This window comes from Eucyclogobius newberryi, unplaced genomic scaffold (assembly GCF_026437365.1).
Source record: "Eucyclogobius newberryi isolate DKJ021-1_F unplaced genomic scaffold, fEucNew1.0.hap1 SCAF_16, whole genome shotgun sequence".
In the NCBI taxonomy this organism is placed as follows: domain Eukaryota; kingdom Metazoa; phylum Chordata; class Actinopteri; order Gobiiformes; family Gobiidae; genus Eucyclogobius; species Eucyclogobius newberryi.
In genome coordinates, this window is record NW_027315790.1 from 23597075 (window position 1) to 23739294 (window position 142220).

General features: G+C 39.7%; 9 protein-coding genes and 1 long non-coding RNA gene across 19 annotated transcripts; 6 read left to right on the forward strand and 4 right to left on the reverse strand.

The window, feature by feature from the left end:
• Nucleotides 1-1462: 1462 nt before the first annotated feature.
• On the forward strand, nucleotides 1463-6334 carry LOC140362031 (histone-lysine N-methyltransferase SETDB1-B-like). The gene is made up of 7 exons (XM_072448025.1): nucleotides 1463-1481; nucleotides 1600-1664; nucleotides 2875-3351; nucleotides 4247-4448; nucleotides 4551-4624; nucleotides 4720-4910; nucleotides 5109-6334. The coding sequence occupies exons 2-7, from the start codon at nucleotides 1610-1612 to the stop codon at nucleotides 5190-5192; spliced, it is 1083 nt and encodes a 360-aa protein (XP_072304126.1). The 5' UTR covers nucleotides 1463-1481; nucleotides 1600-1609; the 3' UTR covers nucleotides 5193-6334.
• A 1854-nt stretch (nucleotides 6335-8188) lies between these two features.
• On the forward strand, nucleotides 8189-13335 carry LOC140361515 (uncharacterized). The gene is made up of 7 exons (XM_072447227.1): nucleotides 8189-8245; nucleotides 10631-10815; nucleotides 11511-11617; nucleotides 11757-12305; nucleotides 12572-12697; nucleotides 12966-13167; nucleotides 13239-13335. The coding sequence occupies exons 2-7, from the start codon at nucleotides 10646-10648 to the stop codon at nucleotides 13333-13335; spliced, it is 1251 nt and encodes a 416-aa protein (XP_072303328.1). The 5' UTR covers nucleotides 8189-8245; nucleotides 10631-10645.
• A 243-nt stretch (nucleotides 13336-13578) lies between these two features.
• Nucleotides 13579-14238, forward strand: LOC140361457 (uncharacterized). Its single transcript, XR_011927018.1, has 3 exons — nucleotides 13579-13649; nucleotides 13745-13935; nucleotides 14134-14238. It is a non-coding gene; the product is annotated as an uncharacterized lncRNA (long non-coding RNA).
• Nucleotides 14239-18668: 4430 nt separating this feature from the next.
• Nucleotides 18669-24319, forward strand: LOC140362032 (uncharacterized). Of its 3 annotated transcripts, none has more exons than XM_072448027.1 (9): nucleotides 18669-18758; nucleotides 20227-20401; nucleotides 21094-21200; nucleotides 21340-21888; nucleotides 22155-22280; nucleotides 22557-22758; nucleotides 22830-22903; nucleotides 23510-23700; nucleotides 24152-24319. In XM_072448027.1, exons 2-9 carry the CDS (start codon nucleotides 20232-20234, stop codon nucleotides 24236-24238), a joined length of 1506 nt encoding a protein of 501 aa, XP_072304128.1. In that variant the 5' UTR covers nucleotides 18669-18758; nucleotides 20227-20231; the 3' UTR covers nucleotides 24239-24319. The 3 variants fall into 3 exon arrangements, with proteins under 3 accessions (XP_072304128.1, XP_072304127.1, XP_072304129.1); XM_072448026.1 differs by having other exon boundaries at nucleotides 18690-18748; nucleotides 20217-20401; XM_072448028.1 differs by lacking the exon at nucleotides 18669-18758 and adding an exon at nucleotides 18901-18922.
• Nucleotides 24320-25565: 1246 nt separating this feature from the next.
• clk2a (CDC-like kinase 2a) lies at nucleotides 25566-34188 on the forward strand. 2 transcript variants are annotated; one of them, XM_072448030.1, is made up of 13 exons: nucleotides 25566-25703; nucleotides 27799-27995; nucleotides 28173-28503; nucleotides 29666-29756; nucleotides 30467-30533; nucleotides 30817-30933; nucleotides 31047-31213; nucleotides 31495-31589; nucleotides 31662-31791; nucleotides 31948-32030; nucleotides 32105-32184; nucleotides 32270-32360; nucleotides 32993-34188. In XM_072448030.1, the coding sequence occupies exons 2-13, from the start codon at nucleotides 27799-27801 to the stop codon at nucleotides 33179-33181; spliced, it is 1638 nt and encodes a 545-aa protein (XP_072304131.1). In that variant the 5' UTR covers nucleotides 25566-25703; the 3' UTR covers nucleotides 33182-34188. The 2 variants fall into 2 exon arrangements, with proteins under 2 accessions (XP_072304131.1, XP_072304132.1); XM_072448031.1 differs by lacking the exons at nucleotides 25566-25703; nucleotides 27799-27995; nucleotides 29666-29756 and having other exon boundaries at nucleotides 28363-28503.
• A 3461-nt stretch (nucleotides 34189-37649) lies between these two features.
• LOC140361458 (uncharacterized) lies at nucleotides 37650-38829 on the forward strand. Of its 2 annotated transcripts, none has more exons than XM_072447169.1 (3): nucleotides 37650-37958; nucleotides 38434-38521; nucleotides 38603-38829. In XM_072447169.1, the coding sequence occupies exons 1-3, from the start codon at nucleotides 37735-37737 to the stop codon at nucleotides 38750-38752; spliced, it is 462 nt and encodes a 153-aa protein (XP_072303270.1). In that variant the 5' UTR covers nucleotides 37650-37734; the 3' UTR covers nucleotides 38753-38829. The 2 variants fall into 2 exon arrangements, with proteins under 2 accessions (XP_072303270.1, XP_072303269.1); XM_072447168.1 differs by having other exon boundaries at nucleotides 37651-37958; nucleotides 38600-38829.
• A 133-nt stretch (nucleotides 38830-38962) lies between these two features.
• Nucleotides 38963-42899, reverse strand: dnajc8 (DnaJ (Hsp40) homolog, subfamily C, member 8). Its single transcript, XM_072448044.1, has 9 exons — nucleotides 42787-42899; nucleotides 42360-42461; nucleotides 42230-42286; nucleotides 42083-42149; nucleotides 41750-41844; nucleotides 41035-41106; nucleotides 39943-40034; nucleotides 39707-39782; nucleotides 38963-39615 (listed from the first exon to the last, which is right to left on the reverse strand). Exons 1-9 carry the CDS (start codon nucleotides 42856-42858, stop codon nucleotides 39481-39483), a joined length of 768 nt encoding a protein of 255 aa, XP_072304145.1. The 5' UTR covers nucleotides 42859-42899; the 3' UTR covers nucleotides 38963-39480.
• Nucleotides 42900-43239: 340 nt separating this feature from the next.
• Nucleotides 43240-49191, reverse strand: LOC140362034 (heterogeneous nuclear ribonucleoprotein R-like). Of its 5 annotated transcripts, XR_011927047.1 has the most exons (15): nucleotides 49018-49190; nucleotides 48326-48484; nucleotides 48108-48226; nucleotides 47929-48036; nucleotides 47746-47859; nucleotides 47504-47680; nucleotides 47296-47431; nucleotides 47018-47223; nucleotides 46795-46944; nucleotides 46592-46710; nucleotides 45982-46520; nucleotides 44468-44527; nucleotides 43707-43765; nucleotides 43455-43541; nucleotides 43240-43378 (listed from the first exon to the last, which is right to left on the reverse strand). XR_011927047.1 is itself a non-coding variant. In XM_072448034.1 (14 exons), exons 2-13 carry the CDS (start codon nucleotides 48474-48476, stop codon nucleotides 43500-43502), a joined length of 1920 nt encoding a protein of 639 aa, XP_072304135.1. In that variant the 5' UTR covers nucleotides 48477-48484; nucleotides 49018-49191; the 3' UTR covers nucleotides 43240-43378; nucleotides 43460-43499. The 5 variants fall into 5 exon arrangements, 3 of the variants coding, with proteins under 3 accessions (XP_072304135.1, XP_072304134.1, XP_072304133.1); XR_011927046.1 differs by lacking the exon at nucleotides 44468-44527 and having other exon boundaries at nucleotides 43240-43370; nucleotides 43446-43541; nucleotides 49018-49191; XM_072448034.1 differs by lacking the exon at nucleotides 44468-44527 and having other exon boundaries at nucleotides 43460-43541; nucleotides 49018-49191.
• Nucleotides 49192-50789: 1598 nt separating this feature from the next.
• atp5if1a (ATP synthase inhibitory factor subunit 1a) lies at nucleotides 50790-52525 on the reverse strand. Its single transcript, XM_072448045.1, has 3 exons — nucleotides 52372-52525; nucleotides 51803-51915; nucleotides 50790-51031 (listed from the first exon to the last, which is right to left on the reverse strand). The coding sequence occupies exons 1-3, from the start codon at nucleotides 52441-52443 to the stop codon at nucleotides 50890-50892; spliced, it is 327 nt and encodes a 108-aa protein (XP_072304146.1). The 5' UTR covers nucleotides 52444-52525; the 3' UTR covers nucleotides 50790-50889.
• A 12033-nt stretch (nucleotides 52526-64558) lies between these two features.
• On the reverse strand, nucleotides 64559-84582 carry LOC140362039 (adhesion G protein-coupled receptor B1-like). 2 transcript variants are annotated; one of them, XM_072448046.1, is made up of 32 exons: nucleotides 84046-84582; nucleotides 80926-81771; nucleotides 80144-80293; nucleotides 79969-80052; nucleotides 79716-79877; nucleotides 79351-79515; nucleotides 78649-78813; nucleotides 78398-78562; nucleotides 78209-78310; nucleotides 78019-78125; nucleotides 77735-77929; nucleotides 77585-77653; nucleotides 76536-76644; nucleotides 75957-76100; nucleotides 75799-75868; nucleotides 75505-75607; nucleotides 74992-75035; nucleotides 73213-73339; nucleotides 70088-70191; nucleotides 69906-70008; nucleotides 69653-69803; nucleotides 69451-69520; nucleotides 69292-69358; nucleotides 69109-69194; nucleotides 68796-68967; nucleotides 68587-68682; nucleotides 68423-68462; nucleotides 67684-68303; nucleotides 67553-67588; nucleotides 67368-67472; nucleotides 67045-67095; nucleotides 64559-66401 (listed from the first exon to the last, which is right to left on the reverse strand). In XM_072448046.1, the coding sequence occupies exons 2-32, from the start codon at nucleotides 81617-81619 to the stop codon at nucleotides 66204-66206; spliced, it is 4554 nt and encodes a 1517-aa protein (XP_072304147.1). In that variant the 5' UTR covers nucleotides 81620-81771; nucleotides 84046-84582; the 3' UTR covers nucleotides 64559-66203. The 2 variants fall into 2 exon arrangements, with proteins under 2 accessions (XP_072304147.1, XP_072304148.1); XM_072448047.1 differs by lacking the exon at nucleotides 67045-67095.
• Nucleotides 84583-142220: the final 57638 nt, after the last annotated feature.

Here is a 142220-nt window from a genome sequence, read left to right on the forward strand (position 1 = left end):
CTGTACTTTTCGAAGATGTTTAATACAGATAACAGCATCAGATAACAGGACAGCAGAAAACAGCGCCCTGGGTCCGCTGGTGATCAGGAAGACGAACCTCGTCTCTGGGCGTATCTCGCCTTTATATACTGAAGACGCACAAAGACCGATAAACAATATCTGACAGGTATGACCCTATCCATGTACCAACGGATTAGCCAATGAGAGAGCAAGATGTAAAGGTATCCTTATTTGGGTAGCACCAGGGGAGAAGTTACAGAAATGAGATCATGCGCTTACACAGATGTACACAAGGCATCTCAAGGCCTCGCAGCCAATGGAGACATCTCCCATTCGGTAGTTAATCAGATGTGGGCCCCTTACATTCCGTGGAATAGACATTTTGGTAGAAACACACATATTCCTAAAAGCCAGTCTCAGAATGAGGCCTAACTTTGCATGGGCCTAGTTTTAATACACTTCAATAGTATTTTAATGTAAAACAGTCTTTAAAATATATTTTACACCAAGTTTTTGTGTGATGAATTTGGACATAAATGTAATTAAATTAAGAAAATATATTAGAAATAACTGAGAATATAGAAACACGTTTATACTAAAGTTTCAAGTTAGTGGCAACTTGAGACGAAAAAAGTTTGGAGCAACTGCTATAGGAGACATGGGTACATCTAAAACTGTCAGAAGACTGGAAGGCTCCAGAAAAATTACCAACTTTCCTTCAATAGAAATAAACCTTTTTATATCATTCATTTTAACTCACAGAGGCTCAGAAATGTATGTACTTTTTAATCATTACATGTGTGGAGTTATTTAGACCAACTTGGTAAAAGAGATTTCAATTGGATCCTGGAAATATTGTCTGTGTAGAGGCTATGTATTTATGACAGCATTTTTCCTATGTGCTTCCTATGTTATTCACTTTCTTTATGAATGTGACTTGATGCCATAATATTTGTGTAGCTACATTAAAATTACAATAACAAAGCTTTTGGTTACAATAATGTGTAATGGGGAATATGAATACATACACTCACATTCTTTCTATTGAACAAACCAGTTGCTTTAGTTGGTCGGTTGATGGCGCTAGTGAGTCTTCAGTGGTGTGTTTGTGCATTGCAGTAGAGCAAGAAGAAAAAGAAGAAGGAGAACAACTCGCTTAAGTCTCGCAGAAGAAGAAAGTGTTGCGGAGAAAACCTTTTGTTTACATCGTGTTATCATCAAAACTCGACCAGCTCTATCGGAGACATCGATCAAGTCTCGAGCCAAGCATTATTTCCCAAGTTTGTGCACGTAGTTGGCGCAAATCAGGTTAGCACATGCTACTGTTACCCTGCTAATTCGCTACTCCGTGCATGCTAATAACAAAGCTAACGTGGGAGAAGCTAAAGCTCGAATAATAACTATCATCGACCACATTAGTTGTTCTTTTGTTCAGACAAAAAGTGTGGCTGAACAGAGATTTTTGATTCACCAGACAACAGGTACATGTGTGGGCTCCGTTGCGTTTATTTAGAGATTATAGGTCGTCATTGGTCTGCAATTCGAGAAATGCGTTGACTTTGAATCTTTTTGATGTGTTGCTACTTTTTCTCGTTTCAGATTTGTAACAATGGAGGAGGAAGAAACGAGAAAAAGGACAACTCGGTCACACGCTAAGATGAACGGTATGGAATTATATTTATATTTTATACTAAATGTCTAACAAGTTCTAATAACTTGATTGTAATACAAAACAATATAGGTGGGAATTACAGGGTCCTTCACGATTCAGTACGATACATGATAGATGGAATTAATTTCCACTGCTTTGCTGAAGACACACAGAACTCTACCTCAAAGTTCATCCATCTGGGCCCCCCTCTGCCACTGTCACCCGCCTCAGCTCCTGCCTGGAGTAGACGGATCATGGATGAGTCAAAACTTCCTGCAGCTGAATTGCTCAAAACAGAAGCCATTCTCACCAACCATTGGGTCAAGCTTGACCCCCACCAATTCTGTCACCCACAGCTGTTATTTTTTTATTTTTATGTATTTATTTGACATAGCATTGGACCAACCAGATGCAATGTTTTAAGTGTTATAGCAAAATATGCTAATTCTGTCCATAGGAGGCTTTTAGAATTAAAACAATAGATATCAAGATGGTGCTCCGCACGTCAGGTTCTGTGCCAGGTGCGTAGGAGAAAGGCGTACGTGACGCTAACTGTAATAGAGAAAGAAATCCCGCACACTGTCTTATTTGCAAATAAATGTTTATTGGTAAAGAGGCAATGTTTCAGCAACTGGGCCTTCGTCAGGCCTGACGGGGTTTCTTTCCCTATTGGAATTAAAACAATACAAGATGTACAAACTATATACAATACATTTTATTTTATTCATCACCCTGTGCACAGTTCTGTCCTGATTTCAGCCACAGTTTCAAACACCTAATAAAGGTGCTCATGTCAGTCTGCAGTTTTAAATGTGTGGGGAGTGAGTTCCACCGTCGGGCTCCAGCAGAGGTGAAGCTGGACTGTCCAAAACATGTCTCTCTCGCTCTCTGCGCCATGCCTTTGTTCCCTCCAGATTGGACTACTGTAACGCACGCTTTATCAGGGTCTGGCATCCAAAACAGTGCTGCCAGGGTCCTGATGAAGCTGCGGAAACACAAGCACATCCTCTGCACCCTGCACTGGATTCCCATCCACCTTTTGTATAGAATACAAGGTCCTCCTGAAACCCACTGTCTGCACAGTGAGGCTCACACCACACCTCGTCTATTACCCAGTCAGGCCAACAGCACCGTCTGTTCCCGCCCAGGACAGTGGCCAAGGCCGTAGGAGACATTGCTAGTTTGTAGTTCTTTTATCACTCAGTTCTGTTGTTTCTTTGCAGGAAGCACATCTACAGGGTCAAGTGTTTCCTCTGGCTCCAGAAAAGAAGCACCTCTTACTAAAAAGGCTGTGGTGGTGTTAACTAAACTGCCTCAATACAAGATTAATGCGTTACGGCCACCGACACCGGAGCAGTTTTACAGTGAGGAGGAATCCTTGAGCAGCTCGGATTCAGAAATGCAGTGGGAACCAGGACGAGACTCGAGCGATTCTGAACTTTGCCTCGCAAACAAGAAAACAAAAGAGAAGCTCAAGAAACGTGTCAAGATTACCCATGCATCCTGCAGCGCAAACAACAACCTGTCGGCGGATCCTGTGATTATAACATCAACGCAGCAGCTCAGCCAATGTAACACAGAGAATACCAAAGCACGGCCCAAACTCCCTGAGCCGGAGGTCAAAGTGGACATGATGGTGATCGCTCGGAAAAAGCCTCTGCGCTGGGAACGGGGAAAAGTCCTAGAAATTGTGACAAAAGGTAAGAGGGTGAAAGAGTTTTATGGTGGTCTGTGTCCTGCTCATCTTTTAGTGAAAATAAATATCTGAATTTTCCTTCACATTATTGAGTTTATTGGGCTGAAGATAGATTAATTATGTCTTAATTATTTGCCTTCAAATTAGAGCCGGGTATTGCCTAGTACCTCATGATACAATACGAATCCCGATACACGGTCCACGATACGATGCAAATCCCGATACAGCGGACTTGATACGATACATGTCCTGATTCACGATGTCCCTTAAAACCCCTGTTAAAAGTTTATCAAGGTTATGTTTTGATTAACTTTATGTTGTTTTAGCATATCACGATACGCATCTCTGTAGCGATACACGTATTGCCAAGAAGTCCATCACGATATGTCACGATATTGATATGTTGAGCACAGCCCTACTTCAAATTATGTATTACTTTATAATAATTTGATTTGAACATAGCTGCTAAATACAACATTTCCATATATTTATATATTCAGCTGAAGTTGATAAAAGAACTTATTCGTATTCATTTATTAGTTATGTTATCAAAAGTGTGTGTGGTTTTTTCCAAATAAATGTTATCTTTGGAATAGAGCTGCACAAATTTTGAAAATATATATATAATTGCAATTTTAATTGCCAAGTATTGGGATGGCAATTAGCTTTTGCGACATATGTTGGAGAAGAAACGGGGTAAACTACAGGTACCACAAGATTTTAGTTCTTTGGTTCTTTAAGAACATTCTATTGAAATAATTGCTGCCTTTGAAATGTGATGACTCAATTTATGCTTTTGATTAGATTGTGTTGCGTCATGTGCCGTCCTACTTGGGACTTTTATCATCATTAATTGAAGTAGACTGCCTAATTATGTGCATGTTCTCCATGTTGTTCAGATGACGGTCGGGTGAAATACAAAGTGAGTTTTGAAGAGAAGGGAAAAAGTCTTGTTTCTGGGCACCATGTTGCCCTCGACACCCCTCCAAAACTGGCCCAGCTGTATGTCGGCGCTCGTGTAGTTGTCCGCTGTCAAGTCAACAAGTTCAGATTCTGGCCTGGAATTTTAGCAGAACTCCCAAGCAGAAGCAATCGACTACGGTAGGAGCTTTGAATTCTTACATACATAACATCTAACATCATTTGTTTAATAATTTTAACACGCTTATTTTCCTTGTTTGACGTATATTACTTTTTGTAAAGATTTCTAGTCTTTATTGATGACCACACACCGGTTTATGTTGGATTACCTCTACTTCACCTGGTGTGCAGACAATGTATGATGACTTTTGCCAAATTAAAACACTGATTTATAGATTTGAATAACATGTTGTATACACTATCACTGACAAATCTTTTCTTACTTAAATAGTGGAGAATCCTCTCCAAGATGTCCCAGAAAGTGCTCACAGGATTTTTATGGAGCAGTACTTAAAGGACTGGCCCTACCCTCATTTGACCCAGTTCAGAGTGGGACAGAATCTTAACGCGGAGCTAAACGGCGTACAGAAGAGATGTGAAGTGCTTGTGGTGGACGGTAGCTTGATGCAGGTTGTTTTTCATGTAAGTGTCTTTTGTTTCTTCATTTGCTTTATAAGTTATCTGTTTTTTATTATTATACTTCTGTACCTACTCTATGTTGCAACACTGGGAGTTCCCCATTGTGGGACAAATAAAGGTTATCTAATCTTAAAAGGTCTTTGGGCGTGCACTACTATATGTATCACAGATTTTCTTCTTATTTGTGATTGTTTTTTGCAGGAAAACCAGTTCAGAGAATGGATCCACAGAGGCTCTACTCGTCTGGAGCACATGGCAAGATTTCTAGAATTAAAAGCCTGCTAGAATAATATATGGATTTAGATTTACAACAGTGTAAAGGCCCAGTTTTTAATTTAAAAAACTCCCAACAAAAATAAAACTTGGTCTAGAATTTTCACCACAATTGAATTGATTCATAAATTTATGTCCAGGGTGTATTATGCACTTACCATTCACACACATTACATTGAATTACTTTATTTATTTTTATATGAACGCTTAGACATTTCACTAAAACATAGTGAACACGATCATATACTCATATTTTACTTTTAGACTTTAAAAATCTATATGACAGTGTCGGAATACCTTTGAAAAATGCTTCAGGTCTATATGACAAGTTCTCATGTTTTTAAAATAATGACTTACTTTGGTAGGATTGCACCAGTGGTAAATATTTATCATAGTTTGGAATGTCACGATATCTAATTCTAGTGTTACGATTATTGTGAGAAAATAATCGTATTCACAATTATTGAGACTGTAATAAACATCAGCTAAATCTTTAATTTTTGAGTTTTTGAGCAGCTTTACAAAATTTAACTTGTCACAGTTTGACAAAAACAGCCAGATGAAATAAAGTTCAGATTTTTGGGCTATATATTGAAGAAAAAATGTACTTATTTTATTATTTTATTGTGACCTGAATAATCATTATATTTGATTAATATAATAATCAGGACATTCCTAATCATAGTTTTACTTACAATTATAACATATAACACCTTTTATTTTGTTGTATGATCCGTTAGAAAATTGTGTCAATTGTAAATTGTCATATTGCATCTTGATGATATTGGTAGATGGATTATTTTTTAGAACTCGGCACTACTTCCTGTAATTTAAAACTTTGATTATTCAAATTGTATTCACAAACTGCAATTTAACGGAAGTGAACTGTGATAAATATTTACGACTGGTGCCATCCGCCCAAACTAAGCCATAATGAGAAAAACAAGAGAACATATAGACTTGAAGCATTCTTTCAAAGATATTCTGACACTGTAGAGTAAATGTTTTCCCTGTAGTGTCCCAGCAGTTTATTGGTTTCCACAGCTGTTTGGTTTCCTTTTTATTATTTCTTTACTAATGTTTCTTTATGGACGTGCGGCACAGTTAATGTAAAGGTTTTCACGTTTCAAATGTGTATAAATATATTTTTTTCAGTTGTTGAATGTCTTTTGTTCTGCTCGGTGTCAGTCCAATTATTAATACATTTTATTATCAATTATAACGCTTTGCTCTATAACTATTTTAGCTTAATTCAAATCAAATGCATAAAAGTATTTTTTTTTAAAAAGATTTCCGAGTGACAATGTTGCATATGCTGTTGCTATAATGGTAGTCATGTCATGGACTATGGAGAAATATCGATGTACAGTTTTCTTCGGAGGTCTGAACTCTACTTAAATCGACCATAAAACCAAGAAGATAAAATCGACAAAAATATTGATCCAGTAGATTCCTCTTGTTGTCACACTCTCCCAGCATGCATCACAAAACTCCAAACGTTGTGAAAATCTATTACATTGTTCATAATCATTGTTCATAATTTTTACTTCAGTAGGCACTTTTTACGAATCCGACTGGCTAGTTCCGGTTGCCTTAAAACAGCTGAGCTCCACTTCCTGCTTCTACTACTTTTATTAAGTTTGTCTCTTTTATATAAATGTTGTTATATATGGCCTTTGTATGGAAGTGTGGCGCTGTCAATGGTGCGTAAATGAAAGGCATTCATGCTTTTTTAAAATTATAGAATCTAATTTATATATATAAATTATATTATATATATGCTATATATATAAATTATATTATATATATGCTATATTATTTATATATATATATATATATAGCATATATATATGCTATATATATATGCTATATATATATATATATGCTATATATATATAGCATATATATATATGCTATATATGCTATATATGCTATATATATATATATATATATATATATGCTATATATATATATATATATATACATAAGATAAGCTAAGATATACCTTTATTGTCCCACATGGGGACAGATCACTTATAGGAAGTTTGAAAAAACACTTTCAGTAAAAGATCTATAAACAAAAACTCCCATAGCCAAAACCCAACAAGGGATGGAGGGGAAAAAATAATAAAGATAAAAATACATAAATACCATTGCATGTGATCACGACAGTAATTGCACATGAATATGTTTCACGACGGCACATGGATTGCAGATGAATTTCACAGTAATTGCACATGAATCACGACAGTAATTGCACATATGACGGAATTGCACATGGTTAGGTCAGTATTGCGAGTGTTCAGGACTAACAGTGTTTGTTATAAAGTCTGACAGCAGCAGGAAGGAAAGACCTGCGAAACCTTTCCTTCACACAGCGAGGGTTCAGATGAACACCCAGGTACTTGTATGAGTCCACTCTCTCAATGTCCCGTCCCTGGATGTTCACTGGTGAGGGGGCAGTGGGGTGACGTCTGCGGAAATCCACCACCATCTCATATATATGTATATAATTCTTTTGAATTCATTTTTCAGAGTCCGACCGGCTTTTCAAACAAATGATTAATACATTTTGTTAATCTTACATGAACGTGAAGTTTAAAGTGCTGCCACCAGGTGGCGCTGTTGTTGTTTTATGGCGGTTGGCATCCGAGTGTTGCATTACCGCCAGGCTGTGTATCAGTCTGAGGACTACGAAAAGTCTGAGGAATAAAGTCTGGCGGTAATGCAACAATTGGATGCCAACCGCCATAAAACAACAACAACATGTCCCTTTTATTAGAACCACTGGAACTCATGGGCTTAGACACACTACAGTGATGGAAGCAGAACTTCTAAAGGAGACAACAACAAAGACATCGCATGACCTCATGAAGAACTTTTAAGGACTACGACAAAGTCTGAGGAATAAAGTCTAGCGGTAATGCAACACTCGGACGCCAACCGCCATCAAACACCAACAACAACAACAACACTGATCATGTCATGGGAATGGGCAATGGTGTAGGATTATATTTTAGACAATTTTAGATCAAATCCCACAACACAACAGCCCTGCAACCCAACTCTAATCTGGCAAGTATTTCTGTTTAATGCTTAGGGCCCTTGGATACTTCCACATTGACACAGCTTTTGTTGCAAACAACTTTAAAAAGACTGAATTGTGGACTGAGTAGAGATTGACGCCGCTAACCTAGAAATCACGTTTGGGGCAAAATTAGACCGGGCATTTCCGAGTACATCCGAACACAACCGAACTTGCCCGCTTTCATCGAAATTAGCTCACGGACACCGCTCGGCCAATGACAAACGAGAATACTGCGAAGTGGGCATGTCTGTCAAAACGAAACTTAAGCGATGAAAATGCCCCAAATATGGCCAAATTACTAGTTAAATCTTGATTTTTTTGTTGTTGAGGAATTTAGATACAAGGCCACGGCGGGCCCCCTCCTAATTCAAACCCGGGCCCGCCGGAGATTTGACTGCTTCCGGGCCCCGGGCCCCAGTCTATTTCGCGGCCTGTTATGTATCTCTGATCATCTGTAGTTTGTACTGTTGGTGCTAAACTAGCGCCTTTGTGGCATCAACGTAAGGAAGCGTGACGTTTTTTCTCTAATAGCTTGTTACTTTTAATGGTGTCACCCTGGGGGTTTCTTCTTATGGTCATACTTTACTATGCAGACTCAAAAAGATTATGATGCATCACTTTTGTTTAAAGTAGCTACAAACTTATAGATCCAACTAGAGCTGGGTTGAAATAATCGATTTTCCGATTTTTAATCGTTTCGCATATTAATGACCGATTATCGATTCGTACGTCCAAAGATCGATTTTTTTAATTTTTTTAATTTTTTAATTTTATTTAAATATAATTATTTTTAATTAGTCTACATTTCCCTCAGTGAACTACAATCTACCTTCAAGAAAGATAATTCAGGACTCCTGGATTATCTTTCTTGAAGGTAGATTGACCCTTAACCTTTTCATCAGTCTTCCATCAGTAACTACCAATACTTGTAAGATTTGCTGTTTAATATTGATACAATAATAGTTTTAATATGTTGCTTCTCTACACAGTCATGAAGTGAAGGAAACTGTTCAAATACATTTTTCATTTTTAATAACATTAACCCCCGGATCAAATCGAAATCGGATCGAATCGGAAATCAGATCGAAATCGGAGCGAATCGGATGGGATCTGAGAAATTGGAAAAATTGATTTTAAAACGTAATAATCGGAATCGAATCGATTCTTGAAATTTGAATCAAAACCCAGCTCTAGATCCAACGTGTATTTTAACCGAAGAAGTTCTAAGTCTTCTGTGGCGATGTGGTCTTATCCATTTTAAAATGTTTGTATAGAAATTGTTCTCTAAAGTAACAATTTTAAGTTTAATGTGCCTCAATTAAAAGAAAGACACGATTATTCCTGTCAAATTAAAGGTGCTCTGTGTAACTTTTCTGGCGGGCGACCCCCTTCCTGCTCTCCATGGAGACACGGCGTTTACGTGAAAAAAGTCTAAAAATAATTTTTAGTGAATTCACCCTCAGCTTTTTAAAGATAATTGTCAAAATCCACGTCTTAAGTTCATTTTCCTGCTCCTGCTGCTGATGCATGAACATGGACTCAGTCTTTCACTTGCTGCGGATTTGTGCAACAGTGTCCACATAACTATTACTAGGCTTTATAAAGCTATTTATTTCTTATAGTTTTATGTTTTATGTTATGTTCGGCCCATGACGAGTGTCGAAATTTGTTTGACACCCCTGCTTTTGTTTGTCCTGAGTGGAGCTGGAGCTCTGTCAGATTTAGCTAAAACATGTGGAGACATTGGCGATCCTGTTTATATGCCAAATGATATCATGTATTTTTTTATATTTTACCTTATCATTTTTTCTTTAGTCTATGAACTGCTATGTGTTCTTAAACAAGAATGAATTGAATTTTACCTGATTCATCTTTTATGTTGGCAAAAATAAACGCGTTCAAAGCATGCAGATTTTACGCATGCGTAGGGCGAAATACGGGTGCAGGCCTGGGCCAAACTTTGCAATAGCCAAAAAAAAAGAAAGAAAGACGAGACAAATTGAATGGGGAAAGTTTCTCACAAAATCCTTCCACTCAGGAAAGAATTACATGCCTGAAACCCGTACTTTGTATGTATTTATAAGGAGAATAGTTCCACCATTACCATAGTGACATAATGCACACGTCATCAAACCCTTGGGTAGAAAAATTAAGACAAAATGCAAAATGGATTCAAAACTATAACATCTGGCTAATGCTAGCTTGTGACATCATAGTATTTTAAACTAATTGTATCCAAAGGTGTGTGGCATCAATTCTGCAGATAAGTTCTTGATTTATATTTTATGTTTTTATAATCTTTCCCTCAATCTCTCATTCTAAGGTGCCAAGATGGTGGGTGATTTTGATGATGTTGATGAACTTCTTTTCAGGAGCCATGGAGAGCGATGAGATGGAGATGACCAGGGAGGAGCTGCAGAAGTTTGTTCGAGACCGTGTCAAGCGCAGGCTGCTGCAGACTCCAGAAGTGACGAGCAAACAGAGAAATCTGCTCCACTTGTGGGATAGAAAGGAAAAACTCTTCACGGATCTTTATAAGCTTTTTGAGTGAGTGTCCCGAGTGTGATAATGCCACATTCTCAGATGAGGTGCAAGAGCCATCTTAATGCCTATAGATTATCTGGTGTTTTCCATATGAGTTATTTACATGTCAAATCAATTTATTTATATTTATGCATAGATTATAATATTTATTTATGCAATATTTTCCAACCATATCTCTGGGGCTGTAAGGATTTTTAATTGAAAAAAATCATAACTAGTCAACTAATAATATGATTAAAATTGTTATCTGAACTATACAGACTCAGAAATGTATGCAAAAAGACACTTTATTAAATAAAAACTAAACTGTGTTATTAAATAAAAATGTAAAAAAAGTAAACAATTCATCATCAATCATTAATAACACATTATAGAAGTAAATATTCTCTATCTGGAAGCCTTTTGTCACCATATATCAACTTTTTTCAGTTAAAAATATATTTTAAAAATGTACGATAGAAAGAAGCGCTCGACTCGTCAACTATAAAATAATTGCTACTTGTAGCTCCACATACAACAGACCTTCCCATGTCACACTACAGGTTATAAATGATTGTGATCCCTTGTGAAATCCAGCAATTCGGTACTTTAAACTACAGCTCCAACAAGAAGCGTACTTGAGTGTACTATATTTTGGCAATAGGCAGTTAAAGATGCTTGTTATAATGAGATTGATTTTGTAAACTTTCTGTGTCTAGGTCTGTTTCAAAATGTGAAGTAATTGTCAAAGAACTGTATGCTGAGCTTGGATGGGAATATAAAGACGTAGACACAGAAGACTGCAACGGTAGTGCCTCAAATAGTGGTAAGATATTATTTCTTATCACACGATACATTTACTGTGATGGTTTACATAAAAAAGCAACTGCAAAAAATAGTTGAACCATATTGAATAAATGATCTACAAAAATGCTGTTTAAGATGAATGCTTGTTTTACATTTAGGAGTGAAGAGTGAAGGGCCTGATGAAGGATCTGCTTCTCCTGCTTCTCCTGCTTCAAGTGATAGTGTGGCTACTTGTTCATACAAAGAGCAGGCAGAAATTATGATGAAAGACAACTGTGAAAGTCTGGGCCCGGTAAAAGAGCTGAGGGTGCTACTGAAACGGCTTCCCATGGACCTGAGACCGCGAAAACCCACCCCTCCAAAACCCCTCAACCCACAGTTCAGTGACGATGACATGTCAAGCGCTGGCTCCGACTATCAGCCGAGTGCATCCTCCAGCGATTCAGACTTTTCCATTTCAAGTAGAAAAAGTGACCGACATAAAAAGAAGTTGAGAAAAACTGAAACGTTCGTCAAAGTAACGCCGGTACCACAAGCCGCGCAGGTACCAAAACCCACGCAGGTACCAAAAGCCGCGCAGGTACCAAAAGCCACGCCGGTACCAAAAGCCACGCCGAAACCACAACAAGCAACCACCAACGTCAAGAGCACCAATACAAATGGGATACAGGACATGAAAAATAAAGGGAAGCCGTTTGCAATCACTGGTAATTGGAAAAACTTAATGCAACTCGATGTAGTATTTTGGTCTAAAATGTTCAAAAGGTACTTGAGGAAAACATGACCTTTGGTGATCTCACAATGGAGAAATGTTGTGTAGTTGTGCAATGTAATGTACAAAAATGGACTTCTTTAGGAAGGACTGCAGGAGAGGCCAAACATATTACATTGTGTTGCTTTAACTTGCATGTTGCACAAGATTTAAAAGCTTTGTTGGTGTTTTGTATATTGATACGTTCTTCTTTCCTATTAGATGCAACAAAACCAGCTGGTAGCCTTCCCAGTGTGCCTGAAGAGGTGAATGTGGGAATGCAGGTGTTAGCGAGAAGGAAGCGATTGAGATGGGAGAGTGGCAAAATTGCTGAAATTGTTGAAAAAGGTCAGTAAGTAAAATGATGATGCTGTATTTAATAATTTGATATTGATTTATTTTGGGAAATTGGGTCAAATAATACAATTAACTACTGAAATATATACAATTTTTAAACCTGGTTTTTAATGTTTGGCAACTTGAAATTGATCACAGTAGCCGATTTTATTTTACAGGTTGTATGGTTATTTTGGGGCCTGACAAGTTTGGGAACCCCTGTTCTAATACACAAAAATGTATGCGGAATACTAATGCTGTACTGTATTTTGTCTGGCAGAGGATGGGACAAAGAAATACAAGGTTACGTTTGAGGAAAAAGGGAAAGTGTTGGTGTCAGGACATCACATTGCCTACAACGCTGTACCAAAACTGGTGCACCTGTCTGTGGGTGCACGACTGGTGTCTAAATGCAAATCGGAACACAATTTTTTCTCTCCCGGCATTTTGGCTGAGCTCCCTTCAAGGAAAAATCACATGAGGTTGGTATTTATTGCAATTTTCAACATTTCTATAAACATTGTTTGATATTTGTCTTTTTCCCCACCTTTAGGTTTCTAGTATTTTTTGATGACCATCAAGCACTCTATGTTGCATTGCCGGTTATTCGTATAATCTGCAAGCCATGTGAGTTTGATTTGTTTTTCTAACAATACAGTCACAGTGATATTATGTACATGGTCAGTCGAACCCAGAATCTTTTTGCTGTGTGGCAGGAGTGAGAAGCAGTATGCCACCATGCCACAACTGTAAACCAAATTGAGCTGGGGCTGAGAAAATTGCTTTGGTTCAGGGTGAAAGGGTCATCATTACGTTGTAAAAAGGCTTAGAGTTTAACTGTCAAAATGCTTCTGGCATGATCACTGTAAATAATGTTGTAAGTACAAGGCCTATCTAGTCTTTATTGATGACCACACACCGGTTTATGTTGGATTACCTCTACTTCACCTGGTGTGCAGACAATGTATGATGACTTTTGCCAAATTAAAACACTGATTTATAGATTTGAATAACATGTTGTATACACTATCACTGACAAATCTTTTCTTACTTAAATAGTGGAGAATCCTCTCCAAGATGTCCCAGAAAGTGCTCACAGGATTTTTATGGAGCAGTACTTAAAGGACTGGCCCTACCCTCATTTGACCCAGTTCAGAGTGGGACAGAATCTTAACGCGGAGTTAAACGGCGTACAGAAGAGATGTGAAGTGCTTGTGGTGGACGGTAGCTTGATGCAGGTTGTTTTTCATGTAAGTGTCTTTTGTTTCTTCATTTGCTTTATAAGTTATCTGTTTTTTATTATTATACTTCTGTACCTACTCTATGTTGCAACACTGGGAGTTCCCCATTGTGGGACAAATAAAGGTTATCTAATCTTAAAAGGTCTTTGGGCGTGCACTACTATATGTATCACAGATTTTCTTCTTATTTGTGATTATTTTTTGCAGGAAAACCAGTTCAGAGAATGGATCCACAGAGGCTCTACTCGTCTGGAGCACATGGCAAGATTTCTAGAATTAAAAGCCTGCTAGAATAATATATGGATTTAGATTTACAACAGTGTAAAGGCCCAGTTTTTAATTTAAAAAACTCCCAACAAAATAAAACTTGGTCTAGAATTTTTACCATTTATTCATTTATGTCCAGGGTGTATTATGCACTTGCCATTCACACACATTACATTGAATTACTTTATTTTAGACATTTCACTAAAACATAGTGAACACGATCATATACTCATATTTTACTTTTAGACTTTAAAAATCTATATGACAGTGTCGGAATACCTTTGAAAAATGCTTCAGGTCTATATGACAAGTTCTCCTGTTTTTAAAATAATGACTTACTTTGGTAGGATTGCACCAGTGGTAAATATTTATCATAGTTTGGAATGTCACGATATCTAATTCGAGTGTTACGATTATTGTGAGAAAATCATCATGATTTAAAGATTATTCACAATTATTGAGACTGTAACCAGCGAAATCTTTAAATTGCTCAAGTTTTTGAGCAGCTTTACAAAATTTAACTCGTCACAGTTTGACAAAAACAGCCAGATGAAATAAAGTTCAGATTTTTGGGCTATATATTGAAGAAAAAATTTACTTAGAAAACTATCACAATTATTATTTTATTGTGACCTGAATAATCATTATATTTGATTAATATAATAATCAGGACATTCCTAATCAGTAAGTTTTACTTACAATTATAACATATAACACCTTTATTTTGTTGTATGATCCGTTAGAAAATTGTGTCAATTGTAAATTGTCATATTGCATCTTGATGATATTGGTAGATGGATTATTTTTTAGAACTCGGCACTACTTCCTGTAATTTAAAACTTTGATTATTCAAATTGTATTCACAAACTGCAATTTAACGGAAGTGAACTGTGATAAATATTTACGACTGGTGCCATCCGCCCAAACTAAGCCATAATGAGAAAAACAAGAGAACATATAGACTTGAAGCATTCTTTCAAAGATATTCTGACACTGTAGAGTAAATGTTTTCCCTGTAGTGTCCCAGCAGTTTATTGGTTTCCACAGCTGTTTGGTTTCCTTTTTATTATTTCTTTACTAATGTTTCTTTATGGACGTGCGGCACAGTTAATGTAAAGGTTTTCACGTTTCAAATGTGTATAAATATATTTTTTTCAGTTGTTGAATGTCTTTTGTTCTGCTCGGTGTCAGTCCAATTATTAATACATTTTATTATCAATTATAACGCTTTGCTCTATAACTATTTTAGCTTAATTCAAATCAAATGTATAAAAGTATTTTTTTTTTTAAAGATTTCCGAGTGACAATGTTGCATATCCTGTTGCTATAATGGTAGTCATGTCATGGACTATGGAGAAATATTGATGTACAGTTTTCTTCGGAGGTCTGAACTCTACTTAAATCGACCATAAAACCAAGAAGATAAAATCGACAAAAATATTGATCCAGTAGATTCCTCTTGTTGTCACACTCTCCCAGCATGCATCACAAAACTCCAAACGTTGTGAAAATCTATTACATTGTTCATAATCATTGTTCATAATTTTTACTTCAGTAGGCACTTTTTACGAATCCGACTGGCTAGTTCCGGTTGCCTTAAAACAGCTGAGCTCCACTTCCTGCTTCTACTACTTTTATTAAGTTTGTCTCTTTTATATAAATGTTGTTATATATGGCCTTTGTATGGAAGTGTGGCGCTGTCAATGGTGCGTAAATGAAAGGCATTCATGCTTTTTTAAAATTATAGAATAATATGGCGATATTACTATTATTAGTGTATGTATATGTGTGTATATATATATATATATATATATATATATATTTGTATATATATATATATATATATATATATATTTGTATATATATATAAGATAAGAGATAAGATAAGATAAGATAAGATATTCCTTTATTGTCCCACATGGGGAAATTTCATTGGTGCAACGCAGGTAGATACAGAGGTAGATACAGAAGAACAGATCACTTATAGGAAGTCTGAAAAACACTTTCAGTAGAAGATCTCCTATAAATAAATAAAAACTCCCATAGACAAATAAATAAATACCATTGCATGTGATCACGACAGTAATTGCACATGAATATGTGTCACGACAGCACATAGATTGCACATGAATTTCACAGTAATTGCACATACGACAGAATTGCACATCAGTATTAGGTTAGGTCAGTATTGCGACGGGATAACGTGACGATCTCCGGGTAAGACGACAGTTCTCTGCAGTTTCATGAGTTCCTCCTTTGTGGAAACGCGGTACGGCCCCGGGCAGGGGGGCGGGGCCGGGGCCGGAGCCGGGGGGCGGGGCCGGAACCGGGGGACTCAGAGCCAAGACACATCGCAACGACACGACGAAAACACTCAATCCAGCCGAATAAAGTCAAAATAAGTTAATTTAAAGCGATTCCAGTGCGTGTCCCGATCGTTCGTGAAGTTCCTCTTTCATATAAACGTGTATATAAACGTGTACCGACGACACGCCGTACTTTAGCGCGGCCGGAGAGGCTGGTGGGCTCGCTCGGAGCTAGCTCACGTCACAACAACACAACGAACGCAACGAAAAACGCTCAAATCCAGCCGAAAAAAGTCAAAAACAGTTGAATTAAAAAACTATTCCAGCGCGTGTCCCTATCGTACAGTAAAATAGAAAAAATATACTAACTATATTTACAAAATATAGGAGATAAAGCACAATAAGTGTGAGAAAGAAGAGAGAGCGTTTACACCGGGCTGCCAGCTGTACCAGCGCCTTATGATGTTTTGTATATATATATATATATATATATATATATATATATATATATATATATATATATATATATATATATATATATATATATATATGTATACACACACACACACACATATATTTGTGTGTATATATACACACTATATATATATATATATATGTGTCATGGAATCAGACACACACCGATGCTATTCCGTAACACATCGAGAACACAATTCAACTTAGAATATGAAACGACACAGAAATATCAGCCATTTGTGTGGCAAGCTTGGGAGAAAACGCGGGGACTGATCACGCAAGCTGTTGTAAGCAGCCTGCGTGATCCTCCTGCGTCTCACCCCGTTTTTTCCCATGCTGGTTGATTTTATTAGATATTCTGGAATAGGCGGGTCACATTTCTCATTGGTCAGCCTCACATCAAGGCACTTGGTATTTTTCCGTAGAGATCAAGCCTTGGGTAAACATTACCCAAACTCCTCTGGGCTGTCACACCCCCCTCGGGTAAACATCCTTTGGCCCATCTTTACGACCCCTTCACCGCAGTTTCTCACACACCCGTTCTTCTCTTAGACTAATGATGCAGATAAAATATCACTATTATGCAGATAAAATACATCACAGAAATATAATCATATATTCACATTTTATCACAATATGTGTGTGTGTGTGTATGTATGTGTGTATAATATATATTATATCATGTTAAAATGTGAAACTGAAGAAAAAGTGCAAAAGTGCATGAAACTTTTACTTCAGTGCATTAAACTTTTACTTGTCTATCTCAGATAAACTCATTGTTCTGAAATAGATATCATATGAGCACTTTTGCCATTGTAAAAGTTTCTGGTCTTTATTGATGATGACCACACGTCGGTTTATGTTGGATTACCTCTGATCAGAGTAACATTATGTATACTCTAAAGTAACATTATGTATACTCTAACAAAGCTTTTGATACTTACTTTTGATAATAGTGGACGTTCGGAGATGTCCCCGAACGTGCCCACAGGACTTTTATGGAGCAGTACTAGAAGAATTGGCTTTACTCTTATCTCAACGTGGATCTAATGAGAGCACAGAAGAGATGTGAAGTGCTTGTGGTGGACTGCAGCTTGATACAGTTTTTCATGTAAGTATCTTGATTCTTCATTTTCATATTGTTGGTATAAGAGACCAAGTTTAAGCTTGACAGAAACATATTTGAGTTACTTCATTAATGCAGAACTGAAAAGGTCTTTGGGGCTGTACTACTGGATAGTATCACATATGGTTTTCTTCTTATTTGTAATTCTTCTTTGCAGGAAGAGCAGTTCAAGGAACGGATTCACAGAGGCTCTACTCGTCTGGAAAACGTGGCAATACTTCTAGAATTAAAAGCCTGCTAGAATAATTTATGGCTTTAGATTTACACTGTAGATGAAAACACCGTTTTTTTAATTAAAAAACAACACTACAAAACACAATAAAAAATAAATTATATATATATATATATATATATATTATATGCTTTGATGTAAGCTATATGTAATGAGATCAATGTGTATTAAAAATATACAATTTCTTAACCTTTGAAGCTTAACGTCAATCAAATGATTACTACATTTTGTTAATATCTTACAACACTTAACATAATAAACAAACGTGAAGTTTGAAGCGATGCCAGCCGGTGGCGCTGTGTATCATGTCCCTTTTATTCGAACCACTGGTCATGTCATGGGAATGGGGAATGGTGTAGGATTATATATTAGACGATTTTAGATCAAATCCCACAACACAACAGCCCTGCAACCCAACTCTAATCTGGCAAGTATTTCTGTTTAATACATAAACTAGTGCTAGCCTTAACTAACGTTAATGTCTTCAAGGCCATAACATTAGGCAAGCTAACAGACAACTAAAGTTAGCCTAGCGTTAGCCTACTCAGGATAAACAACACTTTTGGCAATGAAATTTGAAATAATATATTGGTAAGTCGATGTTTTATTGCGTATACAAGCTCTGAGTATGTGATAGTAAAGCGTATGTATCTCTGATCATCTCTAGTACAGTTTGTGCTAAACTAGCGCCTTTGTGGCGTCAACGTAAGGCAGCGTGAAGTTTTTTCTCTTCTAGCTTGTTACCTTTACGTCTTAATGGTGTCACCCTGGGGGTTTCTTCTTATGGTCATACTTTACTATGCAGACTCAAAAAGATTATGATGCACCCCTTTTGTTCAAAGTTGCTACAAACTTATAGATCCAACGTGTATTTTAACCGAAGAAGTTCTAAGTCTTCTGTGGCGATGTGGTCTTATTCATTTTAAATATTTGCATGGAAATTGTTCTCTAAAGTAACAATTAAAAGTTTAATGTGCCTCAATTAAAAGAAAGACGATTATTCCTGTCAAATTAAAGGTGCTCTGTGTAACTTTTCTGGCGGGCGACCCCCTTCCTGCTCTCCATGGAGACACGGCGTTTACGTGAAAAAAGTCTAAAACCTTTACTTTCAGCTTTTTAAAGAGAATTGTCAAAATCCACGTCTTAAGTTCATTTTCCTGCTCCTGCTGCTGATGCATGAACATGGACTCAGTCTTTCACTTGCTGCAGATTTGTGCAACAGTGTCCACATAACTATTACTATTTATTTCTTATAGTTTTATGTTTTATGTTATGTTCGGCCCATGACGAGTGTCGAAATTTGTTTGACACCCCTGCTTTTGTTTGTCCTGAGTGGAGCTGGAGCTCTGTCAGATTTAGCTAAAACATGTGGAGACATTGGCGATCCTGTTTATATGCCAAATGATATCATGTATTTTTAATTTTTTTTAATATTTTGCATGCATATTTTACGCATGCGTAGGGCGAAATACGGGTGCAGGCCTTGGCCAAACTTTGTAATAGTGCAAAAACAAGTCAAGACAAATTGAATGGGGAAAGTTTCTCACAAAATCCTTCCACTCAGGAAAGAATTACATGCCTGAAACCCGTACTTTGTATGTATTTATAAGGAGAATAGTTCCACCATTACCATAGTGACATAATGCACACGTCATCAAACCCTTGGGTAGAAAAATTAAGACAAAATGCAAAATGGATTCAAAACTATAACATCTGGCTAATGCTAGCTTGTGACATCATAGTATTTTAAACTAATTGTATCCAAAGGTGTGTGGCATCAATTCTGCAGATAAGTTGATTTATATTTTATGTTTTTATAATCTTTCCCTCAATCTCTCATTCTAAGGTGCCAAGATGGTGGGTGATTTTGATGATGTTGATGAACTTCTTTTCAGGAGCCATGGAGAGCGATGAGATGGAGATGACCAGGGAGGAGCTGCAGAAGTTTGTTCGAGACCGTGTCAAGCGCAGGCTGCTGCAGACTCCAGAAGTGACGAGCAAACAGAGAAATCTGCTCCACTTGTGGGATAGAAAGGAAAAACTCTTCACGGATCTTTATAAGCTTTTTGAGTGAGTGTCCCGAGTGTGATAATGCCACATTCTCAGATGAGGTGCAAGAGCCATCTTAATGCCTATAGATTATCTGGTGTTTTCCATATGAGTTATTTACATGTCAAATCAATTTATATTTGTGCATAGGATTATAATATTTATTCATGCAATATTTTCCAACCATATCTCTGGGGCTGTAACGATTTTTAATTGAAAAAAATCATAACTAGTCAACTAATAAAATGATTAAAATTGTTATCTGAACTATACAGACTCAGAAATGTATGCAAAAAGACACTTTATTAAATAAAAACTAAACTGTGTTATTAAATAAAAATGTAAAAAAAGTAAACAATTCATCATCAATCATTAATAATACATTATAGAAGTAAATATTCTCTATCTGGAAGCTTTTTGTCACCATATATCAACTTTTTTCAGTTAAAAATATATTTTAAAAATGTGCAATATAAAGAAGCGCTCGACTCGTCAACTATAAAATAATTGCTACTTGTAGCTCCACATACAACAGACCTTCCCATGTCACACTACAGGTTATAAATGATTGTGATCCCTTGTGAAATCCAGCAATTCGGTACTTTAAACTACAGCTCCAACAAGAAGCGTACTTGAGTGTACTATATTTTGGCAATAGGCAGTTAAAGATGCTTGTTATAATGAGATTGATTTTGTAAACTTTCTGTGTCTAGGTCTGTTTCAAAATGTGAAGTAATTGTCAAAGAACTGTATGCTGAGCTTGGATGGGAATATAAAGACGTAGACACAGAAGACTGCAACGGTAGTGCCTCAAATAGTGGTAAGATATTATTTCTTATCACACGATACATTTACTGTGATGGTTTACATAAAAAAGCAACTGCAAAAAATAGTTGAACCATATTGAATAAATGATCTACAAAAATGCTGTTTAAGATGAATGCTTGTTTTACATTTAGGAGTGAAGAGTGAAGGGCCTGATGAAGGATCTGCTTCTCCTGCTTCTCCTGCTTCAAGTGATAGTGTGGCTACTTGTTCATACAAAGAGCAGGCAGAAATTATGATGAAAGACAACTGTGAAAGTCTGGGCCCGGTAAAAGAGCTGAGGGTGCTACTGAAACGGCTTCCCATGGACCTGAGACCGCGAAAACCCACCCCTCCAAAACCCCTCAACCCACAGTTCAGTGACGATGACATGTCAAGCGCTGGCTCCGACTATCAGCCGAGTGCATCCTCCAGCGATTCAGACTTTTCCATTTCAAGTAGAAAAAGTGACCGACATAAAAAGAAGTTGAGAAAAACTGAAACGTTCGTCAAAGTAACGCCGGTACCACAAGCCGTGCAGGTACCAAAAGCCGCGCAGGTACCAAAAGCCGCGCAGGTACCAAAAACCACGCCGGTACCAAAAGCCACGCCGAAACCACAACAAGCAACCACCAACGTCAAGAGCGCCAATACAAATGGGATACAGGACATGAAAAAAGAAGGGAAGCCGTTTGCAATCACTGGTAATTGGAAAAACTTAATGCAACTCGATGTAGTATTTTGGTCTAAAATGTTCAAAAGGTACTTGAGGAAAACATGACCTTTGGTGATCTCACAATGGAGAAATGTTGTGTAGTTGTGCAATGTAATGTACAAAAATGGACTTCTTTAGGAAGGACTGCAGGAGAGGCCAAACATATTACATTGTGTTGCTTTAACTTGCATGTTGCACAAGATTTAAAAGCTTTGTTGGTGTTTTGTATATTGATACGTTCTTCTTTCCTATTAGATGCAACAAAACCAGCTGGTAGCCTTCCCAGTGTGCCTGAAGAGGTGAATGTGGGAATGCAGGTGTTAGCGAGAAGGAAGCGATTGAGATGGGAGAGTGGCAAAATTGCTGAAATTGTTGAAAAAGGTCTGTCACTCTAATTTTAAAATGATGATGCTGTATTTAATAATTTGATATTGATTTATTTTGGGAAATTGGGTCAAATAATACAATTAACTACTGAAATATATACAATTTTTAAACCTGGTTTTTAATGTTTGGCAACTTGAAATTGATCACAGTAGCCGATTTTATTTTACAGGTTGTATGGTTATTTTGGGGCCTGACAAGTTTGGGAACCCCTGTTCTAATACACAAAAATGTATGCGGAATACTAATGCTGTACTGTATTTTGTCTGGCAGAGGATGGGACAAAGAAATACAAGGTTACGTTTGAGGACAAAGGGAAAGTGTTGGTGTCAGGACATCACATTGCCTACAACGCTGTACCAAAACTGGTGCACCTGTCTGTGGGTGCACGACTGGTGTCTAAATGCAAATCGGAACACAATTTTTTCTCTCCCGGCATTTTGGCTGAGCTCCCTTCAAGGAAAAATCACATGAGGTTGGTATTTATTGCAATTTTCAACATTTCTATAAACATTGTTTGATTTTTGTCTTTTTCCCCACCTTTAGGTTTCTAGTATTTTTTGATGACCATCAAGCACTCTATGTTGCATTGCCGGTTATTCGTATAATCTGCAAGCCATGTGAGTTTGATTCGTTTTTTTAATAATACAGTGATATTATGTACATGTCGAACCCGGAATCTTTTTGCTATGTGGCAGGAGTGAGAAGCAGTATGCCACCATGCCACAACTGTAAACCAAATTGAGCTGGGGCTGAGAAAATTGCTTTGGTTCAGGGTGAAAGGGTCATCATTACGTTGTAAAAAGGCTTAGAGTTTAACTGTCAAAATGCTTCTGGCATGATCACTGTAAATAATGTTGTAAGTACAAGGCCTATCCACACGAAACAAACGCACAAAGAATTCTACGTCCAGGTAGAATTAGGTTGAGATTATCTTAAAATTTGATGAACCGGTCCATTACATCAAATTATAGGATTTTCTGATTGATTATTTAATTCAAAACTGAATTTCCCATAGTTATTCTTAATAAACTTACTTAATAAAACATGAATGAACATTTCCCCCCACTGCTCAAGCAGCTGCTCATATCATTATGACTAAACAAAAGCCATTATGCATGATCCGTTTCATAATATGGTAATTATTGGTACTTTTCCTCCTGTGCATTATTAGTACTGCCTTTATTAGTTACTGATCTCACTTAACTCATTTTGCTCTTTTACAGTGCCCAGTGCAATGGATGACATTCGAGATGAAATGCATAAACATTTCCTGAAAGAGTACTTGCAGAGAATGCCCTACCCTCCTCAGACACAGTTCAGAGTGGGTCAGAGTATTAAAGTGGACCTCGATGGAGTACTTGAAACGTGCACAGTTGTGCAGTTGGACAGTAGCTTGATGGAGATTATTTTTACAGTAAGTCTAAAAGGCACCGCACACAATTGTTTGTTATGTGTCACGACTTTTAAAAAGGCTTGGGGTGCTTCAAACAGGATTTTTAACTGCTGATTACTGTCAAAAAGAGAGGCGCGGTGAGAGGCAAGACAGGTTATAGTGAGTTTAGCGAAAGACAAGAGTTTTCTCCCACCTCCAAGTTAACTGCACCACCTTCTGTCGATCACAGAGCAGATGTGTCTGTATTCACTGCAGATGTCTGTATTCATTGCAGATGTGAATAAAGCGTGTTTTCAGTTGCGGTGCTGCGTCCCTATTCAACAAGCATGCTTATAGAAAATAATTAAGTTTATTTATGTTTTGTCAGGCGGCAAAGTGCTCTGCTGTGCGTTGGCTTGAATGCATCCTTATACATTTTCTAATGAAAGTAATCCTGTACTCACTCTTTATTGTGTGTCTATTGTGTCTCCAGAAGGATGATCATAAGGAGTGGATATATCGAGGCTCTACGCGATTGGAACATATTATTAATGCAAAAGAAAATGCCAAAAATGACTGATTTTATTTTTGTCGTTGTGTAGAAACACTGAGCCCAACCTGTATTATAATATTGTCACTATATATCTTTCTTTTAATAAAATTGTACACCTGTGCCTATTTATCTCTTTATAGGGCTTGGTGTTCTGTAATCAACATCTCAGAGATTTTCAATTAGCCTAATGTTAAACCAGGGTGTTATATGCTGAGAATAACAAGACAAAATTCGGTCTTTAAAATAAAAGTATTTATTCCCTACGATTACAAAACTAACAGATTAAAAACGCATGTCCTGTCCCTCACAAGTTCCCATCGTCTTGGGGCCTCTCACACACAGGACAAAGAATATGAATATTCATAAAAAGGTGGATCTTCTCTGGCACCAGGCTGTACCTTCCACTTCCTACTATGGTCGTGAGATCTGACCCTTGACCCAGACAGAGAAGTTGGGGGAGAAGCAGACACAAACAGAGGAGCAAGAATTTGGAGTGTGTGTACGTGTGTCCAGTATGCAATAACAATGAACGGTATATTAATGCATTACAATATTAAATGCTTATTAATTACTACAGTGTCCAGACACGATGAAACCTAGAGAAGGAGACGGCCATAGACGGGAGGTCAGCACAGTGAATGTTTCAGATTTGGGGCATTAAACATCTTTGAACACATTTTTCAGGCCTGGAACCTTTATGTCAAGTCTGTTAAACACCAATCTGTTCATTCAATTTATGATCGCTGAGATTTTTTCCTATTCATAGTTAAATGTTCTGCATGAGTTAATCTGGGAGGGCTTGTGTATTTTTTTTAAATGGTCAAAATAGTCTATATTGCGCCTTTCTACCTTCGAGGCTTTACATAAAGGAACCACTCAACCAGTCACAGTGTGTGCATGGGGCAAGGCGGTTCATGTATATTGCCTGTGGACACAACGACAGAATTCATCTGAGGCGCTGGAATCACGCACCTGTGGATCTGACTGCTCAACCAATGATGGATATTAGTATTTTATTTTCGAATATAAATGATAAATATAACATGTTCGCACTCAGAATTCTGGGAGTGTCTTGTTTTGGGCACGCTTCAGTCCAAAGAGAAAAAAAAGCTTTAAAAAAAAAAAAGTTTACTGGATGATTACCACACATTTGGAGTGTGGTAATCAGGAGTGCGTAACTAAACCGCCTTCGAACATCAACGTCACATGTAGTGAACTTAGATGCATGCACCTTACAAGTGTTTTCAAATCAAGATGAAAATAACCTAGCTAGTTGTTTAGTTTCCTTCCAAATCTGTGATCGTGTTCGGGCGCAGGGGGCGTCACCGCGGCACAGAGCAGCTCTCACTATCGTTCACGGAGAGACAGAAGCAAAAGCTAGCTCCATAGCTAATGTTAGCACGAAACACAAGATTGGAACTTAAACGAGATCAACTGAAACGCTATCACGGATTTCTTGTGGGACAAACACACTGGCCTCGCTGCTAAAACGGTAACTTAATAGTTTCACTATGCGGGCTGTTTTAGGTCAGTCTGACCCAGAGCTAATGCTTGTAGTCGTTTAGCTCCGCTAAGATGGCGGTCAAATTATTTACATTCGCAAGGCTAATGCTAACCAAACCAACCAGTGGCTATCATGTTTCCTCTGGCGAACACTCAAATCCCATCGCTTTATATTTGCGTTTTGCGTTGTCAAATGAAGACACTTGCACCACTGTATTATTTACCACGTCAATGTCTCATCTTACTATTTTGGAGCTCCTGTGGATAAATGCGTGGCGTTAACAGTTAGCTTAACTGGAGCCAGAAATAGTCACAACGTTGACAACTTTTAATGGTCCCTCCAATCGCACAGATGTTAACAAATCAATGGATACACGCATCATACATTGTACAATGTTATGTATGGTGATGTTGGCTTTAGCCCATGCTATAGGTTAACTATAACGGTAGCTAAATGCTAATTAAAACACTTAAGTTAATGCTAGTATTTAAAAATAAAACTTGATAAACGAATGGTTCAATTGATGGTTTTATTTTCGAGCACTGTATTTTATGTATATTTTTCTTATTGTAGCATTACTTCACAATGCACTTCTTGTACATTTGCCTTAATGTTTACCAAGCTGTTGCTGTCAACGCTTTGGTTACTTCATAGATTCCAGTGGTTTAGCCAATTGTAGATTAACAATGGGTGTTTTCACTCATAACAGTACCAAGAACTTGTTCCCGATTACTCCAGTCCCTTATTTGAACCACCCAGTCCCCCTTGCTTGCATTTATACAGCAACTATGGCTGAAAGTGGGTCGAAAATCAGCCTCTGTTTAGTGTGGATTGTGGAATATTTAATGTAGTGAGGGTAGGGAATTTAAAACAAATTTCCCTTCATTATACTTTTGTTAAATAAACTATGCACATAAAAGTGTGATGACCTGCGCACTTAAACACAGGTTCGTACCTATGTTCCCCTGTACCCACATTCCCCGGTACGGTACCTATGTTCCCCCTTTTTCTACTATGCTATTGCTAGCATAGGCTTCTGGTTCAGGTTCCAAAGCCATTCATACGTTTAATCACTGCTTACTAATCTTTTTTGTTGTTGTTGCGGCTGCTACGTCTGCCATGTAATTCCACTTGTGGTTCAGCCAAATTCTGAATCTCAAAGTGAATGAAACATTTTTCTCAACAAAGGCAGTGTTGTATGTGTACTTGTGTCATCATAAGGCTTCTGGTCTGACTGAAAAGTTGCTGTCCCAGAACAGAAGGTACAAAAATAATTTCCCCAAAGTGATTTCTTAGTCCCCAGTTCCTACTGAACACGCACATCCATTTGGACTGGAACAAGTTTCCCACAGTGTGAAAACCCTGAATGTCTGAAGATTGAGCTGTTATAACAGGTTTGAACAAGACTGAGATGAAGCTTTCCAAATCCCTTATGTAAAGTAATTTAGTAGAAGTTATACAAAGTTCAATCAGCCTTTATTTATAGGGCCCTTTACAACACTCAAATTGACCAAAGTGCTTCACAATAAAGATCAAGCCAATACAAAACGTAAAAACCATCTGTACAAAATAGTGTTAGCCTAGAGTGTTAGCCTAGATTTAAAAAGGTTTAAGTCTGTGATGGTGCATGTCAGGGGGCAGTTTGGTCCTGAGTCTGGGACCAGCGGCAGAGATGGCTCGATCCCCCCAGTGTTTGAGTCTGGCTCTGGGAACGTCCAGCAGAAACTGACTTGTTGACCTTAGTGCCCTGCTTGGGTTTCGGGCAAAGAGAAGCTCGGCCAGATAAGGAGGTGCCAGCCCATTTAGAGCTTTAAAAACAAAAAGTAAAATGTTAAAATCAATTCTAAAATAAACTGGAAGCCAACGGAGAGCAAAAAGAACTGGGGTGATGTGTTGACGTCTGGGTGTGTTGGTTAGAAAATGCGCTGCAGCGTTCTTTACAAGTTGAAGGCAGCTGCATTGCAATAGTCTATTCTTGAGCTGAATTGTCCTTTCAAGGTCGGTGCGATTAGATTAGAAGTTACTTTAAGAGCCAGTTTGAAACCAGATTTAGTGAATCTTTGTTTTCCCTGTCTTTGCTCAGATGCCACACAACAGACGGTACTCGTCCTCGGACCGAGACAGCAGATCGAGTTTCCAGGACCGCTACCGGGATCGGGACAGAGATCGAGACAGAGGTAGGCGACATCGCAGGAGGTCGCCTACCTCCTACTCCAGCAGCGAACGGGGCAGAAGACAACAGGGACACAGGCAGGAGGGCAGCTTTTTGCGCTCCAGGAGGTAGGCTCTGTTTAGAACCAGTGCTTTTATGGTTTGATGACAATAGACATGAATGGAGTGATTGAGTTTTCTTATCTATATCTTATCTATAGCTCTCTGACATAAAAGAGTTTGAATGTTTGAGTTTGCTTTTGCCCAGTAGTTTGTCAATACAAGTAAATGTTATTGTCATTTCAGTCGCAGTTTTGGTAATCGGACAGTAGAGCATCGGCAGTTCGAGAGGAGATTCTGCGAATACCGGCGCTTGGACCAGAGTCGAGAGCGAGACCGTGACAGACAGAGGGAGCCACACCCAGCCACCGAGAGTTACTATCCTCCAGATTTAGGCCCAAGTGTTTACGACTACAGACGAGGCCGAGAGCGCGAACGAGAAGGCTCCTACCGAAGAGAAGAGTCCTACAGGCGTGACGACTCGTACAGGCGCGATGGCTCCTACAGGCGGAAAGGCAGCAGGCGTAAGCACAAACGAAGGCGGCGTAGAACCAGGTCCTATAGCCCATCGTCCTCGGTGAGTACTACCACGTCTGACTCCGTGCCTTAACTTTCCCCTCTTCTCTCTCACTTGGCTCTGTCTTTTCTCTAACCTTTTTTTTCCACAGCCGCAGGAATCGGTGAGTAGGACAATCTTGACTTGTTTTATCTTCAAGTGGGATTTGTGTTAATTGGCTTTCTTGTTTGGCAGAGCATTTTCATTATGACGAACCTTATTCTGAAATATTTAGATAATAGATTTTTGGATACAAATTTATGTTATTATTTGTTATTACCATTGTTTTTACGGTCAAAGTATATCCTACAGCAATAGTTCCCATCCTTTTTCACCCAGAACAAATATTATTGTTTTCTTTTATTATAAAGATATTTTTGAAATATAATGATTTCTAAAATACCATATAGAATCAATTAAGATGCCATCCTTTCACATCAAATCACATAATCTAGTTTGGATCTATTTTCTAATAACCTCTTGGAACCTTCTGAAAAGCTTTGTGGAGCCAAATTTGGGTCCTGGGAAAGTAAAGAAATGTAATGTTCCAGTGTAATATGATTTTCCTGCTCCCTCTCATGACTATTCCTACATTTTCTTGTAGACCTGTCACTTTGCCTTAAGTACTTATGTGGAAATTACACAGACAGGTTTAAACAAAGCTCACAAATACTTTGCTTTGAAGTAAAACAGTGAAAATGACCTGCCAAATCTTGTGCTAAATTTACATAATTGAAATATATTTAGGCATGATGTTTGCCTGTAAAGTGTGCGTGATCACACTAATTTAATACTTTTAATAGTAGTGGGAAAAGCGCTAGGCTATTTGGGATATGTAAGTATATTAGCTATTGGCCTCACACTGTAATGTTTTCCATCCTGTTTATCTGTGTAAATTGGTGTTTGCGTTGATGAATATAGATTTGCCAGTTGCTTCCTTGTTTGTTAGCAGCTGTTGGATTTTTTTAAGTGTTGAGGGGGGATTGGAGCAAAGGCCATCATGTGATCTTTGACCTGTTCCCTTGCACTATATCCCTATCGTTATATATTCCCTTCACGTGGTGTCATGCGTGAATCGCCTAATGACCAACCAAACCCACCAACTACATCATCAACAACAACATCCACATCTCCTCCTCTTCCTCCAAATCTCGCTGTGTTTGGCCTGATGGTGCGAAAACAGAGGAGCGCCAGCCGGACCAGGGCACTGAGTGTGAGAGACGACGAAGAAGGGCACCTGATCTGTCGGAGTGGGGACGTCCTGCAAGAGAGATGTACTCAATGCCACTACTCTTATCGTAACCATATCTGAGTATAGCATTTACATGACATGGGAGTGCCTGCAGATCATGATGATGTTGATGAGGAAACCGTGCTAGCTGCAGGGTCTCCGCTCTAGCTCAAATTGGCAGGGTGGATGTTTGTAATTAAGATATATCCCGTTTCGTTTGTTGTGGAGCATTTTTTTGATGTTTTGCACAACTTTTCTCTAAACCTCTTAGTCTCCCAACCCGCAGCTTTCGTTTCGCTCGCGTTCAGCTAGACATTTCTTAGCCTCAAGGTTTCAGGGTTCACCAGTTAACTCACCTGCTATAGTAAATCCAGTACACATCACACACACACACACACACGTGTTTAGGATATTTTTAGTCAGGGCAAATACACTGTTGTTTTGTTTTCGTGATAGGGAAAATTGCACCCTTATTTTCAATGGCTGCAAATTGATCCCCAGAAAAAGAGAGGGAGCACATTACCTTGGTTCCCTTTCTTCACCTGTTTGAAACTTTTATGAATCCAACTGCCCTAGATTTACCGGCACATTGAATAGACAGCCATTTGAAAAGGGGATGGGCGCTAGCATTGGTACGCCTGTCTTCACTGTTGTAATATGCACCGCTGCTTGAGTCCACGTGGCTAATTCCCTTTTGTCTTTCTTGTCCCCGCTCTCTCTCTCCTGCCCTCCTGTCTTTGTGCTGTGTTGCAGATGAGATTGTCAGCACTTTGGGAGAAGGCACCTTTGGGAGGGTGATGAGGTGCATCGATCATCGCAGGTGAGTCATGGAGTATGTTAACAGCAGCGATCGCCTTGAGGCGCAGAGAGAAAGCAGGAGAAAGAAAGTTTTCAGCATTTTGAGTGCTGCACTATGTGAGGAAAATTGAATATTTGATATATTTTACTTGTGGCTCTTCATTTTACACTTTACTTAAATTGTTTTGATATAGTTTCTTCAGTCGTTAATAAAATGATCAGACAATCATTAAGAACATAAAGTATCTGGTTCATAGTTACACATAGTAACACGTCTGCTTTTGTTTTTCTGATTTGGTGTACAGGGGGGGAGCTCATGTTGCGCTGAAAATAATAAAGAATGTGGAAAAGTATAAAGAAGCTGCACGCCTTGAGATTAATGTACTCGAAAAGATTAATGAGAAGGATCCAGACAACAAATAGTAAGTTTGTAAATAGTACATTTTGTCAAAAACTTGTAAAGAGCTTCTGTACATAACACCTTAGTTCTATTGTTTGCCTAATTCCTAAAATGCCTGTTTGTCATCCTGTCCAGCCTGTGTGTTCAAATGTACGACTGGTTCGACTATCACGGACACATGTGCCTCTCGTTTGAGCTGCTCGCTCTCAGCACCTTCGACTTTCTCAAAGAAAACAACTATCTGCCATATTCAATCAGCCAAGTCCGGAACATGGCCTACCAAGTCTGCCTCGCAGTCAAATGTAAGCAAGTTTGTGTTGTAAATCATTATAGAAAATGTATGCATATTTAAACTGAGCTCCTCTTATGGAAACTCTATTCGTCTAAAAATACTCTTGTTTACTCTAAACATAATTTTGACCACTTGATGGCAGTAAATCTCCAAAGGCCAAAGGAAAACGAATCCTCTTTTCACATTCACTGGTTGCTGTTCAGTCAATCTTTGCACTTGTAAGGAGGCCTGTCAACTGTTTCAGGTCAAATCAATGCCTTGGTGTAAATGTAGAACCATTTTGTGTTTCAGTTCTTCATGACAATAAGCTGACTCACACAGATCTTAAGCCAGAGAACATTCTGTTTGTCAACTCGGACTTCACCATGTCCTACAATGTAGAAAAGGTACAGCACAACTGAACGCCTGTTTACACACTTCCGACTGGCTTTTCTTTAAATCTGAAACCTCTGTTGTAGAAACGAGAGGAGCGGACGGTGAAGAACACAGCGGTCCGGGTTGTGGACTTCGGGAGCGCCACATTTGACAATGAACATCACAGCACCATCGTGTCGACGCGGCATTACAGGGCACCCGAGGTCATACTGGGTGAGCGAAAACGCAGCACATTTTAGTGGCATAGGACACTGATTAACATGTTAACTAGTTTAATTAAGAATGACATTAAGCACATTTCATTTCTGTTCATATTTAGTGGTAAATTTACCTTGTGTGACCATTTTGTGTGTTTTATTTGCTCCTCAGAGTTGGGTTGGAGTTATCCTTGTGACGTCTGGAGCACTGGCTGCATTCTGTTTGAGTATTACCTGGGATTCACTCTGTTCCAGGTACGTCACCACCGCTGCCACAGACATACTGTACGCACATGCACATTACAGTCATTATTGATGCTCTGTTTCAGACTCACGACAACAGGGAACATTTGGCGATGATGGAGAGGATCCTCGGCCCGGTCCCTTCAAGAATGATTCGCAAAACGAGGTGAGTATTCTAAAGGTCACATTTAACAATTCTGCACTTGTTTATATATTATTGTAAATCTATATTAATGCGTCTGCCTTTTCAGAAAACAAAAGTACTTCTATCGTGGGCGCCTGGACTGGGATGACAGTTCATCAGCGGGGAAATATGTCAGAGAAAACTGCAAACCCCTGAGGGTAAGAACAGCAAGTCTCATGCACGAACAAGTTTGAAAGTATTTTTGTCATTGTAAAGCGCTCATTCCTAGCGCAGAACAAGCTGTTTCCGCAGAGTAAAAATACTTCTAGATATATAGATAAACATGTATTAAAGCCTAATCGTACATCTGAAGTATTAAAAGTACAAACAGACCAAAATGTCTTGTATTTACACAAATGGCATTTGGAGGTTATGCACTGACATTCTTTTGTTTGGAAAATGCTTCGCAACATTCCAACTGAGTGGCAGAATTATGGGCAGCACAACTGATTTAATGTGTTTGTTAGCTTGTTTTGTCTGTGAAGCAATTATTTTGCTCAACTTAACTTTAAACGTCAAAAATAGAAACTGAAAGTAGTTTAATCGTTGTCACTCCGACTGTGCGGAGCTTAGCGAGCTAGTTTGCCAACTGCTGTTGGGAATTTAGGACACTTCAATTTGTTTCACAACAATTATTTTTCCCAACAAACAAACTCCGTGTCGGTGATAAATGTGAGCGTAGCTGCAGCTCAGTGCTAAAGATCTCAATACTGTAACGTCACATAACCACTATTATCACCCTTGTTTTGTTTTTTACCATTGACATCTGTCGTCTGGGTTCGTTCCACAGCGGTATCTCTTGTCCGAGGCGGAGGAGCACCACCAGTTGTTCGACCTAATCGAGAGCATGCTGGAATACGAGCCGTCCAAGAGGCTGACGTTGGCCGACTCGCTCAAGCACCCGTTCTTTGAAAACATTGGACTCGGGGAGGCAGGAAGCAGTAAGACCTGGGAGGGCAACCGCGACATCAGCCGGTGACCCTAAAGAAAATCACAGACTAAATCACAAATCAATTTGATTTTATGACGAGGAACAACAAACGTTACTCTGGAGGGATTCGTCAAAAAAATAAATAACGCATGGACAACCTGGATCGAGCCTGCCCCCAATGGTCCAAAGACAGAAAATTGACTGATTTGGTCAGTTTTGGTGCTCGCACTAGCGGACTTTGGTGATTGTTTGTAGCCCTATATGCAGCTCCTGTCTTCCTATTTTACTTACGACACAATCGCTTCCCTTTTCCGTCCACCGTGTTTGCACAGAAGCATAAAAGTCGTAATGATTGTCTGCAAAAGGCGCTCCATGAGATCGACTCAGATTGCAGATGAACCGTATGGGAAAAGTCTAAAGCCAGCACATGTCTTTATCACAGAGAACATCTGTCAGAGCATTAAGAAAAAGCTGTACTATGAGTAACATCAATACTTTTGTTTTCTGGGCAGGGACAATGAGATTAAGACGCGCACGGACAGATTTCCAAAGCATCTTGAGCAGAAAAGCGTCGCACCGTTTTGTTTACAGTTTCTGTTCAGTGAGCACTTGCATTATGTTTTTTATGTTGCGTGTTTTCTTTTCTTTTTCTTTCTATGGAGTTTTCCGGTTACTACAGGCTTGTTACCCAACGCTTGTTGACAGTTCAGGCCGTTGTAGCCTCTCAATAGATATTATGTTAAGCTTATTGAGTGTGTGGGTGACATGTTTTATGATTCTCTTAATAGTTCAACAACAGGCCGGTAACTTTTAGGACACACAACCTGAACTGCCTTTTCCGATGCGTGACACGGTCTGATTTCTCAGTAGAGCAGGTAACGCACAGTGACTTCTCCCGGTTGTAGCCGTTTGAACCTCCTCAACTTGTATTTATTTCTGTGTTCCAGTCCCCACAGACCTACATGTACATGACTTGTTTTTGTATGAAATTAAAGCGTATAAAATTGTAGATATGTATGATTGTGTAGAATTAAAGTAAAGTCTTTACCATTGGCTTCTGTCGCCGTTAGTCTCTTTTGATTCTAGCAAATGCTGAGTGAGCGGCCATTACATTATGACCACCTGCAGATTTAAAATTCACATTTATTTTCCACACGGAACTCAACAGTCTGGCGCGCTTTGACGCTTGCTGCGACTCTGTAAGTCAATTTGTTTTTTCACAGACTTTTGCAAAATTCAAATATCAAAGACATATTATTATTACATAATATTAAGGCATGACAAAGGCTAACACGCTATGTAGGAATTAATGTCAATAATGCGATTTGTTGCGATGTTTTCATGTCAAGATAACATGTTTAAAACCTGAAATTTGGCAACATGTAACTTAACTGTCTATTTTGTTTCAGTATTCATCATATAATGTCATTAGTTAGCACATGGCACATTAGCCTTGAGCAAACTTTCAAACCTTCAATATTCATTTGTTTCAGAAAGACCATTTGGAAAATGAATGTCATTGAATTCCCGTAAAATGGCTCCATAGAAGCTAACCAACTGACTTTTCAATCAAATTTAAAGTTTATAACGACATAATGAAGATATTACAACTATGTTAGAAGTGTATGAACCCAAAATGACAAAATGCCAGCACCGGTGTCCTCATCAAACGACCGTGAATGACCCAGTTTGTTGTGATACACCATTAAATCGACTTACTGCTTCTATTTTAGACAATGGAAATAAGAACGCCCCAAACCCAGTTTTGAGATGCTCTGACCTAGTTTTGTTTTTTTATTTAACCACCAAGAATCCCATTTATTTTATTGTTCTATTAATTTTATTTTCTATTTATTTTTTAAATGTAATGTTATTTTTTATTTTATTTACAGGGGTTAAGGGCCAAGAGACGGCAGCTACAACATACAGAACAACAACAATAAAACAACACAGGGACGCACAGATTAAGTAGAAAATGCACATTATTGAAGCCATCTTTAATGCTTTCAATTTGGATCTTAACACATTTAGGAATAAGAATTCCTGTATTAGTGTGTTGTAGTCAGTTACCTGCTTTTAACACGTCGACTCACAGGCCAACATGTCACCTTGTTACCGTATATCCACAGGTGCCTTTAAAGAGGATAAGCTCTTTTCCCTTCACGTGTCTGTGGTCATGATATTATGGCTGAAGCACTGCACCATCTGTCGCTCATTCACAAAAATAACTCGTCCATTAATCTACGTCCAATGGCCCAGATCTTTAGTTTATCTCTAATTATCCAAATACATTTTACCAACACAGACACAGGAAACTTAAATTGTACATATTTGTTTCCACGTTTAACGATTTGATGTTAAGCAAAAGCCACTATTTGGTCTTGAAATGTACAGTATGTTCAATTTATATAAAATAGGAAAATGGAGTGGAAGTTTTATTGTACCATTTTACTACTTCTACTTGAGTGATAATGAGCAGATCATTTTGAAGTAACAATACTTCCCGGCCTCACTACAAAACACTCAACTAAATGAAACGCTAACTTTAAATAAATATATTGTATCATCTTTTCCATTTAATCAAAGTACCTGGGTGTTCATCTGAACCACAAACTGGACTGGACTCATAACACAGACGCACTGTACAAGAAGAGCAGAGTCGGCTCTACCTCCTGAGGAGACTCAGGTCTTTTGGAGTGACAGGGCCACTCCTGAAGACCTTCTACGACTCTGTGGTGGCATCGGCCCTCCTGTACGGTGTGGCCTGCTGGAGCAGCAGCATCACAGAGAGGGAGAGGAAGAGGCTGGACAGAGTCATCAAGAAGTCCAGCTCCGTCCTGGGCTGCGCTCTGGACTCGGTGCAGGAGGTGGGGGACAGGAGGGTCCTGGCTAGATTCACATCTATGCTGGACCATGAGTGACCCTGCAGGAAACTCTCTCCGCTCTGGAGAGCAGCTTCAGTGAGAGACTGATCCACCCTCGCTGTGTGAAGGAAAGGTTTCGCAGGTCTTTCCTTCTGCTGCTGTCAGACTTTATAACAAACACTGTTAGTCCTGAACACTCGCAATACTGACCTAACCTTGTGCAATTCCGTCATATGTGCAATTACTGTCGTGATTCATGTGCAATTACTGTGAAATTCATCTGCAATCCATGTGCCGTCGTGAAACATATTCATGTGCAATTACTGTCGTGATCACATGCAATGGTATTTATGTATTTATTTATTTATTTTTATCTTTATTATTTCCCCCCCTCCATCCCTTGTTGGGTTTTGTCTATGGGAGTTTTTGTTTATAGGAGATCTTCTACTGAAAGTGTTTTTTCAAACTTCCTATAAGTGATCTGTTCTTTTCTTCTTCTTCTTTCTACCTGCGTTGCACCAATGAAATTTCCCCATGTGGAACAATAAAGGAATATCTTATCTTATCTTAATCATTTTATGTCAATCCAAAGTAAGTGATCGTAATGAAATAAATTACATTATGAACCATTTCAAGGGAACTGCAGATCCATGCTATGTACTATTTGGCCGTTTAATCTCTTATTGCCTCTGCTCAAAAGTTAAAACAAATATTGATACAAGTTTCATCAGGTCAGCCGAGGCCACGATGACTCATTCATTCATCTTCTCTGTATTTCGATACCAGTCTATGAACTCTGCCCGTTGGTGAATGGTTGGGCTCTTGTCTGCGTCAGAAAAAGCGTCACTATCCACATCAAGTCTGTCCACGCTCCAGATGTCTATCCTTCTCACCTCCGGCAGAAATGCTAAATAATTGAAAAAGATACAGGAGTTGGAAAGAGTTGAGAATTTGAATATAAACTTTGCAGTCTTCAGTCATTTTTAGTCTGCAAACATGTATTGCTATATGGACAGTTTGGTCTGTGAGCGTTTGCAGGTGGATGATGGGATAAAAGGTCACTGCGTCTTTGCCTAATCCCAGTTAAAACAGGTCATCGGTCAATCCCTCTTAAGAGCAGACAGAGGAGGTGCACGTACAGTAAGGACGCCCGCAATGCACTGGCACAGCTTTTCTTAGCTTTGGTTTTGTGTGGTTCCTCTGCAGTTCAGGTATGTATTCTATACTTTCTCTGTACACTAGGTCAAACTAAACATGGAGTTAAGACGATGACCTTTGGTGTGTTGTAGTAGTGTTTCATTTTGCAAAACAGGCAAGAGAAACTACCTTAAAACTCACAAAAATCAGCATTACTTTAGTAGACTCTTTCCGAATATGGTGACTTTGTGGCTCCATTAAACGAGCATTTACCCCAGGTTGAGATTTTTTAACCTTGCAAAATAGGATTAGTGCCTTGGCAGAGGTCAGGACTCCTTGATTGTTCATGTGAAGAATAATCTAAACTATTGTGAGGCCCAAATTATGAACTTGTCCCCACAATGTATTTGTAAACCTATTGTTTCAATCTGGTGTCTTCTCCAATTCTTTTAAATACATTTCTTGTTGTGACAATGTAAGATGATACTGAATTGTAGTCTAATAGAGTGTCCTTTTTTTGCAGGTCAATTTTGAGATCTCTGTAACAAATCCGGTCATACTTTGGTTGAAGAGGAGCCAGATCACATCCACCAGCCGGTCATGGATTCCCTGATGTCCTTGGGCTCGCCTCTGAAGCAGTTCATGTCCGGAGGAGCATCGTCCGGTAAAAGAGGGGCCACTGCACGCTCCCAGTCCGTGAGAAGGGCCAGTTTTTCCCGTAGCCGCAGGATGAGCGTTGGGAGGAGGAGAAGTCTGCCCTGCACCAAACAGAAGGTCCCCGACTCCTGGCTCCGGGTCTACCAGGACGAACTCAAGAGGGAAAGGTGAGGCGGAGGCAAAACGAGCAGAATCGCAAAATCTTTCATACCGTTAGTTTTATTCTTGTAGATGTGGGGAGCAGACCAGGCAAAATAAGTTGTCTTATTTTTTTTTTTTTTAATTCATTTTTATAAAACAATAAAAGCAAATGACCAAAACAGGTGTAGCGGGTGGAAAACATTTAAAATATCCATCTATTGTTTCCATTCAAGGGGTTTTAAGCCCTTTGCAAATAAGAAGCAGAATGAAAAGTGCTCGTCATATAATAAGATAAATGATAATTGCATGTATTTTTGGTTGATTTTAGGTTTTTAAGGTAAACATACTGACATGAGTGTGTACAAGTGCATTATATATATATATACACATACATACACCACCACAACAACAACCTATTACCAGATTAAAGATGGGCCTCGTGAGAGTTAAGCAGCTTGGCAGGTGGAATGACTCACGTTGCCTTGTTTTGTTTCACTGTAGGAAGAGACAACAAGCAATTTTGGCCAAGAAAAACGCAGAAAGAGCTTTCAGAAAAACACACTTCAGACGGCAGCACTGTCTCCCCAGGGTAAGCAAACTCTCATCCAATATATAATGAGATAACTTATGTGTCTTATTTTAAACCTGATACTTTTTTTTCTTGTAGCAGACGACCACTCCTAGAAAACCAGCGCCTGTAGCCAAAGACGAGTCGTTTTTTGGGGCGTTTCAGGGCCTGAGTCTGGACGGGCTGATGGGAGGATCCTCAGCTCCAGTCACAGCATCAGGAGGCAATGCAGATCCATGTAAAGTCATGTGATTCTAATGAGACTGGACTATTCCTGTACAGACTTCTCAAAGGGTGGAGCAGCACTTTTTAAACAGTAACACAGGGATACTGTCAGCGTATGGTATTGCAGAGAATGTTTGTCAATGTTTCACTGTTTACTACATTTTTGTAAATACGTCACTTTTTAGAGTATTTCATGGTGTTTTGTTTTGAATTATTAAAATATTTACATACCAGGCCTTTTTTGTAGAGTAATCTTTTATTGACAGGAGTCATTGATACAATAACACATGCAAAACCAATAAAGAAAACAAGTTAATGTATTCATACTGTGAAAGACACAGTGGATTTGCATCAGTGTGAAATGGAGGCAGTCCAGAAACATTTACTAAACGAGAACCAATACATACAATGGCATATTTTTGCAAACTAATTATTTAAATTTGATCAAAATTTATCTCTAAACAAATTGAAGCTTCAACTTTGTACAGAAAGAATGCTTAAGATCTGAGCTTTGTTTAGTCTAAGAAATTTTAATGAAAACAAAAAAATGACAGGAGGGAAAGAGACCAAAGCCTGGTGTAGGTCAGACCTGATCAGAGGGCCACACATTATGTACAAAAACGGTACAAAACTACATCTGAGTCCGGGCTCTGCTTTGTCCCCGACGTGGTGATTGTGAGTCCACAGCAGCAGATGGAGGAAGGACGGACTCAGAAATAGGACATTATTTCTCTATGAAGTTCTATTTTACAGCATCATTCCCTCTGCTCCATCTTGACTTTGGGAGGTTTGAGGAACGATCTTTTCTCCCCTTTGTTCTTGGCTTTAGTCTTACTCTTGCCTTTTGCCTGAAAGGTCCTCCAACTGTCCACACGCCCGTCTCGCGTTTCCTGCATATACCAAAAAGAAAGAAAGATGAATCATTATCGAATTATATGGTCAATTTTTATTTTATTTTTTATCTCAAGAACAATTACAGACCTCAAAGTTTTTCTGCCACTCTCTATCTCTTTTGGCTTTCTCTGCCGTTTCAATTTCCTCTTCTCTTGCTCTTTTTCTGTCAAAAATGGATGGAAAAAAAAACATTTAGACCACTTACATGCCTGAAACATCTAAAAATGTATTCTTAATGTGTGAAATCCCACTTATATTGAAGTATTTAACATTTATCTGATTGAAACCAATGATTCAAATCACAAATAAATGTATTTTGTTACCTTTCATGCATATCCTTGGCTTCCCTTTCCTTCCTTTTGATTTCGAGCTCTGCGAACAGCTTCATGGTCTGCTTGTACACGGCTTGCCTGAACTGTTGGCAAAAGGACATGATTATTTTACAGTAACAAATACTGAGTGATGCATCCGAATGAACATTATTATGAAGGCAAGTTTATAGAACACATTTCATACACAAGGCAATTCAAAGTGCTTCACACAACAGGACAACAGGACAAAATGCATTAAAATCACAAAGAAATCACAAAACAGTTTAAGAAATAAAAGAAGAGTGCAAAGAAAAATCCTATCAGTCATATGCACAGCTAAACAAAACAGTTTTTACTGTTGCCGAGCTCGCAGCTTTTAGGGATGGTTTATTTCCCCCCCCCCATGTCAAAACAGACGGCCGGCCATTTTGATTTATCATGTTAGGGATGGCGGGGGGCGCGTAGCGAGACCCCTGGTATCAGTGACCTTGAGGTTTGGCACAGATCCTCCCTCTGCCTTTTGGCCACGTCATGAATTACATTGTTCCTTTGTTCATTTAATTCAGTCTCTAAAAGTGGTAAAAATCTGTTTGCAAGCTGTACATTATCTTTGTATCGTTTAGGCTTTGCACAGAGTTTGTTCCAAGATATGGCCTGGTCTTTCTGGTCTTTAGACAGTTTTGGGAACGATACAGAGTCACTCCGGTTTAGGTTGAAAGTAGCTGTTTTTCCTGGTTAAAAATGTGGACTTCTTACCACTGGATGACACTGGAATTGTATTGGAGTCCTTTTTCAGAATCAAAGCAAAAAGCAGTGTTTGTAGCTCATTAATTTCTTGTTGATATTTGCGACAGCGTTCACAAGAGTCTGTTGTTCTCCCGGACATGTCGCTGGCTCATCAGATATGTTGTTAAAACTCTAAAAATGTTCTTAAAATCCTTGGTTTACTTAAAAAAAAGTCATAAGCAAAAGTGTTTGGAAGACAAAAACTGATTAAAAAGTCAAGGAAATAAGGAAAGCAGCAATAGCAAGCTGGAGCGAGCAAGAAAGCGTCTGTACTCTTCAGAAGCAGGCCTGATTTAGTACAGTTTATGAAAGACTCACCAATTCAGCGTCATCCTCCTCCACAGTCTGATCCTTCCCCTCCTTCTTTAGTTTTTTCTTTTTCTCAATCACCTTTGATGAAAAAACAGAAAACGTGTAATGAGCACAATTTTGAGGATACAAAAATAGTAAAAATACAGTTACATGGCTAAAAGGGGAATCAATTACAAGTGTAAATACTGCTACTAAATTATTACTCAATTATAAAAGTACACATGAAAAATAATAGGATACGTTTTTTTGGTTTTCTTTTGCAATTGTAGAAGCATTTTAGACCAGATGCAAAACTTGATCAATTACATTTTTTAAAAACGGAACAGTTAGACAGCTGAGTAATGACAATTGGGAGCCAAGTACAATAAAATGGTTAGTATTATACTCAGTTAAAGTACAGGTTTAAAAATCTAAAAAGGAATTTACGTTACATTTATAGTAAAGTGAGTATTTGTTAGGGCAGCAGCTAACAATTTTAGTATTTGACAATTTATTTCAAATAGTAGACTTGTCAAATTATTATATAAGTTGTACAATTTATACTTTTTAAACACATTATCAAACAATAAAGGTTGAAATATAGCAAGTGAAGGTTTCTAGATGAAGAATATTCATGACTAAAGTGTACGATAGCTAAATCGTTTATTGGACTTTATTGAAGCTATGGTCGTTAGTATTTGTATAGGTTACTTTACACCCCTGATGAAAACTATATACTGACCATATGTTCAATGTATTCCCGCCCAGCCTGGACAACATCTACGGCCCTCTTCTTCTGGTCAGGGTCCAGCAGCAGTTTGTAGGCCTTGTCCACAGCTACGAGATAACAGAGCAGAACAAATGAGACATTGTAGCTTTCAAACTGCATTCTTTGGGTGATTGTGCTCCTTTAGTTATCAACCAGGGCAAAACTGCAGTGCAAAAATGATTGTGACATTGTGGGGAGGCTCAAAGTATCGCAATGTCTTGGTGAACCTTTTTAACCACTGTATAATGCGAATATGTATAACAGAATTATGCGAAATTGCACAAAAACCAACATCCACGACTTTACCTTCAAAGGCCAGCTGTGCTCGTTCTGGGTCATCTTGGTTTTTGTCAGGATGGACCAAAATGGACAACTGAAAATGGACACAAATAATCATTGTAAAGAGGATTGTGTAGTCTTTAGCAAATAAATAAATAAATAAAAACGTCTTACTGCTCTGAAACGTTTCTTTAATGCATCATCAGTTGCATCGGAATCTATTTGCAGCACCTGGAAAAAGTGAAAGATTATAAGCAAGATTTAGACACGTGTTTTAAGTCAATACATGGGTGAAGTTTCGAACCTCGAACGGGTTGAGGTTGAAGTATGAAGCGCCCGGCCGGAGCAGTCTGTCGATTTGCTGTTTAGAGGTAAAAACAGAGTCCCTCTTCTCGATCTGCTTCACCTGAAAAGGAAATCGGTGTTTTATGAATGGGACCTCGTTTTGTAAACAGCGCCATGTTTAATGTGAAGGCCACCATCAGTCCAGCACAAGATTTACACTGGTTCCTGAAATTACACATGTTTTCAATTGGATCATAAAATAAATACTTTAAAATTGTAAATGCAGAAGCTGGTTTAGCTGTAGTTTAGCCTTGCTATGTCATGTTTACGAGGCCTCTCGAAGAATAAATTCAAAATCCTGTTATTGTATAGTGTTTACTCGCACCGTGTCTTAAGCAGTACTTTTAATTTTCATTTGGATCACGTTATTTCGTGAATGGCCATACCTCCGTGTAAAAAGTCTGAAATAAATCATCAGATTCTACTTTCGCAGAGGGCTCTCCTCCGGCGGCCGCCATCTTCCCCGCGGTTTGCGTAGCTTACGTATGACGTCAGCCACGCAAACCACGTGATTTCAGTGGGCGTAACTTCTATGGTAAACAGAAACGCAAACGAGCTTCGGCGCTCCGTTTGATTACAAGGGCAGAATTATTTGCTTATCGAACCCTTAGAAGAGGTTTATAAAGCCTGTTATAATACGTTTCAAGATGTCTTCCAATTCTACTCAAAAACCTCACGTATTACCAAATTACACAGCCTTAAAACAATAAGATTATAGGAGGATTGTAAAGTTTACGTAATATATGATTCTGATGTAAGAACAATGGGGTCTCCAAGTGGAAAAATAACCCTATACAAATCCCAACAAACAAATGTACATGAACAAAATCTGGAAAAAAGGTGTTTACAAAAGTTTATAAATAGTTGTGCATAATTATACAAAAAAATATTTAAAAAACATTTACACATTGCACAGAAACTTCTCAGTTTTCACTTAGGCCGATCCACTTTCAGCATGGAGAAACAGAGCCTGGATTTCTGTAATTGACAACAGAACAATTTCATTACATTGGCTGATGTTAAAATAAAAATTATTTTAGATTACTACGGTTACCAAACTGTAAACTGGCTTAACAATCCTCAGTTGATCGTTGTTTTTTCAGCGATGAAAGTTACCATGAGCCATTGTCCTGCTGCGAACCTACAAAAACAGGCAAAACATAATTAAAAATGTATTCCTGAAACACATAAAAATCATTATTTTGTGAATATTCACACTAAATGAATACTGCTGACAGACAACTTGGTGGCTCATAAATGTGCACAGAATGCCAACAAGTAAACACACTGCAGTATAAATTCTTACCCACTGGTTGGTCCTCATGTATGGACTGTGAGACAGGGACTGAGCAGCTCCTCTACTGCCTGTTGAGAGGGTGACACACAGTGAGACCAAGATGAGATGCACATCTTTAAAACAGCAAATTAATGCATTGACCAGCAGACCAGCAGCACAACAGCACTCCCCTACATGAAAATCTTACCTGAAAACATTAAGAGGATTGAGAACACTTACTGCCATCTGGTGGCCGCAATGCATTAATGCATTATATGTTGCACATCCCATTGTTCTATCAAGAGCCAATTTCAATATTAATTGGCCCATTGTACCCAATTAGGTCCAAATATATCTGAGGTAAAGCTTCAACAGTGTTTTGTCTGCCACAATGCTCGCAATAAATTTCACTGGAGACCCTCTCCACCACGAGCGTCAGAAATTCAAACAAAGACCTGGATGCTGCGGTGGATCTGCTGCCCCTAGTGCTGCAAGATGGAACTGAACACCGCCCATCTCAGATTGATGAGACTGGGATGTGCCAAGCCAGGGCAAACAGGTGATTTGGAGGTTTATACATTGTTAAAACATGTCCAGTTTGCCCCATGGATTGTGCAGACCAAATAATTCATTTTGATTTTAATTTTGAATCCAAAGTTAAATTGCCGATTTGGAGCATTTGAACCCTGCAGAATGTTAAAAACTCTTAGATGAAGTTGGTTTGTGAATAATGCTAGTGTTTATAGCTGCAGTTACAGGAGAGGACAGAACTCTGTGCAAGGCGAGCTCACCCTGGATTACCGTCAGGTGAGTTCCTCACTCTAGCGCAGTGGCTCTCAATGCTTCTCCACCTAGGCAGGTTGGAATAAGAGGACAGACACATGAAACAAAATACAATGAAGGCAATGCTGCTCAACAAAACAGTTCAATGGAAAAATAAATGAAGACGACAAATCAAGAATTTTAACCCTTTGACAGTTTAGTTCTGTATTTTGTTCATGAGATGTTGATGCAACTGTGACAGCCAAATAAGTGCATGTTTTGCCCTTTGCTTTTGTCTGCTCAAAGTCTCTCTTCTTACAAAAAATGTAGACCATAACCACTTACAAGTGTTAAACCAGTACAGAACAGAAACAGAATTTCTTTGGCAACCAAATTTTGTACTGATTTTCACATGATATTCCAGAAATATACATTTTCATAAGTGTATGTGGCCAAAATGAAACTGTTGTATAGTTTTCCATTTGGCTGGTGGATGTTAGCATTTGATTTCTATGTGCAGTGCATTACGTTAATCATAAGTGAAAAGGGTTAAAATTCTAATCTTTTGCACTCTTATCCCATTGCCTAATAAATTGACTGATGAGTTTGAGAAAGGTTTTGGATTTAGAAATGAAAGGATGAATCTTAAATGTTAAAATTTGGCTTAAATTAAATATTGAATGACAACACTGAATTTGAGTTTTTGACAATTGACTGATGCTCAGCTGAGTTTTATTGAAACTGAACAAACGTAAAAGTTATAAATACAAAGACCATCAGAGAACAAACTGCTATGGCTCTTAACGTAAGCCAATCCAAATTCTATTGGGTATGTTGAAAGAAAACATAGGAAGTTATGATATCATTTAAAAAAACACAATTTGACTACCTCTAGAAATGCTAGGCATACACATTACAAAACTTGATTTTGTCCTTCCTGTGGATTCTTTTCTCCACCTTTGCAAAAAATGAAGTTATGAAGCTCTAACGATAGGCATTTATTTACAAGCAAAGCCCTAAGCAACTATGAAAAAACACAAATAAGGGAATACAAGAAGGGGAGGGGGAGGGCTTGGAAAAGACTTTCTGCAAGGCAGTAATATTTATTTAATGTCCTCTCAGACTTTTGAGAATGATGTCCATTATTGTGAATGTTCATTGTTGGCTTTAAAAGAATCAGAAACACCAAGTAACAATAAAAGTGTTTAGTATATATTTTTAAGACACATGTCCCAATGTAACCGAGTAAGAAATCTTTCACCAACGGTTACGTTCATTCTTCAGCCAAAAGGCTTTGCAGCCAATCATCTGGAGCCAATTCTGGGGTCTGTCCATTTTTTTCTGACAAATATATGTACAGATCGTTTCGTGAGGGATGAAGGATAAAAAAGTCAATCAAAAAAATTGTGGCCAATCTCCTGTTTTTTTTTCTTTTTTGTTGTTATTTTCTCTTTTGACAAATACCTTTTGGTGATCTACTTCCACTGCTGCCCATAAGAATCCTGTGAAAACTCCATGGTGTCATTACTATACCCATAGTTACCGGAATAGTCGGCCCCCTGCTGCAGGGGCTGCTGCGCGATGGGCTGGGACCCCCAATTCTGTTGGTTGTTGGTCTGGCGGCGCTTCGAGTCAGGCTGGTTAAACACGTCGGCCTTCCTCTTTCCGCCCACGTTGCCACCGCGATTGCCCCGGGCTCCACGAGGACCACGGCCACGCTGTGGTTGGAAAGGAGCCCCGCGTCCCCCTCGGGCGCCACGCGGGCCAGCAAGCGGTGGTCCTCTCTGGGCATAGCCTCCACGGCCTCTGGCGAGTGGAGCACCGCGTGATCTAGGAGGGGGAGGGCCTCCTCGGGCGGGACGGGTCCCACGGCCCCTCATGCTATACACATCTTCATAGCCGTAGTAAGGGTCTTCGTACCCCCCGCGGTAGTCATGATAGTCGTAGCCATAGTAATCATCATAGTAGTCGTCATAGCCGTAGTAATCAGGGGGATAGGCATAGCCGCCCCGAGCCCCACGGCCCCTGCCTCGGCCTGGAGGGGGCATACGCGGGGGCGGGTAGTAATAGTAGTCATCATACCTATACAGACACACACAACAAATACATGTGAATACAACTTCTGTTAAACAAAGAACACACTGAAGTCTTACCCTGTGTTCCTGGTCTGACGAGCTGCTTGCCGTTCTTTCCTCTTCTTGTCTGGGGGCTTCGCTAGGACAATCTCGATTTCTTCTCCACCGAGCTCCTGTCCATTCATCTCATTCATTGCCTGTTTGAAAACATTATGCATGGCAACATGACACTGGGATTGGCAAAGCTATGAATGTTAGAGGGAAAAAAAACAAATACACACCTTTACAGCAGCATCTCTCTCTTCAAAATGAACAAAAGCGTAATCCTTCAGTTTCTTCACTCGCTCCAACTTCCCAAACTGGGAAAAAGTCTTCTCTAGAAGCTCCTCAGTCACAGCTGAGGCCAGCTTCCTCACAAAAAGAACTTTTACCTTAAAAAGAAAGACAATACTACAATTATTCACCCTAAAATTGAATTCAATAACTTGAAGAGGAGCGTCTTACTTTTGCCATGACCTCAGGATCAGGCTCAGCGACAGGGTCAGCCCACTCCACGGTCACCGGATTTCCCCAAACTTTCACTTTTCCGCTCATTAGCCGACGCCGGGCCTGGGCAGCAGACTTGTGGTCCTCATACTCAAGGAAACAAAAACCACGATTCTTCTTTTTGTCATCTGGTTGGTGATACAAGATCACCTCTTGGAGACCCTCTGTAATAACAAAGCATAAGTTGATTGGACAAGAAACTTCACAGTTGCCACTGTGTGTGTTCAGGAGCTCACCTGTCACTCTGCCAAAGTCCTCTAAAATACTTTCTCTGGTCTTGTTCTTTGGGATTGATCCTACAAACAGACGATTGTTTGCAACAGATATACAGACTCCCAAGTATTTACCAGGACGGATTTCATGGTTATCACACTGGAACAGAAAAAGTAAAAGTGAGTAACGTTGTTTACATGATGAAAATTTTAAATACGATTCAAGACTTACAAGCTTCACAGCCTTTTGGGCGTCATCCTTGTTGCAGTAAGTTATAAAGGCATAACCTCGATTCTGTCCAGACAGAGGGTCCATCATTAACCTAAGGTCCCAGATTGGACCTGCCGACTCAAAGAGGGGCACCAGCTCATCCTCATACAAGTCCCGAGGGATTTTACCGACAAAAACCTGAGAAGACAACATAGAATTACACCACAATCAAACACCATTATAACAAATTATTATAAAATTACCTCAGTCCCAATCCCAGGCTGTGAGCCTGTGAACACCTCATCAGGCGGAGGCCCTCCATATTTCCTCTGTCCTGTAGTTACATCCAAGGTGTAACCAGTCCTGTCCAAAAGGGACTGAAAGAAAACAAAAATGTGATTTATTTTTGTAGCATTTGTGCAAAGGAGGCAATATGCTTTGCTTACTTTGATTTTGGTTTCGTCTGGGCCCTTGGTGGACTCTTGTACTTTGCTCCCTTGCTTTTCCCTTTGTCTGTAAGTCTTCATCACTCCACAAAGGAAAGCACTTTTGTTCTAATCAAAGAAAACAATTTAATATACTAAACATGTGCACCTTTGGCAGAGAATGAAAACAAAATACTTACCTGCACGTGGGAGAGGTCACTCTCTCTGAACTGCTGCAGTACAGTAAGGGCACCTTCTTCATTGAACTCCCTCAAAGCATCAATGGCCCTCTCGTCCAGGTCCTCATAGGCCACCAAGCCTACGACAGTAAAACATGGTCACTTAGTGACTTGATTTAAACTTCAGTATTGCTTTATTTTCCACACCCCGGTTTGGATTTGGTAAATTAATATCTAACCTGTTTGGAAGATATTGTCTAAGCTCTCAGCCACTTTCTGGGGCAGTCCAGCATCGATCAGGGTCTGGTAGTTCTCTGTGTGTGTTGCAGAGGTGTCCATGGGCTCCTCTTCTTCCTTTATTAGGACAGAGCTACCGTTCAACTCCGCCATATCCTGTGCTAAAAACACAATAAAAACATTAATGGTATTTCTACCAAATTTAGTAAGAAGAAGCTGTTTAAATAAATATCTTACAGATTATACTTTAGAAACTAAAGCTTATACATTTGACATTAATAATTTAAATAAATGTATTAACATGTACATTAATTACAGTTATGTGCATGGCCAAGTGTGTGTTAAAAGAGTAAAGCTTGAATGCACATGCATGTATTGTTTCTGTAGATATTGGGGATATAGATCCGTATGAGCCAGTCCCGCCCCCTTCACATGTTTAGCAGCCGTGCAATATTATCATTTTATATACAATCATGACCGAGGCAAAATAAAAATGTCAATAATCAGTGCAAAACATTACATACGCAAAAAGTGAGTGTATGAGAGCAGTTTTCAGGTAAGAATGAACTGAATTGTTGCACAAAAGTGTCTCGCTATGGCAGATCGGTGCAAGGCCTTGCCGCCCAGACACAATTTGCAAACCAAACACAGCCCGACCTAAAAACACACAATGCAAACAGTTAGCAAAACTCACCGGCCGAATTCAGGGGCGCTGCAATGGCGATTTCACTATTGGATCACTAATACACGAGGAGGCCGGCAGGAATGGTTAATATTAGATATGTACTTCAGACACGAGACAAATGTCCAGACAACGGCGTCGTCGTCGGCTCTCGCCCAAACAAGGACCGCAAGTCTCGCGAGAAGTGACGAGAGCAGCCACAGAGGGAGGGGCGCACTGCAGAGGTGAGCGAGTGCATGGCATGGATCTGGGGTGGTAAAAAAACATCACATTTTTATTACTCCAGGTCCAGTAGAGTAGACTGACCAAAAATAAATGAATAAATAAATACATATATAAATATATATGTATTTATTTATTTCAGATATCACTATATCCACATCAGACACAAAATAAAATATAATTTACATGATTTTATATGATTTACATTTACATTAGGAATATTCAAATTTTAGAGAGAACCACTCTCTAATATCGTATCACTCCAGAAAGAACAAACAAAAGTGCTCTAAAGTCTCATCAGTGAAATAAAAAAGGCACATCCTGTCTAACCAAATTTAAATCGTTTGTGAAGAAAATGGGACACTAGATAAATCCTATGACAAATTTTAAAATGAGTTTCTTTAACTTTAGGTGGAATAGGCCATTTAACATATTTGGAGAAGGCCTTTTCCAGTGACAACTGGAACAGTATGGATTTGAATGTAGCTGTAATAAAAGTTTTTTTTTTAGTAGTTAATACTGTATTACAAATTAACATGATAAATTCTTAAATTTGGTAGGGAGGATTTAACTTTGGAATGAATAATGCAATTTTGAATAAGGTGGATCAAGGCTGTTGGAATAGCTTTACCAATTGTACGATATTCCCTAAATTGGTCAACACATCCGCTATGGTCCAACAGTTCCCCATTACGGTCCATTACGGTAAATCAGTTACAAACTGCATTCCCTTATTAGGCCAATCAGACTTGAATACTGACTTCCTGTTTATTAGTAATGATCTGTTGTTCCACAGTACTGACCCAAATATGTAATTGGAGGAAACCTGCATGTTCATAAAAGTATTGTCTCAAAGCTAAAACAGACAAACTTGATAAAAGTACAGAGAAGGTAACATAGAATGTTTTTGTAAACGGGTTGGTTCAGTTTGTGGTGATATTTTAACTATATTATTTATTGGATGTAGCATTAGCTTACAGACAAAACCACTTACATTTATAAGCATATAGATGTTTCCAGGTGAAGGATTTACATTGTACATAACATGCTACCCGTTATTATCTGTAACTCTCCTGAAAAGGAAAACCGGAACTAGCCGCTCGGTTTTGAGAAAAGGGCCCATCTAAATTTTAGACCAACAACTAAAATGTATTATCATATATCATAAAATTGAGATAGATCCTAATCAAATTACTGTGGGCAGGAACTATTTCAAATAATAAACCTACAAACTGGTTGTAAACAGGTAAAGCTGTATTTTATCAATTGGAATAAAAAGGTGCTTTCCTACAAAAAAAAAATACTAGCCACAAGACTCATTTGCAGTAAAATTCTGATGTAATCTCCAATTCAAAATTCTAAAGGTTTCAGTGGTAAAACCCTTATTACCACACAAGACTTGCCTGACCCGCCAGCCCCGCCCACATTCTGTTCGAATGCGTAAGACAAAACGTGTTGGGAATGAGGCAAACACAAGACACTTATATGACATCAGTCCACTCACAATAGTGCGTGTACAAATGTACACGTAGACTACAAACAGTCAATAAAGTCATTCACAATTGAAAAATTAAGACTTTTATTGGTATAAATGTGTGCTGTGATTGGGCAGATGCATCAGACAGTGATGCAATGCTTGGAGTAGATTTTTGTTTCGATACGCTAGTCGTCATGCTTCAGTTTTCGGATCTTTCCCTTGTGGCGGTCGATCTCTTTCTGTAGACGCTCAATTTCCTTTTTATGGTGCTCGATTTCCTCAACGTGATGCTTCTTCAGAGCCTCTATCTGCTCCTTCTCCTTTTGCCTGCACAGACATAATGGAATAAAAAAGGGTAAATGTGACAAAGTCTTAAGTGTAAACAAGGGCTGCGACTAATGATTATTTAAGTAGTCAACTAATCAAATTTTTATTCTATTGCAAACTGAGGCTTTTAAAAAACGTTTTTGAGCAGATAAAAGGCTGAAATATGGTGACTGAAGGCTTCTAGATCTGGGGGTTCTCAAACAAAGTACCCCCAAAGTAAAAATGAGGCTTTCAGAGAACCACCAAATCTAAATCGCGTCTAAAAATGGGACAATTCCGGATCTAAATTGGGGTTGAACAAGGTCTTGAATAAGAGTAAACCATTGCCACGGGGGTTAACGAACGAACCAATTACTCATAGAGAAAAGAGAAAAAAAAAAAAAAAAAAAAAAAAAAAAAAATGGAAGAAAATATACTCTAAATAAAATAAAAAATAAAAAACACTAGAACTGAAGAGGCATCAGTGTACCACAGTTTGAGAAATACTGTTCTAAAGAATATAGTTATAGTTTAATATCGACGTCGGCGTGATCCCTCATTCGATCAGGAGTGTTTCATTGTAGATTGTCATTTTAATATTGATGAAAATTCTAAATTGTTTGTCTTTATATCACTTGTTTTTCAGTCCTTGTTATAAGAGGGATTTTTGTGTTCTTCCTAGGGTGCAGTCACTCGTACCTGAATTGATCACGTTTTAATCTTCATGTGGACTCGGTTTGACCCTGTTTGACCCAATCCTTGTTCAACCCCGATCTAGTCCATTCATTTTACCTGAAGTATCTCTCCTCTTCTGCCGCTTGTCTCTTCCCAAAGGCTCCTCCAGCTTCTCTCACAGAGCCTCCTCCACCTCCACCTTTACCTGCACCTTTGCCCAACTCACCTAGCTGGGGACAGGAAGCAATGCCAGGTTACAAAAAAATGCACTTTTGATGCAATAAACAAGAGTGACATTTCTTTTTTTCGCACGGGTAATGAATGCCAGGGTATTCTGGCGCACAATGACGTTGTTTAATACATTTAATACATTATGAGAAACTATGCTACTTCATTTATTGAGTCATGATTAGTCCCATTTTGACCCTTCTCGGACAAAAGTGGAATATTTGGTCTTTTATATTTTCTATCTGTTCGTTTCTTACTTTAATGTGACAATTAGTTTCATTATGTTGACAAACTGGCAACAGAAAGTCGACTTTATAAACGATGTGACCATAAACTGGACCAATTTGCTAAGTTTGCCAAGTTAGCCGCGTTAGCCATCATCGGTCACAGAAGCGGTAAAGCTAAAGCTAAGCCGCACCACAATGGCTTTGATTTTTTGATTTTTCACTTGGGTTTACCTGGTCGGACGCCATCCTGATCTGAGAGGCCATACAAGCCCTCAAGTTTGTCCTCAACAGAAGCCGGGACATTGTTTCCAGCTTGTTAGCTTCAGCTGCTGCTACAGCTGCCGATCGTGCACCAGACACACGGAAATCAAGGCGGAAATATAACTGGGTGAAGTCTGCGGGGGCGTGGCGCAAAGTCGAGATAACTCACTTTTTATAATTTATTAAACTGCATAAAATTGGGTTGCACACTCAATGAAGGCACATATAGAGTGTAATAATAATAAGAAAGTACTGTTTTATTTTACAGCAAACATAAAGTGCGTTTAAGGTGAGCTACTGCAGGTGAATAGGAAACACACGTAGTATGAAGACATGTATTGGACTGAGGCACCATCTATGATGAAACTCTACAAGTTTGTAAATCATGTAATGTCTTAAAAATAAGTCAAATAATATATAGCATATAAATCTGAAAAATGTATATAAAAACATATATATAGTGCACATACACATACAATGCACATGCAGATGCATATGATAACACATTATTGTTCAATACTGCACATATATACAAATACTTACAAATAATATTTAATCTTTTCTCCTCAACAAAAACGGGCCTATCACATATCTTTTTATTTTTCTGAATTAATCAAGTATTGTTCAATTGTAAAACACTATCTATTTCTAACAGAAAAAATAATATTTCCCCCAAAATAGTCATATTAATTGTTCAGATTTGCCAATAAAACCTAAATGAACTGGGGAGAAATGGGAGATAATTTAATGACCTTCAACTCTGTAAAAGCAAAAAATTCTGATTTTGGTGACATAGGCTTGTTTCAGTTGGGATTATGTGTTATTAGGGGATCAGTATAGTATTTGAAAAGTGGCTTTAACATCTAAATTATGTAATTTGTTTGTTAGAGAAGTAAATATTAAACAAATCCTTCTGTACAAAATGTCAAGATTGTGAAGTTTGGTGAGAAATTTGAAAAAACAGCCATCTTTGCCTTAGTATCTCACCTTAACTGTATAATGTTTGTGCCATGAGCTTATTTCACGGTTCATTTTTCTAGATGTTGCAGTACCTCTTGTGATCTCCCGCAACTGAAGTATCTTTGGTCACAGGACTCGCTACCGTCACTTGCTGGAGAAAGGTAAGAAATGCATAATATTTTTGTCTTTACAGTGGACTTTGGACTGTTTCTAATCTAGAGGTCCCAGAAATTTCACGGACGGTGACTCCATGTACGTCACGGTGACTCCATGGAAGTCACAGTGACTCCATGGAAGCATGCACCCGTGGGTGACCACCAGACATTGCATTAACCATGGTACTTGAAATTATTACACGGTTTAACTGCATTGACCAGGGTACTTGAAAATAAAATGGTTTTTTTTGTCGTACATTTAAAATGATTAATAATGACTGTTAATATCAGTAAAATAGCTCAATATGATATAATAGTTATATAGCAATATAGTAGTAAAATTCATAATGACACAAATGGTTGGAAAGTGTGAAAAGAGGGACAGTTTATGCATTGTTGTGGGACCTGGAGGGACGTTTTTAGTCAACTATTACATTATATTGTAATATTATGATGGCCAAAAAGTTACTGATTTAAAAAAGTGTGTGTGTGGCTCATTCCCATAAGCTGGCCACTAAAGGAAAGAATAATACAACTCTAATCAAACATATATATCATCATGAAGAGTAATGCCAACTATTTGACCACTATGTTGGACTCAAGCAATAGCTCACCTTTGGAGCATCATTGTTTAACTACTAGGCTGAACAAAAGATATGTATAACTTTCTACAAATAGCCCAATGTGGCAAAACTGACCACAATAACAAAATCAAGTACATGTATTTTATAGTGCTTGTCTTCAATGCTTTCTTTTATTTTATTAGTAAATTCTTAATTGTATGCATGCCTTATTATACATATTTTGCTGTTATTATTATTCATTGTTGTATGTAGCACCTTACCGCTGTAGCAAGTGCCTAGTTTGTGAATTTTGTTTACTAACTATGTCAATAAACCTTGATTATGAAATTATGTTCATGGAAAAAAACAGTTAGTCGGACCCTTTGTCTTTCCAATCGTCCAAATAAGAATCTGCTCATATTTTGTAAACGGCCCCGGTGGTGTTTATTTTATGGCCGGTATGACTTCCTGGCGCAGGTCCATGATGCTGAATTGTGCTCGTTTCTGAAGTGGAGGATGAGACACTCTGATACAAAGCGTTAGAGAGGCTGAACAGATGAGTCATATTGTAGAATCCCGCTGATGGAGTGTCCTTTCCTGTTTGCCCATAGAGCTTCGGCAGGTGACCGTGACCCTGACCCTCTTTCCTCCAATGGTTCAAGTAACAAGTGTCTGCATTGACGTATTATTTACCTCCTATTTATGTTAAGGCCTTTTTTGATTCTGTAGGTGTCGGTGAAAAGAGGCGAGCAAATGAAATGCAATGTGAAAATGTATATAAGAGTCGTTTTTTGCACTATCAGGCATTAAACTCCTCTATTTTGTGTTCAATTCCATACGTTTTATTGCTGAAAAACAAAAACAAAACAACACTGAATGTGTCGCCTTCTCCACAGCTCTGACCTGCAACTTCACATCACATGCTTGTCTCCATGGAGAAAGAGAAGTTTGAAGGGGATATGTGATGTAAAATCTAAATTTATGAGATTTTAACCATGTTATAAAGGTGTTCCCTCATCGTTATCTTATTTGGATTGATTCCTGCATGTTTGAGTAATTATATTGTCCTGCATTTGAGGCTTGAGTGCTAAGAAAATTTCTGTTTTCACCTATCCCCTATCTCTACCCACTCTGTACTTGTAATTAATTCACACTGTTGGAGGCGGGTCTTATTAGTTCTGTAGTTTTTTACAGGACGTTCAGAGATGATACGAAACTGTTTTAATCCATATTTTTATTTACAATGTACAACATCTAAAATAAGAATCTATGGATATTAGCTTAATACTAAAGCATTATTTGATACCATACTTTGGAAAATCCCTGCAAAGAAATCCAATCATGGTAACTTAACCTCCGCAACTTTTTCTTGCTGACAAAAATACCCTCGGAGTACTTTTAAGGCTACTTTATTGCTCTGACAATTGAAATGCTTGTAGATGATATTTGGTACATTTCTGTCCAGTGTTATTAAGCTTTTTGTTTGATGAATGTCCACCAATGTGCTATAGATTTGGAGAGAAGGGTATGCACAATTAAACTTGGCTTCACCTACACCTGATCACAAAACAAACATGTATTTCTTGTCTTGTTTTTGTTCTTGGTTGTAGTGCCCATTGTGTATTTGATCAAACCATAGAAAACTGCCCTCACATCTTTGGGCTGTAAAGAGAAGCTTATGTGGGTTTGGCTAAAGCTTTAGAAAGGATGTTTTTTTCATATACAATCAATACAATACTATCAATCTATGTGCCATGGTAAGACTATCAGGGTCAGTTCATTATAGAAAATACTCTTCTATTCCTCCAGCCATTGAAGCAGGCAGTTACAACAGAGCAACAAATGGTGGCAGTGTTCTCCCACCAAGTATAAGCATCTCTCTTGTATAAGCTGTGCACTAAAAGTATGGAAAAACATTCTTAAAAAAATTTCTCGTGTGGTGGCAACGGGAGGTGGAGTTCTTGCTGAATGCAAAGTGAATTTCAATGCAGTACGTTGCGCAGATAATATAATTGCATCGAAAAGCAAGACTACATTGGAATTGGCAAGGCAATTGTAGCTATATACTTCATGTAACAAGTGTAAAGATGATTTATAAAGTAAGATTATGCATGCAAGTAACTAAACATAATGGTGTGAGTAAGCACAATTTTGTTATTAGGGCTATTGTCAAAGATTGGGGGAAAAATATGAATCGGAAGTCCTTTTGGAGACATGAGAAGTTAGTGTGTTTTGCTTTGGTTTAAATGTACGTGCAAGACGTGAACAAGTGTGTGTGTGTGCACGTACTTTGCTCGCTGTTAATGTGAACGTGCTTCCGGTCCATCTCCACACACACACACACACACACACACACACACACATAGACACACAGACGCACACACGCACACACGCACACACACACACACACACACACGCACGCACGCACACACACACAGACACACAGACGCACGCACGCACACACACACAGACACACAGACGCACACATGCACGCACACACACGCACACAGATGCACACATGCACGCACACGCACGCACGCACACACACACACACACACACACACACAGACAGACACATGCACACATGGACGCACATGCACACACGCACGCACGCACACACACACAGACACACAGACGCACACATGCACGCACACACACGCACACAGATGCACACATGTACGCACACGCACGCACGCACACACACACACACACACACACACACACACACAGACACATGCACACATGGACGCACATGCACACACGCACGCACGCACGCACGCACACGCACACACACACACACACACACACACACGTTTATATTACCTGAATCCTTTGAAAAGAGCTGCTCACCTCACGGGTTCAAGTGTTGCCATTGGAAATAGTATCCAGGCAACAGCAGCAGCAGCAGCAGCAGCAGCATTTTGAGCTAACCACCAGGAAGACAAAGTAAGGTCATGTAGACTCAAGACACACCGCGCCCTTTACCTTTTCATCAGCCTAAACAGAATTGTACATCATTTACATGGCACAGAAGTTCATCTTTAAGTAGGTGTTACAGTGTGGTGCAACTTTGGTAACATAATAACCTAATACATACTTATTTATCCGGCAATTTTTGGGCACTCAAGGTCACTGGGCAAGGCTCCTTTAAATACATACATGTATATATTAGTACGGCTGTTAAATACCGTGATATTGATATTATTGTGATGTTTGAATATACATTTTGACACAATCATTTCAGTTGTAGCCCATTAAACCAAATGTCCACGCATTAGTCAAACTCTGTCAGAACAAAAACTTAAAAGAGACAAAACTGAGACCAAGCCAATTCTAATTTAGAGAATAAAAGGAAAATTATGAATACAAATGTTCAACTATTTCATTTTAAAACAGTACATTTCTGTCTTATGGAGAACCTTGGTCTTATTGCAATATATTACAATTACTGCATTAGCCAATATATCGATACTTTTGTAGTCCTATTATTTAGCCTACTTTTATGTCTTGCAATAGCTTGTGTTGGAGTGGGCCACTGCAATAAGCTATTCCCTCAAAATGATTAATAAAGTTCATGCAGAAGGTTACGGAGAAACAAATACTCTGAAGGAATAAATGTGAAACGATAACAAAATATACACCCAGTCATAAGTAAGTACAAGTTCATGTTTTGCATCTTCATATACAAATATTTCTACTACAACTGTATGTGCCTTTTGTCATTATAGTGTTACGTGACAACATGAGATTGAAATTATTTTACTATACAGACTTAAGTCACGTAGTGCTTCACATTAGGAGATAATAATTTTAAACCACAATTAGGGGTGTCACAATATAACATTTTATATTGCGATTACTGTGTGAAGTGTTGCGATTTTACAATTATGCACAATTATTGACAAAAGGAACAGTGAAATCCTCTCTATTCATTCACTTTGTCAAATAAGTTGTCATTCCTCAGGTATGTAACTAGCGTTGTTAAATTAAACTTTCTGAATGAAGTAATGATAACTAGATTAACTAGTACTAACTTTACATTTAGGTAAACTTTTTTGCTGCATAAATTAAAAAAAAATGTTTTTGCGATTATGTATCACGAATATCGATTAACTGAAAACTCTTGACATCTTTAACCACAATTAGAGTAAAAAAAAAGAAAAAAGTTATACCCAGACACGCATCGATACTACTGCTAGTAAATAAGTAGGAAATAGGAAATTAAATGCTACAGAGCTTGGGGTTGTGTCAAGTTCAAGTTTCCTCTTTAAATCTCTACCTTAAAATCAACTCGCGCTCTCTAATGTAAACGCCCTCATCTTGTGATATGCGGCTCTGCCTCTGTTGCCATAGGAACCGTCTCAGGACCAACGCAAAGCCAAGTTCAGGATCTCGGTGTTCAGTACACAAGGTCCTTTAGGTCGTTCAGGACACAAGATGAAGTCATTATTGTGTTTTGCCCCATTCAGAAGTGATGTGTGAAGTGAGGTATGAGTCCATTGCGTTACAAACCCTCTAGACTGTAGTTTTCTTTCTTATTTCTGCCAGCGGTGGCATGCTGGAGCCTATTCTATCCACACACCTCATTAACTATGCATGATTGGCTAAACTCATATCACACAATTTTGCTCGGCTGCTCAATTATGGCTCAAAATTCGTAATCACACATATTTGGCTCATAATTGAAATCACATTTATTTCCAACATCTGTCAAAATTAACCTACATAGACAGCTTTTATGGGTTTCGGCTTCCTGTTTTGTAATTTGATTAATTGCATTGCCCTATTTTGAAGCATAGCCTACTACTTAGAAACATGCCAACTTCCTTTCTGCAACTGAAATTTACTTTATACGGCCGCGACAAAATAATTTTTGGGATAATAGCGTTAGAGCCATTTTAGGAAACATCCCGTCTGACACAGGCCATTTTTCTCATTCACATTTCTTATTCACATTCTGTTGTTTAGATTTTGGATGACGTATATGCACTTTTTAAATCCATTTTTCTTGAAGGACAATTACAGACACGGCTGGGGAATCAACGAGAAAGGCTCTAGTGAAATGTCCGACACAGTGACTAATGGACAAAATTATACTTTCAGTCAAGTACAATGAAACGAGAGACCATTATCTCCCATTTTGCCCTTTTTAGTCATCATGCTTCACACCTGTTCTGAAGGTTACTTTGGCCTAAGGTCAAAAAGTTTAAGAAGCCCATGTTTGCCTTGTTTTAATTAAATAAACGTATATCCATAAAGCAAGCAGAGAACATAAGCCCGATGCTCCTTTCCAGTTTTGTCCACAAAATGTGTAATATGGCCTTTTCTACCTTTTTCTAACAAGTTTTGCAGTTTCATCCAAAAAAACACGTCTAGTTTGATAAAAAAAAACATCCCCAAATTGCAGAGTCTTGGTCGGTCCAGCCGGTCTGTAAAACGTCTTTTAAAACTCTATTGACTCAATAACAGAGACACTACAATTTCCTCCTTGTCACCTACAAGTCCCTCCATAAACTTACTCCACAATCCCACCCACGTCTCCCTTTCTCCACACAACAATGTTCTCACTCCCGTCCCCAGAACAAAGCTCTGGACCCTGGTGGACCGAGCCCTCGCCGCAGTTGGAACTCAATGTATCAGGAGTTTTGACTCATTACAGAACGTCATATCCAGTTTGTTGTTTTAGTTTTGTGGCTTTTGAGTGTATTTTTATTTTTTTTTTAACAATGACTAAGGTTAGTTCCACAGAGTTGGTTTCAAGGGCTTGTTCGAATGTTCTACTCTTCTTTTTTGCCGTTCCTATTAACTCAAGGTGTAAAGGTTTCTCTAAAGCTTTCAAACTTTCTCTCTGACAACACCTTTTTTAATGGTAGATCCACTCCAAATCCTCTGATTCAACATAAGAGTAGACATTGCAAACAACACATTCATGAAATAGGTTCCCTTGAATTGATTGATCATGATTTGTATTTTATTTTATTAAAGAAACACCAACGAATAATGTATTTTAATATTCAATCCCCAAACATAAAAGTAACAGAACTTGAGTAATTTGAATTTACCATAAAAAAAAAAAAATAGTGAAATGTCAGCCTCCAAAGTCTGAACTCTGCAATCAAGAATGAATATAGATCTTGATTAAAACTTGATTGATTCATTAATTACACAGCCCTACTTAACCTTGTAAACTGCCCATACTGTAGTGTAATATTGAGGGGGAGGTTACGTCAAAAATCTGTGTCAGCATTTGTGTTTTAAAGTTTAATATCTTCTCTGTCAGCAAAAAATGAACTGAAGTGAAATTAGTTGGTTTTATTATCAAGGCAAAAATAACTCTAGACTAGAAAATCAGGCTCAAAATAATATAGTTCTGTCATGTCAAGGCCCTCTATATTAAGGAATACTATCCAGAAAGTCCTGAATGAACTCCCTTACAACAAAGAAAAGGAATCCCAAGTTACCAGAGACTTGAGCTTGCCAAATTGACCAAAATTGACCCGTAATGTTTGTTTACCAAGACTTTTATTTTTTTCCGCTGACAAACCAGTGTTTTCTAAGGGATAAGCATTCGTGAAAAGGATCTTATTAGGATTTTTGACTCCTGTTGCAATGATGATAAATACCCACTTTGCCCAATCACTTGAGCACATTGTGTTCTCCCTCTCTTGCGGGCCCATCTGTCGAGACTCTTTAGGTCTGATTTTCCCTGCACAAACCATCCAAACGCTATTCCTCCAGTGGCAAAGCTAGTCATTAACCCCCTCCTGGTGTTGGCATACGTCGAGATACAGAGACAAGTGCTGCACCACCCCAGGAGACCGGCTCGCAAATGACTACTGGCATTTAGCAATGACGCACATGCCCAGCTGTAGCCCGCCGCATCTGGACTTTGGACCATTCATAACCAATAGAAAGGACCTTTTTACCCCCCGCTGTCCCGCTATCCTTGTCCCACCCAATCAGGAAACGGAGGAAAGAAAGGAAATGTATATGGCCATACAGTAAGTGCTTATTTCAGGCCATTTAGCTGGGCACATTAACCTCAGTAATGCAGAGTTTTCATGTGGGCTCTGATTGCTTTAAACATGTATTTGACATTTAGGAGAAAATGGATGTAACCTGTGGGGCAAAGAGAGGCAGACAATACAAAAGCAATAGCATTTAGCTCATGTCCCAATGCAAAGTATTGCAGAGGAGTAGATAAGGAAGAAAGAAAGTTGAAGACAGACTTAACCCACAAACAGACTTTACTTAGAGGAACCACATGATGTAAGGTTTTGTATCAAAGGCACTTCCAAAATGCTGCCGCAGACAGTGGTGGTAAACACGTATATGCCTAATCAATCCATTTCTTTTACTGTTTAAAAGGATTTTACAACATAACAGCAACACTTTAGGAACAAGCAAATATATTATGTAACCAATAAATTCAAAATTAAAACTACAACAGGAGCAAATGCCTCCTGAGGTTACATTTTGTGTTAAAACCTTTTCCCTATTATTATTATTACCTCTTTTAAGTTTTAAGCATTGAGTTTTCAAGCATTAGGTGCTTAGTCTCTCAAAATATAAATTAAAGTTATGATAATGAATTTATGATTATCATATTGTGTTAAATGACAATAATGTTGTCATTGAAATTAAATTAATTTTGAAATTTTCTTAAAGGGAAAAACAAAATGTGATTGAAAATGGTGACAATAAGTAAGAGGAAAAATGTGGTTACGGTTCAAGGTTCAAGTTGTCTTTATTGTCCCACTTTGGCTTTGCAACATCACACAACAAATCAATTTAACAAAGAGGCAACAAACAAATAATACAAAAAGACAGTCAAGAGGGAAAATTAAGACCCAAAGACAACGTTTTTGTCACATTGTCCAGTTCCATTTCTTATGTAAAACTATGAAGACCATATCCAATCCTTCAAATTCTGAACAGCCTCCGACTTGCTGATCCGAACAAGTCTGTGATCCGCTTCCCTTTGGCATCTGGTGCTGCCATAGCAACAGTGTTCAATTAGTCGCAGTCTGCAGCACGTCGTTAAAGCGCAGAAGTGATAATTGATACTGGGTTTCACGCGGGGAGAGGCAGGGGGCTGAGATGAGGATCAGGACTCCTTCTCTGCCTGTGTTCAGATCGTGTGTGTGAGTTAGTGTATGATGAGTCTATGTGCGTGTGTGTGTGTGTGTGTGTGTGTGTGTGTGTGTGTGTGTGTGAGTGAGTGAGTGAGTGTGTGTGTGTGTGAGTGAGTGTGTCTGCGTGCGATGTATGAAGAGGAAGGAAGGAGGCAACACGGACAGATTTATTATGTTATTAGCATCGGCACTCTCACACGTACACTGCAACACTTTCAGATCAAACTCGTTACTGAGGTTTTAAGGTGGGGCTGGGATTTAGGGGAAGAGTCGCAGTGTAAGAGGCTGCAGTTTAGATAAAGAGAAAGGATTTGTGAAAGTCAAATGAAGGCCAGCAGCATTAAAAATCTGTAAACCTTTATCATATGTTAATAAAGTGAGACTGAAGGGCACGCTCACACTTCCTCACACTTGTCCTGGTTTGGTCCTGGTTTGAACACACTTTAGTCTTGGTTTAGACCTGATTTGGTCCCAGCTCTTGTTTAGTCCTGTTATTGACTAGTTTAAAGGTGCATTATGTAACTTTTCCAGCTTCTCTGTGGAGGTGTTGTTGCTTTCCCTGGACTGTTCTACGGTATAACATTAAAATTATCTGTCTAGCGTTTGTTTCATCACAGGTCTTTGCTCAAAAATACATTCAAAACATGTATTCTTACTGAGAGCGGGACCACAGAAGGTTAATGCCTTTCTGTTTATTCTAAGCAAAGCAATAACATATTCATATTTTAATAGAATAAACTCTTACAATTACTCTTAGATTTTTAGAGGCCGATGTCAAACTTAGTAGAGAAGATTCCAAAGATCGTTATCTCATGCTGGTTTGCGCAGCAGCATTATTCTCCTGATCTCTGTTTGGTCCTGCCCAAAGGGAGAGATTACTGCTCCTACTTACTTAGTCTGTCAGTCTTACGCTTATTGAGGTCTGGCCACCTCCACCCCACAGCTATAAAGTACCTCATTAGGTAAACTTGTTTGCATTGATTGCGTTTAACAATGTGTAATCTGTGACATAGACTTTATAAAATAATTGGCCATAAAGTTGTGTAGGATTGTTATACAGTATTTTGTCCTAGGCTTGTAATGTACTTGTATCATCCATTACAGGCTTGTTTGTTGTATTGATCATTTAAGGGCTATCCCAATACATCTTTTGCAATGCTAAAATGATGATGATTGAAACAACATTAGGCCCAATTATTCTTGCCAAACAAGACTAATTTGGAGCTGAGCAAACCTGGCCCTGATCTTGTTTGCTTTCGAAATGGAAGTGTTTCAGCGACAATCGAAAGGCACTGATTTGTTGTGTTGTGTGTTCTCTTTGTTTACCCGCCTCAGGCCCAAAGTGACAAAGAGGGACTAATTTATAACGAGAAAGAAAACAGAACACAGTCAATTTGAAGTGAAGTAGTATTTTAAAATATCATTAGACCTTTGCTTTATAGCATTTGCCGTACATTTTTAGGATTTTAGTTGCAGGTTCTCAGATGCCTTTGCTGTAATGTACTGTACAGCATAATAGTAAATATTGGCATGACATTAATGAGGATTATGGTAATTGATGAATCTATTATTTATTAAAACAATTAATTAGTTAGTTCAAATTAGTCCAATTGCATCCTTAAAAATCTCACCAGCTGCTGTTTCTTTAGACTTGCTCTCATAATACATGAGCTTTGGAGGAAGAGCTGGTCTTATGCGATGGACATAAAACTGAGGAAATGGCCCCTCAAGCCTCATTCTCTCTGTGCACATATGCTCCACAGATGACCTGACAAAATGTGCACCTCTCTGCAAATACATGAAGTATAGAGAGCTTTTGCCTTGCAGCTAAATCACTGTGGTTCAATTAAAAAACAGGAACAAGCCCTGATTATGGGGAGAAGAATAAAGTGCTGAAAAGTGTGGATGAAGCAGGTACCACTAAATTTAGGCAGATGAGAACATTTCCTATTTTTAAGGCGGCCGCAGTCATATCGCTGCCTCTGTCAAATCTGTTTGTTTGCACATTACTCAACTTCAGAGCGGGTTCGCTGTAATGATCAGGGCGAGGAGTGGAAATAGAACAGAGGCAGAATTGCGCTTTTATCATCTTAAGAGATGGCTGCTTTTTGTACCTGCAAATCATGTCTATATTTAGGAAGCGCAGAGCCGCCTTAGGCTTTAATATGGCAGGAGATATGAGAAATATCACAGCTCCACTTCTCAGTGTTAGGTCTCTTTTTCCTTGTTTCTGACATTTAGCTTTGATTTACTTTTATTTTTAAAAGCGTCTGTATCTATCAAACCATAATGCCCTTAAATTATACCACTCTCAAACATCAGCAATAATAAGCAAAGAGAAATGTTTAATTTAATATAGTTTTGTTTTTATTAGAAACAATCAACATTCACTTTGTGCTGTGAAAACTGTACATAACAGGAGGTAACATATAACAAAGTGACAGGTAATACAAATGGTCTTCAGACAAGTAACTCGAGGTATGGGCTGAGGGTCGGCTGGTAACATACTGAGTTACTGACTAAAACACCAGACGGAGACATGAGGTCTGTGTCATCCTGTAGCACACTTTCAGTTCATTCATTCATTCAGATGGTGTTATTGAAGTACAGTTATCTACCGTCACAAAGGCTCCGTACAAGGAGTCGAATGCAGACAAATCTCTAGTGAATAAATTCTTTGAATTACTAATACAGATTTGTTATACAATATTCTCATAAAGCATCTATATGAGGAAGATGGTACAAAAGTTTGAAACGTTGGTAAGAAAAACTGCTAATATCGTAATAATATCGGTCTTGCTTGAGCATCAAGCACCCATCATATTGCACTTATCATACTGATGGCTAAAACACAAATGTGTTGAAGTCGAGAGGACCTGCTGCTGTGGAAGTTGCAGCAGAAGTCTCAGTCCAGAGTCCTGCAAGGCTGAGAAACAAAGGGGCGATGTTCAAATCAGACCCAAAATCCTCAAGTATCACATGGAAGAGCCTGCATCTTGTGCCACTTAAAGAGAGGCCTCACAATTGAGCCAGCGTATCCCAGAGTGCACTGCTCTTCCTGTGTAAGAGTCTGTGTTCATCCTGGTGCTGGTGTTTTTGGTAACGAAGCAAAAGCAAAACCAGGACATTCAGGTCAGTCGCAGAACCATCACCACAGTAGTTTATCCCAATGCAGTCCATATGGGCCCACAACTCATCACACAGGTCTTATCCAAACTTAGAAAAATAATTTTAATTTGTGGTGGACAGCAGGGGTTGAAAGCAAAGATTACACAACATGTAATCGGAATATACTACTTTAACACTGACAATAATCATTGCAATAATAGGGGTTTGGCAATACAGTCTCTTTCAGAGTCTCTGTTCAGACCAGTCCAAGTGAAAATTGGAACAAAAACTAAACGTGTGCGCCCTTCCCAAATGCAGTCGGCTCCAAGTTGATGAAATTAGTTCCTTTTGCTCTCTTGCCTTGTAGTATAATGGAAGGTAACTCTGAGGCTGAGAGATAAAAGCAGCCATTGTTTGTGTGGTGGTCACCTCCCTCAAGAAGTAGGAAGGACACACCACCACTTTGATATTGTTTTTTTTTCCAAAGCTGAGTTGAAGGAAAAAAGAAGCACAGCTATGTCGACCACATCTTCTGACCACGATAGGTTCAGGGAAACTCCGGGTGAAGAGTGAAATGGTGCCACAGCCCAGTCCTGGTCAATGGACACCACTCATCTCCGCACTTTCGACAGCGCTCTGATAGGAGATGCTTCAAGTCCTCAACAGTGAAGCTACATTTAACGTCCTTGGACAAATACCTTTCCAGCAGCCCTTTCTCTATTCTTAACCCCTTTTCTGCTCAGGTCGAGGGGTTTGAAGACATAGATGCTGGGACCTACTTTTTCTTTCCACCCTTTGGGTTCCTTTAGCTAGGGTCCCAAAATGGTAAAAGGTAGTCGAGGTGACACGAGGAAGCTTTCAATCTGCCTCTGTTGATCCCCTCAGACTTCCGTTTGCAGGTCAATAATGTCTTGTCCCACCATAGGGATAGTGGTGCTGGTTTTCTCCCATTCGACCGAGTGCAGCTCTAGGGGCGAGGCCGCAAGAGGCTCCATGTCTTTCCGGACCCAGGCGGGGGGCGACTGGGGGATACCACGGACTCCTTCCCATGGCCTCTCCATTGAAGCTTGCTGTTTATCCTAAAGAGAGACAGCAAAAAAAACCTTGAGTATTTCTGGTGTTTCTCATCAAAGCTAGTCTAGGTTTTTTAATCAAATATGAAATGGGGTTCATTATATCAGCGGTGGCCGTGTGATCATGAAAGTCATTTTAGAAAATTGTTCTAGCTTGAGGCATTTTGTGTTATCTGTATATTATACAGTTCTGAAAATAATGGACCATTTTATTGTACAATTAGTACTCTCTTTGGTCATTTTTGTATTGTAATGTTGTAAATGTGTTTGATGTCACAACATAAAGTGTATTTTTTGCTATTATCTATTATGTGCATTAACTACATACTTCATCCATGGATTTCAATTTCTTATTTATAGGACACATTTTGAAGACAAGTTTCACATTTTTTTTCAAATGGTATTTTCTATGGAAATCTTCCATTACTCTGAAACCCATGGATAGATCATTTGTTTGTAGAAATACATTCAATGGGCCATTCAAATAAGCAAAGTGGTCAGTTTAAAATGTTGCACCGACTAAAAAACGGAATTAATTTTAAGCCTTATGTAAACGGCATTGAATTTAAGTTGTCTTTAATTTCTTTCCATTGCATGCCCATAAACAATATATTCTTATATAAAAGTGAGGTTGTAATATAACACTCACGCTGTGGTTGGTTTTATCACTTCCTCCAGAAGAGACACTCCATCTCACAGACTGTAAGAAGGAAGAAAATACACAGCCTTATTCATATGACCTCCATGTACTCACAACCACACAGTACTATACATCATGGTTGGTTACAGGCCATTTTAATCCATTAAGTCCATCTCACTCTAGATTTGCCTTTTGTATGCTTTTGTTTCTGTAGTAGCTTTATGAATAAGTCCATCTCACTCTAGATTTGCCTCTTGTATGCTTTTGTTTCAGTTGTAGCTTTATGAATAATGGACAATGGATGATAACCTTGGACATTATTGGATATTTACCTTGCTATCTGAAGCTGGCGACTCTCTGTCTTTCTCGGCGTGATGTAGCTTCCTGTTGAGGTCCTGAAACATGTTCTGATGGCGCTTCTTGGTGTGCATTATTTTCTGCAAAAAAACAGTTGCAGAACATTAGACAAAGGCCATATATTGGAGTGTTGAGAGTGAATTGTTGAATTGATATTTACCTCGAAATCCAACTCAGCATAACGGGATTTCTGCCTCTGCAATGCATAAAGAAAGCACACTGCGTTTAGGTTTAATTTCGTAAAAAATACCAACAAACGTTATTATTTCAATAGGCTGAAATGATAGCTACCTCCAGAGAGCTCATTGACAGCGTCGAGATGGTCTCACTCTTGGACATCATCGAGTTCATGGATTCAAAAGTGTTCTCCAGGCTGCTGTGGGTGATGTGCGATTCGCTGGACATGTTATGGATGTTCTGAATGGGAGAGTCCCGTTCCGAATAGGACATGCTGACTTGGTCCGGGGGGATGCCCTGAATCCCAAAAGCGGTTTGTGGCTCAGCGAAAGGCCCACCGAGATGCATGAGTCTAGCTTGAGGCATCTGCTCTACGGCGATGTTGTACTTGCTTGGATCATCTTTTGCTTTGCGGAGAGTCGACGTTGTATTGGGCATGAGGATGTACCCGCTTCCGTCGGACATGCTCCCCTCGGCTTGGACCCGAGCTAAATCGGCGTCGAGTTGTTGGAAAAGCTCGCCTTCGCAGACATAGACAGGTTTCCCGCATGTCGGGTCAACGCCTCCAGCTACGAGACCCTTGTCCCGTTTGAGAGTCAAGGTGTGGCTGGAGTATTCTGGGACGGCCTGCATGTGGCTCTTGCTTGGTTTGGAGGGCAGGGTGTGGAAGTTTGAGCCCATCGGGAGGGGCAGCTGGGGAGGACACATCTTCTCCTCGGTCGAGCTCTTCATGCCTTTAAAGTCACAAAGGAGATGCCATTTAGATTTGACAAAGCCATTCAACTTCTCAACTGTGACTCTATGTTAATGCAAATGGAAAAATGGTTAAGGACAAATGAGAGAGTGGTCTTACCTTGTCTGCTTGAATCGCCATCCTTTTCATTGTCGGACTGCTGATAAAAGGATGAAAAATATCTTTGATTAGCCCAAGTGTATCGTATGCATGTATAAATTTAAGAGGTAAAAAATGCAAAAAGCACTCAAGACATTAAAAAGGCAAAAAGCCAAGAAATTTACCATATGCTGCGAGTGGCTGTTGTGATGGGAGCTGCCAGAGTCTCCGTTGCCATCGTCCTTGCGGTCGACTACTCTGCACTTTACAGCCTCTTGGACCTAATAGACAGTGGAGATGGCTTTTTAATCACAGGCCTTGTAACCCCCATAAAAGGAGTAGCAAAAACAAACTCTCCCGTCTCATTTCCCGGCTAATCTATCTTATTGCTTACCTCGCGGCGGAGAATGCAGTGCACCATGACAATGATAAAGCCCTCCAGGGAGTCGAAAACGGCAAATAAGATCTGGAACAGGGCGGAGCGGCGGTCGGTGATTGCTAGAACTGCAGACATCCAAGTAAGGGCCAGAAGGGGCAGAACCACACAAGAGCTCCAAAGAGATGCTCTGTAAAAAAGAAAGAAAAAAACATACAGAATGATTAACTACTTTCATTTCAACTGATACGACTATGTGATAATCAAAATGCATGATCAATAAACCAGTAATAATTGTGATAAGAGTTTCGAGCTGATCAATAGGACCTACCCTGCTCTCTCCTTCAGCTTAACGTCGGTGATGCCGTCCTTGGACACCAGCTTGTTGAAGACCAGAATACCAATGACCATATTCACCTGTGTGCAAGAACAAGCAATACGGATTAGGTAACTCGTAATGCATTTATAAGCCGCAGAGAAATGAATTCCGCAACGCTTTAGGCTTTCTACGTACCAGGACGACAGCAGCGGCGGGGCCAACGAAGGAGTAGAGGAGTCCACCTTCAAGAGATAGCCAGCAACTGGAAGAAAAATAAAGATATGATGAGTTTAAGCCAAAAAGGAAAGGTGTTATTATAATACATTGAAAAATAATGACGAATTGAAAACTTACTAGTTGACAGTGCCATATCCCTTTGCCTTTGTGAAGCCAACAGACACAGCCACAACCAAGGCAGGCAGTCCTAAAAGATGAAGAAGAAAAAAAAAAGTGCCAAATTTGTTAGTTTGACAAGAACAGCAAGACATTGGTGAGATATTTCAAACAGAAAAGGAAAAGTGAATATAAAAAAGAAAGCAATAGGGAAGCGTCTTACCCCAGCCAAGGCACAAGAAGCGCTTGCGAATAATACGGTTGCGCAGACGACCAGTGACAGCCATGTACGACTGCCAAGCTTCCGTCAGCACCCAGCAGAAAGACGAGAGGAAGAAGAAATGGAGCAAGGCAGCGACCAGAGTGCACACCACCTGCACGGGAGGAAAGGAGATATAGAAAAAGATAAGTGTTAAGTGGCAAAGTTTACGAGAGGGAGAAATAACTCTAGAGCTCTCGGGAATAGGATGCGTTACCTTGTTGCGAGCCTGAGTTTGTCCGACAAGAATCAGGGCGTTTGAGCAGATGATGGAGATGCAGAAGTTGATGAGGATAACGGATCTCTCAGAGCGAATATACCTGGTGAAAAGAAATTGGTGGAATGTAAATAAATGGTTGGGAAAAACAGCTTGTGGCGAAGGTTTAGAGTTGTACTTACTTCCACACGGATACGTAGATGATGATGAGAAGCAGCAGAGTGAGCGAAGAGACCCCGCAGCCAACAATGAGCGTCACGGAGGGAAGCAGTGACTTGTCCATGATCTGCACAGAAAAGACAACAGAAAAAAAGCCCGTTAGAGCTGAGTTTTACAGACATAGACGCGTTCAAATCATCGCGCACGCCTCTAGGCATGCACACACGCACGTATCTCCACACTAGCAGACAGTTAGCCCCCTTTTGGCCACCGTTTGAATGGCACAATCAGGCCACCGACGGGGCAAGGTTACCCCAAGGTGAACACGTCAAAAAAAGATGGAAAGGCAAACTAAACATATTACTAGGGTCACTGCGCTTGTCCACCGGAGCTTTTGAGTCAGCAAATGAGGCGTAGTAGAAGAGGAAATCTAGTCGTAAACATCCATCTCTCATAAGCAGCGAGAGTGCGGTATGGAGGGAGCGGGGATGGGTGGTCATTTCATTCCCCAAGGTGCTGCCGTGTGATGTTAGATTGACCTATACGCCAGGCTTCCAATCACTGTCACATCTTGAGCTAGCGTTTCCCCGTAGCGTTCAGGTGCTTGGCTCAAATGGGTCTTAAGGGCTGCGCAATAAAGCAAAGAAATTACGATGTTGTGTAATGATTAGCTGGGGTGGTTTATGGTGCGTGTAAATTAATAATGTTGCATGTTTGAATGATGACTTCAAGAGGAATTTGTATTGGAGTTAAATTGCCTTGTTTCTAACAGCTTTATGATGAATTATATATGCAAGCACGGCCAATTTATTGCAACATTCGTACTTATTCTGGGCATTTTGTTCATGGCTAATATTGAGTGATTATGTTAAGTCATGGATTGGGCTTCACTCATTGCACATGTTCGTTAATGTGTTGCCGAATGTGATATTTTCGTACAACTCACAGCAGGAACAGATGGACAATTATCACCTACCTATGGATTTATCTACCACCACCTGCCTTCATGATTTTAAACAGTAGCTTTGCACCTTTCTTTTGCATGACCATCCGATCCAAAAGAAATTCCAGTGCACTTAAACTAGCTATGTGAGTCTAATGTGTAATTTTCATCTTCTAGAGTAATGGGGGCTATAAGATTCAAATGTAATCCAACACCTTTGATTAAGACTGTCATCGCAGTGCATTGCTATGCGCTGAAATAAGCTCAGACAAATGGTGTGATTATGTTTAAAATGGGAGATTTTAAAGGGGAAAAGGGAGAAGAAGGTGCGAAAATGTTTTCAGCTGTAATAAATCTGGAGGTTTCAAATTATCACTGTAAGAGGGAAAAGAATAGACACACGCCTTGGCCTTGGCTTGATTTATGAAGACCATAAATTGCATTGCAACCGCATGAGAGTCATTTCACCTAATGCGTTCACCGTTGTTGATAATGTCTAAGAATTTTAATACTGTGTGGTTTATTACGGATTCCTCAAAATGAGTTCCACACGGGATTTTCTGATATGATAGCACAGCTGGTATAGGAAAGCCCATGGCAGCCGAAGCCTAATTTAGTGTGGCAAATTGGTTGGAAAGGAGAAAAGATATCTCTCTCTTGGTTTTATCGCACATGCTCCCAAAGCAGATGGCGAAAGAGACCGCAAGATGTCTCCTCGCTTCTGACTTTAACCAAAAAAACTCCAGAGAATACACAATGTTCCCTTTCACTCCATATCTGGGTTGATCATGATGTACCGTTGGGGACTTTGAGCGGGGACTAGACAGCCAGTTTGTGACCCAAATATACGGAGTCAGTCTTCTGCCAGCCTGATGTCCTTGACCTCAAATCTGTTATTTTTAAATCGAAAATCAGGCTAAGCTGCTGGACTGGAGTGAAAAGAAGTTAGCTGTGATCATTTTTTCACAGCCTAACCCAAATGTGAGTGAGACTAATTGGCGGTCAAGGGCATCTGCTGCACTGACAAGCGGGTTAGTTCCCCGTGGGCCCCTGAAATCGCTATGAATCAAAGCTCATAAACGCTTTCTATGACGTCTAACACAGGCAGATATATTGTATGCCGGATGCCTGCGTCAAAAGGAGTGGAAGAAATAGACGGGGGTAAACCATCAGAGCATGACCAGACAATTGACTTCTATTGGTCTATCTCCAGACTGAGCGAACATGAAGGAGATAGGATATAGGATGTAGGAGAGAGGAGACGAAGAGGAGGAGGAGGGGGAGCATGGCTGATCTAATAGAGAATTCAAACTGATATTGGCATACACAGGCGGCATGATGTGCGCAGATGTTTTTTGTACTATTGGAGCGTGCGTTGAATAGGAAAAAGGACAGTGCCAGGAATAATTGCTATGTAAATAAGATTATACGCCCCTGCAGTGGATAGATAACTGCATTTGGTTGATAATAAACATCTGTTGATTATAAAGCAAGGAAATTGCAAAAAACAGGCGCAGTTTTCTCTCATAATCTGGGCTGTTTGGACACAGATACGCAGCCTATGGTCCAGATATACAGCCCCTGTTTGTTGCCTGTGAGCATCTCACCTATCAAAGAGGCACAGGCCGAGCTCGCGCTGCAGAAGCCGTTACCAAAGCCGTTACCAAGGCAACAGGAGAGAGCCAGCAGCATCTTATCAAGAGAAGCAGTCTACAGGGGGATATTACATTGTCTTGTCCGCAATGCATAAAAAAAAGGCTTTGAATGTAAATTATTTGCCGCAATACCACTTGTATAAAAGGCGTGCGTAGTGGTGAATGCGTAATTTGGATAAACATGAGCAATTGTTAGTTTTCAGTCGTGCAATTAACGTTCAAACAATGAAAATATATTCACGTGCTTGCTATTGAATGTCTATTGTGTTATGGGCTGGCTTTGAAAGATCGTTATTCGTATTGAATTTGTAATAATTGCTTGTAGACACATTAATAATCGATACATGAGTGACACCTGCACAAGACAAAGGAATAGGAGAAAAAAACAACAGTAGCGCCGTGTATCCACTGCATTCACACTCAACGCACGGTGCAACACACACACACACACACACGCACGCACACGCACGCATACACACACACACGACAGACTCAAGTCATATCATAATGTACGTGGGCAGAAAGCATGACAAAAAAAGAGGGATCTTACCGAATCTAAGTTGACGCGCGCTAAAATGGCGAAGGTGGAGAGGCTGTCACACACGCATTTGGTTCTGAATGCATCGACTGGCACCGCTCTGCAGCTCCGAGCAGACCAAGACCCGAGCAGAGAGGAACTGCACAGGGGAAGGAGAGAGGGGGAGAGGAAGAGGGAGAGGAGAGGCAGGGAGACAGACAGCAGCGGTTTAGAGCGGGGATAGATAAGCGAGAGCGTGTTCACATCTCACACAGCGCTCTAGTGTGAACGGCTCTATTGATTTCCTTTCATTTTAGTGATGAAAAAACATGGCTTGACAAGACGGTCACTTGTTTGCCCCTTTAGCTGCTCACATAACACTGCATCACCTTCACGAGTTTAAATTAAAGTAAATGGATTTATTGATCGCTTGACATATATGTGTTACTGTCAGCGGTTATTTGAGTGTTTTCCATTCTTACATCCAATAATCAATTATCAAAAGCCTATTACGAGCACTAGACATGAAATCATTCGGAGCATAAGTCCAGAATAACACAGTCGTAATGGGGCAATGTGTTCCATCTTGTAAAACTGATTAAGATGAACAAAAAATGCCTACAATGTCTCGGACACTGATCACTTTTGACATTATGAAACAACACAAGAGACTCACGAATGATGATAATTATCGACTTTAGAGTGTGATTGAAACAGGAAAATTGCCAATGCAAACAGCAGTGACAGCAGATGTCCAAGTGCCAAAGAGCAATATGGATAAAATAAGTATAAGTAACTATTATGAAGATGGTCAAAATTTCATTGTCATCGGTCAATTACTGTTATTTACTCGCTCCTTACAACCATATGCCAGTAGATTTGTCATCTTTATGTCATTATCCAACTTGATTAGTACAAGTTAATTTGCTGATTTTGTCCTAATCAACTTTGTTTTGGAAAATTGAGAGATTATATTCTACCCAAATGATCTCCATTGCTTCATGGTGGTCAATACCCGGTCATTAATCTAATTTGCTCCACCAAAATGATCTAATTTTCCTCCTTCTGAAAGAGTTAATTGTGTTTAGTCATTACTCTTCCCATTGAATTTCAGATTTGCTTTTGTTTGTGGTGAAATAAAAGCTGGTTGTTATCTCTTCGTAGCAATTTTAACCACTTTTATTTCTGTTCCTACAGATCTGAATGCAAATGTTCGTCAACTCATGGCCTTTTGATCTAATTGTTTTCATATATTCACTAGTAAAATCTCCTTTATCTTATTATTAATCCAATCTCTGTGGCATTAAGTACACAATCAAGCTGTCTTGCTCGTAATGTGATCTGTGAGATGTTATTCAACCTTGTTTTGAAGAATATTAACGTTGTCACATTTTAAATCTATATGTCACGTCTAAAATGCGCTGGACAGTTGATTGAGGCTTCTGGGTCAATGCGCCGTGGCATTTCTGTGTCTTGGTTGACAGAGACGAGTGGCATGTTGCAAAATGGTGAAGTGGTGAATAAACGGGCTACTTATGAGCACATATTTGGAGATGAATGAAGACCTCAACAACATTAACGCAAGAAAAAGGGCTGCACAATAAATGTATTTTAGATTTACTTCAGGATCACAAAGCTTAATATCTGGCCATTAGATTTGTTGATTTTGCTTTAGATAGTTGACACTTCTGGTTAAATTTAACTGATCTTTCTCGATTAAAAGTATTCGACCAATTGATATGACTATGATATGAGGCTGGATATTGTGCAGGCCTTTAAAAAATTGAGGGGTAGCAATTAAACAACACTTACGTCTCGCTCTCGTCCCAGGACAGGCAAGTCTCATTCATGGTGTCCTATAGAAAAAAGCAAGAGAGCAGAAGGTTTAGAGGGGAAATGTGTAGGTTGGGACATTCTGAACTCATGTCTGTCCACATGCTCAAGACGCTTTGCACCTCACTCCCCCTTAACGCATGCTAAAAATGATTATGCAAAGAGCTAATTAATGCTGTCTGGTTTGCAGTGTGATCTTAGCAGTTTTTTTTCTTCTTCAAGTCAATGTTAAATGTCAAAGAAATGTCAAGCTGGCTCGGGCGGTGCAGAGTAAACAAGAAGAGGAAGGAGAGGGCTTTTTTCAAATTTGGATATTCATATTTAAAAGGGTGAATTATGATTGATTTTTACTGCGACAAGTTGGCCACTGTCCAGGGTGTACCCCGCCTAAGGCCCGAAGTCACTGGGATAGGCTCCAGTCACCCGCGACCCCGAAAGGGAACAAGCGGTAGAAAATGGATGGATGGATGGATGATTGATTTTTACACTTACATTGTGGAGATGAGGGAACTCGATCTCAACAGGAGATGAGAGCAGATTTGGAGTAGGGCTGACGATAACTGTCACAATTTTAGAGTTAAACAAGCTGGTGTTGCTGCAAGAAAAAGAGAGAAATTATACTGTTAGTACCGTTAGTGCAAGGACTAGTAAACAGATATGCTCATGGATTTGTTGCATAGATGCGGTATTTGCTGGTGTCAAGCAAAAGGTGAGATAAGTATGTCTCAAGTCCGCCATCTGGTGTTGAAAGGAAGGAATAGCAGCTTGGTGAAAAAATGTAATTACCTTTGAGAAGACAGGATCGATGCAAGGTTTTTGTAGAGGACGATGCCAGTCACAAACGCATCACTGCCATCTAGGGGGGAAAAATGACATTAGATTCTTACAGTCTTTTAAAACGTGTGTGCTCGTTATATTATGTATCTAATCTGCATTTCTCTTACCGGCTTGCTCCAGGGACAATGCATCGCGGTTAACTGTAATTTTCTCCTCAGAGTTCCTGACCCAGTCCAACATGCCTCTCCATCCTTTGACTGGGAAAGTGAAGTTGGAGTTTGTGCTCGTGGGGCGCTTGTGGATGCTCAGCACTGCAAAATGTACACAAAAACCAATCATGAATACTTGAAGGAACTGCGGGAGGTCGAGTGAGCAAGTGGTCTTTTTGACACTTTTTCAGAAACATTTTGCCACATGCGTCATTCGAGCGGCCAGAATAGTTTTTTCCCCCTGGCAAATGAGTGAGAACAGCACCACTCGTGAGTCAGCGTGTCAAAAGTACAGTTTCTACAGTATGTGACAGCTTGATAAGTTTGTGCAAAGGGCATGTGCCGTGCCAAACACACTACAACCAGCTGCCCATCATTTGGCGCAGGGCTGAGGGAACTTGTCCTGTCAGAGCCGTATAACTGATGGACTATGCGCCGCTCGTAAGGACGCGCGTTCGCAGGTAAAATTGAGATTGATGCACCCCTTTCGCCTGCGTGAGGGCGTGAGGGAGTGGGGGGAGCAGCTGGAGGACTCACCTAAATTTTCAGTGACTTCGTAAATGTCCTGGAAGCCGCTCATTTGCACACCAATCATGTTCACAAAGTCTTCGACCATGCGGAGGAACTCTTTGATGCTTGCACCCATCTGTATAACAAATAACACACAGAATAGATCAATATCCTATCATTTCGACAAGTGCGTTGGCTGGGTTGTTATTATTACAGTCAGGTCAACATTCATTGCACCAAGCTGTGAAAAGGAAGAGAAAAAAAATACTGGCTTGGTAGAATAGAAAACTACTTTTGCTGCTGCTATGCAACTGCACAACTTCCTTAAGGCCATACATGGACAGGCTGATTCATGCTGCCTTTTTCTTTTTTTCTGTTTTGTTCCTCTCACTCGAGCGCAGAGAAAGGGAGGGCCGCCTTGCTTGCGTGTTCTCTGACGCAAAGCTGCAGCGATGTGGGCGCAGAGGTGTGTGCTTGGACGCCATGCGCTGTCTGCGGACCCTTTCTCTAGTGCCACTAACATGTAGGATAGACTCACAGATTGCAGAGTGGGTGTTCACGTTGTGCCTGACTCACTCCATGTGTCACCTTGAAGTGCTTTTCTCCTTTGTTGCAATAGACGTAGTTCCACTGCTTTCCAATTACACGTGGACGTGGGTTTACTCTGCCTCTATTGACGTGTCCTTTAGTTTGATTTGTACTGAGCCAAGAGATGTTGAAATAAAAAAAAAGCTGTTTTAAAACGGAAATGCCCATCCAAGGTAAATGTGCAACAAGTGGTGTCTAGTGTATTCAGTGTGCCTAAATACTAGCATTCCCTTCTCTTTAGTTGCTAGTTTTGTTTGTAATTTAAGTTGGGTGACAATTTTGCTTGCAAGAGAAATTGATCTTACTAAAAAATAAATCTCAAGCATACTTTCTATAGATAATCATTTCAAAAGTGAACTCTGAGTGACAAATCTTCTTCCAAAAGTTTCCAATCTTTCACATGCTTTGCACCTTTCACGCTCCCATCACAAGTACAGCATATCTGTACCCTTCCTTTCCACTCACACAGACACTCTCTTATCACGTACCAGTTGTGACTCTTCCCATTTGTCACGGTGTTCCTCCTTCAGTAAGTTGCTGATGGTTTGGACAAAGTTCTGCAGATCATTAAAAACATAGTGTAAGTAAACAGGACAAGCCATTTTTTGTTGTAGTTCACAATTTTAAGCTCTATGTACCTCTACGTCAGCATTGCTCAGCCTCAAACGGGTAGCTTTGTACACTTCGGTGGTGTTTTTAAGGACTTCCATAACAGTCAACAGGTCCCCGCTGTACTTGGCACCTTCATCTGAGGAAAATCTGAGGCGTGAAATCACCTCAGCTATTCCATCTACACTCTGGCCCATCTGCGCTTTGGCATTATAGTCCCTGGACTGTAACAAGAAAATTGGAAGGTTAATTTAGGTATCATGACAAAAAATTACACAAAATACTTAGCAATTGTTCAAGTTTTGCGGCTTACCAGGGTCTGAATGTTCTCATAGTTCTGGGAAACGCACTTGATGTGAGTTGGGTTCTCCCAGAATGCCAGACCTATGGCATCCAGGGTGCAGCGGCGCAGAATGAGACCTGAAAAACAACAAAACATGCATAATGAGCTACAATCGACCACTTTACAAGTCAAATTTGGAGGTTGTTTTGCGTGTATTTACCAGAGGCATCGGAGGGGCAAGGAATAGCAGCCATGTCGCCAACAGGGGTCTTCTTCCACACAATATTGCCTGTGTTTTGCTCAGGGCAGATCTCATGGGGCTCTGCAACATCATAAACACACACATTAGTACATGAACGGCATAGTCTATTGAGATGTTGTGTTTTGTAAGATTAGGATTGACACTTACCAGGGCATCTCTTCTCATTGCACCTCTTCTGTTCCCTGTTGTCTCCATTGCAAGGTTCTCCATCAAAGAAAGGACCCTCACAAACTCTCTGTCTTTGCTGAACACCTCCACCGCAAGTCTTACTGCAGCTTCCCCAGGTGGTCCATGCATGCCAGCGTCCATCAACTAAAATGGCATACAATATATTAACTTAAACACCTTTCTTTACAGTTAGAATATGTATTGATGTGATATTTGTATGGTATTTTTACCAGGGCATTCTTTGAGGAAGCAGTTGTCAGTTTCTTTCCAGCTGCCGTGGCACTCGGAGCCCCCATAGGACGGCCCGTTGCACTCTCGTGTCCTCTGTCTGGTTCCATTTGAGCAAGTGGCAGAGCAGGTACTCCAGGCAGCCCAGTCGTTCCAGTGTCCGTCCACTAGAGGAAGCCAAAGCAACGCGAAAATGAGTTAGGGACGAGACATAGCCACAGGATGCTGATGTGATGAATACTTAGGATGTTTGTTTGTTTTTTCTTTGGAATCTTAACTGTGCATTTTGTCAAGATTTACATATGAAAGTGGTCGATTTTGTTATCAAATTGCCTCTTCGGAATCAATTCTAATTGTAGCAAAGGATGAAAGAAGGTAAGTTTAAATTTAAAACCGTCAAATAATATATTTTACAAGTGGAGGAATGTAACTGTGAAATTCGATTGATATTTGAACATTCCTTTTCTCACCGGTGTAGGAGGCAAATAACAGATCATGTGGAATGACCATGAGTCACCAGCTAGGATGACAAAGCCACTGACTAACGCTCTTTATTCTCTGGGTGAGTCAGAGTCAATTCTATACTTTCTATCGCTCTTCACTATTGTGTCGCTGAACTAGATCATAATTACGGCTCAACACTTCCGGCGCAATATAATTACACAGTTGGCCCTTTTATACATATTAATTAAACTTTTAAGTACCTGGGCACACAGCGATGTTACAGAATTTGGTCTGTCTGGTTGGGCCCCTGCATGGCTCTCCTCCGTTTTCGGGCTGTTTGCACTTGCGCATGCGGTCACGGTATCCACGGCCGCAGGTGGAGGAACACAGGCTCCAAGGGGCCCATTCATCCCAAGCGCCATTCACTAGAAAAAGAAGGGAAAGTGCAGTTCAGAAAGTGTCCACTAGACAGAGTAGTGGCTATATGTAGTATTCTTCAGACTTTCCTGTGCACAAGTGATTTCATTTTTAACTTTTGAGCACAACTAAGAGGTATGCTCCCATTTGTGTACCTTTGGCATATCATTTTGATTAAACTGGTCATTGTTTTGTCTTGTGAGCTCACCGGGGCAGACAGCAGAGTTGTTGCATGGGCGGGTCTCTTTCAGGGGTCCAACACACTGAGTAGAGAAAGCGGAAGTGGCACAAACACGACTGCGACTCTGCCAGCCCTCTCCACACGTCTGCGAGCACAAACTCCAGGGAGACCAGGCATCAGCTTGATAATCTATTGACATTAAAAAGAAACAATTAGCATGTTAAAACTTAAAAGTGCAATGAGTGGTAAAAGTTTGCGCTGCTGATTTTGATGTCTTTACCTATTGGGTTTGCAACAAGTCCCTGGTTGGAAACACTCGATCCAACGATAGCCCTCAATCCTGAGCTTTTGCTGCGCTCTTCGCCTGGAGAGGAAACATTAAAAAATGACAGGATTATTGTCATGAACCTGAGTTGGAGTGCTTTGAAATGAGGCTAAATGACTCTTGCACGTACCAATGCAGGCCTGGGGGTTGCATGTGCGCCCCTCCTCAACGGTCCCCTCACACGCGGCCTCGTTGGGTTGGCAAGAACGGCTACGCGCCTGCACTCCACCTCCACACTCCTGGCTGCACACGGACCAGCGTCCCCAAGTGGCCCAACCTTCTGCAAGACAGAATAGAAGAAATCTTATAAGTCAGACAAGTCAATTTCTAAAAGTCAATGCACAGAAAAGGACTGCTGGGAATTGACATCGACACGTATAGATTGTGATGTACTTTCAAGCACTTTGCTGCTTTGACCGCGTTGCAAAGGGTGACAGGTGCGTTTCCATGGCTACCTCAAGCACCGGGCTTCGATTTCCATTGCCAGCTGACTGTGGGGTCTTTGTGCTCTTTAGCTGACACACACACATGCTCTGTCTGTCTGTCTCGCTCCCTTTAAAACGTGCAAGCAGACGCCCTTTGCTCTGCACAGACCAGACAAAATGGATGCCTGGCAAATGAGAGTGTACCGCCGAGCAGCTTTACCACTTAAGCCTCAAGGTGCACTGCTAGATTTCCTTAACACCTTAAATTTACGTTTTATTAGTTTGTGTGAACAGCTTGCACAACCTCCCTGCTTGGGTTTTAGGCTTTGTTGTGTGCATGGATCCTTGGCCTCAGAACCCCCCAAGACAGATAACAAATGCAAGGATGAATGAAGTTTGTTTTTAGCTAAACAAGACAACCCTTTCCACATGCCTAGTCTAGCAGTTTGTCATTTAAAAGTTACATAACTAGTTCCAAGTTACTTACTGATAATCTCAGCATCACGCCCGTTGTCTTTGGGAGCAGTAAGGCACTTCTCAACCAGGACTCCTCCTCTGTAGCAGCTTCCAGGCTTCCTCTTGGGGGTCTCCCAGCATTGGCAGGGGGTGTTCATGATGCCACAGGGGTAGTCATGGGTGCTGCTGTTAAGACACTTCTCCAGCCACTGGCACAACATTTGGCACGCGGGCATGCTTGGGTTCCTCTTCCCAACCACCAGGAATTCGGCTTTGAACTCACTGACATCTTCCACGACTTCCAGGGCATTGGTCGGTGCCACTTTGCGCATTTGGAGGAACTGCTTGCTGGCTTCAAGGTAGGTGACAGTTGTTGAAGCGTCGCACAGCCTGACAACCTCATTGAAGCTCTCCATACCCAGGTAGGTGCGGGAGGTCTCAATGAAGGAGTCGAACTGGAAGGTGCGAATCTGTCGTGGGACACAGGTGACGGTTGGTTTGGTGATCTTCATGTAGACATTGTAGCGGCGAGGGTCTGGGTTCTGCAGGGTCCAGGAGCACGGAGCAGAGGGGAATGTCGTGGTGGAGGAGAAAACGCCGAAAAACCTGCTCTGTTCCAGTGTGGCACAGGTGGGAGATGCGGGTCCGGAGGGAGTGCAAGAGGTCGAACCAAAGAGAACCAGGACAAGGGCCAGAGACAGGCCGAAGACAGCTGACCGCTCCATTGGGCCGGCTTTGATAGATGTTTTAAAACAGTTGTGAAACAGGTTTAACTTCTTTGTTGCAAGTCACTGCACTCCTTTCAGATCTTTTGACTCTTTTCAAGCTCTCTCTTCAGATGCCAAGTATTCAAATCAGATACACTGTCATCTTTGAGCTGCAGAGAAATGGGAACAAACAGAAGAGAAGATGATTCATGTGTAACAAATGTTCAGTGACACAGAGCTCCAAACATTCTGTTATTCATCTGGTGCATTTTAATTATCTCTATTGTGTAAAGATTTTGTGCATAAGAGATTTGCATGTGATTAGTATCACAGCGTTCGGGCGGACTCACTGATCTGAAATGCCCAGTCTTAGGGACATAATTGCACTCACTGTGCAATTACAGTCCTTCACAGCGGGCTGGTATCTCAGCGCTCTGCTCTTTTCTCCCACACACTGCGCTGAAACACGTTCATGTGCGTCAATCTGACGTCCGCGGCACCATCGCCACTAGCAACCACAGACGCTGGTTATTTTTCATTCACAAGCAAACTGTGTAAGTGTGATTGCATATCCTGTTGTCTTTAAGTGCTATGTTAAACTTCTGCAATGCATTCCACACCGTTTAGGAGGGAATTTTTGCAGATATTTGCAGGTTTTGCAGACATTTGCAGTCTGCATAACCTGCATGCATACGTAAGGCTGTACCATTTGCACATGGTTAGATTTATGCATTCTTTATTTGCTGCATGACAAGCTCCTCGGTGCATATGTGCACAAGTCAAAAGCAACACATGTTTTTTGTTATTTGGTGTAGTCCTTAGAGCAGAGCATGCAGTGTTGCTCAGCAATAACTTTCACTTATGTTCAAGGTTTTGTCAGATTTGCTTCATCCGCCTCAGACAAACCAAAGACCCCGAAGTACTGTGTACCTGAAGGAGCTTGAGGGTTTGTCACAAAGACATGGGCAGTGCGGCTCATTGCCTATAGAGAATCACAGTTTGTGAAGCACCTGCACTTTTCAGCAGAGAATTCATAATCACCACATCTCTTTCACATGCCCCCTCCCTGTCCTGCTTTCTGTGTCTCTGCCCCTCCCGTCCTGAGAGCCATTACTCAGGCGCTTCCTCCCCCCCCCCCCCCCCCCCCCCCCGCCCCGCTCCGACCGGAAACTCCATGAATGGGCATTTGATGAGGCACACAGGGAACTGAGTCCAGCTGTTGTTAAGTCTACTTTCCTTCACTCTTCCCTCTCACTCTGTGACCTTCACCTCTTCTTTCTCTTTCTAATTTGTTAACACTATCACTAACAGAATTTGTACTCATCTCCAAATACAAGCCAGTTCGTTGTTATGGAGACAGGCTTATTTTTTGCATGCCTGTGTGAAAAACAGTTTGTGTCGGGAAAATAACTACAGGCGTCATGCTTATGCTGGTGTAATCAAGCCCAGTGTGCTGTGGTACAAATATAAAACACTGACAATCTAGTCTATTCTAATTAATGAAAGGTAATATCATTGGTCATGAAATAGGAGATCCACTGCAGTTGTTGGTTGAAGTGCATGCCCAGAGAAAATAGACCTGTGACTACTCTGTCCTCTTTTGCATCTGTCTTTCTTTTGCACACTTAAGTACATTTTTGCTGCTCATTTGTCATCCTCCAATTGCTGACAGTCTGTGCCCAAAGCCTGACAAATGCACAAATCTTTTGTGTAGCAAAAAACAGACTACATTGTTTGCAGGTTTGTTGCTCATAAATGCATGCTACAGCATAAAACAGCACATAAGTGGACACAGCAAATGTTGAAATATGCTGAAGATTGCATGCAGGTGTTAGACTTAGACAAATAGAATCTAGAAAGCAAACACTTAGGTTAGTACGGTAAGTATTGTCTGGACTATTGTTAATTGAAACTCAATAATGTAGTGAACTTAGTTTATAACTGACATGGCATTTGTTGTAATATGTGAAAGAGTATATGGCTTTGTGTATATATTATACAAATAATACAGTATAATATAAAATTCATTGGTTTGAATAACTTGTAAGATATATTATTTGGTCAGGTTGTGTATGGGTATATTTTGTCTGCAAATAATATGATATTGTCTGAGGTCGTATAACTCCATACCCTGACCAGTGCACACGGAGCAATGCCGGTCCACTCTGAGCTGTTGCGTTGTTGTAAGTTTGTTTCATTCAAACTCTTTAGCTGAAGCAGTAGTTCACACCCGGGATTTAAACAGCAACGATGATACACAACAATAAAGGAACCGGGAAGGAAACTGCACGCAGACAAGTTGAACACTGTTCCAAAAAGTTTCAGCACCACGGACAGCGACAAGTCAGACCGCATCAAACATCACGCAAGACGAACAACGATGCACAAACGAAGCAGCAGTTCATAGAATTACATTTAAAGTTGTACTCATAACTTGTTCTTACCTTGCTTAGTATTTCTGAAGTCTCGTCGTCAGTTGCTCTCTATCCCGCTTTTGGGAAGCAGCGACTGAGAAAACTCAAAAAACTCTTGACTCGAAGTCTTCAGATCTTTCTTCAGCGGGCAGCGGAGACAGTCTGGCCAAAAAGAAGAACTTTTCGCGGTAGAAAAGTCTTGCTCTGCACCAGACAGGTCCAAGCCCGAGCGACCCAAAACTAAACGTTTTCAGGGTCGATTTCCCAAGTTTCAGTGCAGTCCACTCTCACAAGCAAAGAAATTAATGTGACTCTTACCAAACTCCAAAGAGTTTACTACCAACAGAGTTTAGATGCTATATCCAGAAGAATATAGCGTAGCGTTGCGAATTGGTTTGTTTCGGAGCTCCAAACTAGCAGACAGTCCGTGAAAACGAGTAAAAATCAGTGATAACGCCTGTCTTTCTAAGCTTCAAGGTAAAAATTGTTGGTACTTCTACTCCCGGCTTCGGAGTCTTCTTGCTTGTGGTCTTTGCACTGCAAGTGGGTCCAGTCTGAGTGAAGCTCGTGGCCTGCTCCTGGAGGTATATATCCCACCCCGCCCCTCCCAAGCCAGAGTCGGTGCGTGGATGGCGTACCGAGTGAATGAGACAGCAAGAGCGGCTCAGGGCGGGAGGGGCGCCGGGAGAGTGTGTGCGCTGTGGAGGAGGAACGTGTGAGATTCGGTTGTGTCAGAGAAAAAAGCAGGGAGGAGAGAGGCAGTCGAGGCGGGTTGGGCTGTGCGCAGGGAGGGACCACTGAGGCTGGAGCATTGTGAGCAGCAAACTACGCACATGTCAACGCCAGAGCTAAAGGCACCGGAAAGAGGACGAGAGGCATCACTGTGTGTGCGCTGCACCGGCGGCTGGACGCGGTGAAGAGCTCCATTGTCCCCAGTGTGCTGGAGAAACGTAAACATGATTTAACACGCAACATCGATGACATGATGGTAACATGACATGATGAGCAATAGTGCACTGCCAAGATAATGTTTGATATGACATTGAAGAACCTATTTGTAAATCCAAAAGTTACAAATTTGAACCTTGAAATATATAAATGTATATGTATATGTATATATTCATTTAATTTGTAGTTTTTGCTCACAACTGTAAGGTATTAAAACTACTCAATAAAGTGTTCAAATTTCACTGATTGATTCACAATGATAATATATGACGTTTACCTTATGTAATATTAGGTAAAGAAAAAACCTGATCCTAAATATTTGACTAATACACCCAGAAAAATCTAAGAAAAGTTAAAAAAAAAGAAAAAGAAAAAGTCTGTCTCTTTAACATTTGTGCGCTGATGTCACTACAGGGAAATTACCATTTAAGACATTTGTTTCACGTGGGCCTAATGTATATCCAGATACATTTAGATGCATATAAATCCCGGGGGAGGCTGTTTAAAATATCTATCTAAAATATCTTTTGAAATAGCATTGGAGGCAGATTTGGCATTCACCACAGCCAAATGCAACTAGTGTCATTACAGATGCATGCTCGCAAAGTGCACAAATGACACACGCGACGAGGCTGCGCAGCGGGTGGTGGACTGTGGATTCCTCCTTCTCACGGTTCATGTTGTGCAAACGCGTCCGTGTGTCTGTGTGCAGCGGGATGGATAGATAAGTCTTTTCCGGCCCCTGCCTCACGCACGCACCGCCACGGACTGCCCCACCTTCCAGCCAATGACATGTGGAGGTGCGCCGCGGACCCAAAGCCTTAACAAACCACGTACAAGCACACACTCCCGTAGACACCGGTGCACCGCGCACACAGGAATCGCCCTCCCCGTCCCTCCCCGTCCCTCGCGCGCGCGCCTGCTGTCGGAGCGATGATGTAGTGGGTGGATCTGGGTGCTTCTCGAAGTGCGATCGGGATAAACCTGACGTGGGCCTGTTGCACGCTCTTGCTGCGGGTTTGTCTGCTCTTCTGTCACACGCAAAAGGCAAGGAGGGGGAACACATCTGAATAATAATAAATAAGCAAACGGCATGAGTCAGTGAGGAGATGTCCGTTTGACTATAATTGTTAGTCTTGAGGAGTTTTCCCAAATAATTTTTGGGATCCCACGGTTTGTAGTGGGAGGGGGGGATATGAGTTGGCCTAAGGTAACAAGCGTTTTCTTTTTTCATACTTACTTTGAGGCAGTTTAAACTCTTGCTGTAGAAGCTGTTCCAGGCATGTCTAAAAGTTCAACTCCACATTATTGCGGTTGATTGGTTTTAGTGACACTGGTGCATAGGAACATTGGGGTCTGTTCTGTCCCATTTTAGAAAGAAAATGGCCATCTATATTTCCTCGGGCTGTCTTCTTCTTATTTTTCTTATTTTAACATTGATTTTTAACAAGATATCTTTGTATTACAGTGGGAAAGTTGTCTTGGGCTAAGCTTAAAATGTGGTATGGGGAAACGCATCCAAATAGGGACTAAACTGGGCCCAAAAACCCAGAACTAAAGCAGGACAAGACCAGAACTAAACTTGGACCAGAACAAGTCCTTGGGACTAAACTAGACTAGGACAAAACTACTGTAGAATTTTGTGGGCAGTTCTGAGAGGCAGATCATTTCAAGTTGAACCATATTAAGTTATTTAGGCTTAGTACTGGATTATGCTCATATGATTTATTAAAATATGGCCTTTTATTTAAAGCGTAAATACTGTTTTAGAACATATACAACCAATAAAACATACATTTTGATGCTTGAATTCTTGAGGATCTGAGGTAAACATGAGCCATGACCTGGAGAATAACTGTATGTTTCCTCTATCTGGAGGTTAAAGCTCTGGAACACAGGTGAAAGTGGTTTCTTTTTTAAACCATTAAAAGTGCAGACTACGTACAGTTTCTTTGAAATGTCATCTAGGATTAAAGAGTGCAACTTGTTTGTCTCTGAAAATACCTACATGGATGACGTATTTACACTAGTGTGTGTCATGCTAAGGACAGTAAATTGTTACTATACATTCTGTGACGCATGGACGCTGCAGGAGAACTGAACATGTGTGAAGGAGCGAGAAGTTACTCATGATGCGCGCGTCATTCCCAGTTTGAAAATACTATCTAATGGTGGGGGGCAAGTTATTAACCAGTCTCTGAGCAATTAGAGCAGTTTTCTAGGAAATTTAGCAATAGGTGGCCAGTTTATCGTACCATAACAATGACACAGATGTCAAAGATGAAAACCCACAAATGTTGACTAATGATTATTAGTTTGGGATTAGGTCCACAAACATGTTAAATTATGGCTTAAACATCTTCCAACTGACAACGATCAGGTCTTTGTGACTGAATGCTACCATTTGTAGAAGCTACTGGGAAACTGATACTGACAGAGAAGACTTTGACCTTTGTGCGTGTCCAGTGTCCGGGCCGAGTAATTAGAAAAGTATCACCCATAACTGTGGTCCAAACAATTACGTATCCCCCCATATAGATAACACACATTCCTTTATATTTGCACATAAAGTTATGTTATTTAATTGCCTGTAATTGAAATTATTTCCCAGGGCAGCGTACCTCAATTGCCCTCACTTTTATTGCCAGTTTCATATTAGTCATAACTAATAGCGTGCTCTGTCTCCCTGTCAATTGCTTGCTCATATTTCATTAATGAGACCAGAGAACGGAGTCAAATGCAAAAAAAGTCGTGCTTGTAACTAAACTAAGTAAAAATATTATTAAGTCTTTATCAAACAAGTTAGAGGTTTTCAGATTTCCTAATTTAGGTGGATCCTTAGTTTAATTTTGAGAAATATTAAGATGTAGGATGTCAGAATTATCATATATTTTAAATGATTTTGTATTGAAATATACAATACTATCAAAGTTGTTTTTATCAACTCTGTATTGATGTTGAGATTTTCTTTAGTATATAATTTCAGTATCGTGACAACTTATGATGCTAATGTTTTTAATTCACATTTCATGCCTTTGTGCCATTTTCATCTTGCACCTTATCACAGAAGAAAGCTCCTCGTTTGTGAATCTTGTTCTGATTTACTGACAATGGCAATAAACCTTTTTCTAATTCTGATTCTTTAACTTGAACGAAGATGCTGTGGTTATTCAAATTAAATGATGTACAAAGACAAAGTCCCACAATGTCTTTCACACATGAGTATTAAGATTCGCTGCATGTATCACAGTGAAATTAACCTGTGCTGATTAGATATCTCCCTGCGCTGACCTCGACCTCCGCTTTGTGTCAGGACCATCCATCCATCCATCTTCTGCCGCTTTATCCGGGGCCGGGTCGCGGGGGCAGCAGTCTGAGCAGGGACTCCCAGACTTCCCTCTCCCCAGACACTTCCTCTAACTCCTCCGGGGGATCCCGAGGCGTTCCCAGGCCAGCCGAGAGACATAGTCTCTCCAGCGTGTCCTGGGTCTTCCCCGGGGCCTCTTCCCGGTGGGACATGCCTGAAACACCTCCCGAGGGATTTGGAGGATTTGGAGGTGCTGATTCTCATCCCAGCCGCTTCAAACTCGGCTGCAAACCGTCCCAGTGCATGTTGCAGGTCCGGGTTTGATGGAGCCATCAGGACAACATCGTCTGCAAACAGCAGAGATGAGATCCTGTGGTCGCCAAACCGGACACCCTCCGACCCTTGACTGCGCCTAGAAATTCTGTCCATAAAAATTATGAACAGAACCGGTGACAAAGGGGAGCCCTGGCGGAGTCCAACATGCACTGGGAACAGGTCTGACTTACTGCCGACAATGCGAACACAGCTCCTGCTCCGGTCATACAGGGACCGGACAGCCCTGAGCAAAGGGCCCCGGACCCCGTACTCCCGGAGCACCCCCCAAAGGACACCCCGAGGGACACGGTCGAAAGCCTTCTCCAGATCCACAAAGCACATGTGGACTGGTTGGGCAAACTCCCATGAACCCTCGAGCACCCGATGGAGGGTATAGAGCTGGTCCAGTGTTCCACGACCGGGACGAAAACCACTCTGCTCCTCCTGAATCCGAGGTTCGACTATCGGTCGGATTCTCCTCTCCAGTACCTTGGAATAGACCTTACCCGGGAGGCTGAGGAGTGTGATCCCTCTGTAGTTGGAACACACCCTCCGGTCCCCCTTCTTGAACAGAGGGACCACCACCCCGGTCTGCCAGTCCAGAGGCATAGTCCCCGAACGCCACACAATGTTGCAGAGACGTGTCAACCAAGACAGTCCTACAACATCCAGATACTTTAGGTACTCAGGGCGGATCTCATCCACCCCCGGAGCCCTGCCACCGAGGAGTTTGCGAACAACCTCAGTGACTTCAGCTTGGGTGATGGATGAGCCAGCCTCCGAGTCCCCGGTCTCTACTCTCCTCTTCGGAAGACGTGACTGAGGGATTAAGGAGATCCTCAAAGTATTCCTTCCACCGTCAGACGACATCCCCAGTCGAGGTCAGCAGGCCTCCACCCGCACCGTAAACGGTGTTGGTGAGACACTGCTTCCCCTTCCTGAGGCGCCGGACGGTTTGCCAGAATTTCTTTGGTGCCGACCGATAGTCCTCCTCCATGGCCCCCCCGAACTCCTCCCAGGCCCGGGTTTTTTCCTCTGCGACAGCACGAACCGCGGCTCGCTTGGCCTGCCGATACCTGTCGATGACCTCCGGAGACCTACAAGCCTTGTGTCAGGATGTGTAATGTAATGTGTTACAGTGTCCAGCTCCATCAGAAATAATGAGATGAGTTGAAAGCTGATTAGGTAATTCTGGACAGACACCAAAATCCTCCAGAGGAAGCCTTTCTCTGAGCCAAAAGTGTAATTATGTCTAAACCGGCAAATACATTTTGGTAAACGGTGGCTGAATTACAACAAGGCAGTAATCAACAACAAAGTTAAAAAAAGAGTAGATGTTCTTAATTGTAGGCAGAAAACAGTGATGTGCCGTTTGTGCACGCAGGTCTTCACAAAAGATGATCCTGAGAAGGACTTGAGGCGATAAGGATAAGAAAATCTATTGTTTTCAAGCCAGAAAGAGTGCCTGAATTAACCTACAGCAAGGACATGCAAACCTCAGGAGTTTCCTCCAATTAGATGAAAATATCACGTTAGAGTAGTCTTTAAAGTAAGTAAAGCAAATCATACAGGCACAAAATGAGCTTAAAGGCTTTTTGATGTTTTTACTCGAAAAACAGTGATGAGTCATGTCAGGAGAAGCTGTGCAATTTTAAAATGTTGGAGGTTGAACAAGGCACAGACATGAACAATAGAGAACATTTCAAGCCTGTTTTAAAGGCATGATAAGATACGCGCTGTGATCACCTGTACATTTTGGTGGAAATTGTTAATGCTTCATAACACTTTACCATGATGTCCCATTCGGTCCACACGTGACTCACCTGACACTTTTGTTGGACCTTTTTTGAGAGAAATTGTCACCGGAATTCAACTCGAAATCTGCAGTTTTCTCAGTAGTTAAAGCACAATAAATGTTCTCGTATCAATTGTCCGTCAAATACACTTTGCACTAGGTCATTGCGGTTTATATATGGTAAAAAATCCATATTTTTTCAATACTTTTATGTTCAGAAGTCATTCTTGCACTATGCTTTGTCATAGAAATGGCTAGTTTTCGTTCATTGTACATAAACAACTTGCTCATTTCACCATAAAAACTCCATCCTTTGAACTACCAATGTCTTTTGGATCGGGCAGAGGTGGCGTGGGCAGACTCGGTTACATAAACACTGACCATAAATGTAAGCGAATCTCCAAAAAGACAATTTGGATAGGATTCACGGTTACTCCTCTGCATTTGCTCACCTCCGCACACACAGTCACACCCGGAGTCAGGACAGCCCTATCTTCAAACAGGGATTTAGCGAGGCGGTGTAAAAGACCACTTATGAAAGTCTTTTTCACATTTTTACAGTAACGAAAATCGCCGGAAGTCTACCTTGAGAGACCCACCGCTTTTATCATGAGCAGAATTTTGTGACAATCTGACGACAATTACCGAAATTATCCTCTTACGCTAATGTGTGCATTGTTCATTTCAGTACATGAGCCTGAAGAGACACAAATTATTTCTCTGTGCTCATAACAAGGTGCTATTAGTTGAGGCTGCCTCTAGAGGGCGCAGTTTTGAGTTCACACCGATAATATAATACATCCATGGTTCACACACTGGAGTTGAAACAAGCGCTGCAAATCTCTTCTTCACAGTGAGGATAGCAAAGGTCATAGTATTGCTTTTAATTACTTGAGTGAAAATACAGATATGCCTGGTGAAATATTACTCCAACAAGTAAAAGTAGTAAAAGTAGATGATGATATGTTTGTTGCTTGAAAATATATAAAATACATCTTCTAAAGACAAGATGCAAATTGTATTTTGGCTATTTTTGCCACTTCAGCCTGTAAAACTAGTGTAAATGATGTAAAATATTAGATTATATTGATGGATTACTCACATCAGATGTGACTGCCTACATTTCAATAACCTGATAATTCCAGAAATCACATAACGATCAAATCATGTGCAATTAAAGCCAACGTTTTGATTGCTCTGCTGTTAAAGATGAGGAGGAGTATATTGTAACTCGATGCTTTAAAGGTCAAATGATCCAGAGATTGTTCCAGGCTGTTCCATGTGATGACAAGTCCCAGATTGAATAACGCTTTTGGTCCACACCGGCGTCACGTGGCACAGTGCTCTCACTGCTGTCCTTTACACAGACTCTGGTGAAGAGGGCTTGAGAGGATGAAGCTGCACTTTTGACAGCTTTGACGATCAGTGAGCAGAATACATAGTTTTTCAGTTTACGTCATTAAAATATACCGAGTTTGGCAATTTTCTGTGATGTCATTTAATAAATAGAAACATGCTTATGTCAGCGGTGCATAAGCCAGTTAAACAACAAGAAGTATTGCTAATGAATTTGGAATGACGTTAAAGTTGTGAGTCAGATTCAAAGGCCCTTTGTTTGCATTTTTGAGTCTGCATGTTGTTAACAGAGACATAAAAAATACATATAGATGATTTACATGACCCAAATAGTTATTTTCAGAATATAGAAAATGACAATAACACATGGGTGCAAATGTTTTTTTCTTTATTAACAACAAAATACATATGAAAGGTTTGACTACAATTTCAGGAAAATGGTCATATTCAGATGTATTAAGATTTTACTAAAAATGTTGCCTATTTTCCCCAGTTTGACACATTTGGTGACGTTGATATTGTACTTCCTGGTTGGACATGAGCAGCATATGTGTAATTCCAAAACTGTTACCTAGCAACCATATTGTAAACAAGGGCCAAAATCCATATAAATTCCAAATGAATATGATTTGACAAATGATAATTCAATTTTTTTGTTTAAATTGTCAATTCAAAAGCAATAGAAATGCAATTTAAAATACTCAACAAATATAAGCGCTCGTCTGTGAGGGTTGGATTTGTCTTTGAGGTTCAGCCAGTGGTAAAGTGTTTCTGGCAAGATGTCCAAAATGCTACTTCAGAAAATTATTAATGTTAAACCTTTTACAACATTTGGTATCATCACATGACATAATGTTGCCTTGCTATGTTTCATCTCTACATAAGTCCAGTAAATAATGTCTATGAAGGTAATTGTCGTTGTCCATGGTACATCCTTTCTCACCGCTCACAGGCTTTGCTCCATGAAAGAAGACACTTAAAACACTTGAAATTGTGGATGTTGCAGTTCTCATCTCTTCACAGAGAAAAGACGTTACACAAAAGCGACAGTGTTTATAGTCTTCACTGATGAGCTCTTGGATCGGAAGTGACAAGGGCATTTGCATGAAGATACAGGACAATCAAAACACTGTGTACCATTGATAATAATGTATGTTTTAATAGAGAGGTTATTTTACCTGGTAAAACATTAAGAACAAACTCTTATTTACAATGTTGGCCTGCATGAGCAAAAAAGCACTCAATGGAAAAGGAGAACGAAGGGACCAAAACAATTTGCATTATCTTATTCACAACATGTGACAACACTCACATACTGTGTGAGTTAATAATGTTTACTTTCACTGAAAAACGGTACAGCTCCTTTAAGCATTTGAATCACAAACTGTAAATCGAATAATAAACTTCAAGTCAACTGCACTTATGCAGCTATTGGATCAATCTTTTGTGTGCGATGCATATATTTATTCAAAAGTCACTACAGAATTAGTAATTTTTAATTAAACATCAAAATAAAGTATTGTAAATGAGGATTCGGTTTGTTCCAATCCCAATCTTAGATAAATGTGAATTGGATCTGGGAGGGCATCCAGGGTAAAACAAATGCCAAAAAGGCAATGTGAAAATCCGGAAGGAATCAAATAAGCATATGATTTAGTACTTATTTCAATTGAATAATGCAAAGTACGCTTAATTAGCTCAGATTAATTGCTTGATTTATCCATTAGCTTTAATTTGCATAATGCTCTCCTCTGAGGCAGCGAGCGGCTGCTGTAGAGCTCTTCAAAGTAGACATAGAACTGGGACAGACAAAACACAGGCTCTGTAACCTGTGTTTGAATGACTGTGTCAGATCCCTGCAGAGTGAGGAGCAGAATACATAATGACTACAGTGGTTTGTCTAACGTGAATGAAAACAGCCGACATGTGGGATGAAGAAGAGGCAGACATTACATAGAGACACATGGGGTGATAATTGAAAGGCACAATGATGGAAACATGATCAGTGATGGCCTGATGTTTGCTGTCATTACATAAGAAAACTCAAAACTCATTTTTCTTGTGGAAGATCTGCTGCCTGCTTGTCTCCATGGGGATTATTTTACTTTGCCAACCAGGAATGCTCCACAGTATGACATTAAACAAGTTACTGGTCAGATGGAGAGACAAATCCACTTACAGTAGGAATACTGTTTTTTTCTCTCAATTAAAAACACCTGTAATTGAATAAATGCAAGCTAGATGCATTTGATGTCATATAATCACCACAAGAAATGTTACTTACTGCACATTTTATGAAGTTTAGTTTTTTTTTGTAAATGACAATACGGATTTAAAAGGAGAATTAAGAATTAAACAATTACAGTTTGGCCAAATTGCCAGTTTCACAGTTTTACATAATGCTCATTTTTCAGCTAACCAATTTTTGCATATGTCTTATACTTTTTAAATTTTATGCATTATTAATTCACTCCCCGTTCTTAAAATCCTCTTAATATTGTACTCAAACATGAACATTCAGGGTTTTTGCTTCTTGTTCATACGATGTTTGTGGAATATTCAATAGAAGAACTAACTTGTTGTGCATTGTTAATTACTATGGTGACAGTACACGCTGAAACCCACTGGTATCTGGCTTCAGTCACACTACTAATGCACACTGTTGTTGTGTCCTCGGGCAAGACACTTTACCTATATGAACGTGTCATGATGGTGAAATAATATAGTTAATCTGCATTCATGCAAACTGAAATCAATATTCATCATCATAGCTACATAAATAAGATAAGATAACTTTATTTGTACCACAATGGGGAATTTCCAATGTTGCAACACAGATAAGGTACAGAAACAGATTAGGCACAGAAGTATAATAATAAACAGAAAACTTATTAAAAAAAAAATTCTTATAAAAGAAAAAAACTCTTATAAAAGAAAAAAAACTCTTATAAAAGAAAAAAAACTCTTAACATAAGAATATGCACAGTCTTGAATGTATCTTGCTTCCAAACATTTGCTGTCAACACCAAACCACATTTTGGTAGTTCTTGTTGAGCTTGACTGCGCTCACATGTGCTTTGAGTGATACGGGAGAATGCAAGACACGAACACCTTATAGGAGCCCGGGAACCCAAAGAAAAGACATTTCTCTCGACAATGTCCAGGGCTTGACTTTGACATTTTGAACAGTGATTAGAGCTAAGCAGGTTCGACCTCCCTGACTCCTCTTGCCTGTGGTGAAAAACAGGAGTTGGAGCATTAGTGACTATATAAGAGCTGTTCTGAACCAGTCGAGAAGATGTGGCAAAATGTGTTATCAGATCAGCCAAGTATTTCCATTTTTTTCTTAACAAATGTCCGCGCTTGACATTACATCAAATATGTTCAGTTTTGGTCAGCCGTTGAAAGACAATTTTTAGAGGCAAAAAAGCAAGGCCTGTTAATGAGCCGATGAAAAATGTCACTCCAAAATAATATGGCGCATCTTGGTGTTTTTTAAGTTCTTGTCTCAAGGACTCTTTGTGCCTGAGAGAGAGACAAAACCACAGTGACATGTAGTTTTAACACCAAGAGAGCACACTCAGAGACACTTTAATTACATATTCAACACAAATAGCAACATAAGCTGACCTGTCGGCTGAAAAGGTGTGATGAAGGCATATTTATTATTTAGTTTATTGTATTTAAATGGCAAGTTATGGCAGGGACTCTTTTTCACCTCTGACAAAGGAAAATGGAACCGAGCATATTTACATTGTTTGATGTTGATTAATGGGCAATGTCCTTTTTCAGATTAACAATTAGATACATTATTGGTTGAACTTGAAATCACTCTTTCCTTTTAATTTTCTATCCTGTCAAAAATACATACAGTAAATAATAGTACAGTGTAAACAACGTGTTTCTTCAGTGTGTCAGTATTCAGCTCGAAGATAATTCAATAAAATACCATTTCTTTTTGAGGTGAAAACAATCATCCCATTGATTGTCAGTGTTAAGTAATCATTCATGTCCACTTATTACACTGATTAACAGATAAAAAGAAGCTTTTAATTCCAAGAGAGTTTGGTGTTTGGACCCAGATGGACTCAGTCTTTATTCTTTTTAATTGAACATAATGCATGCTTTTGACTGGAAACAGCTCTGGCCCTGTGCAGAAGATAGGTATGAAATAAGAAGTGTGTTTTAAGTATGCAGTTATAAAACAAACAAAAGGATGTAACCATTGTTCATTAGATAATCAAAGCATTAAGCAGGATTTTTATTCAACAGAGTGATTTTTGAAACAAATATCTAGCTTTTTGGTGCTTCTCCAAGGAGATGTTATTGTTTTGCATGGAATGTTCTACAGTATGGCATTAAAGTAATCTAGCATAAGAGTATGTATTGTTTATTTTCAGGGGAGGAGCTTATTGTGCATATTTTAAGCTGTAGGGGAAATCTACACAGACACAGTGAGAACATGCAAAACGTCATACAGAAAGGCCCCGTGCCACCCGGGAATCAATTCCAGGACCTTCTTACTGTGAGAGGAGAGTGCTAACTGTTGCTTTTATTTTGTTAATATTTTGTGACCCGTAGGCTTTATTAGTCAGGAGAGGATAGTGTGAAATGGGGGATGAGAGAGAGGGGAGGACATGCAGTCATTTGCTGCACATGGAGCCTGGCGCACGTGTGCTCTGCCTTAACCACTCGACCACCCGGCAGCACTAACCTTTGCTTTTCATAATATTTTTTTATTTTGTCTTGCACAGAGGTAGTATTTACCTGAGGGAGCAGGATTCACACCGCCTGACGGTCAGATCCAAGCATGTTGTTATGGCAGACCTCTACTCTACCAACTGAGCCACTGCTGCACCTAATGTCACGCTGTGGACAAAACAATGACATCAGAGGAAAGTGACTTATTGCTGCTGAAAATGTAAAAGTTAATATGATGTGAAGAAAAAAATGATGATTAACTTTGTTCATCTGTACTCTGCCTGTATTTCACTGACCCAGCGCGGGCTAACAACATAGAGCAACCTGAACTATATTTGCTGCACATTTCACACAGCATTGCAGTGTTTACAATAAAATAACTCTGCTACAGTTTATTGATTTGTGCTGAATATCATGGCATCTCTGTCGCAGCAAACTGTGACATTGATTTTGTGTCGTGTTGCTTCTTGTTCCACGTGAGAAGCAGCCTTACCTCTATACGTGGGGATAAAGTACTTGCTACTTACAAAGGTAATTAGAAATAGAGTATTAGGATCAAACATGTATTGAGTGATGACACTGTAAATCTGCTCCATTAATTAATAACTTAGATTGTATCTGCTCTTCTCTTCAGTGTTTTTATTATAAGCCTTCCTGAAAGTGCACATTTCAACCACTTCTTAGAAAATACTCCAAAATTGTAATGTCCAAAAGCATAATAATCGTTTTTGAGAGCTAATATTTTCTTTAGTTGAGAGCTAATATTTTCTTTAGTCCATTAATCCATGAAATCTAAAACAAAGTATTTTTTTTCTTTGTATGTGACTTTGCTTCAACTTGCTCACGTATAAAAATACATTTTAGTACCTGGCTGTTGCAGAGTAGAGACATACCGTATTTGGCACTTGCGAGGCTATTCCAGAGTCATGTCATTTATTCTACTCACTATCACTAAGTTTAAATCATTTAAAAAACAGGCTTGATCGCTGCAGGATGGACAATGTGGTGTTTCACTTTTTAAATCCATATTTGAACAGCCTAATTGGCCATACTTAAATTGTGGTATTGTGTCGCCGTACATCTCCATTTGCTTGGCGGCGAGTCTTTGCTCCTGTCAGCGTGAGTGACTCGAACATAATGCTTTGTAAATCAATATGGACTTAGAGGAGAAAGGTACTTAAATGCTTCCAGTGGTGTTAAAAGTATTGATGTGGTGTAAAGCTACATTTTGGCCACCTGCCAATCAAACGTAAAAGGAGCTAATGCAGACCATCTTTTAGACTGTTATATATGTACATTTTACAAAGCATTTCATTACGTATTAATTAACACATAGAAAAGCTACTGAGAGGGTCACGTCTGAGTCTAATCAGTCACATTGTTCATAATCAGGGGAAAACAACTGCCTCATGGTGCATTATCAAGTCGTAGGGCTGTTATTAAAGATTATTTAAGTAGACAACCAGCCACTTATTTCGCCAATTAGTCGACTAATGAAAAGATTATTGTTGCCACTTTCAAGATAACATTTTGTACTATAAATTCTTGAAAAATAAAAATTCACGTGTGGCCGCAGTGTCGTGAGTTCGAATCCCGACACAGACAATTTGCTGCATGTCCTCCCCTCTCTCTCTCACCCCCCATTTCACACTCCTGTCAAATAAAGCCTACGGACCAACACAATCTTTAAAAGGAAAAATAAATATTCACATCTAATTTACCTGTCCGTGCTCATAATGTCATGTTACCGTCTTTCCCAGATGGAGAAGAGTCAAGGAGATGACTGTGTGGTGCACGGCTGTAGCCCTGCCAAGAACAATATGAACTGACCTCTGTGATCCAGGCGAAGCTGCCCTGCTGTTAACTGCATTACACGAACATAACAGTAACAGTAAAGCAACGAAAACAAGCTAACAGAAGGTTCTTCCCTGTCCTTAGTCAGAAAGAGACAGGTGGTGCCATTTTAACAACTGTAGTGCTGTGGGCATGTATTTGTCAGAGGAGTTTTGTGTGGAGAGCTTGCCAAAGGGAAGCCTGTATTGTCCATTAACAGGTTTACAGTTGCAGGAAAGACATAAAAGGAGTTACCTACAAGAGTAAGAGTGTTTCCTGAGAGGAGAGCGAGGAGAGAGACGAGCGGAAGGCTATAGGCTCTAATGTTCTGACTCATGCAAGCTGGATGTCAGAAAAGCAAGTGATTTATAACTTTGATAGGCACATAAAAGAGAACAGGAAATATTATAGACAAGGCTCTCCTTTTTGGGGGGTCCATAACAGGATGTTTTTTATGGTTTTTAAAGTTTTTTGCGGAAACATGCTTAATGGGTGCCGTCACTAAGCCGTTGTGTAACCTGTATTGAGCTGTAGCGGTGTGAGGATATCTTAAAGGAAGTGACCCAGGGGTTAGTGGATTTGTCCTACTTTGTACTCGGGCAAGACACTTTACCCTTGTTGCCTGTTTTTGCAAATAAAGCAGAATTCATCATTGCTTTGCTGCATTAAGTGCCTCTTGGATTTGGCCGTTGCTTTACTTCTAATAAATTGATAAATGAAGAAGTCATTCTGTGGTGATTAACAATAGCAGTTTAAACTTAAAATTACTGCCTCTGTGTGTCCTTTCCATGCATAATTAGTCTGGGCAATTTTGATAGAAATGTTCACTTTGCACTTTAAACCATTTATGAATAGCTATTATTTAAAATGGGACAACATAGGCTATTACACAGATATAATTATGTGTACTGAACATAAGCTTTAATGAGATGGGAAAATGTTAAGTTAGCTTTGAAAAACAAATGTTTTTTAAAATCATTATTACTTATTTATTACTTATTGAATGCTACATACATTTCTGAAAGACCATTTGACCATCACTTCTCCTGACTGAATATGAAGGATTTAATCTCCACTCTTTTTGTAATGATTTTCTGTTCTTTAAAACACTTTGAAATATTTGTGTACTCATTGTACTTGCCTTACCTTGCCTCACAGTTTGTCCCACTGAAGGATGACTCAAATGCAGCGGTCAAATTTAGTCCAATTAAGTGTTGTCATTACACATTCACAGGTAAAGTGCAATGGAATGCTGCTAACTAAAAGTGCAATGATGCCAATGTTAGTTAAAGTAATTACAGTATAACAGAAAAGCACCAGTCCTGGGTCCGCCAAAGCAATGTTTTAATATTACAATTCTAATTAAATTGTTATTAAACCTTGATATTCTGCCTGTAGCTCCCTGAGAGGGATGGGACTTGAAGACCAATCAGATTCAAGAGCATGTACTCCCCTTGGCCCTGATTATGAGACAGGACTAGTGCGTTGCACATAGTCATCCTGATTTCACATTTTTGTATCATTATTGGTGTGCATTTCCTAACATTAAATCGTATTTGTAATTGTAAGTGAGTTCCAGGGGTCGCTCAGGTCCCTCTCTATAAAAGGAGGTTCACACATCTATAGTCCTGTTTGCACCTAGAATAATGCCTTACTGAGCCAAAATGCACTGCATTTTATGTCATGCTGCAATAAAGACATTTTATTTTTCTCTATAATCAAAGAGTGCCTTAGATTTTTGTCTTTGGGAATATCTAAAATATACTTATCGGTTGAGCCTTGACAGAGAAGATTGTTTTGTCACTGCTGGGACAGACAATAAAGTTATATCTACATTTTGCTATTCATTTGTACCCTTTTGATATTTTGATTGGATAGAATTGATAGAGCTGTTTTCTTAAAGCTGCACCCCTTCCTCCAATTGACCACCTGTTTTTGATAATCTTGTACATTTTAAACATTTTGTAGCCACAGACCACTCCTTATTCTCTTTATTTTTGCTGCAGGACGAGTGCCTCTGCAGAGGTCGATGTTGGAAAACCTGCTGTGCTTATCACATATGAGATGCACATAGCCGGTGCATGCAGTCAGCCTTGTCTCCCTTTCATCGCAAAGGAAATGCAGCTTTCATAACACTATCAGTTTGGATATTGAAGGTTGGTTTGCTTCATGGTGTGTTTTTGTACGACCTCCCTTTGTCTTCCTTTATGCGCTTTGCTGTTTCACTAACTCGCTCCTCTCTCCGTCTTGCACACATGCACAAGGCCACGGCGGAGTGGGTGTGGAGATGACTCATTTGTTGCACACCTCATTGTTGGTATGACCATATTTGGGCCCTCCCGGAAGTCCATGTTCCTGTAGCGTTCAATCTGCAGCCAGTGAGATGGCGAGATTGCACAGAGATGGTTTTGCTACTTCATTCTCCTTTCAATGTGTTTTTCATTACTGCAAGGCCAAATCGTCTTCCTTGGGCATTTTTGTGCACTTGTCATGGATTTTCAGAGATACAAGGCTGAACAAAATCCTCATTATAACATGCACTTTTGCATACTGCAGAATGATAATTGATTGAATGAAAATAGGTAGTTAAACTTCTGAAATGCGTCACACCGGATATTTTCCTCAATGCTCAATGTAACAAGCATGTTCTTTCAGTGCACTGACTTATTGCTTTGCAGCCACAGATGTTATGCCTTGTGCAGACAGTGTACAAATAACAGAAAGGAAGAAAATGCTTTGTCATCTTTCAGTGTCAATGCAAATGTGCAGGTCGCAAAAAGCTATACACGATGTTCTGTCTGCAGATCTTTCAACGTTGCATTATGTAGACGGCTTCTGGGCGGTTTGAGCGATTCCCCCTGAAAGGGCTGGAGAAAAATTGTGATGTTTATGAAAGGAACTTGAGCATCGTAGAAGACATTTTCTCACAGAGCAGAGAAAGTGCACATTGATCTCTTTTTCATTTCAGTATGGGTGTCTCTTCAACCTGATCTCATGCCACAAACAACTTGTAATAGTCAGGAAAATGTATTGCATGTGGTCTTAGCTGTGTTTTTAATTTGTGAAGTGAAGAGTTTAATTGAGTTTCTTTTGGCCCTCAGGTGCTTGTGGGCTTGACTCTTTGTACAATGTGTTACGTGACATGGTGTTTTGGTCCATCGTGATATTATGTTATTTGATATTCATATTTTTTCCAGTGCTACATTATTATTTTTCAGTTCGTTCCAATTCTTTGCGTTCTTGCACTGGTATTCTGTTTGACTGATTGTACGTGACTGAACCCATGCTATTGAGCGGTGCAGTAGGTCCTGCTTAATTGGCACAGTTTGTTTTACTGTAAATTTGGAAATTCTCTACCTCTATAACCTAAAATCAAACATTTTTATTTGACATTGATACGCTATAACAGTTCCAAGCCAGACTAAAGATGTGGTGACTCAGTCCAACCAGTTCAGTCAGTCAGTAACTTCAATATTTAGGACTAATACTTTCCATTAACAAGGTTTTCTTTCCTTTTCTTTAGAATATTTCTATCTATGACTCTCTGTGGCACTTTCTATTTCTAAATTGTGCCCGGACATCTTGAAAAATGTTCAATACACTCCAGTGAATGAAATTGTGTCTGTAAATGGGTTGCTCTGCAGGTTTGCCCTACATTTTTCCTGTCATTAGCTCCTGTAGAGAGCAGATATCCCCATCCTCCATGCCAACGCAGGGTTCAGCCGGGTTTTTTTTTTTTACAGCGTGCAAAATACTGACCATGATCTTGGCTTAATTTAACCTGCGGTAAATTCATGGTGGATTAAATAATACATATTCATACATTGTGCATAATACAAATACTGCATGCCAATTGTTAATCTATACTTGAGATGTTCTACCTTCTTACTGTTGTAAAAATAGGTTGGAGGCATGAAATTATTCAAAAATATTGGTCCACTTGAGAGGAAAAAATATATATAGAAAACACTTTTCTGCACAAGATGACTTTAATAAAGGAACGCCTTAAAATGTATTCTTAGAATGAGGCAAACATGCAACCCCTGAACCAATGTCTTGAAGATGATTTTAACAATTTCTGGAAAGTACGTCGTCAATAACGAGCATGCTTTGTGAGGGAGAGCACCGGTTTGCTTTATTTAAATATCCATTTGTCTCCATGGAAACAGTGGAAAAGCTCCTGTTAACTCAGTGATTTTCTGCAAAGTCAACCTTTCTCTGATGTTCTCATGAAAAACTTTGCAGGGCTATGTGAGACCGGCAGGTACAACAGCAGACCTAATGAGTTCATTTATGTGAAACTGAACCTTAACACTGTTGAGACTCGGTGAATGGTCTGGTTTCAAAGTGGCCCCAATCTATTGTTCAGGTTCATTTTTGTAACCCTAGGGGGGTAAGTATGGGCTGCTGTGACTGTGTCAAAGAAGCTCGGGACTTCAACATGATCGAAGCCAAATCTTTTCTGTTTACAATCACACAATACTGTAATCAGACAGCAGAAAGAGTCCACAAAACCTAAACTTTGTGCAATACAAGAGACCAGAGAAACATATTAAACTGGGCTTTATTTATATAACACAAGTTTGGATTGTTTTGGTAAAGTAATATGCTATAAAATGCTGGGATTGCATTTTTTGTCTGCGTGAAATAAACACTGTGAAGCGCCCTGAATGACCAACATGCATTATGAGTGTTACGAGTAGAGAAAGGTGACTAGAGCAGACAGTTGAGTGACCCGTCGGTTTTACTGCACCATTTCATCTATAAGTAGCATTTTGTGGCCTATTTATAGTCGGCCTGTTTACCAACAAACTTTCTATTTCGTTCTATGTTGTTCTGTTTGCACAACTTTCCCTCGATGGACAAAGTTAACCTGACCCTCTGATTGTAAATAAAGCATATAAAGATTAAAGTTGAGGTATAGTTGGGGAAGTAAGTCCTCTGCATTTCATCCTGTGCAGTGCTCGGACACATCTCCAGATCTTGAGCCAGGAACTTCATCTTTACAGAGGATTTTTGCAGATTGTGCCGATTGTGTTTTAATTTGACACTGGATACAGAAGAGTCTTTTGTCCTGAGGGCTGTTACTTACCTGAAACTGCCCGGACACACAATCTGCTGACTCTACCTGATGAATCCTTCTGCTAAGCTGCGACTGGGACACTGCGTCCATCTAAAAGTATCTCACACACCAATGAAGAACATGTAAACTGCACAGAAAAAGAAATTAAGTAAAATATGCATAAATTGCCTCCTTGAATTAACAAAAAATATAGGTCCTCCCTGCTGGAAAACTGCTGCATGGGCCATGATCTCTCAGCTGCAGTGAGCGGCTTCTCATTTCAGAAACAACCATGTGGAAAGACAAATAGTCATAGAAAAGATGTGTGTTTAAGAAGGGTCAAATCATTGGGATCGGGCACAGAAAACCTCTAAGGAGAAGCATAAACTAATCTACTAAAGATCTGAACCCCAGTGTTTGAGCTGGAGAAGACTTTGTGTCACTCTCTCCCATGGTCAATACAAGATCAACTGGTGAAAAAGATAATGCAACACTGGATGGAAATAAATCTTTTGACATTGCAAAAGCTTTTTTGAAACAATGCCACAGTGAATGTGTGCTGTAACCAAAGCTAAAAGTGGTCCTACAAAATATTAGAGCGTGTGCCCCTATTTTCTGTGGTGACTTTTCTTTTGGCCAGGCAGTGTATCTTCCAGACACGAGGCCCATGAAGACAATGGCAGAAACTTTATTGCTTATTTTTCAGAATAGACACAACACAATAAGAAAACAGAACGAGACACAGAGCGACAACATACAAATGATATCAGTAGTCCTAAACTTGTAGTCTGGCTAAATTGTCCCTTTTGGTCCAAACAAACTAAACTTTATGTGATGTTAAAATGATTGTGTCTGAATGCATGGCTAGAAGGAGGCATAAAGTCAATCAAAGGGGAAAAAAAGTAATCAGGCAGAAGAACACATCACGGAGCTTAACTGCTGAGGTAATACAGGAGAATTAGCCATTAGTTGGAGACAAATGTTGCTTAAAGATTTCAAGGCATTTCACTGATTGTCTGCGTTAGAAAACACTGGCTAACAAACATTCAACAATACATTTTCTGCATTTGTGTTATTGGAGTTGTTTTATAGCTCACTAAGGAAAAGGGTGTTCCTGCGGTTGTTTCTTAAGCAGCTCCAAAGGTTATCCCCCTGCTTTTGTTTTCTCTCTCACCACTGTCTGCGTCATCAGCCCTCGGCAACGCAAAGGTCCACAGGGAGTCTGCTGCTGTGCGTGACAAGCAAGGAAATCCTCACTGACGACTCTCCACTACTGAAAATAAGTGTGCATATGTTCTCCAGACTTCAGAAGTCACTCCAGTGATAAAAACATAACTGAACTGAAATATCAGACATATTTTCCATCCATCCATCTTCTCCCCACTTTCGGGGGGATCCCGAGGCGTTCCCAGGGCAGCCAAGAGACATAGTCCCCCCAGCGTGTACTGGGTCTTCCCCGGGGCCTCTTCCCAGTGGGACATGCCTGAAACACCTCCCCAGGGAGGCGCCCAGGAGGCATCCGGAACAGATGCCCATGTGACTGAGCTCCTCACCCTATCTCTAAGGGAGCGCCCAGCACCCAGTGGAGGAAAAAAATATTTTGACCGCTTGTATCCGCGATCTTGTCCTTTCGGTCATTACCCAAAGCTCACAACCATAAGTGAGGGTAAGATATTCCAGGACTGTAGATTGACTCGTAAATCAAGAGCTTTGCCTTTCAACTCAGCTCCTTCACCACAATGGTCCGATTGCATATTTTGCAAAAAAAAAAAAAAAAAAAAGGACCCTTCTTTGTCTTATTTGTGGTTTTTGGTATTTTTCTGTTTATGAAGAACACAGTCCCACAAATTCATATTGACATAAACAAAAGTAATTATTATGTCTGAACATTATAATGGATGTCACTTGACTGCTCCTCTGTTTACTCCAAGTGTTAATGTTTTTCCTGCGCCTTGTTGACTTATTGACTCTGGGATGGTTGTGTTTGACTTTGGTGTGTTCTAATTGAATGTTCACCCACAATTTCCGCTCTGCCTTATGTAACTTCTGTACCATCCACTTCTCAGAATGTGCCACAAATAACTCCTACAAATTACCCACATTAATCTTTTGCTGCTTACATCATTTCATGCTGTAATGCACATTGGTTAAACCGTGTTAACCACTTAATACATTTGTGCAATTTTGACCAAAGATTTGAATATTTAATTTGATTACTTTTGTGATTTATTTTGTGTATTTCTTTTGATTAATGATTATTTAAGAACAAAACAAAATACATAAAAGGAACAAAAACGGATGATACAAAACTTTGGATACAAAACTGGGAATGAAAAATAAAGTAATTAAAAGGACAACTGAATCTTTCCTGATTAGATTTAGAAAGGTCTTGATATATATCAGATCTAGTAGAAGGCTCCATTGTCTATTGCAACAGTTTATTATCATTGTGAAATAAAACACTATATTTCCTTCCTTCATCTGATTCATCTGAAATTGAAAATGTCAAACTTTTTTTATCCTTAAAAGCAGCTTTTATGATGTGTATTTTATGTTGCATATTGCTTTGATGGAGATGTAAGGTTGCAGTGATTTGTTATGTGTGCATTTGACTAAGGTCGCAACAAACTTGTCAACACTGCTTAATGTTCACTTAACTGAGGCTATTTCGAGGAGCTAAAAACAAGCTCAAAGTGGTGCCATTACTCTGTCAAGAGAGCATACATTTGTCTTCAAAACAGGTAGGGAAAAGCCAAAAGAAACAATCAACACAGACAAACAAAAAACATGTTTGAGAATCAACATAGAGTTTTAGATCTTATAGGATTTGTCTGTTGTTATCATGTCTTTGCTCACAGCAGGCTCAGATTTTATTCATCCACTGCAAAGAGAAAACAGCCACAAAGCCAAACAGTTAATGGGCTTGCTGGAAAATGTCTGTAGCTTTCTATTAAATAATCAACAACACGCTAACATGATGGTAATTGCAATAATTAGGCATTTACTCTGCTGATTTGAATAGTGTTTTTTTTTTTAAGTCTACATTAAACCATTTCAACAGGAAGCATTCACACAGGAAAATAGCCATTACATATAACGTGTGTAAGTCTCCAATTTTGATACCAGTCTTCAATTGTCCTAGTTCACAAAGTCCTGAATTAAAATATTTTTATATTTTCTAGTTGACTTTTCATGTGCAAATGTTGTGCTTATGCTGGCTTGCAGAATAAAATACGATTGTAAAGTAAACATAACAATAAGCATTTGAGTGAAAATGTAATTTAAGAACATTAGCTTTGACAGCCATCAACTACCTCAATGCAATTGGGTGTAAGACATCAAATAATCATACTTGAGCATAAGACCACTCTAAAAGCTATAACCTTTTCATTTTCTTTATTCAAACTTGCACTTTTCGCTGCCTTTCTTTATTTGCTATATATTGTGTGTAAGCCAATGTCAAAAACATATAAATCTGTACATAGCACTTTCAAATTGAATGCCAACAATGTCTCTAACATACTTTCATACACTTAAAGCTGTGAATATTCAAGATTTTTCTCAGACGAACAAAAACTCAGCGAGATAATTGGAATAGATCAAATTAGTGTTAAAATGCCCTCCGTCTGCTAATTAAACTGTGATTTATTTTAGTGCAGCCATAATTCAACAAAAAGACATGCAAATAAGACTACATTGATATTGATATTAAAATATTTGTTGTCCTTAAATATCACTCAATTCGATTGTGGGCTTTTCTATAATGATGGATGAGGACCCGAATGCAAAAGTATCATGCAGTTGTATTAGCTTTGTGAATTATTGCACAATTCCTATTCAACATTGGCTGTCTCTATGGGCTGGACCTATGGGATGTCTTTCTATAGCAGTAATACGTTTTCTGCCCTTGTGGCACTTTCTTATGTTCGGATCTAGAGCCACTGTAGTTCCAGTCCCAGAGCAGCTGTGGCGCATGACTGGTCCTGATAAACGTTAAGGTGAAGTTAATGTAACGCTAAGGTAAGGTAAGGCACACTGTATTGTTAATGTGGGGAAATTTGTCCTCTGCATTTGACCCATCCTTCAATGCCGCTGGGCAACCTGTCGAGGACCATCTCCAAATCTTGATCTTGGCTCCGCTTTTTAACGTATTGTGCATGTTTTGGGTTTGATTCGGCCCTGGTCGTGTGCGGTGCTCCGCTCTGTCACAGCAGGTGTCGCTCTACAATTGGCTAAAATGATACTCAATTACTTGTGGACATGTGGACAAGCTTTACTAGCCCCTTATGTAAATTATAGGCTACACACAAACTACTTACTGCTGGTATACATTTTGGACAAAGTACTATTTTTACCCAGCTCTTGGTTGCTCACTATATTTGTTTTGTCCTGTTCTGCAATGCGATTGGCTTGTAGAGATCAGGATCGTGTCGTCACATCTCATGGATTTGTCAGTAAACCCAATAACAAAAAAACAACAACAATTTACTAATTAGGTTTGACCAATTTTTGACATTTGAGCTTGATGTAGCGTAACGTACTAGAGACATAGCTTTGATGTCATTCACCCACTTCTAACATCCACTAAAGGAAGTTGCCATGGCAATTAAAACCTTCAATCCCACTGCAGTAACAGGCGACTTTCTACAGCACGTAGAGTCTACAGGTTGCTCTTGGGTCTCTAGACCTCGCTTTTTCAGCTTTTAAAAGATCAGTGAGTCTTGGAGATGTGCGTCAGACGCCCCATCACAATCACCAAGGCCGGTTTTCTGCGCCTGTAATTGACGGAGGCATAAGAGCTTTTGAGAGCTGAACCCTGAACTTGGCCAGATTCATTCACTGAACGATGAACTGAAACATGCACCTATGTCTGCACTACTTGGTTATTATGTTGTGTAATTCAAGTTCATGGAAATAGTGCTTTAGTCTATTAAGGTATACATACATCATCTGCGTTTGTCAGAAGTCAAAGGAAAGGGAAAGAGCATTGTTTTGTCAATATTCCATTACTACATGTCATAAATTCACTAATGAATTCCAAAACTTGTTACGTTTGGGATGAAACACTAGGATTCACGCAAATGCAGTTGAAATTATTTAAATTTAAATCTAATTCCATCACATCTTACTGTAGTTTTAAAATGTTTCACTTATCAATCCCTATTACCAGTGAATATGCTGGTGAACCATCCTTCTCCTATATCGGACAAACTACTGTCTCACAAAGAACAATATAAATGTTTGATGGTTAGTAATGATATTTGAGAACAGTAAATATTGGAAAATAGAAGGAATTATAATGTCAACCCTTTAAATCTAATTTGGACCTCTTCGCTTTTGGGAAAAAGTCACAACCTAGTTTGGAATACATTTGTAACAGCACATATTAGCACTGTTAAATCAAAACCAGCGTAACCATTTAGGACCCAACAAAGTAAAATTCAAAAGTAAATTGTTTTCCTTGTATTTTCCATTTGTTTTTCCAGTCCAAAGACAAACTGTGTAACACTTGATAATAACCCTACTTTATTGTATTTATTTATAGTTGTATAAAGTAGTATAATAGTTATGATAAAGCATGAACAAAGACAAATAGTTTATCAAGAATGATTCGGGCTTTGTAACTATGAATACGCTAACTCCTAACTTTACAGCCTCTTTGACCTTTCTATTTCCTAAGTTAACCTTCAGAGCAAAACACTTAATATCACGGCCAACACTTGCTTCTTGCTGAGACTCTGAAAAGCTACAAACACATGCCCAACAGAAACTACTCCAGGACTCTCAACGGTAAAAGGCCACACGATTGATTGACTTTTGATCGATGTCGTGCACCTTCTGAACCTTTGCGACAAGAAAAAACAAAACAGAAAACCTTTTCAAACCTGCAGACATTTTGAAAGAAAGGATATATAACTTTTGTAGGGTTAGATTTATACTGTAGATGTGTGACTGATAAGTTAAGACCACGAGACTGTCCTTAAACTCTGCATTTGATATAGTTTTTGAGCTGGGGACCAATTTGTGTGCAACATCAGTCAAGATTTAGTGTCTATGTTTATATTTTGTACAACATAATGTGGTTATTGGCATACAAAAAGTGTATAGATACTTTCACAACAATTATCTTTATAAAAGTGCGATTGCTTTTCAATTTAATTCCTTTGTTGAAGTGAATTTTAATGGACTAACAGCATGCAAACAGAAAGCATTGTGTATAGACATGTACTCCGGTGGGTTATTTCCCAAAATAAATTCACAAGTGACTGCTTGACGCACAATTAGATGATTCACAAGTAAAATGTCTTGAAATATCACTGAAACTGTCACGCGTGTCCTTGTTGGACAGCAGCTGTTTTCAGTGTCTTTTGGAGCCCTATCGATGTACAATCAGACAAACCTGCTTCCCTCCATCACCGCACAATAAGGAGGAACACAGTCGGGGGCATGTATTTTTGGTATCAGCCTTTTGTGGCCCGAAGTACAGGGTGACATGAGTCAGGAACAGTTCCAACCACACCGGATTATTCTTTTGGTTATGAGTAACAAGGCATCAACATGGGCCACTTGAAAGGCAGATATAGCATTCAAGGGACAGAATCTCAACGGTTGAAACAATATCCCGCTGAGCTTGAAGAGCTGGTGATCATCATTGTCTTTCTAATTCATTGTCGAAATCCCACGAGGAGGCGATTGTTGCAGAAATGAGACAAAGCCCCACGATGGATCTTATGGGTTTCCTTTTGTGTGCTGCCAACGCACACGCTCTGTGTGATCTGTGTGTGCACTGCAAACATGAACTGAACTGATCTGAAACACTGATATATTGAAATGTTTAGGGTTAAAACAAGAAGAAGAAGATGAAGAAGAAGATGAAGATGAAGAGGAAGAAGATGAAGAAGAGAATGGAGAAGATGAAGAATAAGATGAAGATGAAGAAGATGAAGATAAAGAAGATAAAGAAGATGAAGAAGATGAAGGGGATGAAGAAGAAAATGAAGAAGATGAAGAAGGTGAAGATGACTAAGAAGAAGATGAAGAAGATGAAGATGACGAAGAAGAAGATGACGATGATGAAGATGATGAAGATGATGATGAAGATGATGACGAAGATTATGATGAAGAATATGATGAAGATGATGAAGAAGAAGATGAAGATTATAATGAAGAAGATGAAGATGAAGAAGATGAAGAAGATGATGAAGATGAAGAAAATGATGAAGAAGATGAAGATGAAGAAGATGATGAAGAAGATGAAGAAGAAGAAGATGAAGAAGAAGACGCTATAATTAAACTAGTCAAAGCAACTAACTACTTTCTGTTGTGCTCAATTGTTGTTCAAAGAAAAGAAATGTATCGCTGCTTATTTGTCGTTATCACTTTATCCAAAATCCAATTAAAGATAATACATGGGTTTCTTAAAGTAGACATAATTTAGACTTTTAAAACAGATATTTTAATATGTTCTCAGCCAATTTATTATAAATGAATCTCAAGGCAATTGTGATAGAAACTCATCAAATCTGGCTTTGAGCTGTGGTGGAGGCAGAGCAGAGGATAATTGTCTTTTAGGATTTAATAAGAAACTCATGAGAGCAGTTGGGGCTACAGTATATAAAGAACAAATGATTTAGCTTGTGCAATTAACATTATTACTGTAAATATGTCAATCAGATTTAATCATTGAATATATTTGCTTTTTTTAGTTTGAATCCTGCACTACAAATTCTTCATTCATGAGAAAATGGTTTGCATTTGGCAGCAATTAAATGCGTTTAGAACTGTAACGCGATACACTGCAATTTGTACAATAAGACTTCACGATCACCAATCAAAGAGTTAAAATAACAAATAATAAACACAAAACACAAAACAGAAAAATAACAGAAAATGACTTCAAAATAGCAGCACACCCAAAAACTTGAGCTAGTGTGTGAAGTAAATGCAAACCAGAATTGAGCGTTCACTTGGCAGAGTTACTGTCTTGGAGGCTGTAGTGAGTCTTGTTTTAGCAAACTGTGTACACCGACTATATTTGCGAATTCAAATGGATTTCCCAGTACCAGATGGATTGTTGACCCTTTGCCTCATAACCACGTCAGCAGAGCATCGCTCGCTGCCCACAAGGAAAGAAATGTGTAAATGTGAAGAAAATCAAATACTTTTGCAGATCGGGTGTCATCAAAGCTCCGCCCCCCCACACATAATTGCCCTCTGGATTTCATCGGGGGTCTTCTCTGGCGTCTCCGTTTCGTCCTCTTTGCATCACACGCTCCGCCTGCTTTTTACCATATTTGTTTGCTGTGGTTCGAGAAAGGGAATCTCCTCTCGCAGTGAAAACACAGGCAAGAGTTGAGGCTGCATCCGGCTCAAAGAATATGTATCCAATGTTTTCTTTCTGCTGGCAGCATCTATGGGTCTAAGGTCACATGCATCCTGAACACTGTTTAGTTTGTCACAATGGAGAATCAGCAACGCATTGAATAATTGACCTTGAGCTGACAATGTGCAGAGTCTTCCAATTCTTCAACTATTTTTCATCGTAACAAAACGACTGAAAGCAAAGAAAGAGCGACAAAATTTGCAGAAACACTTTCTCAGGGACTATTGATTCCACAACAATTCTAGTAAGTAAGTATGAACCTGTGAGAAGGGAAATCTGTCAGTACTTTTGAACTTTTATAAACTCAGTCTGATCCATCAGTGTTTATCGTGTTGTCTTATCTAATTCAGAATGTTGCAAAATGTTGAAGTTTTACACATTCAGAGGGATTTCCCAGTAGTAAATGTTAAATATAACCTTTGAATTGACCTCTGCTTCTTATAATCACATCATCAACGGCTTTCTACTGTAAAGGAAATGCCCACAAGTGTGAATGAGACTGTTGAGTTATTATGCATAGCCAATCAGCAGATAGATATGTATTACATTCGTATTACTGCGGTGACGATAGCGCTAATGCAGATTGGTCTCTTCAGAGTCACCAGCGCTCAGTTCAACTGAGGGAGGCGCCCTGGATGTCGTCCGGGGGCCTCCGCTCACGTCTACAAGTCGTCATTTTTGCATCATTCGCTCGCCTCCTTTTTCTTACCATATTCGTTAACAGTTTTTTGAACGGGAATCTCCTTTTGCTCTGAAAATAATTGTATGTCCATATTGGGAGACGACCTACGTAAGTGAGAATGTTCATCCAATTTCTTCTTTTTCTAGCACTTTCGTTAGTCATTGTGGGCAGATTTACATAGGATTTATTATGTTTTATCAACTTTAATGAGCTTTTAACCCCGTTGTTTGACCCAGTTTCTTTTCTTAGCTTTGAGTTGTTAGCCGCTACACCAATATGTCATCATCCCTCGCTTCACCCGCAGCACACAGACGCATTCCTCCTGTGTTCAAATGCAACATACAATACAATATTGTGAACTTCAGAGGTCACTCAGAGGTCACTCAGAGGTCACTCAGAGGTCAACCCTGTGTGCTGTTCGTAAAGGGCTTTCAACCACTCAATTGCACCACAAGGAAAATCTGTACATGATTCCTCAATTATAACGACAAAAGCAATAATCATAAAAGTAGAATGCCTTTTCTTAGGTGCATTTGCAACAATGTTGACAGCTTGTGCAGCGCTGGGGTCTTCACTGGTTGCTGTACCACATATTGATGGCCCTTTGATTTCATTGGAGCCCTTCACTAGCGTCTCCGTTATGTTCTGCTTGCATCACACAGGCCGCCTATTTTGTCTTTACCATATTTGTTTTGCATGCCGCGGTTTGTGAATGGAAGGTTCTCAAAATAACTCTATGTCCATAATGGGAGGTGTTTTTCAGTGACGAGCGAGGCTGCCCTTCGCTAGACCATGTGTGCTGTTGGAACGCCTCAGCGGGGAGCTAATGACGAATTTGTTTACACCTCGGCCCACACTGTCCAGGTCCCCGAGCGCTAGCGTTAGCCACAGTGAAGGGCTATGTGCGCCGTGTCACGTAGCACCTGGTCGGGCCTCTTCCATAATGTGTTTGTGACTGCATCTCGGAAATATGCCCAGAAGAAAAACAGAGAGGACACACAAAGCACCAACTTGATCTGCCATGTTGAGAACCATGAGGAATGAACCATCTGGGAGTTTATGCAATTGTTTCCCCCATTGTTGGATAGATACTACAACTCGTTCAGTGGTACCAGGATTGTAATGTTTGTGATGTCAAATGACCCCAAGAGAGGCAGATGTGTCAAACACTACTATGACCTCTGATGTAGGAAAGGTTTCGAAACAGTACATTTGCCATCATCACTCTGTTGACTCCAGATGGTTAGTCTGGTTTCTGTCATGGACCACTCCTGGACAAAGGAGTGATGTCAATAAAAAACATCATGACAATCTTTTACCATTTTTAGAGCATTCTGTGTGTGTGCAAGCCGTGAGAGTTGCTCAGAGGATTCTTGATTATGACCCCTCGCTCTCAGCACTATAACATCTTGGCACTTCAATTATGAGCTCTAATAGGCCTGAATGTGCAGTATGTTTGTGTTGGTGACTTATGTATTGATGTGTACTTTTTTTTATTCTTGTAACTCTGCTACTCTGCATGCGTTTTAATTGCTTCTCTGGAATAAATAAATTATTGAATTACCTGCTGATACAACTTGGTTCCTTGCAGCAGGGGCTCGGACTCCTCTACGTCAGCAATCGAGGCAATCTAGCGGTTTTGCAACGAAAATAAAAAAAGATACATGTTTTAAACTGCCAGTATCACCTTTATTAGACAGAACAACTCAGCATGAAATGGGGATGAGAGAGAAGGGAGGACATGCAGTACAACACTGTAGCCAGCTGCACATGGAGCCTGACACGTGTGCTACCATCTTAACCACTTGGGTATTATCAATGGCCCAGTGGCACACTTTATTGTTACACAGACCCCGATGCCTCAAATGAGTTTTTATAAAAAAAAATATCTATAAACAAATTTTATCTTCTAAAAACAAAAATAGTCTGGAATTATTTTATTGATGATTTTGCCACCTACATAAAATAAAATAGGTCATCAGGTCCCCCTGTTAGTGCCCCCAGAGTGTGCTGGACGTCTTTGCCGCAGAGTCCCAGCAGTGGTCCAAAGTGAACCCCTAAACAACCCGGGATTTGTATCCGGACCGTAGGTTTGTGTAACTTTTGAGATAATTGCACTTGTTCTTTTGCAATACATTTTGATCGAGCCACATAAAAGTATGAGCCCTATTGATGTAAAATAAAACTGGTGTGAAGATTGGGCAGTGGAGATTGCGTTAATGATCTCTCTTGTGTACAGATAATGTCTAATTTTAGCTTTTTATTGACCCGGCTCGTGCTGCAGTTTATAAAGCCAATCATGTCGGCTTTGCCATGGCAATGACAAAGGACGTGTGACATCAGCTCTGTGCCATTTATTGTGCACATGTCTGATAGAGACAAAAGTGCCCCGGCCCACCAGGAAAACTCCAGATGGCCAACAACAACAACAACAACAACAACAACAACAACAACAACAACAACAACTACAACAACTTTTACTACTCATTTTACTACTTCATAACCCCTCCCACTTTACAACTGTTTGCAGAGAAACTCAAAGCCCAACAAATTACTCATAGTTCTGTTACAATGCCAAGGGTCTCAAATATGGACATGATTGGAGAAGACGTCACAGAGAATCCACCTACTACACACATTCCTCCCACTAATTCATTTTTCAGTGACATAAAAACTATTACAGCTATGACACAATTCACTGTTTGTAGACTAGCAAAAACAACATCATTATGATTCAGTCTGTGTCAAGTGGTTTGTCACATTCAACAAAAGGCCTTCCAGAGTTGGGTTTGACAAAGCAAAAAGTCTAATTGTCTATTACTAAACAGAACACATTTAACAGAAAAGTTCTCAATCCTGATATATCTGGATGGATTTAAACGTTGACATAATAGTTATTTAAAAGTTGTGCTAACACTGTATTTGATTTTTTGAGATATACTTTATCTGTATTTCTTCCATACTGACGATACATTTTTATAAATATGCCAAAGCAAATCTAAAACAGATTTGATGCGTAAATAATGTGGGAAATGTGCAATTTTGAAGTAATTTTTCCTTTACTTTTCTGTTTTCTGTTTTCTGTTTTGTGTTTCTTATTTCTTATTTTAACTAACTAACTCTAACTGGTGATTGTCATCTCTCTCACTCTTATCCTTACACTAGTGCTTACATTTTTACAACTAGTGAAGTGATTTGGATACAAATATGTGTGAATGATTAGAGTGAGTTTTGTTACAATCCTAGTGGTCTCCATCCCACACACTGGCAATATTGACATGGCCAGACGTCACTTCACTAACTCGGTTTGCGGCGCACATTTTGTATATGACATAAAAAGACTAGTGATGTCTGCCAAGGGAAAAGAGACGCAAATGCTCCAGTGTGTCAGGCAATGATTCAGTCTGTGTCACTGTGATAAAATGTGAATATATGATTATATTTCTGTGATGTATTTTATCTGCATAATAGTGATATTTTATCTGCATCATTAGTCTAAGAGAAGAACGGGTGTGTGACAAACTGCGGTGAAGGGGTCGGAAAGATGGGCCAAAGGATGTTTGCCCTAGGGGGGTGACAGCCCAGAGGAGTTTGGGTAATGTTTACCCAAGGCTTGATCTCTACGGAAAAATACCAAGTGCCTTGATGTGAAGCTGACCAATGAGAAATGTGACCCGCCTATTCCAGAATATCTAATAAAACCAACCAGCATGGGAAAAAACGGGGTGAGACGCAGGAGGGTCAGCCAGGCTCCTTACAACGGCCTGGCTGATACAGCCCAGCGTATTCTCCCATGCATGCCATACAAATGTCTGATATTTCTGTGTCGTTTCATATTCTAAGTTGAATTGTGTTCTCGATGTGTTACGGAATAGCATCGGTGTATGTCTCATTTCTTGACAGTCACGCCATCATGCCACTACTTAAAACATTTGTAATATATATGAACTATAAGTCATTCTCAAGATTGAAGAACTTAATTTTTTAGACAATTTGGTTCCATTTAATGATGAATGACAAAGGTATTTAAGAATAAGTATAAAGAAAGAGTTTAACATGCTCATTACCCAACCTTAATCACTGACATCAGCACTGCACACTGCTGGTATGTCCTTGGGCAAACTTGGTTCTAATTAAGAATCTGCCCAAACATAACCTATATTAAGCATTAATATAACATTACATAACCCAACGTTTTTTTTTTTTCCTTTTTCAGGTTTGGGACTTAACAGCTGATTAAAGCCCCAATACAAATCTTTTTGAGAAAAAAATGGAATAAAATGAAAGCATTATATATTTTTTTCATTTTGGATATTTTTATTGCACTGAAAAACAATGCGTCCTTACGATGAGCTTGTATCTCCACAAACCTGACTTGTAGTTGGCCTGGAGTAGCCTCCACCTGCTTGTTTCCATGGAAATGTTGTTCTTATAGCTAATATTAAGCGGTATGGCATATAACGTTTCTATCACCACACAATTGTGCAGGTGATGTGCCACCTCTAGAAAGTTTCTTTAAAGGTGAATTGTGCGAAGTTTTTGAAAGGTATAGGACTGAAATGATATTATTTGCAGTCTTCTGTTTCACGTCTTCAACTTGTTAACTCTTTTATGATTTAACACATTTTTCCTTTCGTGTGATGCACTTTGAATTGCTCTGTGTATGAATTGTGCTCTTGTTTTCACAGCAATAAAACACCTGCTAAATGCAATAGATTTCAATGGTATTTACAGAACATTCCAAGCAATAACATCCCTATAGAGACAAATAGACAGAGCCTCCACCAGAGAAATGAAACAGTGCAGCTAAGAAAGTAGATAGATTAGTTTTCGCTAGTTTTCAATTGCAAAGTCACTGGAAAAGCCATGAAAACAGCGGCGGCACGGTTCTCACACTCCCAAAGTCAAACCAACAGTGTGGCGTGATCCGGAGGTTTCCCTGGGAGAGACTTCTTGATTCATTTGTTTTTGCAGCAGGAGGCAGCAGTTGGGCCTAGCTCAGCCGCCTAATCACTTTAATGCTATCGGCTTCTTCACAACAGGCTGTCCTTGTTTGGTTTCATGTTTTTCATAATCTCGCTTTAGTGTGGCTGAAGCCAAACATGAATACAGAATAAACAAATGAAGGCACAATTATATGTAACTTTATGAGCACGTTTTAAAGCTGTCTGGGTTATGGTAAATGAGTTCATGCAAACAACAGCTCTTTGGAAAATATGCACCAAACATTATTGAAATTGATTTAATTTTGCTGTAATAGAAAGATTTTTATTTTAGGTATGAAAAAATACAAAATTACACTTAATGCTGCCACCTTGTGTTGTCCAATTACAGGTCGTGGTTCAGAAATGGAAACGTATGGCTTCAAACGAACTTACTCTAACCCATGGCCCCCACACTTTTTGTGTAATGGAGGTGTTTATGTCCGAACTAGAATCACAAAGCAATCTTTCTGAGAAGTCTTCCAAAATTGCCTCTAATGTGCTCATCGCTGCATCTAGTTTTTTCCCCTCAAATACAGTTCAGTGCACAAGATATTTAAGTGTATCATTGGACAATAACACACAAAACTGCCTTAAAGATTGTAAGACTTCTGGAAAACTGTTCTATTCTGCAGTGGCTTTGGGTTTTAAAATCTTGTAATTGAGCCACAAAACCTTATTTAAAAACTTTTCTGGGAAACTCTCCGTCACCTGCTCATGAATTTTCCACAGTATAGCATTAATCTTATTTGTCTCCATGAAGACAAGCAGTTGATGCCACCAGGCAAGTTACAGGTCACATCTGAGGAGAGGCGACCCTGCTTACAGTGAGAGAAACAAACTCAAAAGCTACAAAACGCACCTTTAAATATGCACTGTGTTAGTTTTCAGTCTACTTTTAATAATTATTTATCTTGATTTTTTATTGGCTTTTTCTTTTCTCCTCCCGCTTGAACTGTGCGTTGCTATCTTATTTTATCTTATCTTATTTTTTATCTTATATTACTGGCAGTACAGGAAACAGGAACAGGAAAATGTAGGCTGAAATAAAACCAATAGAAAGATATGATCATTGGTGGTTCATAACTATTTTAATACTTTCATTATTATTTTTCTGAATCTATTTCTATCATTTACACACTTTCACCCATGACAACTGAACTGCTGATGATGCACACATGGGGTTTTGATGGCCTTGTGGTTCCTCTGCTACGCACCCATCCGCTCCAACCCGCTGTTCAGTGCCTCTAAACGTCTGCCAAAGCCTCGGTGCATGACGTCCGACAAAACAAGGCTATCCTGAGCGATGCTAATGACCAGAGCGAATGCAGCGCTGGCTAAAATGATCATTTGGGCCCTGAGTCACCCATATCCTCTGTCTGTCCAATAAAAGTCACTCAGCATTTTACTTTGACGCTTTCTTTATATTATCACTCCTCAGAGTAGATGGAAACTGGTGACATTGTTCATTCAGCTTCCAAATAATAACTTTATCATAGGTTTATGATGTTTATGAGGTTTATCATACTTCTATGCTTGATTCGCATCCTAGAATTTGATGATATTATAATTTCAGATGGAAGGCAGGAAGCTTCACTCTTATTGCAAGAAATGTCCAAACTTATGTTGAATTAAACCATTATTTGTTAGGGATTCACTCCACAAACTTGGCTTGAAGTCCCTTCACTTGACAACAATCTCACTTTTGTGTTGAATAAAAGCAACACCTTCTGAAGTTTCTGTAAAAAAAAGGATTTTCCTTTTGTTTAATTAAGTTGACAGAGAAGACCAGGTCAACAAATCTACAGTCTGAAAGTTAAACAGCAAAAACTACAGTATAATTCTGATCTGTCTCAAGCTCAACATAAACTGTAGAGATTCTATAATGTTGTGATTGTACATGAACCCTACATCTATTCTCACAAACACCAACATGGATGCTGTGATTGGCTCTTTCTGTTGGTTTATTGCTTATCATACTAGAGTATTTTGTTTGTATACCAAAACTGAATATCTCCCTTTGGAAGCAAATCCATCTGTGTTTCAGTTATTTTTTGTATTATTATTTTTGGAGCAGTAATAATAACTAATTGTATGTCACTGATGTCTTGCGGCATTGTGGCATAAAGGTCAGTGCTTATAGCTCACTGCCCTCCTTGTTATGTTAGATTGTTCCCTGGGGTCAAAACCTACAGCTTGTAATTACTAGAAGACTGGTCAAATTGATTGTCTATTTATGCATGTTTATTTGTCCAGAACATAAGAGTACACAGACCAATAATCCCCTGACTCACAACTGGACTAATCTTCAAAAGAAAAAACAGTGTCAAAATGACCAGAAAGTGTAAATGATACACCTCTTACTCATTTGGATGTCACTGAAGAGCCTTTTAGGTTTTGCTAAGTTTTTCATAAAACCAGTGTCTGAGTGGGAGTGCTCGCAGAACATGGCGCTAAAGCTAAATGCTAATAATATTCACCGTCTTAAAGCATCAGAGCAGCACAGACTGTGACATTATGATGCAGAGTGTGTCATGGTTTTAATGAAGAACCAGTGTAGACTAATCTGACTACAACGTGACAGAACAGACACTTTACACTGGAGAGACAATGAAATATTGACAAGGCCAGAAACTGATGGAGGTGTGAAAGAGTGGAGCGAGCACAATGTAAGACAGAACAATGCAAAATATAGGACAAGGTTAGCTAATGAGCATTGGTTTTAAATATGATTGTGTTAAGTAAAAGTGAACAATTTTGCCATTGTAAGATACAAAAACTGTCCCTTGGCTTATGGCAAATAACCTAAATTAAACTGCCTTACCTGGTTTTTAAAGCACAAAAGGAGGAAGTATTTAAATCTCTCACTTTTGCTTTGGCACATTCAGTTTGAACAATTCAAATCCTTTGTAATTAACTCACATACTCAATTCCTTAGAAAAAGAACATGAAAACAATTACACAAGTTATTATTCAAATACACCTGAGACTGCTGATGGACGAATTGATACCACTGACAAAGGTATATATCGAAAAGTATCAACACTAGAGCAAAAATACAACAATTGTGTTAATATTTTTGTAACACATTGTTTATATTTTAGGGTTTCTGCACACATATTCACTTTAAATATCAGTTCAAACAGGGGTTTATAAGAAATGATTATTAGTCAAGTACAATTGTTCATAGTCAAAGAGTTTCTCTATATTCTAATACAAATCTCATTGGTGTCAGAGTGCTATTGCGATATTTGCCGTTGCATTACTTTTTATCAAATCGAACAAAAATCACCTTTCACCATCAGACACTACGACGCAGTAACATTTTATTTAGTTTTAGGAGATTATTTAAATAGTAAAAATTGTTATTTGTGAGAGCAAAGTGCAATCAAGGATATAGTTGATTTGTTGTTGTGTTTTGCATTCTGAAGAAAATTATTATAAAAACACATAATTCACTGTAACAACTTAATCGGTGCAAGAAGTTCTTGTCTTCTAAATTTAACCACTACAACAGTAATAACATCTTGAGCTGTTAAATGATTTCATCATCACAGAGCGTTTTGTTTTCCAAAATAAATATAGAAACAAGACAAAGGTGATTTCAAATTGTCTCAAGGGGTTATATCAGGGAAGTAGTCATTTTTGTAAAATCCCCAGATACACACTTTACTTTGGTCTTTACGTCATCCACATGTCATTTTGGGATGTTTCATTTTTATCTGGTGATCTCTATAATCACTGGATGTAGTGGCCCAGTGCCTTTATTCAACCCTGAAGCCGGGATTGTTTGTGGAGTAAATCCCTAAGAAAAAAATAATGATACGGTTCAACTTTTGATGGAAAAACATTTGTATATTTCTTGCGAACATGAGATCATCAAATCAGAACGTGAACGCCACGTCAGAAAGTCATGTGCTTAAAATCCATGAATTATTATTGTGATAAAAGACAGTGAGTACATGGTGTCTTAGTGGGACATGTATTCAAGTGACTATAGGCCCTTGAACTTGCTATAAAACAACATAATCATAGAGTTCTATTGGATGTTTCTGTCGATATTCATTCATTATTTGGTGTATTTTATAGATTTTTACAGCCAAAAAAACATTTAAATATCTCAGAACTACCAGATCGCAGATAGACACCAAAATTCTTAAACCAATTAAGACTTTAAGATGCTGAATACTAAACTCAACCTTAATTTCAAAGTATTCGAACACTACAGTGAGAAAGGTATTTACCAGTAGTTTTTCCACGTCTTGTTTGTTTACCTTTTATTATTGCTTTTGCGAATTTAGCCCTTTGGCACATCTGTCACATCTGGGGCTTTAAAACGGTGCTCTCTGAACTCAAGCAATAAGATCTTCCATATGATATATTTGAATAAAACGTGATGTGTTTTTTCAGCTAACAATAGACCTTTGATAGGAATCCCTCCCGCACACGCTCACACTCATCCCAGCCTCAGCAGCAGACTGTGAGTAGGAGACTGAACCATACAAAGAAATATCCGGCTGATACAACGGTTTCTGCTGTGCTCTCCTCCTCCTCATGCATTTGTATTTGATTTAATGGTGCGATTCGTCATCACATTCCTACAGTATCTCCCTGACCTCTGAGTGGGTGCCCTTCGTGGGATATTTACTATGCAGCATAGGCCAACGAGGAGGAGATGGGGTCAAAAAACACAGAGATAAACAGGAAATGGCCTTACGATTAACTAAGATATCATTTGAAGTCATATTTCCTTTTGGCTGCTAACCTCAAGCTACTAATATTAAACTAATGAATATTTCAAGAGGCTAAATGCTGACAGGAAAGTGTGATAAATGTATGTACGTTTTTTGGAATACTATCTCTTTGGACATTTTCCACATCTGACCATATTATGTCTGATACCAAGATTTATAACGAAAATCAAGCCTAATATTATGGCTAAAAATATGTTTAAAACACAGACATGTAGCAACTCAGAGAGCAACTAGAGCAGAGCATCTATTGTGCAGCTTGTTATTTTCTTGCGCTATATCCCATTTTCTTGTCTCCTTGACTCCTTGATTTCTTAATTCCTCAGATCTAAATTTGGTCGTAAAGGAGAGCGGCTTGTAATTTAAAACTTTCAGTAAGAGAAATTGGACAAAAACCCTGAAAAACGATCAGTAAAGTGCGAAGGTGTGACTGTCCCAACTGCCCCTACAATTTATTTCAATAAAAATGATAAAAAGAATTGGCTCTTAACCTGTAACTAAACCCAGACTATGCCAGAACTAAACCAGGACTAACAGGGCCAACCCAAGTCTACATCGGGACAAAACTGTGGGCTCAACGCACCGATGCTGCAACAAATTCATTTAATTTCCTTTTGTTGAATAAGTCATTTTACCATTAATACAAAATATGCCCTATGTAACCTTCTTGGGGGGAGGGTCTGCTGCATCCATCAAAAGTACATAGCGCAGCTTTACCTTTCCCAGAAATATATCTTGATTCACTGTCCATGACGCAGACCTTACGACAGTGGGATTCTGAATCTGACAAACCCATTTTTACATTTTCAGTCTGGACAACTCAATAAGCATAATGTCCTCTCCATGTTATTGTGTCACGCTCTATTCATAGCTCTATCCTGCAGTAGAGTTTGACAAAGTTAACTTCCCTTGCTGATTCACCTGATATTTTTTTCCATAATTTCGTCTCATATGCGTAGCAACTGGATTATAAAAAAAACATCCTGGTTGTTATTTTCAAAGGCCTTACTCCTGTGGCGTTATCATGTTCCCTTGTGAGAGGTTTATAAAAAGCTCTGTCTAATCACATGGTGAACCAGCTTAGATCTCAAGAGTTTCGGTTTGTTCAGTCTTTGGTCAATAAATAGATAAATGCCAAATGTGTTTATAGTTTGCACAAAGAAAAAAAAGCACCACATTTATCCAAACCCATTGAATAGGGATGGTGTGTTCCTTGTGCAGCTGAAAAGGGAAATAATACAAGCTTTTACATATAAGAATGACGTTCAAAGCTTGTTATTGCAGTTAAATATTTTAAAGGTAAAGCAACTTCTAATGCCATTCTAATTGTATCCTCAAACGTTACCATAATTCATCTCCAACTACATGTATTTTAGAAGTTTATTATGTTTTATGTACACTCGAATATGAAATTAAAAACACAATGACGACAGTGTGGCGCAGTGTGGCTTACATAAAAACTCAAGAAATAACCATGGCTGCATTAAAATGGTCCCCACTCCTTATTCTATTTCCGATGAAGATGTAGAAGTAATGACAGTACTGAAAGGGCAGCGGAGGTTGTTTTTGTGGATGACTCGGCAGGAAGGCCCCGTCCCGTTGAGAAAGCCCCCAAATTTTCAATGACATCATGAGGAGACTCCACCGCAGACGGCAGCAGAACTGGTCCACCCACGGACAATATGCACAGCATTCAAGCCATTTACAAAAACCTGCCGCTTTCCTGTTCCTGTGCCGTGGTGGATAACAAGAAAACACCAGTGGGGCAGCTATTTTGCCTTGTAGTCGACGTTTAACTCAATCAATTTTATATTCAGAATTTTCTTTCTTGGGGGTTATAAACTGAATTTCAGGAAGTTGCTGGAGTGGCGGTTATTGTTATATCATATGCCTAAAGTCAAATATATTATAAATGATGTAACTTTTGTGATAGGGAGTCTGCTCTTATCCATGGAGATGAAAGTTTTTTAAAAACTTTGCACAGTATGGCATTATGCTTATCTATAGTGTGTATTCATTTTATTTATTGCGTTTTTTTGGCTCAGAAATGCATTGAAAAACATGTATTTTAACTGTGAATACTGTACATGCAAAACCATAACATCTCTACAAAGACAAGCAGGTGGCAGACCTTTACCGGAAACAAAATGCTCTTAGCCATTGATTTAAAACCAACCAAGTGTTAAAAGTGGTTACGTTAACAAAGGGAATATAACTAACTTGATTAAGCACGTTTTAGCCACATTATTGTGAATAGCATGCAACTAAAGTGGTGTTGGAGCAAGAGGACTGTGTGTAATGAAATAGCCTTTTTCACTTTGAACTGGGGTAGAAATCCTTGCTGGCTTAATATGCTTTATTTCTATTCATCCTGGGAGTGTACAGAATGGACTAAACAAAGCAACAAACATGGGACACTCCACGTCTGTAAACACACAGAGCTGGAGCGAGCGAGGTGTGGAAATGAAAAGCCTCACGTATCCAAAAGTTATTAATTAAATGTCAGAAAGTTGCATGTTGTTATTATATACTCATCAAAATGTTTTAAAGTCCACTTTATAACTGTTCTGGGGAGTGTTTTTTTTTTTGCTGGGGAATGTTCCACAGTATGGCATTAAACATATCTATATTGTGTTTTTAATTTGTTTTTTCTCCTGAAAAACGCATTAAAAATATAAAAAATCACAGCATTACTTCCTGAAATGTAATACTTTTCCTTCACAAACTAACTTGACTGATATAAAGCTATGATTAATGTTTAAAGTACTATTTTACCACACAAAGTAATAATACAAATATGAAAAGTTGACATTTGCACTTAATGTATAATAATAATTTTCTGAGAACACTGGAATCGTGTCTGAGCTGTAATAGATGGAATTTGTAGTAATTGTTTTGAAAAGCGTCTCTATTTCCCACTTCCGCTTTATGTCTATTCATAAACCTCCCAGGACACTTTTAGACTTCTAACTATAGCTGCCTCCAAACCTATTATGCTAATCTCTGACTTAACAATTTTGTTTTCCAGTATGACAAGAATGGATCTATTCTGATGTTTTTTTCCTATGTTCTTGTTTGTTCCTCCTGATAATCAGCGCTGTGGGAACGTACAGACTGTAACATCTGCGCTCAGCTGCCGGCCTGTTGCACTGGGAGAGGCGAGGTGTGCTGGGACTTTCTCAACTTAAATCTGCGTCTGTACCAGTTGATGCTAAAGAGAATGAATCCGTCACCTTTTTGTTTTAATGGTGGTGTTTTGTTTTGCTTAGAATGTTCCACTGCGCACTTTTTTTTCCATTTTATTTCCTTGTTTATTTTATATGGACATAGCTTTTACATTAGACAGCTAAATTAGCAAAGGTAAATAATGCAACCTGCATTTCAGTCAACATCTGATACTCTGGGCTGATTTCAGCTAGTTCCAGACATCTATTGGAGATGTTAAGGTAAGTCTGCAGTCGTAGCTCGGTGGGAAAAGAGTTCCACAGTCTGAGTTCATCGGAATTAAGACTGGACCGTGCAAATGTTGTTCTGAACTTTGGACCTTCACAGTCTCCACTGACAGAGGCTCTGGTGGTCGGTCCAAGGCAGCCCTGATGCCTGACAGCCAGACCAGGAAACAGCTGTGACACATAAGAAGTGAAACATTTATAAAACTATTTGGATTTGTGTTTTTATTACTTTGGACAGGTTTTTATTACTTTGCACAGGTTTGCCTCTCCACAGCTCTGACATGTATCTTGTTTCTTACTTTATTGCCATTACGTGGAACATTTCTGGCCAAGCAATAACATCTCCATGGATTTGTTTGAATTTCACTTTGAATTGTTTGACACATTTTTTTCGCAGGGGACAATAAAGTGTCTCATTTATTAAGAAACCACTCATCTATTCTCACACATTCTCACAGATTTTCATGCACCCGTTTACACAGACACTGGGGACAAGGCAGGTAAGGCAAGTGTCATGGCCAAAGACACAACAACAGTATTCAGCTGCGAGATCAAAGCAGGACACATGCCCACAACCCACTTCAAACATGTAAAAAATACAGGATTTGATCTCTGTAATACAATCTTAGGGTGACGATTTGTGAAAAAATTTATAAATATAGCATAAAACACAATCCTACGTGGGGTTCATTTATTTTGGTGCATTTTATAAGCCATATTATTAGCAACTGATTTCTCAGTTTATTATGAGGCCCCCACAGTTCCTAAATGTTCCTGCTCCAGCATCACCTGAAGCCCTTCTCCTTCTCTTCTGCAGAGCAGATCAAGAAACAGAACAGAAGAAACTGAAAAACTTTGCACACGCTATAGTGTCAGCTCGACGCATCACGCATCTTTTTTCTTGTAGAATACGTATGTGGCTCCAAACTGTTCCAGCTGTGCCCCTGATCTCTCTACGTCTGTTTGAACTGTAGCTTGTAGCTGCCCCTAAGCATCTCAAACTCACTATAGAGAGGGAAGTGAGACTTGAGTCCTGGTTAGAATTGTTAAAGAACTAAAGATAAACTATGCCTTCACTGTTTAATGGCAAAAGGAACAGTGCAGCCGCTGCACAAATAACCTAATGGCAGCGGTGGCAGAGGATCAAAGTGCCAACCTGTGGATCACCACTCCACCGATGATGCTTATGCTGAGATTTGAGCAGCCAACTTTTGGATCAGAGGACGAGCACTCTACCAGCTGAACCCCTAAAAGGTAAGGCAGGGAATTATCATTTTGTTCACATGATTCTGTGGTGAGGTTGAAAAACTATAATGAGTTAATAAGCATCTTTAACATCATAACAAAACTTTGTACTGTGATTCTTAGGACATTTTGAGATATCTTCTGGTAAAAGGTTGAATATATACTGCAGAAAGAGTCTGCAGGATTGAGAAAATGGTTTGGAAGGAAATTAAAATATCTTAACTTGAAAAACCTAAACCTTACCTGATTTAACTGATGGCAATCAGCACAGAGATGTCTGCACACAAGCTTAATGTGATTCTCTATTGTAGTAGTAAATGCATAAAGGTTCATTTGTAATCTCACAACCTGGACCCTGATTAGCTCCGTGAAAGCTCGAAGGGTTCAGGTTTGACTCTTGCCTGGCCAGCCCAGAAGGATATATCTGTGTTATTTATACAAAATATATTAGCCTCAAAATCACAGCGGTGTGGCTGGATTTTCCTGAGCTGTTTGCCTCTCCTTGAACCGACACCTTAACGTGGTGGAGGGGTTTGAGTGCCCGAATGATCCCGGGAGCTATGTTGTCGGGGGCTTCAAGCCCCTGGTAGGGTCTCCCAAGGCAAACAGGTCCTAGGTGACGGGTCAGACAAAGATCGGTTCAGAAGCCCTCTATGATGACAACAAGAACAAGGCAGTTTACGTCGCCTGGATCAGCGTCACCGGGGCCCCATCCTGGAGCCAGGCCTGGGATGGGTGCTCCATGGCGAGCGCCTGGTGCCCGGGTCTTACCCCACGGGGCCCGGCCGGGCACAGCCCGAAAGAGCGACGTGGGGCCGCCCTCCCGTGGGCCCACCACCCGCAGGAGGATCCATAAGGGGCCGGTGCAGAGAGATCTGGGCGGCAGTCGACGGCAAGGGCCTCGGCGACCAGATCTCCAGACACAGAGACTAACTCTGGGGACATGGAATGTCACCTCGCTGGGGGGGAAAGAGCCTGAGCTTGTGCGGGAGGTTGAGCGATACCGACTAGATATAGTCGGCCTCACCTCCACGCACAGTTTGGGCTCTGGAACCCATCTCCTCGAGAGGGGCTGGACGCTCCACTTCTCTGGTGTTGCCCGCGGGGAGAGGCGGGGGGCTGGTGTGGGCTTGCTTATAGCCCCTCAGCTCAGCCGCCACGTGTTGGAGTTTACCCCGGTGAACGAGAGGGTCGCGTCCCTCCGCCTTCGGGTGGGGGACAGGTCTCTCCCTGTTGTGGCGGCCTACGGGCCGAACAGCAGTGCAGAGTACCCGGCCTTCTTGGAGTCCTTGTGAGGGGTATTGGACAGTGCACCGACCGGGGACTCCGTTGTTCTACTGGGGGACTTCAACGCCCACGTGGGCAATGACAGTGACACCTGGAGAGGGGTGATCGGAAAGAACGGCTTCCCCGATCTGAACCCGAGCGGTGTTCAGTTATTGGACTTCTGTGCTAGCCACGGATTGTCCATAACGAACACCATGTTCAAGCACAAGGGTGTCCATCAGTGCACATGGCACAGGACACCCTAGGCCGGAGGTCAATGATCGACTTTGTTGTCGTGTCATCAGACCTCCGGCCGCGTGTCTTGGACATTCGGGTGAAGAGAGGGGCAGAGTTGTCAACCGATCACCACCTGGTGGTGAGTTGGATCCGCTGGCGGAGGAGGAAGCCGGACAGACTTGGCAGACCCAAGCGCATTGTGAGGGTCTGTTGGGAACGTCTAGTGGAGCCCTCTGTCAGTAGGGTATTCAACTTGCACCTCCGGGAGAGCTTCTCCCATGTCCCGGGGGAGGTTGGGGACATTGAGAAGGAATACTTTGAGGATCTCCTTAATCCCTCAGTCACGTCTTCCGAAGAGGAAGTAGAGACCGGGGACTCGGAGGCTGGCTCATCCATCACCCAAGCTGAAGTCACTGAGGTTGTTCGCAAACTCCTTGGTGGCAGGGCTCCGGGGGTGTTTGAGATCCGCCCTGAGTACCTAAAGTATCTGGATGTTGTAGGACTGTCTTGGTTGACACGTCTCTGCAACATTGCGTGGCGTTCGGGGACCGTGCCTCTGGACTGGCAGACCGGGGTGGTGGTCCCTCTGTTCAAGAAGGGGGACCGGAGGGTGTGTTCCAACTACAGAGGGATCACACTCCTCAGCCTCCCGGGTAAGGTCTATTCCAAGGTACTGGAGAGGAGAATCCGACCGATAGTCGAACCTCGGATTCAGGAGGAGCAGAGTGGTTTTCGTCCCGGTCGTGGAACACTGGACCAGCTCTACACCCTCCATCGGGTGCTCGAGGGCTCATGGGAGTTTGCCCAACCAGTCCACATGTGCTTTGTGGATCAGGAGAAGGCTTTCGACCGTGTCCCTCGGGGTGTCCTTTGGGGGGTGCTCCGGGAGTACGGGGTCCGGGGCCCTTTGCTCAGGGCTGTCCGGTCCCTGTATGACCGGAGCAGGAGCTGTGTTCGCATTGTCGGCAGTAAGTCAGACCTGTTCCCAGTGCATGTTGGACTCCGCCAGGGCTCCCCTTTGTCACCGGTTCTGTTCATAATTTTTATGGACAGAATTTCTAGGCGCAGTCAAGGGTCGGAGGGTGTCCGGTTTGGCGACCACAGGATCTCATCTCTGCTGTTTGCAGACGATGTTGTCCTGATGGCTCCATCAAACCCGGACCTGCAACATGCACTGGGACGGTTTGCAGCCGAGTTTGAAGCGGCTGGGATGAGAATCAGCACCTCCAAATCCTCCAAATCCCTCGGGAGGTGTTTCAGGCATGTCCCACCGGGAAGAGGCCCCGGGGAAGACCCAGGACACGCTGGAGAGACTATGTCTCTCGGCTGGCCTGGGAACGCCTCGGGGCCCCCCCGGAGGAGTTAGAGGAAGTGTCTGGGGAGAAGGAAGTCTGGGAGTCCCTGCTCAGACTGCTGCCCCCGCGACCCAGCCCCGGATAAAGCGGCAGAAGATGGATGGATGGATGGATGGATGAACAGAGTTTGACATAGTCTAAAAGCCTGCCTTAATTCTAAAGCCACATTTTTTTTGTATTACAAGACTTCTTTTATGTCACACTAAAAGACATCACTCATAATTTGCTATGGTTCACAAGATCAATTGGCTACATGTTGAAGCACTTGGAAAAGTGAGTGAAGGAAGTTCTTCTGCGGTGCACTCTTTTAGATCCATGCTTGTGTACTGTTGATCGCATGTTCCGCTCGCTTCATGTCAATGGTTCTAAGTTCAAACTCAGTCCTTGGCTCACTGGAAGACCTATGACCCACATTTTTGAGCCCCAACACTAGATCAGTTATCTTTCATCACAAACAGCAAAAACCGAGCAGTGGATATAACATAAAAGGTATTGGATGGCTTTTCCTTTTGGATTTCTCTTATTAAAATACCATAAACGATGTAGGAATACTTGTTCTTTTCTCCCATCTGAGAAACAGACGTCGGCAAATCTGAGAACCAGGCAGACAACCACCAATACTCAACACTCAAATTGAACACATCAGTAAAACCGTCTAAGCGTCTGTGTCTCGGCTGTGTAGGAGAGGTTTGTTGCTGATCTTTGCCTTTTGACTCAGAGACTTTGAGAGATCAGAGCGGCGCCTGCAGAGTCGCCTCCCACCGGCAAAGACCAACTACAAACACATCGGAAATAATGACCCTGAAGAAACAGGTCCTGTCAAACTATTGCGATGCCTCTGGCTTTAAGATTAACACTGGAGAACTGGGACTGACTGTGCACATACACGGCCTAGTAACAACAAGAATAAATATGTCTGGGTAGTACAGACCTTTTATATAGCAAAACTGCAAAGTTATGGAAGTCTTTTACCTTTACCGGTTTACCTTTTCAGGCATTATGAGTGTTGCTTTTAATGTAATGATTATTATCTGTGATATTTTAACTTCTGGACTAAAGATAACACAAAATCGATAAATACTAAAACAATTTGAAGATTGAATTAAATGACTGACAGTCGACTTAATACACTTACAGGGATAGAGTGGCACTTTTTAACCCACTAACATCATGGTCATTTATTTGCGGTTTCCTGGTATTAATCATGATCAGACCTGTTTTTTACCCATGTAGATTCTCATAAAATAAGTCCTTAATTATGGTATGAAAAGGGCCATAGTTCAGTTTTGGTTTAGTCCTGGTTTAGTCATAATTTAGTTAGTCTAGTTTCCAGCAAAACAGACATTTATGTAATGTTACATGCGGCTGAAAATGTTGTCAGGCTGAAATGAAGCAGATTTTAGACAGCATTTCCAGGACCTTTAGACGAGGCCAAACGTCAAACGTCCGACACAGATGGATTTGAATAAATAACTATCTGTGTATTTTTAATGAAGAGGTCTGGCTGATTGCGTAAATGAAACCCTATTATGACCCAGAAAAAGAGAGAAGAAAGTAAGTAATTGCTACATAACCGTGTGATGAGACAGGAAACACTTAATGAGAGCGGTAAAAGAAGTTTAGAGTGATTGACTGTAGAGAAGTATTCAACATTTTTTGGTTTTGTAACCTTTACAATTAGTCACCAGTCGAGTGATGAATATACGTAGCCGTGCAGTTGTATTGGTTTGTAACTGTTGACAGCAGGAGGTTATGCAGTGTCAGTTATCTGAGCAATGTTGGGAAAAGAAGAAAGTACTGTTACAAACATCTAGGTTAATTAGAAGAAAAAGAATACAGATGATTAGCAAACTCCTCATTAGCCACTTTTCAGGGACCAACCAGAATCGTTAACATTGTGTGTGTGTGTGTGTGTGTGTGAGAGAGATGTTTCGTTATCAATATATATTACACTTAAACCAACTGTACTGATGTCACCACCTGTTTTCTGACCTCTGCTATTACGTGTTCAGATTTTTCTATGATATTTTCTGTTCAGAGTCTGTTACGTTAATCGCTGCAGCACTACAAAAATGCCAAAGGGTCTGATAGAGGCAAGAGAACACTGACTTCATCATGTAAATATTAGTAAAAGGCCTGGACATGACTCATAGACTACAGTGACCATGTCCACTGTTGACATTATAGTTGTTTTGTTTTTGGGCAAGATACCTTTATGGTTGATCAAGATTATAATGTAAAAGTGTGTTTTTTATGCCCTAACAAAAGACTACTTAAAGCTTTGGGTTAAATGTGACTTATGTACGGTAAGCAAGAGATTCCTAAGTCTCTCGGCTGGCCTGGGAACGCCGCAAGATCCCCCCGGAGGTGTTGGAAGAAGTGTCTGGGGAGAGGGAAGTTTGGAAGTCCTTGCTTAGACTGCTGCCCCCGCGACCCGGCCCCGGATAAGCGGAAGTAAATGGATGGACGGATTTAGGCAATTGTTCATAATGCTGTTTTATTGCTCTGCTTGAAGTATGTGCATGTCACTTATGAGTAAAAAAGAGTACAGGAGAGTCCTTTCAGCGATGACGGAACCAGGATTAATTAACGGCTTTTTACTCAGCCTGCTGAAGGAGGAAGTCATGTTTCAGCCCCTGAGTGATGAAAACAGTGAGTGTGTGCAAAGTGCTTTCTCTATGAAGGCTTTCTCTGGGGTCACTGTGCTTTCACATTCATTCATAATGTGCCATTTTCTTAGAAAAAAAAAAAAAGCAAGAAAATCCCTCCTTTTTGTCCCCATGGTAACGTACAGCACCTGCGTCGTTGTGGCGTCAGTCCCGTCCCTGAGCCGCAGTGCAATAAAAAATGAAGGAAAAGTACTCCTGAAAATGAAAAGTTAGCTCACCTTGGCCTCACCATAGAACTGCCATGGTCTCTGTGTCCACAACAGGAAGTGACACATGGAGCTGACAATGACACTTTCAGTCCAGCGTCAATAGGGTTTTCTCTGGAGACCTGATGTTGTAACCGCGCAGGACATATTCTATAGCTCACTGTCAAATCCTATATGGAGGTGAGTCAATTGATAAAGGATAGTGTTTGCTGTTTTCTTTCCAGCTCACATATGAAAACAGATCACGTATGGTACAACTACATCTTTATTATCCTCATTAAAACGTGAACAAATAAATAGTTTAATTAAGAATTATTCAGATTTAGTAACCACTAGGATTGCTGTAATTGCTTTAGCAATCGTGGGCCAATATTTAGTCTTCACTTCTGAGACTGTTTGAATACATTAGAGTTCTTTTTAGGACATTTTGAATTAATAATGCCACTGTCTTAGTATTGTTATATGTGGTTAAGGGTCTGTATAGTCCTGAAAACTATTACAAACAGGTTGACCAGTCACAATTAGTCAATTATTTTGGGTTAGGGTTTTTCATTAGTTTGTGATTGATTTTTTTGTTTTTTCCATCCACTGATAATGGCATTAAACCTTTTTCTGATTCTGATTCTGATTAATCGTTTCAGCCCTAGTAACTATATAATTCAGGGGTTAGGATTTAGGCTATTAAGTGAGAAGTTACTAAGCTTGAATCATTTTCAGTAAACTATTTGTTTGTTATGGATGACATCTTTGTTCATTATTTATTATAAGTCTAGTTATTATGTAGTGTTCACAATATTTGAGTTATTGTCAATGTCAAGAGGCATTATATAACTGACTAGAATCAAATGTCAAACTAATGTATCAGCATTTATCTCACTACAGGTGTTTATTTGTGCAAAACAACCACCATATTGCCTCTTCAAAGATCTGACTTGTAACTGTCTCCATGGAGATCATGTGGGTTTAGTTTTACAGTTTCATCTACATCAGACAATAGGTAGAGATGATGAATCACGATGACCCATTTCGAAGATAACGTCTTTGTCTTAACAGTTGTTCGTCTAAGGATATAGATATATATTGAATGAGTTGCGGTTCGGACAATTGCAGCCTCAGGTGGACAGCAGCCTTTTTAATGGCTTTGGTCGACTTGGTCATTTATCTCCTAATTAGATTCATGCAAACAGACAACAGAAACATACAGTAAACTACTCCCTTATAGCTCTAAAAGACTTTCAAGTCTTGGGTGCAGGTGCAAGACTTTTTATTTGATCCTTGCACAAGAACGTGAAGATGTCATGTCATGTAAAAAGATACTATTTTCACTGCTCTGCTGTTACATGTCAAATCTCTACAGTTCCTCAGAACAATTGTAGAAAACATCTTAAACCACAACAAGGGAAATAATTATGTAAACCTCTTAATGTCTATAACTTTCTCACATTTCAAAACACATATGTCACATTTTGTTCTATGCTTATCTTGACATTTTGCCAACTGACTTTTTGCTATTACACCTAAACTTTATTGTTACTCAAACACTCACATAAGGTCCCCATTACTTTTGGAGCCCTTTGATAATGTCACGTAGTGATTTTAATGCACCCTGTCTGTAACATTAACTTAACAAAAACGATGTGCTGATGCTGAGACACTGGCATATTCTAAGGCACCAAAAACAATGGCAATAATTGAACTTGATTTAAATTCACATGAACAGATATTTACCCAGTTACTTGAAGCAGCTTGTGTCAATGGCCATTACAATGTGACTAAATTACCTTAATTTTCCTCTTACTTATCAAGAAACATTGTCTGAATGATATACTTAGATACAGTATGTACGAAAGTGCAAGACATGCTTAATAACTCCTTATGGACTGATACTTAAGTGCACAATCTATCTCAAACTAAAAAAAAGGCAAATCAGTTGCACAGTAAACTATAGGCTTGCATGTCATCATTCTAACCTCCACTTACACTTCCATTCTAACCTCCAACTTACAACTCAATAACATTTGTCTAAAAACAAAAATACAAATACTGTACTCTACTTCAAAACTGCTGTTCCAACCAATGTTTCATGTAACTGCAAATTCTGCCTGTGAGTTAACAACTTTTTAAATGCCATGCATGTCCCACATGTCATGTAGCGCCTGGGCCCGTCCTGAATCTTTCACAGTAACAGCTCGATCTTGCCACCAAAACACCGACCCACAACCAGACCCTGTGCCCTTCTCGCCCTCAGAAACTCTTCAGGAAGCCACTCTAAAAATCACACTTCACTCTTAAGTACCCCTCTTCAACCTAACCTTTCACATGCCTTTTCCCTTTAATCATTTCACATGGAAATCTTCCACACAAGGCATACTTTCGGTTAGATAACACGCACTGGCTTCAAAACCTAACATAATCTTTTGAATCTTAGGGAAAAGCCGCTTCAGATTGGCAGGGGTTTTGTGAAATGTTTGAACTAGCAGATGGCATCAAGAAGCGACTCTGGGTTCATAATTCAGTGATAAACATGCAAACTAATGGTACAGTATCTTCCATAACATTAGAGGTTTTCGGGTGTGAATGATAGTGCAAGGGCAAAAAGTAACATTTAAGAGATAATGTTTTAAAACTTGCCTAACTGCATTAAAGGCGCAGTAACTGATCTTAAAAACGTTGAAAACTCTGCAGACGTCTACATGTATTGCTCACTTACCTAATTCATTCTTATCATCCTAATTATTCACGATGATGAGTTAATAAGTGCTTTTCACAACTCTGAGGCCAGGTGAGTTTTGCCATCACGGTAAGCTAACAACATCTAGCATGCTCACAATGCACTTCCTGCTTGACAGAGAATAAAACGCTCTATAAATCGATGTACAATAGATTTATTTTCACCTGATTAGCTACTTTTACATTAGAGCTGCTGTGGGGCTTAACAGTTTTTACTTCATAACAAAAAGCTAATTGTGTACACAGTCCCTTTAAAGGAGCACTATGTAACCTTTCTGGTGGCTACTCCATTTTCTTGCAACTTCCTTCTCCACAGATCTGACTTATTGTCTCCATGTAAAATTGTAATGCCATACAGTGGAACGTTCCAGGCAAAGCAATACAATCTACATTAAATCACATGGCGGACCCTCAACCAGAAAAGTTACCCCTTTAATTTATTCTTTGCAACAGAAATTCAATCAGGATTAAACCCTTTTTCTTGTTTGTCGTCTTAAGCTTCAGCCGCTCAATTAACCTCAGAGGAAAGTCCAGTCAGCCCAATGTTTGCATCTGCTGTCTGTCAGTGCGATTTCTGTGAGATAATTAAGAAGGCCTGTAGTACTTTGTGAAAGCGTTTTCTATAACATAATCCTGTTCACCTAAAGTCGTTTTGAGAAAGTGCAGGGACTACTACTACTACTACTACTACAACTACTACTACTACTACTACTACTACTACTCCTCTGCACTGGCTCCCTGTGGCTCAGAGAATAGACTTTAAAATCTCTCCATGGCCTAGCACCAAAGTACATCTCGGACATGTTAGTGCCTTATGAACCATCTCTGACTCTGAGGACCTCAGGGACCGGCCTCTTGCTGGTGCCCAGAGTGAGGGCTAAACATGGGGAACAGTCTTCCAGAAGATGTGAGACAGGCTTCTACTCTGAAAATGTTCAAATCTAAGCTAAAATAGTTTTGTTTAGCTGTGCATATGACGGAAATTATTTTATTTGCACTCTTCTCTTAAACTGTTGTGTGATTTCTGCATTTTTCCTGTTGTATGAAACACTTTGTATGCCTTGTGTACGAATTGTGCACCACAAATAAACTTACCTTGCCTATTGCTACTGCTACTGCTACTGCTACTGCTACTGCTACTGCTACTATACTTTTACTGCTACTGCTACTGCTACTATACTTTTACTGCTACTGCTACTACTACTATACTTCTACTGCTACTTCTAGTACTGCTGCTGCTGCTGCTGCCGCTGCTGCTGCTGCTGCTACTATTACTACTGCTACTACTACTCCTACTCCTACTACTATTACTACTGCTGTTACTACTACTGCTTCTGCTAGTGTTGCTACTTCTGTTGCTACTGTTGTTGTTGTTACTACTTTTAAGTATGGTGCATTTTAATTCATACATTAATCATTTATTGGTAAACCATGGTCAACACTGACGATCAAGTTACAGTATGTGATATTTATCAGCCATTCAAATGCATGTCTTCAGTGATAGTATCTAAAATGTACCTCATTTACTTCACCTAACAACCAGACAGTTGCTCGAACAAGAAAAAAATGGTCCCACAGAGAATAATGAAAAGACCTTTTTTTTTCTTCAATGAAGCAGAAACTAGGGCGAAAAATTTTCTTTGAGTCTTTTACGCGGGAAGTAATTTCCTGAAGACGGAATCTTTCAGTGTTGAGAAGGGCAACAAGAAAAATGTAATTTTTACACAAGAATGGGTTACAACAAGGTAAAAAAAAAAAATAGGTCACCACAACAAACTCCAGTTGTCCTCAGAGGTTGGATCTCAACTTCCGACTTGTAAATTTGTTTATTTATAAAGCTCTCATTGGGATTTTGCCTGATTATTTAACAAGTTTACTGAACATCAGATCATATTTGCCTATTAAGAGCACAGGACATTTTTATTTTAGAGTCTCACTGGATTCAGCTCATATTTTACCTGACTAGACGCTGTGATGCAGAAACTCTGAGAAAACATCACTCCAAGGTCAGAGATCTGACCTCTGGAAATGTTATAATTAAACTTGAAAATATACTCAAACGGATTAACGCTTTGTACCATTGAGTGCTGTCATTGACCTGGATGGTGAAAAATGGTGACGGTAGTATGAGGGTCACTAATAAAGACATTTATTAGACATAAAGACATATATTTCTGCTTTATTCTCACATACAGCTCCAATATTAAACTCTCCTTCATGACACAGTCTACACCACTGTGATCCTTTGCCACTTATTACTTGTCCCTGAAAATTCCTGCTCAGCTTCTGACATTCCAGCCAAGAACATCTTGTCACTTGTTAGACTTTTTTCCTCAAACTACAAAGACCTCATGTGGTGTCCTGGCAACATTTAAGACAGGTATGTTAGTGCAAGAAATATAGAAGGCATCACATGTATTCTAGAAAATGTATCTATTTGTGTCTACACAATTTCAAAGATCTAATATTTAGTTTACAGTAGACATAACAAAATAATTGTGGTATTTATGCTAATTTACTGCCATTCAAATGAAATGTATTTAAAATTGATGGAATTCATTTAGCTGCCCTAGTAATCTTTGGAATTTGACATCAGCAATAAACACATTTTTCCATTAACCAACTTCCATTGACTTTGAGGAGAACATTTTTACTTGTTGCCTTATGTAAATCCTGTTCACTATTAGTTGTAATATCAGGAACTAATGGGACATTTATTATTTAGGATAAAATCAAATTTCTCTCATCTCATGTCTTTCAGGTCTTGTGATATATATTTGTTCCTTTATTTTTTCCTTGTAAGCAGCCATATTTGTTTGGATACAGATGGACCGTGCATGTCCCTGATTGGCTAATCCACCTGACAATCACTCCCATGAAACACATTCTCGTTTTCATATTTGTTGAGTATATTCTAGATCTAGGCTATATTTTCCTCCCACCCAGTTTTGTTGTTGTTGTTTTTTTAAATTTGACTAAACCAACAGCAAACATGTAAAGTTTAACATTTCCATTCTGTGGAAGTGATAACAAAATGCATCCTGCTGGTGATACAACTGATATTTTCCATTTCCAAACATGAGCTAAGCTACATGTTTTTCTCCATCTCATCAGAGCACATAAAATCATCCAAGAAGTAAGAATATATACAAATATCTGCACCCGAAGCTTTGGGACGCAGGAGGTGGACACATTAGCTGCTATTGAATGAAGTCTCAGACGGATAAAAGCCCATGATCTGGATCTTCCCACGCCCCACTCGTCCTGACACTAGACCACTACATCTGTGTCCATTCATTGTACAACGTGAACGCAGTGTGTGGGGACGACTGGCTGTTTTAATGTATTCCACTGTCATTTATATTCATTATGTTCAGTATCAAGGGCACTGTGACTAACACCTTCACTGCTGCCCGCGTCCTATCATTTCCCATGAGGAGGCTTCATTTAAGATGCAGTTCAAAGGATGAGACAGTGTGTTCCTCGCAGGTCACTGGGCTCAAAAGCAGAATTGACATTTGGAGATAGGCCACGCTTTGTGCTAATGGGGGACATATTTGTAATGGTGCAATAGAGTCTTGTTAAGGACCAGATACTTGGAAAGTACAGAAAGACAAGGTATAACGTCAATTCAAGTAATTGGTCGATCAAGATTTTTAATAGTTGATATAATTATGTAAGGATTTCAATGGACAACAGTAAAAAATCTGAATTTAAGAGAGTAAATCACCAGTTAAGTCTGCAAGTTCCAAAGCAAGTTCCAAGTTTGTGATTTTTGTTCACTGACAATGGTAATAAAACTTGTTCTGATTGTGTGCTGTTTGCAGGTAAATTTCAGCAAAAGTATCTATTTTTTAATGTTCTAATGTCCTTGGTCTTGTGGATGTTGACAAATCGAATCACACAGAACGTCTTTGGTCAACCAAGAATTGCTTTTGTCGACTACAGCTCTAGAGTGTTGTCAAGCCAGAGTGATTTGTCACTCTGAGGCGTTCAATCATCTGGACAACTGCAAGTCTGTTGAATGTTCTGTGTGTTTACTACTCTCTGCACACTGTGCCAATACTAGTTATAAAATGAATGAAAACTGGGACTATAGTGAATGAAAATGGAATTGAATGGTGGTTGTGTATAATGTCGGCCCTCTTGTGGTTCCTCAAAGTTGTCAAAGTTGTGTTGTAACAGCGTGCAGGGCCAAAAGTTAACAATGATCTTTCCAATATAATGTATCAGCATAAAACTTACCTTAAGCCAATTAGAACAACGTTTTTTTTTTAAATCCTCTGACCTTTCTTTAACAGGACTTTAACAGAACTTTAACAGGACTGAAGCGTTCCAACACTCCTCTAAAACAATCAAAGACACACTTTGCAGTTTGGAATATACTTAAACTCCAAAAATAGCTGCTTACAATTGGAAACGGGATTAAAATGAAAAAAACATTTTCTCTTCCAAGATGAAATATAAAACTCAGCTAATAGACTATTCTGTTTGATTCAACAATCATCTGATTAAAGACTTTGTCCACATGATGAATTTACTGTACAAAAAATCAAACAAACTCTAGATCCCAGCCCAGGCTTCTTATTTAATCTATGACTCATTTGCATATTAAATACTCAAATGCCCTTTGATTAAATGTTTGGTCAATAAATCTTTATAAACCGCAGTTGGTAAAGTGTTCATTAATTTCCAGAATAGGGGTCAATGTCACTGTTTCGGTTTGTGAGAAAACCTTCAGATTAACTAACTATTAATTGTTATTTTAAAATGATTTATTTATATATTTGATCAAATATCAAATATATATAAACTAATTAAACATACCCACATTCTCATCCTGTTTGGCAAAATCTGATCCAATTCTTAAATCAATTTGAACTTTGAATGTCACCCTCTTTCAAGGGTGTTAGAACTTGTAGGGAACGATACATATTACTGTGCAATTCATGTACAATTACTGTCGTGATCATATGCAATGGTATTTATTTATTTATTTTAACTTTATTATTTTTCCCCTCCATCCCTTGATGGGAAATGGGAGGTTTTGTCTATAGGAGTTTTTGTTTATAAGAGATCTTCTATTGAGAGTGTTTTTCAAACTTCCTATAAGTGATCTGTTCTTTTCCTCTGTATCTACCTGCGTTGCAACAATGAAATTTCCCCATGTGTGGACAATAAAGGATTATCTTATCTTATCTTATGTGTTCTTTGTAATATGCTGCTTTGAACACGGCAACAAAACCCTTTCAACTTGATGTCATAATATTATGTCAGTAAAGCCTGTCGTCATCTCCATACAAAAAGCTCTCTTTATCTCTCACCACGTGCTGCGTAGTTTTATTGCATCAAAGACTTTTCTACCCGGGCCAATTAGTGAGTGGGCCTTGGAGTGGTCAGCCATGTGGTCTCTGCAAACAGACGCTCCACATATGCAAACTCATCAGGCCGAAGCGGTGAGTCAGGCGCAGGGAGTACTCCATGTGAGCGCAGTGCGGGGGAGGGAGGGGGAGTGACAGAGCCCTAAGAGCAAAAGACAATACAAGTTCAAAGCAAGAGGCCGAACAACCACTCCGAAGGCTGCGTGTGGTTTGTACTCGCCAGCATTTGCACAGGAGGTGACAGGAAGTGCTTGAACCATTGCGTCAGGGTGTTGGTCATCTTTTGTTTTGTTTTTGGAAGTCAGTGTTTGCCAGACGTAGGGACCAGGCGGGGACATTGCAAGTGGCATTTATTAGGTGTCGACAATTAGAGTGAAATGTCAGGAAGCACCTGGGCCACACTGGCTGCTAAAGCTGGGGGTTCTCTTTGACATTTACAAAATCCTTTACATCTTAATAACTGGGTTTCTCTGCAGGGATCTCAGAAAGAAGTAGATATTGCGATCATAGACAAGTAAGTGACCAAAGTAATCTCTAATAATATAACATTTTTAACATCCAGAAGGGTTCCATAATACACTATGGAGTTTGTGATGCTCAAAAGGAGGCATATGTATACACAGTGTAATATGCAAATATCTCTTGTAGCAGTGCATAGTGAGCATACATGCTGTTGTAAACACACAACGCAGACATGGAGTAATTTGGCCTTTTCTTTGTGCTGGCAGCTGTATTTCACCATTACACACACCTTTCAACTGGCTTCAGCAGTGCTATGACCCAATGACTCACAACAACCATGACATCGCCATCATTTCTACGATCAGCTGTTGTGCACTCTTTTTGTGCAGGTAATAAATAATAAAATTGAAAATTGTTGTTGTGCAATCCAAAAACAAGTGAACATTTGTCCAAATGTTTTGACAGTGCAAGTCCAGATTGATTGAGAGTGATGACACCTCTCCAGAGATCTGACTTGTAACTTGGTCTGATTGCGTCAACTGTTTCCTGGAAGAGAGATAGGTTTAATGACATACATAAAAAATAATGCACAAAACCACACATTTGTGTCATCCAAAAATACCAAGGACTCAACAAATAAGATGTTTTCATAAAGCTTATAATTACTATGAATATGTGAGTCACTGCATACACAGGCCATAAACATCCCCATTAACCATGTCTTTGTAAATCTGTGTTTTTATTCCCAAAATGCACAAACTTTTCAGAAGATTATAGGATAGTGTTATGATTTGTAAACTGGGTAAACTGCCATTGAAAAAGCTATTTTGAAGCATTTCCCAGAATCGCGGCGCTTTCCAGGAGCCGCCAAAGCGATATGTATGACTTAGCCAGGAACACAGCATTTCTTGCCCACATTTTTGCATCATCTATTTTATTCTAATCTTCTCACATACGCACAATGTCTGGTTTAGGATCTGGAAATAGCTTGTGTCAAAATTAAAACCCATCCTACCATTTCCAGTCTGGGAAGCTTCTGCCCCCCCACTGCGCTCCTGCGTCACAAAGCGGCACTGGCAGGCTTTTA

What these genes read in the sequence shown, in the direction of transcription:
- LOC140362031 (XM_072448025.1), top strand. Translation starts at nt 1,610, where the DNA reads ATGGAGGAGGAAGAAACGAGAAAAAGGACAACTCGGTCACACGCTAAG. An exon ending in CCTAGAAATTGTGACAAAAG is followed by an intron (nt 3,352 to 4,246) that starts GTAAGAGGGTGA and finishes CATGTTGTTCAG; the next exon opens with ATGACGGTCGGGTGAAATAC. An exon ending in AGCAGAAGCAATCGACTACG is followed by an intron (nt 4,449 to 4,550) that starts GTAGGAGCTTTG and finishes CTTTTTGTAAAG; the next exon opens with ATTTCTAGTCTTTATTGATG.
- LOC140361515 (XM_072447227.1), top strand. Translation starts at nt 10,646, where the DNA reads ATGGAGAGCGATGAGATGGAGATGACCAGGGAGGAGCTGCAGAAGTTT. An exon ending in GATCTTTATAAGCTTTTTGA is followed by an intron (nt 10,816 to 11,510) that starts GTGAGTGTCCCG and finishes TTCTGTGTCTAG; the next exon opens with GTCTGTTTCAAAATGTGAAG. An exon ending in TCAAGGAAAAATCACATGAG is followed by an intron (nt 13,168 to 13,238) that starts GTTGGTATTTAT and finishes CCCCACCTTTAG; the next exon opens with GTTTCTAGTATTTTTTGATG.
- LOC140362032 (XM_072448027.1), top strand. Translation starts at nt 20,232, where the DNA reads ATGGAGAGCGATGAGATGGAGATGACCAGGGAGGAGCTGCAGAAGTTT. An exon ending in CGGTAGTGCCTCAAATAGTG is followed by an intron (nt 21,201 to 21,339) that starts GTAAGATATTAT and finishes TTTTACATTTAG; the next exon opens with GAGTGAAGAGTGAAGGGCCT. An exon ending in TGCTGAAATTGTTGAAAAAG is followed by an intron (nt 22,281 to 22,556) that starts GTCTGTCACTCT and finishes TTTGTCTGGCAG; the next exon opens with AGGATGGGACAAAGAAATAC.
- clk2a (XM_072448030.1), top strand. Translation starts at nt 27,799, where the DNA reads ATGCCACACAACAGACGGTACTCGTCCTCGGACCGAGACAGCAGATCG. An exon ending in AGTCTGCCTCGCAGTCAAAT is followed by an intron (nt 31,214 to 31,494) that starts GTAAGCAAGTTT and finishes TTTGTGTTTCAG; the next exon opens with TTCTTCATGACAATAAGCTG. An exon ending in AAAACTGCAAACCCCTGAGG is followed by an intron (nt 32,361 to 32,992) that starts GTAAGAACAGCA and finishes TTCGTTCCACAG; the next exon opens with CGGTATCTCTTGTCCGAGGC.
- LOC140361458 (XM_072447168.1), top strand. Translation starts at nt 37,735, where the DNA reads ATGGATTCCCTGATGTCCTTGGGCTCGCCTCTGAAGCAGTTCATGTCC. An exon ending in GACGAACTCAAGAGGGAAAG is followed by an intron (nt 37,959 to 38,433) that starts GTGAGGCGGAGG and finishes GTTTCACTGTAG; the next exon opens with GAAGAGACAACAAGCAATTT. An exon ending in GGCAGCACTGTCTCCCCAGG is followed by an intron (nt 38,522 to 38,599) that starts GTAAGCAAACTC and finishes TTTTTCTTGTAG; the next exon opens with CAGACGACCACTCCTAGAAA.
- dnajc8 (XM_072448044.1), bottom strand. Translation starts at nt 42,858, where the DNA reads ATGGCGGCCGCCGGAGGAGAGCCCTCTGCGAAAGTAGAATCTGATGAT. An exon ending in AGCACAGCTGGCCTTTGAAG is followed by an intron (nt 41,845 to 42,082) that starts GTAAAGTCGTGG and finishes GTTATCTCGTAG; the next exon opens with CTGTGGACAAGGCCTACAAA. An exon ending in GGGAATACATTGAACATATG is followed by an intron (nt 41,107 to 41,749) that starts GTCAGTATATAG and finishes TTTTCATCAAAG; the next exon opens with GTGATTGAGAAAAAGAAAAA.
- LOC140362034 (XM_072448032.1), bottom strand. Translation starts at nt 48,476, where the DNA reads ATGGCGGAGTTGAACGGTAGCTCTGTCCTAATAAAGGAAGAAGAGGAG. An exon ending in AGCCTGGGATTGGGACTGAG is followed by an intron (nt 47,681 to 47,745) that starts GTAATTTTATAA and finishes TTGTCTTCTCAG; the next exon opens with GTTTTTGTCGGTAAAATCCC. An exon ending in CGTCAGACCAGGAACACAGG is followed by an intron (nt 46,521 to 46,591) that starts GTAAGACTTCAG and finishes GTGTCTGTATAG; the next exon opens with GTATGATGACTACTATTACT.
- atp5if1a (XM_072448045.1), bottom strand. Translation starts at nt 52,443, where the DNA reads ATGTCCCGGCTTCTGTTGAGGACAAACTTGAGGGCTTGTATGGCCTCT. An exon ending in TCAGGATGGCGTCCGACCAG is followed by an intron (nt 51,916 to 52,371) that starts GTAAACCCAAGT and finishes TCCTGTCCCCAG; the next exon opens with CTAGGTGAGTTGGGCAAAGG. An exon ending in GAAGAGGAGAGATACTTCAG is followed by an intron (nt 51,032 to 51,802) that starts GTAAAATGAATG and finishes ATGTCTGTGCAG; the next exon opens with GCAAAAGGAGAAGGAGCAGA.
- LOC140362039 (XM_072448046.1), bottom strand. Translation starts at nt 81,619, where the DNA reads ATGGAGCGGTCAGCTGTCTTCGGCCTGTCTCTGGCCCTTGTCCTGGTT. An exon ending in AATGGGAAGAGTCACAACTG is followed by an intron (nt 76,645 to 77,584) that starts GTACGTGATAAG and finishes TTTGTTATACAG; the next exon opens with ATGGGTGCAAGCATCAAAGA. An exon ending in CGCCAGCTTCAGATAGCAAG is followed by an intron (nt 67,096 to 67,367) that starts GTAAATATCCAA and finishes TCCTTCTTACAG; the next exon opens with TCTGTGAGATGGAGTGTCTC.